A 144,179-nucleotide genomic window follows, 5' to 3' on the forward strand; every position below is an offset into this window, starting at 1 on the left:
GAGCGTCAGGATGCCAACCAAAATTGAGTCCTTAAATGCTTACACACACTAAGTACTTTTCCTAGGAATTCCCATGAAATCCTAGTTCATCTCATCCCTCCACAATCCTCATTCCACAAACTTTCATCATACAATTATATGCATACACTACAAATCATTATCATCCAACATACTGTAAGCAAACATCATCTTATCTCAATCAATACACTGTTGTTCATTTAAAACAGAGAAGAAAACATAACCCTGCAGTGAATTTTGCCTAAGCTAGCGAATCTCGCCTAGGCTAGGGAGTAATCTCGCTTAGGCGGACTACTCTCGCCTGGGCGAGACCCCTTACAGTGGGCAACTCGAACACCTGAGCGGGTTCTCGCTCAGGCAAGGCTGGTTCGCTTAGACGAGAAGATATCTCGCTCAGGCGACCCCAGCTCGCCTAGGCGAGACCTCGCGCAACAATCAGAGGCAACTCCCTGATACTTTCGCTTAGGCGAGAGCCACTCGCCTGGGCAAAATTATCAGGTTTTCCACACTGTTCTTCACATGCAGTGTTACGAAATTCACACCACAGGCAGTTCAAAAAGGAAATTAAGCTAAGAATCATCCCATCCAAACATACAAGGATCCTAATTACTTGAAATTTAAGTGAAGGTTAGCTTCCCTTACCTCTTTTGCTAAGATTTGAGCTTGGTGGAGTTTTGAAATGGGTACCAAGGAGGCAGAGGTCTCAAATTAACCTAGGAGTTCATCATCAAGTCATAGAGAAAAGGGAAACTCATAATTAGACCCAGAATTCAAAGACAACCAGATGGACTCTAGCTGGAATTGAACTACAACGGAAAGTGGAACCTACCGAGGAGGAAGGGAGTTGAGGGATGAAGCACCAGAGGGTTCCGTTGAGTCTGATCTTCCAGAATCTGGTCACAGAATGCAAGGAATTGGTTAGGGAATTGATCAAATAAGAGAACCAGAACAGGAGAACTTGAGAGCAGAGATGGAGGGTGGAAGTTGTTGTGTTACTGGAGGTTTACAGTGAGAGAGAAAAAGATGGTTTAATTAAGGGGGTTTTACAACATGTATTAAAAAATTATTTTAGGAGATTCTCCCTTTTATGAGGACAATAAGAGATAAGGATGACAATAAATGAAATAAATGCCAATTTGATAAAACTAATTTACTTATATAAATGGATATAAATCTTAATATATATATATATATATATATATATATATATATATATATATATATATATATATATAAATATTTTGTAAGGTTAAGTTAGGTCAAAAGTTTACTTCTTAAAATTATATTAGATTCGTGAGTTAAAGTTTATTTTAGTAAAAATAAAATATATATGCGTCGATATGAGGATGATGGTTGAAAGTTTCACATCGATTAGAAATAAAACCAATATATAGTATATAAATGGATGCAAATCTTACTTTACATGTTGATCGATTTTGTAAAGTTGAATTAGATTTAAAGTTCAATTTTTAACATGACAAACTAACTGTTAAGATATTATTGAATATTTTTTATTAAAAAACAAAAAGAAATGATATTTTAAAAAACTATGTGCTAATTATATTTTTCTCTCTTCATTACTATATAACAATGAAAAAAATTATAATTATATAATTTTCAAAAAATAAATTACTAAAAAATACTTTAGTAATTCAAAATAAAAATATACAAAAGTGTCATGTTGACCGAAAAAAAAAATTTATTTTAATGTGAATGAAATTGAATTTGAATCAACTAACTCGTAGGTTAAATAAGTGAAAATTGGATTGATATAAATTGTTAGATAATCCACCAACAACAATTATTCGTAATATTTTTCATCACTATTTTCATTATCATTATGATTGTTTTGTATTTTTATTAACTATATAAATTGACACTTTGAACTCTTTTAATACTAAAATATTATTCATGTTTTTAAATTATTTATATACTTAATTTATTTATTTAACAAATTATGTTCATAATGACAAATGAGTTACTTCACCAAACTCGTCAATTCATATCAGGCCGTTTTATAATATTTTTATTTAATTAAAAAATAAATCGAACTAAATTTACTTATTTTAACTTATGATAATTTAAGGTCTGAAAGCCGGATTATTTTAACACATAGTATATATAAGAAAAAAAAATAGAAGACAGAATATATATATATATATATATATATATATTCTTACTTATATTCAATAAATCTAAATATTATCTATCAACATCAAAATAATCTCCTTGATTAAAGAGTTTATTTGTCATCTATTCTTATTGATACCTAATTATTTGTTTAATTTCTGATAGCATGATTGGTTGATTATCCTTGTCCATTTTGAACTAAAATTTAAGGTTTTCTGGGTTTATTTTTTATGATGATTGTGATGTGACATGGGCCTGATTGGTGAGAAATGAGAATCATGCATGTTGATGTTAATGGATGATTCACATTGATTTAGAGGGTATCTTCTCTGAAGCTTCATTAGCCACACTCAATAAATATTTTTTATTAATTGTAATGAAATCATATAGTAACTTAGGATCAGAGGTGTTAATTTGGCCCATAGTTTATGGTCAGTCCTAATCCACTCTTCATTAAATGTTCTTTTAAGGTGCTCAAATAAGGGGGTCAAACAAAAGTCTGAGTCTTCAAAGTCACATCTCCAATGGGTTAGGGTCAAGGTTAAGGTGGATTAGGCCCCTTAAAAAATACTACATTAAACTAGAGTCAAAAATTAAGTCAAGCGACTCGGACGAATCCTAAGACCTAGATAGACCCGATGACCAAGACAGACCCGACGAGCCCGAGGACCCAGACAGGCCTGACCACCTGGACGGGTCATACGACCCGGAAGGGGCCAACGAGTCAAATGGCCTAACGACCCCAACGAGCCCGAAGACCCGGATAGGCCATACGACCATGATCAGCTCGACGAGCAAGACGAGCTCGACGACTAGGGCGTACCCAAAGACCTGGACGGACATAACGACTCAGACGGGTCCGATGACACGAACAAGCCACACGACCTGAACGGGTCAGACTAGCCAGACAATCTGGATCGATCACCTAGACGGGCCGACGAACCGTACGGGCCTGATGACCTAGAGGGGCCAATGACCTAAATCGTCCTTGTGGTTTGATCGTTCTAGATTGTTTGGGTCGTTATACCCAAATGGGTCATCGAGCCCATCTGTGTCATCAGGCATGCCTGGGTCGTCATGCCCATCTAGGTGGTCAAGCCCATACGGATGGTTTGACACATCTAGATTGTCCGGGTAGTCTAACGCGTCAGGGTCGTCGGGCCTATCAAGCCTTTCCTAGTTTTTGGACCTGTCCGGGTCGTTTGACTCATTTGGGTGATCGAGCCCTTCTCAGTCGTCGAACTCGTATAGGTCGTCGGGACCGTTGGCGTCATCGGGCCCGTTGGAGTCGTTGAGCCCGTCTGGTCGTCAGGTTTGTTCGGGTCGTCGGGGTCATCGGACATGTCTGGGTTATCGAGTTCGTTCAGATCGTTGGGCACGTCTAGGATGTTAGGCCCGCTCGGCCAATCCGGGTCATCGGGCACATCTAGGTCGTCGAAAAGTTTAATAATATATTTTAAAAAATAATATCATTGTTATGTTTAAAAAGAAAGCTCATGGGTTGACCCTGATCCACAGGGTTTTTATGGGTATTTTTGACCCTGTGGACATTTTTTATGGCTTTTTTTTTTCAATGTGGGTTTTTTTGTCCTAACCCACACAATTCAGGACCAAGCCCTGTTGACTAGACCAAATTGACACCTCTACCTAGGACACTCTCTTCTATCTTTAAAAAAGGTGATAAATCTCAAAGCTAAAGTCCTTTCTTAATGACAAAGAAAAGGACATATAGTGCAAATATGATTTCTTAAAGTATATACATTTCTTAGTTAAAAATGTTTATTTTATGATACTAAAACCTTTTTAAATTATTGGCTAACTTTTGTGCTAATCTAACGTGGTTGTTTTAATTTATTCAATGATCTTAAATTTGATATCACGCAATTAAATTAAATATTTATATTAAGATTCAATATATTTGGTTTGATAATGATTATTTTCGTGAAAATTATGTCAATCTAAGATAAACATTTTTTTATATAAATCTATTTATTGTTTAAGACAACCTTTTGAAATTTAGAAACTTTATTTTGATAATACAAATCGCTGAAGTAAGAGACACTTTCTATTCCAATTATTTTAAGTGATTATTTTTATTAAAGTTAAATTATTTTGTATTAACGTTGTAGATCAAAAACCCATCAGTGAGGAGCACGAGGAAGCACAAAAGTTAAAATATTTCAGGAGTTGAAAAAACAATCTTTTTTTCATTTAAATATTTTGAATCATCCAATCCAAGTACTCATCTTATATTCTTAAAAAAATTATTTTTAAGGACGTTATTGCCTCTGCATTCAATTTATTTTTTGGGTCACCTAGTTCATTTTAAAATAGGATTTAGGGAATGTAAAATATACAAGGCAGTTTCTTCATGCATCCCCATAAATTCTTGTATTCCAAATTATACCATTCAATATATAACTTTTATGATAATATATATACAATCCAAAATACAAATTTTTATACTTCAGAATGCAATTTGAAATTATATTTTAAATTTTACAATTCAGAATATATTTACAGTACAAATTTTATATTTCAAATTGTTTGTGACAAGATATAAAAATTTGTGTGGGTCCAGATTGAAATTATAGAGGTGCAGAAAGAAATGGCAATTGTACAGTTACGAAAATCCATTATCATGAAATTAAAGCTCCTAATGAACATGGATCTACTATCCATACACGAATGAATTCCTGATGGAAAAATAGAAAGTCATTTGAATAAGCTTATAATTTATAAAATTAAGAAAAAAAAATCGCATTTCAACGATTTTAATAGAAAAAAAGAAGCATTTAAACATAACTGATAAAAATTAAGAAAATATTTTCCTAACTAAAGTTATACTCACATCTTTATTGAGCTTTAAAATATACATTCTTATGCTCCTGTCATTGAATGAATGTTAATCTGTGGCATATTTTTAATAAATGAATTTTCTCTTCCTTATGTTTTCAATCAAGTAATATTCACATGTCTTATTTTATTTATTTTTGTAATTTTTCGCTTGTAATTTTTATATTTTAAAACTTCAATTTTTTATTTATATTGTAATCAAAATAATGTTTTGAAATAAAATAAGAGAAATGAGTGCCATTTTATTAATATATATATAAAGAATATAAATATATATATATATATATATATATATATATATATATATATATTAAAAGCATAATAGAGATAGATATTTATTCAAAAACTTAAAAGAATTTTAAATATTAACGCACTTTACAACCAAAGAGAGATTAATGTTAATTTCACAATGAGATGGGATATATGAGTGTCATTAAGGTAAACCTCTAGTCAAGGTGAGTGCAACTTCCAAAACATAGAAATTAAAGGTGTGTGTGTCCAACTTGTAACTTCTCGTTTATATTATTTTCACCTTTAAAATAATTTTTTCATAATAAATTTTGGTACTACTTCACTTTAGAAATCACGATTTACTCTATTTTAGAAAATGATTCAAGATTTAATAATAACTAAAATGTCCCAAATGGGTGAAAATATAACTCACCTTACATTAGATCAGCACGATCACCTTTCTGACAGACTTGAATATAATGCAAAGTTTGTTAAAAAAAAACACCTTTAATACGAAAAAAAAAAGAAAAGAAAATTATTGTACTCCTCGATTACTCAAATCTTTATAAATTTAATTAACATTGAAAAAACTTCTTAACATCATATCCCCAAACAATAAGTTACACATTTATAAAAGCTTTTGGAAAAATGAAGTCGTAAATTAACCGAACTACTTAGTAACTAATTTATTTAAGAAAACGGTGTAGTTATGAAGCTTAAGTTGCTTACCTACAAAAGCAAAAAGTGAAGTCAATTCTGTTTACATTCTCCCCCATCGGTTTTACATGTTCAGGTTGAAGTTTATAATTGTAGTTTTTGCATCTTTAACCCATTTGATGTGTGATTTATTATTGTCTTTTCAATCGTATTTGGAAACACAAAGTAGCCTGTGACATTGTTCCTCCTATGTACGTATTCACTCTCCACTGAAAATAGTAATACTCACTCCAATCAGTGTGGCATTCCAAATGAAATTTCGAACGTATGATAGCCACCTTCTCCTTCCAAGAACGTATGGTATTTTCCGTATACGATATTTCCTGGCATACAAATATACATACTCATTACATCATTGACATACTTTTCTAGAGCAGGGATTCTTCCACCAGCCAGAAAGATGGTTAAATAATAATTATAAGTGAAATATAAATCTTAACGACCAATTATATGAAGATAAATTAGACATAAATTCTGTTCCTAATATTGAATAATTTGAAGCATCACATTCATGAGAAGGAAAGAGAATCCCTTATATGAGATCCATATACATATCCCATGAAATACTTTTCTTAATTACTAAGCATGTGACTATAGGAGACATGAATTATGATGCTTTCCAATACCAAGCCATAGAGATTGTCTAGCATATGGAGGTATATATTGCTACACGAAGTATGCAAACCTACTTTTTAAATAGATTCTTCTCTCGAAAGGAAAAAAATCCCACTTTGAGTTTTTGTTAATCTGAGGTTTAGTGATGAAGCCCCCACCATCATATACTCCTAAATCTGTAGCTTGTTTACTTAGTTTCAGCATTCCTGCCATTTATGGCGAGTGACAAGTAGTTACTGGTGTGCCACTTGACATGGAGAATCAAGAAGATGTATATTGGCTATTCCTCTAAATTTGGCATGTCATTTCTAAAGAAAGTAACTAAAGAAAGTAACTAGACCTTCACAAGATGTTCAGACCCAAGGATGGCGGGAGGATGATTGTACATTGAGGAAATTGAAAGTTCATCTTGTAATCTTATTTTAATAGTAAATTTGACTTTTCATTCATGGACCTAAGTGTGTTGGACCAAACTGTGATGGCTTAATAAAATTTATGCAAAAGCATATGAGGAAGGGATCTAGCATTTCCTAACACTCACGCATAAGGTCATTGTCAATGGTGACTACAAACTAATGAATTTAGAAAGCTAACCTGCTTTTCAAGCTAGCTGTGATCTTGCAGAGCCCGAAATTTCCCTTGAATTAATTTTAATCTCGGCCAGAGGATTTGTGATGAAGCTTCCATCACCACGGACCCTAAACCTGTGGCTTGCCGTACTAGATTCGGTGTTCCTGTTAGCTCTGTAATGATTGGAAGCTAGTAATGGAGTGCTACCAGTTCTAGAGAACCGGTTGGATGAATACCTGATCTGTGTTTTCTTCCAGAATTTGGAGCTTAAAAATTCGGCACCGGGTAGCAGACAGCATGTATTCTTGGGAGCATCAGATTTAGTCATCCTTCCACTAGTTACAGCCAAATCATAAGATATATCATCCAATGCCAACTCGAGGCCATGCACACGAGTCTCTAAAGAACGCATTCCATTTTCAGAGCTCCCTATGAATTTCTGTAAATATATGGTGGATATTGTCAGACATGCTCGTCCTTCAACACATGCTACATACACATATATATTCAAAAGAAAGGAGAACTTTTGAACACGGTATGGATAATAACTAGTAAGCATTTCTTTCTCCAGTAAAATTGCAAACTGCAGTTGACCTGAACAGATCTAAAAACTTCCCCAGTGGGAAAGTGCTTTTAAGCATACGGAACAAACCTGTAGAAGATCAAACAGACTTGACTGCTGCTTCTCAATTTGAACTAACTGGGCACGAATCAACGATAATTCCTCACTCTCTTTCTCATTCCTAGGAACATCCTTTGGTACATTACAGACAGGACCTGAGTCTTGATTCTCTTCTGAACAAGGAACCACGCGAGATCCAGCTTTCGACCCACCAAATTTATGCATCTTGTCATCAGAATTTTTCTCAAATAGAGACCGTTTTGTGTCTGACTTGAAAAATCTGCTTTTATCCTTCTTGCTGCTTTCCAATACATTTTCATCCCTCGGCTGACATTCACCACGATCAGGAACATTTGACACAGCAATTCTAACATCCCAATGGTCATGGTTCAGTTTCTGCAAAACACCCGAATTCATCCGGTCACCACTTAAGGCACTCAACTTTTTAGCATTTCTGGCAAGAGATCTATCCGGTGGAGTTGATTTGCTAATTGGGCTTGATTTCTTCCTCAATTTACTCATAACAGAACCCGGACTACATGAATTTTGAGAGACAGGAGGATAGCGCCCATCACTTGCATTCTCTGAATCAAAAGACAGCAACAAAATCAGAAACGCACGACAAAAACAATAATGGCCGTGAAAATCAACAAAAAAATGTTTTAGATCAAATGACCTACATCACCCACAATACCTTTTAAAGAAGACTGGGAGTGAGGAGGTGGAGAAAACTCATCGGAAACATCAGGAATCTGCTTCCACGCCTCCAACATCTGATTCACAACTTCCCGAACCAACTTTACCTGCACACAAACAACACAAGAACTAAATTTACTTTCAAACAACATTCCAGAACTCACATCATGACATGATCAGAAAAACCGCGTGTGCTCACGATTTCAGCAACCGCAACACAAACACAACTTCACAGATGACAATCTGATCAAACCGAATAAGATCAATAGGATCACTGATTAAACTGGAACAATGTCGGGCTAGCTTATGCACATGCTTGGCGCTAAACACAGCTTCAATTTAAACCTCCTTTCAAATTACCATAAATAGACAAAGAACAAAAGAGGAAAAAAAATGTAAATCTTCAAAAGAACCTTATCAAATCGCCGATCCTCGAGCACTCTGAAACATTCACCCTTGAACTCTGACAAGAGGTCCCTCTCCGCGACGGCGAGTCTCCTCAACGCCTCCGCCGCGCCCTTCCTCGTGGCCCAGTCCACGCTGCCGAGCGCCTCCACAAGGCAGGGAACCAAATTCCTCAACGCGCCGCGACTCGACGCCCCGCCGGCCTCCGCGACACTTCCGACGAGCGCCAGCAGCGCGGGCTTGGCCCTGAACACCTTACTCTTGAGGAGCTTCTCAAACCTCGGGAGCAGCCTGGCAAGCCTGGCGGGGTCTGGATCCGGAGCCCCGTCGATGGCGGAGGCGAGACAGAGCGCGGCGGCGGCCTGCGAGTTGGGGTCCTGCTCTGTGAAGAGCGCCTCCGCCAGCGGCTTGAGGAAGGAGGAGAACGGCTGCCGAGTGACACGCGCCGACAGCGCGCCGACAGAGTCCGCGCAGGCGGCGCGCACGGAGGAGTCAGGGTCGCGGAGGCGGCGCACGAGGTTGGCTAGGATTCTGGAGAGAAAGGGCGAGAGCGCGTCGCCGTGCGCGTGGGAGAGCGTGGCAACGATGTGCACGCATTGTTTGCGGACAGGGGTTTTGTCGGAGGCGTCGGTGGAGTGAATGCAGGAGAGGAACACGGGAACAGAGTGCGGGTCTAGGCTACGAGCGATGGACTCGAGTTCGGTGGCTCCTGCAGCCTGTGTGTCGCGGTCCGAGAGCTTCGTCAAGCACGTGAGGACCCTCTGCTTTGTGTTCTGCGTTTGCTTTGTGGCGTGAGCCATTGTTGAATCTTGTGTTCAAGTTGTGGCCGGAATTGGATGAGGAACGGCGGCGATTATTCGGTTTCCGGCCACATTGCCGGAGCGCCGGTGACGGTTGGTTTCGCGGTATGGACGCACATTCAATGCGACCACGCCTTCTTGGCTTTTTAACTGTCACGGGAACACGGGGAAATGATAATGCGGGGAATTGGAACGGCGTTTCTTCACTGTTTCCGCCGCTAAAGCGACCGTTAAAGTATTACGGAAGAATAAATAAATGTTAAAATATAAAAATAACAGTAATTTTAAGATATTCAACGTGACTTTAATTAACTTTTGACTTTAACAGGTAAAATTATGGAAGATGTTGAATGAAGATGAGTTTCACTGAAGTTTGTAAATGATGGTACATGTTTCTTAGCAGCTAACACTGACGACGGTTGAGAAAAATCAAACTCTTTAAATTTGAAATAAAAACTTAAGTATTCACCGTTACGTTACCATATTTTCTAAAAGGAACTTAAATGAAGTGTTGAGTTTCATTTGTCGAAAGAAACATAATTAAGTGAAACTGGGCGTATTTAGTTTATTTATAATTTATTATTTTTATTTTTAACTTAGTCAGTATAGCAATTAGTAATTGTTTTAATACTAGATAACTATCTGATGATATGAAAAATTGTACTTAACGTACGATATGTTAAGCTAAAATATTTACACTATTAGTTTTTATAATTTTGTAAAAGAAATTAATAAATCATTGATAATTTAAAAAAAATCAAAAACTCAATTTAAGTTCTGGAGAAGATTCAATCTACACATTATCACCAATTAATATATTAATATATAAATAACAAAGATAAATAAAATCTTCCTCATCATTTTTTATTGACAAGTTGTTTTACATACTAAAAAAGAAGTTGAAGATTAATACCACTTAATGTCAATTTTTTGTTAAATTTGAATCTGATTTCTTTTAATAATTAAGTTTAACTTTCACACTCCTTCTAATTTTAAAATGTATACTCATATTCCTTATACTTTTTTAATAAAATGGCATAATTCAACTATTTTTTAAATAAATACTTATCTTCTTTATGTTTGAAGGATTCTTTTTATATTTTGAATAAAATAACCCCTACTTTCTTTATTTTATTTTAAAATATTACATTAGATAAAGTTTAAATAAAAACTTTAAAAATTTAAAATAAATATTAAAATGTCAAAATTTATAAATATTATAAACAAAAATTTTGAATGATTTATTATTATATATTAAAATTCATAAAAAATTACATTTTTACTAAATTATAAATTGTTTTCGAAAAAATATAAACTATCGCATTTTTAGGAATATTATTTTATGTTAGACAAAAAATTAACACCCTTTGATTTTGATCTTGAGTGTCTACTTAGATGATACTTACTTTTATATGTGTCTGTTTGGTTCCCGATTTTAAACACGTGTTAATTAGGTTACAACTTTTAAAATAATATTTCAATTAGATCATTTAAAAAAATTAATGACGTGTCATGTGTCAATATGTGATTTTTTTCACTTTTTTATTATATATTAATTTTTAATTTTTTTTTTTTGAAAAAACTACCACGTGTTAGGTTTTTGGTGTGATATATGGCACTGTCAGTGTCACGTGACAAGGTACTGTCATGTATCACTGTCACTACCAAGTGTCATTGTCTTGATTTCAATTTAATCTCCACATGTCTTTTTGTTTCAGTTTAGTCCCTACATATGTTTTTTTTATTCAATTTAGTCTCAATTTTTTTTTTCAAAATAAAACAATATTGTCTCTCTCTTACATTTGAGACCAAATTTATTATTTATATACATGTTATACTCATATTTCTATATTGAAAATAACGTTATAACATATTATATTTTTCTTAATTGTTAACCTATGTTTTGTTATTTATGACTTTTACTCCCTTTTCGAAATTTTAAGTCAATTTAGTTCCGGATTGAAACGCATTTAAAATGTTAAATAAATTTAACAAAATTTGGTTAAAAGGAATAAATTCACATTATTCTAAACTAAATTGGATCGAAGTTTTGAAGAGGGACTTATTCCAATTTTCTCTGAAAGTTAAGGGACCAAATATTAGTACTTAATTTTATAATTCATTTTTAATAATAAATATCAATATAACATTTATATAAATAACAAATTTCGTCTCAAATTTAAGAGAGAGATAACATTTCTCTATTATAAAAAAATAATTGGGACTAAATTGAATCAAATAGACATATATGAGGACTAAATTGAATCAAAAAGACATATATGGGAATAAATTGAAATAAAGAGAATGACACTTGGTAGTGACACTAACACATGACAATACCTTGTCACGTGGCACTGATAGTGCCACATGTCACACCCAGGACCTGACAAGTGGTAATTTTTTTTGAAAAAAAAAAAAACACAGATTGACAGGTGACACGCTGTTAACGCCATTATTTTTTTAAAGGACTTAATTAAAACATTTTTTTTTCAAAAGTTTGGACGTAATTGACATGTTTTTAAAAGTAGGGATCAAACTGACACATCCGGATGAAAGTGGGTACTAGCAAACTAATTAAGCCTAAAACATAAAACATTTTATAAGTATCATGTCTCATTGGATACAAGTGTCTTGTTTGGCTGAATAGACGCAAATGTTATAGTAAGACAGATAGACATAAGTCTTATGATTGAATAGATGAAAGTGTCTCATTTGATTAGTTTTTATTTAGACAAAAAAATAAGTATATTTTGTCTTATGGACAATAAATCTTGAGAGATTATGAATCAAAGACTTGTAAATGTTTATTTTTTGTGTTTAGAAAATGTTTATCTCTTCGTTTCTTTCAAGAGGATCTCACTTTAAAGTATCTACATCAAAATCTCTTTAAAAGTGTATTTAAAGTTGATCCACACAAATAACCTTTCTAAAATGATGGAATGATAGTCCCATGGATAGCATTTAATGTGTCTACATATTTAAGTGTGATTAGACAATAAATGAAGATGATGAAAGACTTACAAACTCACAATGGCTCTAAAAGAATTTGTAAAAAATATTTTCTTCTCAACCTTGTGCAAAGAAGATCTTTATGAAGAAAAAAGGTTGATCAAATTCTTATAATAAATATGAGTACATAATCTTATAAAATTAAACAATGTTTAGTTTTTATTTATTAGAAAGAATATTGTTTGTGTTCATAACTATCTTAAATAATATCTTTGTATTTGTCTTAGGAAATTTATCTCTTTTAGTGAGTAAAACTTCATGATCGTTAGATCACATCCTTTGTTTGACAAATTGTTTAGCTAAGAATGGTTATGTCTAAGAATACTCATGTATAGTCAGAAGTAATTGTATTAAAATAATACTTTATTTTAACTAGGAATGGTTGCATTCTAAAGCGTAATTGATCTTACTTGTTGTTGTGTTCTAAATAATATTTTGTGGTTAGGTTCCAATAATACTTGATATTTAGGTAATAGCGACTTATTTAACATAATGTTTAGCTATGAGTGATTAGGTTTATGAATACTTTTGCTTAGTTAGAAGTGACACAATGTCAAAAGAATACTTAATTTTGTTGAAAGGATTAAAAAATTAATAGATGACAATAAATTAGTGACTCACTTAACAAATTTTAAAAATAATTACATTTTAAAGTGTAATTGGTCTTAACTAAGTACAATTGTGTTCTAATCAACATTTTGTGGTTAAGTTCAAATAATATTTTATAATCCAATAATACTTATTTGATTTAAATAATATTTTATATTTAATTAAAAACAGCTTAAATAATGACCGTTTTGTATGTCTAGCATAAGTTCCTATAAAACTTTGTTTGTATCGATTAAAAATTGGGAGTAATTTGAGTTATTAGACAAATCAATATATATAAAAAAAATCTTGTATAAAATCTTTAACGATTTTTATTTTTTTTATATTGTATTTTATTAAACTACAACTAATCTAAGAAGATTTTTGCAAAATAATTTTTGAAAAGTATTTTTCATTTTTTTTCTTACTTGATTTTTTTTCACATTAAAATAAAAAAATTATAAAATATATAATTAAATTTATTAACTTATTATTATTCTCTCATACAATTTTACTATAATTTTAAATATAAATGAATAAATTTTATGAGAGGTGTCTATTTTAAAATTAGAGTTTGATGTATTTTTTTAATCTAACACCAAGTTTCTTCTAATTCTCTATGTGAGAAATTTATCCTCGCTGGTAACTAAGACAATCACTAAAATTATTCAATATTCAAATAGTATACAACTTTACCTAGGCCTATACTATTTTTATCCCAGTTTGAATACATTTTAAGATTTCTATTTATAACAATGTTTACAATCAAATTGATTTAAAAAAAAAGGTCTTTTTATTTGATTTTTGTAGGTCTACTAATGATTTAATTGAAATTTTGAATTAAAATTAAGAAGAGAACAAAACCAAAAAACACTTATTATAAATAAAACATTTTAATTAATAACTCGAAATCACACAGGAATATTCTAACTTAAAATTATTTTGTAATTTAATTACAATATATCTATATTTACTAAAACAAGATAATAATTTTGTATTGTAATTTTAGTTATCTATGTAATATGTTTATAAATATAAGAAAAAAAATGTTAACATAGCAATCATTATATAAAGCAGTGAAAATATATGAGCGTACGAGTGCATGTATTAACTTTTTTAATTTTATAAATAAATATAAATAATTTTATAAATTTTATAAAAAATAATTTTTATTTATTTTGTACATAATTTTTTTAAGTTAGAAAGATATCATGAAAACTACACAACTATGTAAAAACCTACTACTAAAAACACCGGACATAAATATACTTGAAAATTAAATTTAAATAACAGAAGATATGAAAACACATCAATAATTATTCTAGAAAGAGAAAAACCAAGAATTAATACATAATTGAAATTAAGTGCATATTTTTTCTTATAAATGAGAAAAGGAGAATAGAATTTTGTTTTTAAAAAGAAAAAAGGATTCTTAAATGATAGAATGATTAATGATGATGTGTAATGAGTGACATTTAGGTGTGACATTATTATTAAAGGGTCACGTGGTGATGCCAGGTCATTACCATGCAAAAGTTACTATGCTCACAGTTTTACTACACACTTTGCTTTTCCTGTCACAAACCTCTGTGTTTGTCGGCACCAACACTCAAACCATTAACCGCTTCAATTCCAGTCCTTAAAAGATGCTAACTGAAAAAAAATAAAAAGAAGTCTAATTTATATTTCAATATTCTAAGAAAAATTGTTGAATAATTAGGTCTAATAATAAAGATATACTAATTGTAAATAGTAATATCCCTAAACTGCAATAGTAAGTGGGTATAAGGTAGTTGTTTTGGGTAAGTGGGATTTGGCATTGATTAGTGTCCATCAATATCCTTTATTAGCATAAGCATTGTGATTAGTAGTTATGATGATTGTGTGTTTAAGGAACATAGAGTTATGAAGGTGCTAATATGATTCAATGTTCAACCTAACCTACAACTAATTAATCATAGTGGGTCTCTACCTTCACAACAACCTTTTATTCTTTATACATGAACAATATTAGTTGTAAAGAGCATCCATGGATGGAAAAAGCATACCTAGCTCTGAGAAAGACAATCCCTGTATTTTTTTTTCTGTTAGTTGGGACTATCATTGGGTTCAAATAAATAAGAATGATGAACAGTGTCGCTTGCACATGCAAATTTATTATTGTCGATTTTTTCAAGAGGGGATAAAAGAAAAACTGAAAAGTTCATAATTTTTTTCCTATTCATTGGTTCGGGAAATTGTCATAAAACTGAAAAGCCATTCCTCAAATTAATTTGGTCCCAATATTGGGATTTACAACTGTCGGTTGGACCGACAGGGATTACTATGGCTTCAATAATTATTTTGCTTTTGCTTAGCAAACGATCTGATGTAGACACAAGAAAAATTAATCATCAGAGTAGGTTGGTGAAGATATATAGAAGAATTTATTTAGTTATAGTTTTCTCTCAGTTTCTATTTCAGACTTCTCTTTTATAAATTTATGTAACGTTTGTTCTTCATACTTAATTCTATCTATTTTTTTAATTTTGTTACTTTTACTCAATTAATTTATAATATTTATTAAATTAACTCATCTTTTTTTCGATGTTCTTCTTTTATTTAATGTTAACGTCTCTTAAAAAATTGTCATATACATTTTTTTTTCTTTTCCTTTTTCTTCTCCCATCCTTCATTCCCAACCGTAATAGTAAGATATAGATATAAATAGATGAGTTGTTTTTTTAGAATATTAAATGATTTTAATATATTATTAGATTAAAAGAAGTAAAAAACTGTGGAGAAAGGGGCTCCTAAAAAATCTTCAAAATACTGGGCAAGCATTACTATCCAAGAGTCTTTTGTTCTCTTCCCTCCTTCACATATATGCTGACACTTTCTATCATCTTCTTGAAGATTGAATCAATGAAGGCAATCTCTGACTCTACTATCTGCTCCTACTAGTACATCTTTTGCATGCAAATTTTATGGATTGCATGTGATTTCTCAATAGTCTAGATGAAGCCTATTTCCATGGAGGTCATATTGTAATCTGATCCTCGTTAGATTCTGTTATGTATATGCTCAAGCTTAATTAGTGGTGCGGTGGTGTTCAAGAAAAATGTTAGTAGAATTTTTAATTTAGGTAAAAGGAACTAATCATTTAAGTATTTTTCTTGATTTTTAGCTTAAAAGAATTGCAAAAGTTATAAGTGTTTTTCTTGATTTTTAGTTAAAAAGAATTGCAAAAGTTGAAATTGTTGAATATTTTGTTGTTGCAATTAAATTTGGGACTTTTTGTATTCTGGGGGTGGGTTTTAACGTGGTGTGTGAGTGGTTTGAGCAAATTTGCTATGGTCATATGATAATGGGCATTATCATCCTTTTATTTTAATTATTTTTATGTTTTATTATTATTTTATTTTTTGGATTTTATTTGATATTTTAGCTTTTATTCAATAAAAATGAAAAAGATTAATGATGAAGATATATTTTACAAATAAGTGGAAATTTCAAAGATTTGGAAAGATTATCGACATAATAAGTGAAAAATTGACTAATAAAAAGTTAGATCAGTTTCGGTTATCCACATAGTTAGTTACTCAAATTCAAGTCAGAAGAATTGAAGATAATTCGAAAATATGGAGTTCAAGAGGACTAAAAAGATAAATCCAACATGGGAATTCAAATACAAAATCAAGTATAAAGTTGGAGGCCCAAATCATATTTCGTGTCACTCGCCTAATGAATCATGCCTAACTTGCCCAAAGAGTCATGCCTAACTCGCCCAACAAGTCAATTCGCCCAACGAGCTGTGCGTTTCAGAAAGTCTATAAATTAAGGGTCTGACAAAGGTCAAAAACAGACTTGGAGAGAGATAAACTTGATATTCATACAATTGAAGGTAGAAGGACATTCTGAAGGCTTGAGGCATTCAATTTCAACATCACTTTTGTGTTCAGTATGTTTAGGAGTAGCTAACTCTCTCATTCACGGTGGTTAGGTGTAATATATTCTTAATTCTCTGTGAATTTTTCATTCAATATAATCATTTGCCACAATCTCTTATGTTCTATTCTTGTTTTAACTGCATAGTCTATGAATTTTGCACATGCGAGAGTCTATACTGATTCAAAATATAATTTTGGAAACTCATATTATGATCTTTAATTGCATGTTCTAGATATGGTGCATATGTCGGAGTATCGGCTGATCCGAAAGATAGTTTGGGAAACCTGAGCAGGATAAAACAACTATTGATTTCACATGCTAGATATAGATGTGATTAGTAGTCATTCTTAAGCATCAACATATTGGCCATGAATGTAAATGTAATAGTAAAAATTGCTAGACATAGAGTTTTTATTATTCTAGTTTAGACTTGTCTGCGACGAAATCAAAGCATGTTACAAACGATGTGAATGTGAGAGACGAAAATAGGAATATATTGTTTGATGTTTTTACTTTGAATGAAATCGTGAAACTCAATCTCGATGAAGTTTTTATCTTATATTTTCCTCAATCAAGTTATTTATTTCCATTGTGTCAATTTATGTTTATATTTTACATATTATTTTCCCTTTAAACAAAAAATAGTTTGTTATTCTCATCCTTTATTAGTAACGAAACAATTAATTTACACCACGTTAGTCCTTGTGATACGATATCTGGACTTGTCCACTATATTACTTATACGATTTGGTACACTTGTCAACATGTAACACCCTATGAGAAAATTTGGAGTGAAGGAAAAATGTTATTATGCAGAATTTGGGAAGATATGATGGGAGTTTGTTTGGCTTATTTTGCGAGTCATGACTGTGTAATCCTCTTATACTAGGTATTGCCTCCTCTATTTTGAGAGGTAAGACCTTTTCCTTCTTTTCCCCGGGCATCTTCACAGTTTTGTCAGGCACTAACAACTTAACATGGACTCCACATTCATGTATGTTTCAAACTATGAGTGAGAATGCACATGACCCAAAACTCCCATGGTTGGCCAAGTGTTTGAGAAGTGGTTAGTAAACAAAAAATTAGGAAATCGTATCTCATCATCGCTTAGGCGAGCATGTCTCGTCTGAGAGAGAAAACAAGTCGCTTAAAACCAAGCAAGTTGCCTGGGCGAGATGCTCGACCCCTAAACTAGTAGCAAGTCCTGCAACTCTCGCTTAGGCGAGAGTGACCCGCTTGGGTGAGAATTGCAGCATTCCTCTCTTGGTCTTGCGCGAAAACAATCCAAAACCATACCAAAACCCAATTTAATCACTACCAAGCATTCTATTTCATCAAGCCATCACAATAACATGTTTTACACAAGTTTGAATCACCAAAACGAAATGTTTGACCATAGTTAACCAATACAGTTTAAAAACCCTCATCCAATTCATGGAATTCACCACAAACTATGTGCACAATATCAATTCCACCCATTTTCAGCCATAGTGCCTATAATACGAATTTAGCATCATGCAGAATATGGGAAATAACACAAACAAAGAATCACAACTGAATTCATATGCACATAAGGACAACTCCCCTAACTTGAAGTTCTTGATTAAAATTAAGAAGAAAAAGGACGCTTCTCCTCAAGTCTTCTCCCAATTCACCTCTTGTGCACCCAAAACTTGCCACTCCCAATCCGAATTTCGTTCTCCTTTTAAGCCAAAACAGACCAAAGTGCAGAAAACCCTTCTTTCTCCCAGATTTTGTCTTTTATAGGTCTTCTAATGTTGGTCTAAAAAGCTAAACAAAAATTGGGCTTTATTATGGGTTTAATGCCTATTCGATGGTAATTACAGGTCTTCTAATGTTGGTCTAAAAAGCTAAACGAAAATTGGGCTTTATTATGAGTTTAATGCCTATTCAATGGTAATTACAGGTGGTTTTTCATACCCCCTTAGGGTTCTCTCTACCTTTTCACCTTCACTCCAAACTAAATTTGGCAAAAATAAAGGTTAATTTCGGTCTATCAAGGTTTGAACCCGTGACCTTCCACTCATAAGGCCAAAGCACCACCACTATGCCAATTCACATTTAGTGATAACTATTATAATTCTATATTTATGATATCACTCACTATTCAGAAATATATTAACAAAATGATAATAAGTCAAATAATACACAACAAGCATACATAGGACTCGAACCCAAGTCCTCTCACATAATCAAAATACTCTTAACCATTTGAGCTAATACTTTTCCATGTCCTACCAATTAGCATTTAATGACATTCAAGTTTCCACCTCCCACCTTTAATTAATTAATTATTTAATTAATTAAATTTTCAGCGGGTCTTACATAGTCATTTTCAATTCTTCATACGCTTGGAACTTCCTACTTCCTGGGCCAGTTGTCACCACTACATGTTGTTAGTGTGGACTTCGTCTTTATATTCTTATACATGTTTCAAGTCATCATTTATTCTTGGGAGACCATTGTAGATTTGATATTTTTATGAATAATTGTGGTTGTTCGTGATGTTAGTGCAGGTTCTAGGCATGGCTAGAGTCTAGTCCTTTAGGTTTTTCTTCCATTTCACTTCTTCGAGTATAAACAGAACTTGAACCTCTGATGTTGTGCCCTCGAAGATATAGAGAATGACCCTTGTATAAGAATTGAGAGATGAGAACGTCAGCGATTGCGACTTCTACGTTTCGACATTGTTCACAGTAGTGTCAATTGTCGTTAATGCCTTCAGCTACATTTACAATGAGGGTATCAAGTCCTTTGAGAAGAGCCAAAAGTAGTAAATGGAGGAAAGTTATTAGTCACTAATTCAGTCACTGATTCAGTCACTGATTCGGTCATTGATTCAGTCATTGATTCGGTCACTGATTTGGTCATTGTTTCAGTCACTAATTTCAATCACTAATTCGGTCACAAATTCAGTCACAAATTCGATCACTATGATCAGTGACAAACATATTAATGACCGATTTTTTAGTCACTAAATCAATCACTGTTTCCATTAGTGACCGATTTTAGTCATTTAGTGAATGAATTTTCAGTCACTATTTGATGTTTTTCTTGCAGTGAGCTCGCGTTGAGCTTCTCATCGTTGCCGAGTGTTGTTTCGCCTAGGAATGGCGGGTTATTATAACTTAACATCGTCGACATTCTATTATTTGATACATCTTGACGAGGACGAAGTTTTCATGATATTGTTCATGGACTCATTCGTAATCATGACCTTCATCATGGTCCTCTTATGCATTTAACTTTGCTGGGAAAAGAAGTTGCTAACATGATGAATCAGAGAATGTCCATTAATAAGTTTAGCATGTTGCATCAATTGTGTGAATTTTGGCACATCTAGCATCCTTTGAATTTTCAGATGAATTAAAGCTCGATGCAATTGCACAAATTTAATGTGTACCAACATAAGTTCATAGATAGTAAATATAGGAATAAAGACATTAATAAATTACCATATACATATTATAAAAGTAATAGTATTAGTGGGTCCCATAATGATATAAGGCATTGGAATTCTTCCATTCAATGGAACCCAATTCTAAGGAGAAAAAAGAAACTCACATGTTGAGTCATTTAGACACCACCGTCACACCCCATTAGCATGCATGTGTAGGTTTTGTAAGTGGCAAGGATGGGATGTTGGCATCAACATTCATGATGATGTCAACAACATTAAGACGAAGAATGACGTTTAGGACCATCAAAACATTTCTTATGTTGGTGAGTTCCATGCTTGCGAGCCTCGCTTGCTTTCGCAAACCAGCACCTAACATGGTTAGTAGTAAGAGAGGAAAAGGCAACAGAGCATTGATAAGTGCCAAAATTCAGTAAAGATTCATAACAAAATCTAGTTCTTATGCTTTTAATTTGTGTTCATTTCATATTGATTCTCCCTAAATCTAAGTTTCAATCACATGCTTCCAAGTTTTGATTTAAAGAAATCATTTGATCCTATTTTGTGTAATTTTCAGGTAAATTATAATTGAAGGAGGAAAGAACAGAAGAAGAGTGAAAGGAGAAATGAAGAAACAGAAAAGAAACTCTGCAGGGTCGCTCAAAACCAAAGCATGCTCGCCTAAGCTAAAGCCACGGCCGCCATTCTTGCCTAAGCGACGCAGGACCTCGCTTAAGCGAGCGCTTGTGCAGTGGAGACCCTCTCTTGCTGCCATTCTCGCCCAAGCGAGATCAGATGCTGCCAATCTCGCCTAAGCGAGATCCTTTCTTCAGCTCGAAGTACTCTTGCTCGCCTAAGTGAGATATTGGCTTCAGCACGTCTCGCCCAAGCGAGAGGCTTTCTTTAGCATGAAGAATGTTGTCTCGCTCAAGCGAGACTCGGGTAGCTTGAGCGAGACCTTCGTGGAGTATAAATACTCCCTGAATCAGAAAGTGAAAACCAGCTAGAGATTTTGGAAGAGGAGTGCATCCGTGCTGCAGAGCTACTACCAAGAGCATAACACAGATCATATTTCTTCTTCTTCTTCTTTAGTTCTTAGGATTTGATAGCTACCATGAGTGGCTAATCTTCTCCTTTGGGATTGAATGTAATCTACTCAAACTGGGATGTAATCTGGTGATATTTATATATAGCATTTCTGTTTTACTCAATATTGGTATTATTGTTCTGCTCTTAATGCTTACTTCTATCTGATCAATAAATGTTTTGATTTTGATTTTTAGATCTGACTAGAAAGTATTTCTGAAAATCTGATTTGAACAATGATACTTGATATACTGTGATGCTAGGAATAGATCTCAATATATCAATTGCTTTTAACACTCGATCCTAATGCTGGATAGTTTGTTGAATATGTGAGGAATCAATATTCAGGGAACTAATCTTATGAATTTTATACGCGAGGGATCGGTATAAATGATTTTTGAGTGTGCATCAATATTGGTATTTTCAGATGTTATGTATTATATTCATCCAGATTACAGACAAGGGAGATAGATGAAATTCAATCCCAGTTTCTTTTATTGATCTTTTAACTAATTTTCTATTTTACTCTATTTTATTTATGCAATTTAGTTTAACTACCGATGATCCATCAAATTAAAATTTCTGTATATATATGCTGATTGAGATAATTAATTATTTTCACTGAATTCGTTCCTCGTGTGTTCGACACTCTTACTAAAAAATCATTATACTACAGTTGACTTTTGGTACGCTTGCCAAGAGACCAACAAGTATTTTTGGCGCCGTTGCCGGGGAACGGTGTTCTTTTGAAATTTCTAGTTATCTCATCCAACTTTGTGTATATTTTTCTTTATTAGATAGCTTATTAAAATTTTCCTTTGTACTAATTCTTGCTTGAGCTATTTTGATTTATGCTCTTAAGAGGTTAGGTTCCTGAAGATCGATTAGCATTAGACCCGGAGATAGAAAAGACAACGAGAAGAAACAGAGGCAGAAACAAGAAGAAGCAAGGAAAGACAAGGGAAGAATCTTCCAGTACTTCCATCACACCTCAATTAGAAAACATGGAGAATCAAAGACCAGCTCCAACCAGAAAGACACTTGGAGATTATGCTATGCAGCAAGGACCAAGATATTTTTCTAGCACAGCAATACCACCCACCACTAAAACTCTGGAGATGAAGCCAGCCTTCCTTAGCTTAATCAGTTCTCATTAATTCACTGGAATGGATAATGAAGATCCATATACTCATCTTTCTACATTCTATGAATTGATAGGAACCATGGGCTTTCAAGAAGGAGATCTTGAACATGCATACATGCGTTTGTTTCCTTTTTCTTTGGCAGGTAAAGCAAAGGAATGGCTTAAGTCACATCCAAACCAGAGTTTGAACAGCTGGAAGGATGTTAAGGAGAAATTCTTGAAGAGATTCTTTCCACCATCTCGCTACATCAAAGCCAAAGCTGATATTTTGACATTTAGGCAAGGACCAGATGAGCCATTTTGTGAAGCTTGGGAGCGATTCAATTCCTTATTGAGGAAATGCCCAAATCATGGATTTGAAGATATTGCTCAGCTGAACATATTCTGTAATGGTCTGAGGCCTGACACCAAGATGATATTAGATGGAGCAGTAGGTAGAACAATGATGAGTGTAGATGCAGAGCAAGCAACAAGAATCATTGAGGCATTAACATCCACAGATCATCAAGCTCATCATAATAGGCAAACTGTTTAGAGGAAAGGAGTGCTTGATCTTAGTACTACAAATGTAATCTTAGCTCAGAATAAAATTCTGACTCAACAGATTGAAGCACTGACGAAGCATATGTCTACATTACTAGAGCAGTTGCAAGTTGTGCAATCCTCTCCCAGTCAACAACCCATGAGATGTGACTTTTGTGGATGCGATCATCCAAATGGTCATTGTTCATATCAGAGTAGCTCACAAGGAAAAGTTCAATACGTGAGTAACCAAGGAAGATCAGGAAATTTCTCCAACAATAATAACTTTTCACAGGGGTGGAGAAATAATCCAAATCAGAATTTTGGATGGAAGCAAGATGTTGGTCCTTCAAACAGACAATCTCCTTACCAACAGCAACAACAACAGTATCCTTCTGTGCATGACAGAACAACTAAACTGGAGGATACTTTAGAAAAGTTTATGCAAGCTTCTTTGACCAATCAGAAAAATACAGAAGCTTCAATTAGAAATCTTGAAATACAGGTTGGACAGTTGGCTAAGTAATTATCAAATCAACAAGCAGGTCAATTTTCAGCCAACACTCAGACTAATCCGAAGGAGCGCTGTAATTTAATTACTACCAGAAGTGGTAAAATTGTGGGAAGAAGGATTGGAGACAACCTGGTTGTAGAGGAAGAGGTGTTAGAGGAATCAGAGAGAAAGAAAGAAAAAAATGAGTGTGAGGGAAAGGAAGAACAAAATAAAAGAGAGTTCTTAAATAGAAGAGAAGAAAAAGAAGAAAAAAATAAAAATAAGGAGAAAAAGAGGGAGAAGGGTGAGAAACAGGTACCCCAGTTGAAAAACCTTCCATACCCTCAAAACCCTTCCAAAAAGGACAAAGAGAGACAGTTTGCAAGGTTCATGGATATTTTCAAGTGACTATAGATTAATATTCCTTTTTTGGATGCTATGGAGCAGATGCCAACTTATGCAAAATTCATGAAAGAGCTCCTAACAAAGAAAAGAAAATTTTCTGAAGAGACAGTGGAGCTGGAAGCAGGGTGCAGTGCTATAATCCATAAATCATTACCTCAGAAATCCAAAGACCCTGGGAGCTTCACAATTCCAGTCACAATTGGAACATTGCCAGTAGATAAAGCATTGCTCGACTTGGGTGCAAGTGTAAATTTGATGCCTCTGTCTATGGTACGTAGAATAGGAGATCTGGAAGTAAAGCCTACAAGGATGACATTGCAATTAGCTGACAGATCTTCGAAGTATCCATATGGAGTGGCAGAGGATGTTTTAGTTAAAGTTGACAAATTCATATTCCCAGTCGATTTTGTTGTGATGGATATTGAGGAAGACATTGAAGTCCCTCTGATACTGGGAAGACCTTTCATGAAAACAGCCAAGGTCATTATTGATGTTGATGATGGCAAACTGAAGGTCAGAGTGCAAGATGATGAAGTCAACTTTAATGTATTTGAGGCAATGCAACACACTAAAGACAAACAACAATGTTTCAAAGTGGATGTGATAGATGAAACTTTTTTATCAGCTAGGAAGCAAGTGACAAAAGCAAACCCTTTAAAAAAGGCTTTAGCTGGTGTTCATGATGATGAGGCAGCAGGAGAAAAAAGAAAATTACAGCTGCCAGAATTGGAGGAAAGGAGACTCAACACTTGAGTCCTCTAAGCTCTACAAGGGGAAGATGAAGGCTTATCATGACAAGAAAATTCTCAAAAGAGAATTTTATCCAGGCCAATCAGTGTTATGGTTCAATTTCAGGTTGAGATTATTCCCTGGAAAGCTAAAATCAAAGTGGTCAGGACCATTTCTTGTCAAAAATGTGAAACCTTATAAAGCCATTGAGTTAGAGGATCCTGAATCTAAAAGAAGCTGGATTGTAAACGGGCAAAGGTTGAAGCCCTATCTTGGTGGTGAGATTGATAGGCTCGCCACAACCATTCAACTAGACGAACCTTAAATGAAACAGGCGTCAAGCTCATGACGTTAAACAAGCGCTTCCTGGGAGGCAACCCAGTGTTTTAATTATGTTCTTGCATTTCAATTTCATCTTGTGTGATTAAATGTGTTTGTGTATGTAATTATGTGTTTGTGTTTATAGTTCTATGTTTGTGTGTAAGAAGGTGAGTTTTTAGCATTCAATCATCTCAATAAGGCAAACCATGCACTTTTGGTGTTTTCAAACAAAACTGGTATTTTAAGCATGGGGATGAGTTTTGGTGCCAGAATTAAGATCATCAAATGCTAAAAATTGCCTTGTTTTGGCCAAATTGTGAAATTTGAGTTTAAAAGCTTGATTTTGAGTTTGTTGATGTGAAACCTTTTGGAATGATAGAGAATTGATTGAAGCATGGTTTGATGTGTGTTTTTGAGTTATTTGGATTGAAAGGATCATGAATCAAGTGAGTGAAAGTTGAGCAAAAATTTGAAAAGTGGCAAAATCAGAGTTTTCCAAAACTTCACGAAATCTCGCCCAAGCTAAACATCTCTCGCCTGGGCGAGATATGCAAAACCTGGGCCAACCATTTTTGCTAATATACTCGCTTAGGCGAGTAGTGACTCGCCTGGGAGAGAATGCCCTGTACCAAGAGTGTTTTGGGTGACACAGTCTCGCCTGCACGAGGCTTTTTAATGTTCTGTACACGCTCATCTCGCTTAAGCGAGACTATGTCGCTTGAGCGAGAAATCGCGCTTAAGTGAGGGACAGGGGCTGAATTCACTCCTTTTTTCTTTTCCTCAAACCCTCGCTCACAACACTCGCTCACATTCCTTTCCGACTCTTTGGGCGCACCATTCACTCACTCAGTTCTCTGCATTTTAACTCACAAATTTCGTCTCCCTTTGCTAATTTCACTTCAAGGTAAGTTATTCTTTCTCATTCTCTTCATTTTCACTATGCATAGTCACAGTTTTGTACACTCCAAACCCTAGGATAGTGCCCATGTTCTGTTTTCTGCATTTTGTGTTTATATTGTGAGTTTTAATATCAATTGATGCTGTAACAGAGTAATGTGGGTTGTTTATGCACGAATTGGTTCAAAAATTTCATATTTTAAGAGTGCATCCAAGCTGTTTGACGAAATGCTTGACTTAATTTTGTTCTTGGTTGGTCACTTAAGTTTATGAAAGCTGACTTGGCATGTTTTTGGTGGGTTAATTTTCATCCTTGCAGGTCCATGGCTAGAACAAAGACAACATCTAGACTTCCTGCTACTAAACCCAACAAAGGGAAGAGGAGAAGACGTGCAAGTAGCCTTTCTCCTGAAAGGCCAAACAATAACCTATTTAGAGACTCGGAAAGAGAAGAACGATATGAGAAGATAAAGAACTGGGTCTTTATCAAAGAAAGAAAGGTGGTTCTACTCTCGGACGAATATGACCCATTCTTGAATGGCCTTATCAGGAGGAATTGGATGAAGTTGGCTGACCCGCTTCCCAAATTTGATCCAGAGATTGTCAGAGAGTTCTATGCAAATGTCTATTCTGAGGACAATCATGGTGAAAAGAGGTCCAAAGTTAGGGGGAGGTGGGTCAATTATGATCGAGGAGCCATCAGTGAATTCCTTGGTAATCCATTATCTCTAGAACCAGGGCAACGTTGTGACTTCACAAGAAGAAGGATGAGTCATGAACCTTATGATAAAAATGAAGTGGCACTCCTTATATGCGCTGCCAACCGATCTTATCAAGTCGGACCCACTAGAAATCCTCTCAGAATTCTAAGAGGGGATATGAAAACCTTAGCCCAAGTCTGGACCACATTCTTACTTGCAAACATAGTGCCCATTGGCCACGTGTCAGACTTGAACGTCCCTAGATGTCATCTCCTTTATTGCATAATGAGGGAGGATCTCACTGTTGACGTCGCCACAATTATCTCTGAAGAAATTCATAAATTTGTGAGATACGAAGTCAACACTAGGAATGACAAGGCAAAAGGTGCTTTGGGTTTTCCGGCTTTAATCACAGCTCTTTGCCAAAATCAAGGGGTGGAGGTAGAGTTAACTGAAAAGATACGACCTTCAATTACCAAGAGATTCATTGAACACTTTTGTACCCATTCAGAGGACTTGGAGCAGCTAGAAGAGCCCCAGCTGGACCAACAAGTTGAAGACCAACCAGCTGAAGACCAACCAGCAATGGAAGAACAACAAACAGGGCCCACACAACAACCTCAGCTCAACATGAATAATGAATTGCTTGAGCAGATGAGATATTTGAGGTTGCAGATGGAGCACACCCACCAGCAAAATGCTTCCATTCATAGAGGACAACTCCACCTTCAGGAGTACCTTTATCAGAATGTTCGCGGACCATACCCAGACATGACTCCACCAGAATTCTTGACTTATCTATAGTGGCCTGGGGACAATCCTATTTTCCCAGGGGGAAGTGGACCTGTTGCAAGTGAGGGACCATCAGGAGTTGCGAACAGAAATGACTTTGTTGCTGACACAGATGGAGCAGACATTAAGGAGGAGATTGATTTTGGAGGGGATTGATTCACAACACCATTCCAACCTTCAAAACTCTATAAATACGGTTTCATTGTTCTTTTTCTTTTAGTATTTTGCAGTATTTATGTAATTACTACTATTTTGCTTTAGTTGTTTTGGCTAGAATGCTATATTATCTAGTTAATTAACTGTTTAACCTTACCTTTTTGCTTAATATTTTGTGCATAATACTTAGAGACAACTAAAATTTTTTGGGAATCATTTTGAAAATCTTTCTTGAGGAAATTGGTTAAAGAGAAATCTGATTTCAGTAAGTATCCTGAGTCTAGAACAACTGAGTGAACTGAACACAGAGGTGAAAAAGGAAAATTTTGGTTGAATTCATAATTAAACAGGATTAGGATATTAGTGTTGGATTGTTAGTCAAGATAATCAGTTGTAACAACAAGTGAGATACCAAGGAAATAAACCAGAAAACCTAGTGAGTATGTGAATCCTTAAACAACTTGAGTGTTTCCATTGTTTGTTGACAAATTGATATTAATTGAGTTTTCATTTGATAACATCACATTTGAAGCATGGAAAGGATTAAGGCAATTTTGTTGAATTTATAACTTAGTGCCAAATAGCCAACCTGTAAATAATCATCCTTGTTGATAGCCCATTTGAGCCTAATTGTTTGAATTATGCACCTTAACCTTAATTTGAATTATTATCCTTTCCCTTTGCACACTTAGGGATAAAGAGCATAGGTGCATTTTATTCAACTGTATGGGTAATTGGTTGGTAGAATTGCACTCAAGGAAGAAAAGGGTTGAGTATCATAATTCACTCTTTAGTATTGTGTAGGAATGTATATATAATAAAAAAAAAAGAGAAAAGAAAAGAACAAAAAGAGATAAGAGTGAATTATGAATGAAAAAGAAACTTGGTGTATTGAGGTCTGAATTGTGAGGAATGGAGAGTAGAATTTAAATTGGGTTTGAATTGTAGCTATGCTCTCTTTTCTAAGTTGTGCTTTTGTGATCTTGAAAAACCATTATTCTTGAAAGTCTAGCCTCATTACAACCTTGAAAAGACCTTAAGATCCATGTTGATTGTGTGTTTGTGGTTAAATTGAAAATGACTAGCAATTTTGATTTGTTGAAATTCAGTGGAAAATGAGAGAGACACATGCCTGTGATATTTAAGAGAGAATTTCCTTGGTTAGAATCACTTGTTCTTACAATTAGTTTTCCTGAAAAATTGGTTGCACTCTTATCCTACTGTTGTTTGATAATTGGATTCACCATTTGCTTCTGATTTTGAATCTGTGGTTTGGAATGCAAAAGTTGTCTAGTACGGAACTGTGAAAATGATTTCTCAATAACCAATTTCAGAGTTTTAGTTTTGAATGGCTGTTGATCTTGTTACTTTGCTTGAGGACAAGCAAGATGCTAGGTTTGGGGGAGTTGATAAGTGCAAAAATTCAATAAAGATTCATAATAAAATCTGGCACTTATGCTTTTAATTTGTGTTCATTTCATATTGATTCTCCCTAAATCTAAGTTTCAATCACATGCTTCCAAGTTTTGATTTAAAGAAATCATTTGATCCTATTTTGTGTAATTTTCAGGTAAATTATAATCGAAGGAGGAAAGAACAGAAGAAGAGTGAAAGGAGAAATGAAGAAACAGAAAAGAAACTCTGCAGGGTTGCTCAAAACCAAAGCATGCTCGCCTAAGCTAAAGCCATTGCTGTCATTCTCGCCTAAGCGAGCGACGCAAGACCTCGCTTAAGCGAGCGCTCATGCAGTGGACACCCTCTCTTGCCGCCATTCTCGCCCAAGCGAGATCAGATGCTGCCAATCTCGCCTAAGCGAGATCCTTTCTTCAGCTCGAAGTACTCTTGCTCGCCTAAGTGAGATATTGGCTTCAGCACGTCTCGCCCAAGCGAGGGGCTTTCTTTAGCATGAAGAATGTTGTCTCGCTCAAGCGAGACTCGGGTAGCTTGAGCGAGACCTTCGTGGAGTATAAATACTCCCTGAATCAGAAAGTGAAAAACAGCTAGAGATTTTGGAAGAGGAGTGCATCCGTGCTGCAGAGCTACTACCAGGAGCATAACACAGATCATATTTCTTCTTCTTCTTCTTTAGTTCTTAGGATTTGATAGCTACCATGAGTGGCTAATCTTCTCCTTTGGGATTGAATGTAATCTACTCGAACTTGGATGTAATCTGGTGATATTTATATATAGTATTTTGAAAATCTGATTTGAACAATGATACTTGATATACTGTGATGCTAGGAATAGATCTCAATATATCAATTGCTTTTAACACTCGATCCTAATGCTGGATAGTTTGTTGAATATGTGAGGAATCAATATTCAGGGAACTAATCTTATGAATTTTATACGCGTGAGATCGGTATAAATGATTTTTGAGTGTGCATCAATATTGGTATTTTCAGATGTTATGTATTATATTCATCCAGATTACAGACAAGGGAGATAGATGAAATTCAATCCCAGTTTCTTTTATTGATCTTTTAACTAATTTTCTGTTTTACTGTATTTTATTTATGCAATTTAGTTTAACTACCGATGATCCATCAAATTAAAATTTTTGTATATATATATGTTGATTGAGATAATTAATTATGGGTTCGACACTCTTACTAAAAAATTATTATACTACAGTTGACTTTTGGTATGTTTGCCAAGAGACCAACAAGCATTACCTTTAATAAACAAACCAGTGTTACTGTCGGTTCCATTTTGACAACGAGATGCATCCACACATTAATCAAATAGATTTGAATAGATATTAACAAAATGATAACTATTTCTATAAGAAACTTTTAGCTTGATTCTAGTAATAAATTAAATTACTACAAAAGCAACCTCATTACAATGTGTCCTAAATTATAATTAAAATGTTAATATATTGTCATATGATAAATCATCGGGAACACTAACATGATCACAACTATGTGTGAGGATCACATAAGATGTGGAGGCGGGACAAGTTTTACTTGGGCCATGGTGAACACCAAATGTTCTTACTAGGATCTGAAGCATGGACCTTTGTACATGTGGCAAGATTCAAGTGGATTGGAGAATCTTAATGTATGCTCCTGAGGGCTAGAACATAGGGAATATCCATTGGAGAATCCTAGTGTATGCTCTTGAGGACTAAAACACAAGGGAAGATCCACCTACAAAAGGCTCTCTAATGCTCAAGTTAGTAAGAGAGTTTGAATCTTTAGAGTAAGAGAAAATAAGTTTGAGAGAGTGTGTATTCATTAGGAATACTAGATATATTTATAAGACCTTTTGGACCTTGAATTCATGTGATAAAAAAGGTAATGTAATATTAACCAATATCAATTAAATAATAACTTATCTTGAATAAATAATAATAATGTTACACCTTACCCGATATACCAAATATTTTGTAAATATTTGGTATTAAGGAATATCAAACTACCGAGATTTGTCATAATTACCGTTAATATGTGAATGTTTGTTCCAATAGATGTATCTTAGAATATTTTATAGTCTTTGTGTTGATAAGACTAATTAAACCACATTACTTAAATTCATCTATTAAAATATATATATATATATATATATATATATATATATATATATATATATATATATATATATATATATATATATATATATATATATTATAAGCGTAAATATCGATATCAAATTACTAATTAAATATTTATTTAACTTTTAGTTGTGATAATTTAAATAAAAAGCTTTTAAAAAATCATTTTAATTGCAAAATTAAAAAAAAATATCTTAATTTTGCATTGAGGTAAAAGTCAAGACATTTATAAAGTTGAGATTATCATATAAAATTTTGGTTGAGATAAAATACATAAGATTATAAAATTCTTAAGAGAAAAAAAAAAATACAACTAAGTCAAATTAAATACTTTGACTTTATTTGTAACATGATGGAATAATAGTACCAAAATGGTCTTACATAAATTATTGAAGTGAATCACGTTAGGGCCTATTAATTAATATAAATGGACCCAATATTAAAAAGTAAATAACATATAGCAACACGGAATGTAGGACTACTAGTGGCGTAAAAACCCAGCCTCATAAAAGTTAAGATTCTCACGAGATTTTTCAAATTTGTTTCCTTAGCTGAAAACTGTGTTCCACCATGTGATGGATATGCGTGTCTAACTTTCGAATTAATTTGTTCTTATTTTTTTTAGTACATTATAAGTAATCTCTAAACAATCGATGAACAATGTTAATACATTACGTAATGTATTAATAATGTTAGTACATTAGAATCCGAAATCCTCGCACATATTCATCTCTCCGATGAACCTTTTACTTTATTATCAACGCTTTTGCAATAAATTTGTCATGAAATCTCCCTTTTATTGTTAATGTTTTCTTGTAGTGACATGTATATGGCATTTCATACTATTTATTTCAACGGTTTATATTCCTTTTATATACACTGGCGTGAAGTGCTATCATGTAATGGTACTTTTTAAATATTTATAAATTATTTAAATTTTAAAAATAATTAGAAGAGTAAAATTGAAAAAAAAAATATAATCATAGATATACAGATATAAATATAGTTATAGATAAAATAAATTTTAGTTATTGAAATAAAACCTATTATAAGTAATATTGTGTAAATAATATTACAAATAATTATTTTAATTTAAAAAAATAGTTATTAAAATAATAAAAGACTAAATAATTATTTTATAATAAGTAATTATTTGAATTCAAAAAAATTAGAAAATAAGTTTTTATTATGAATAATTATTTAACACAACAAGAAAATTTATAAATAGTGACCAATAATTATTAGTAAATATAGTGATCAATTTATTTAGATAATAATTTACAAAACTAAAAGTTATTGGTTACTAAAACATACAGTATTATGAATAAGAAATTGTAATTGGTAACTAAATTAGTATTTAAAATTACCTACGATGGTTTTAGCTACCAAAGGAAATTGCTTACTAAACATTAGCTATCCATGTTTTGGCTACCAAAATGAGTTGGTTTCTACATTAATATCTAATTACTTAGTGACAAATTTAGTGACCAATTATATATATATATATATATATATATATATATATATATATATATATATATATATATATATATATATATATATATATATATATATATATATATATATATTTTATAATAGTGACTATTTTAGTAACCAATTTTGTAAATTGGTATCTAAATTGGTCACTATAATAACTAACTATTTTTTGTTTTTAAAATTGGTTTGTAATTGATTATTTTCTTGTAGTGTAAATTTAAAAAATAATAATTAAGAGAATACAATTGAAAATTAAAAAATACACCAAATAGTCTCCAATTATATCTTTGATTTAATCATTAGTTATACAATATATTATATACATTTGTTGTAAAAGATATATATTTTTTTACTTTTAAAATAGTAAAATATTAGTTTCTCTTGGTTAAAAAATATTATATTGTCAAAATATAAAATATATATACAAGACTTGTAGTGAAAAATAGACATAGTGAAAGAGTACCTTGCATGCAAGTCACTAATATAATTCATTCAACAAGAATAAATTTACTCTTATCTTTATGGACGACTCCAACATGAGACATGTCTTTATAGAGATGTCAAAGTAGGTCAGAACTCGTGGGCCACTCCGGTCCACCACGGGTTCGGATCAAGTTGAATTGAATTTTCTTTTACAAATTTTAGTACGGGTTAATTTTTGACTCGACCCACCAAAAATCCGACTCATTAGGTTTAAACCCGTCATGAACCGTGTTGACTCACCAACCCACCCACAAATAAAGGAACACAATTTTTTTGTGTTTGAGCTAGGTTAGACTGTTTTTCTTTTAGCCAACATATTAGGTTGACAAATGCAAACCTAATATTTTTGTGATTTTGGTTTGTATTTGGGGTTGAACATTATTTTGGATTGTATTGAAGTTTATTTAGATTTCGATCACAATTATAATTTAGTTTTTTTAGGACAAAAGAAAAAAAAGTACTTTTTTAAGGGATTTAGAGGTGGTTGTAAGTGAATTTGAAAGTAAAATTTGTGAGAGATTACCATTTTGTCCTTTATGTAATAATTAGTATAAATTAGTGTTTGTACAAGTTATAACTTTTTATTTTTATTTTTATTTAATACTACACTTTAAAGAAATAAATTACAAAAATTAATAAAATAATTTGTTATATTATTTATATAAACAAAATAAAATAAACTTTGATTATTTATATATATACATATATAAAAGAAAGAAATAGATTTTTTTCACTATGCATGCAACTATAAAAAAAGGGTATTTTGGTCAAACATATAATGTGAACAATACATCCCTTATATCTCCCTCTTATTTGTGCATTTTGTGAAGATCAAATTTGTATCCACCCTTTTAAATTTGTTCTGGCATATCTCTTCAAATCATGGGAAACAAACAATCTTCATGCATGTAAATCTGTCTTCGACAACAGTTAATCCGCTAAAACGAACAGACGCTAAGTGACCAACCCGTGGTGGGTTGGGTCGGGCCGAGCCAAGTAGCCCGTTTTGACAACTCTATATCTTTATGATGTGTTTGTATTAGGCAATTCAAAAGGGTAATTCATTTATTTAGAGAATTTGAAATTCTTTCAAGGAAAATGATGTCTTTGGATGAGAAAATTAAAAGGAAATTGAAATTGAGGAATTTGAAGAAGGTATTTCAAATAACTAAAATAGTAGAATTTTAAACTTACTCAAAAAAGAGGAAAATTGAAATTTCCTAAGTTATGAACTTGCTCATTGGTTAGCACAAAAAAAGTCTACAGGTCCAAAAAGGCAAGTTGGGCCAGGCAGAAGGTTGAGACCAATCAGTTCAGGTCAAATGCTAAGCCATGTCAGATCAGGTTAAGCCAGTCTCTCCTAAGTTTGGTGTCAACTATGGTAGAAAATCTTAATTCTTATGTGTCACTCTCCTAAGCCCATCCCTTCTTGGTCAAAAACACATTTTAGGCCCACAAGTCTAGCATGGCTCAAATACATGGACTAAAGAAAACCCTATACTACTAGGTCCAGAATACAAAGCCCAAAATTAAATCCTAGTCTAATATTTACAAATATATATAGAGTCCTAGACTAGGTTTTCACATCATCTTAGCCAAGGTGAACTTTAGCTTAGGCTTGTCATGCTCAAAGGAGGCTCAATTTTCTTGTATCCTCCTAGTCATAACTCTGGTTGTAGGTCCCTTAGCTAGAGACATGTCATCAATTGATTAAGGTGATTAAGTTGTCCTTGACTAAGATTCCGAAGATAATTTCTTGTGGTATGATTTCTACGGTGCATATTTGATAGAATTTAAAGTCTATATTCTGTCTTATTTATTGTTTTTTTTAGTGTTATAAAATTTAAAACAAATATATTAACTTAATTACATTAAATAAATAATTATATGTAACTCTCTTTTAAAAATAAATTAATATTTTTAATGTGGTTTTTTTGTTGCTTTTATTTTCCTATTGTACATACTGTATTTAATATATTAAAATTTTAGAATAAAAACATTCAAATATATTATATCACCGTAAAATTGATTTTAGAAAAATATGTGCAACAGAAAATAGTTTTATAAATTCTGTTTATCAAAAAGCTTATTATATGTTTCACTCATATCTTTCTATAAGTACTTTTAAAATATATAATTAACAACATAGTATAACAACAAACGGGGATGTAGCTCAAATGGTAGAGCGCCCGCTTTGCATGCGGGAGGTACAGGGTTCGATCCCCTGCATCTCCAAATGTTGATTGTTTTTATTGCTACTTTTCTTCTGAAATTTTGAAAGTGACTTTCTCAAACCTTTACTTACCCAAGAACAAAGTAAGATAATTTAGAGAAAAATATTACAAAAAAAATTATAATTACTTTAAAAACACCCCTTTATTTATTAATTACCTGGTCTCTACATACGATTAAATGGATTAAGAAAATATGGAAAACCTCTTTTAGAAGAAGTAAAATTTTCCAATTTGGAAAACAGTGAATTAACTCCATTCTAAAATGGCAAAAGACATTAGAAAAATAAATATAAAAAATGTACAAAAATATTTACTAAAATTTAATTATACTAATAAACTACTTCGTAGTTAACAATTCAAAATTCAATAAAGTTAGAAAATCGTTACTGAAATCTTTTAAATTCTCGGAATTTATGAAATCTTTTAAATTATCAGGAATAAAGAGATTTAAAAAATAGTAAGAGATAACAGTTCATTCTTAAAAAAAAAATCAGTTGACAAAAATTAACATAATATGTTTAAATAATAAATGAGGAAAAAATACAAATAAAATTTGTTTGGATTGATCGAAAATCTACAGAATAATCAAGTTAAAACTTGTATATTCATTTTTCTTGTGTTTGCAGTAAAGATTTGCTAGGAAATTAATTAAATAAAATAATATTTATATATTAAAATATGATATTTTATAGATTAAAAATTTATAATAATTTTTAATTTATTAAATACATTACATCATTTATTACCTTTCATAAACTCTCATCTCAAATATCTTCATTTCTCATCATTTTTTTCTTTAATCCTCTAATTTTTATTTATTCTCAAATTCATTTAAATACACTCTTCCAAATCCATGTTTTAAAAGAAACACACTTTAAATAAAATATCTCAAAAAAGACTAGAATTGTCTCATCTACTTCTAGAAATTTATATAGAAGACCAATACTTCCATATATTCAATTTAAAATGAGAATTGGGACATCCATCACCAATGGAAATTGAATAAGTGTTATATTAATAACAATGTGATCGAAATCAAATACTAAAAAAGAAAAAAAATAGTGAAATGATTTTTAAAAGGGAGATGTTTTAGCTCAAGTGAAGATGACTTTGAGGATGTTCAAGGCTACGCACCATGTGAAATGATGGAAGTGTCATTCTTCTTCCTAAGAGCAAACTTTATACCTTTTTACAAATCTTACAATGATAATATTTGCAAAATTATTAGTCAATCACATATTTATATTTCTATCATAAGATTGTAAAGTACTTTACATAAAATAAGTTTTTAAATATTATAATTATTTTTAATAAAAAGAAAAGAACTTTTCAAGCTTAATAAAGGGTTGATGCACATGTGTAGAATTGAGAATTGATGTAGGCGTGTAAACAACATTTTGACTTGAAATGCTAAAAAAATAAAGTAGTTCTTTCGCTGAAATTGGTTCATATACCATGTTCATAGGTTATTCTCCTTTTCCGATGGTCATCCAACATTGTTCTTATTGTCGCTACCAATAATGAGCTTTGCGTTTTAACTTTTCTTTAACTCTAGTAATCGCAAGTATGAAACCTACAAATTGAGTCAAACATTTTGTTATATATTACTTAAAAAATCCTAAAATTATTGTGAATTACTACTAAGTATATAAGGCTCGCAATGAATCAAAGAATTAAGTTGGTAAAGAAATTGTTCTCCTAGAAACTAACACTGTAAGCACACACAACTCGTAGAGAAAAATAAGGTTGAACTAAGACGTCACAATAATATTAATTAGAGAGCATAATAGAAATAGAAAATCATTGGTAAATCAATCAACCTTGTGTAGACGAAAACATGAATCAAGACATTCGCTTCACGATTGAATTTCAAATACCTAGATGAATTTTTAATATTAAAAGATGATAAAGCAAACTTAATTGGAAACCGTGGTGGAGTCATATGACAACCAAAGAAAACGTGAGATGAATAATGAAGTAAAAGATTTGTTACCATGTCTTTACTCTGGAGTGGAGGGTGTAGTAGAAGAGGAAAGTGATGGAAAAAGGGAAGTAGAAGAGGTTGAAGAAAAGTCGCATTCTGCTTGGTTGATGGCCTCAACTGTCCCTAATCCACTTAAAAACTCCAACTTCCATGTGATCCGCCATGACCCCGAACCATTACACTTATAGTACGCCGAAGCATTTGCAATAAACAAAAGTACGACAAATCGTTAAAATCAAAAGATAAAGTTTCAAACAATGTCAAAATTAATGAGCGACTACACACACCGGTTGAATTAAAATAAAATCATGTCAAAATAAAATATCAAAATGGAGTATGAAGTACACTAAACCAAATGCAGTAAAAAAAAGTCCAAATTTCTCAATTTTTTCCCAATTTCAAATAAATAGTCCCTTTCTTCTACAAATTTAAAACAAAATAATGACACAATAGCAAACATACATTCAACCCTTCAATTACATAAACCCATCAGCCTCAATCAATTCAAATTTAGCACCCAAAATACCCAAAAATTCAACAAAATCATTGATTTTCACTAAATGTATTATAAAACCTAAAACACTTACCATTAAACTTCAAACGAACACCAATGTAACCATAAACAACAGCTGCAAAAAACATTAGCACATACAGAAAAATGAAACAAAATCACAAACCCCAAAAAATCACCTTTTTGGGAAAAGTTACAGCTAGTATTCAACCTTTCTCAACAAAGTCCTATAACAATAAGAGAAAAAGAAAAATCACAAGAAAAATGTGGAAGTAGAATCCACAAAGCTCTATGCGAATGTAAATTCACACACATACAAACAAAAATAAACAATAAAAATTACAATCATAATCAAAGAGAGCTCTCGAAAAAAAATGTACCCTTTTACTAAGAGCAAACATTGTCTCTGTTTCTGATCAAGAAAATCGTAGAACAAAAATCCAAACACCAATTAATAATACAAAATAAAAAGGATTTTTAGAGAAACCAGCTTAATAAACAATTTTTTGTAGCCAAAAGCCCCTTCCTTTCGTGCCCTCAGTCATGCCCTCATGCTCTTATCTCTTCCCACACCTCAAATCCTTAATATTTTCCACAAACTTCAAAAAAATAAGTAGGCTTTTATTGTGATTCATCAACAAAAGAAATAAACCTTGTTGGATCCAGAAACTTCAAAAATGAAAAAAAAAATGGTACGCACCAACTTGATAGTCGACAATCTTGATAGTTGATGATTTTCTTGGCATCGATTAAGGTATCATAGTAGTTTTGAAGGGAATCAAACCATGATAAAATCCTACACCATCAAAGAAGAAGTACCCAAGTTTAGCATAAAACAAAAAAAAAACACAAAACATCTGACAAAATCATACAACATAAGAATAAAAATTATTGATGAAGGCTGAAGAGAAAAAGAAAAACAGAGATGAAGGATTATGCTGCTAGGGTTTTAGAAAGACAGATAAAGGAGAAAAGAGCATTCACGTGAGAAAGCTTTTTGGGATTTCAAATGCAAAACCATTTGAAAGATAACCCATGAAGGTTCTGAAATACACTTTACTTTTCGCGCCTAGTGATTATGCTGAAAATACCAATTTGCCAATAAAGATGCCGATCACCAAAAAAAAAGCAAGGATATATTGGGAAACACAACAATAATGAAATGACCAAAAAACCACAGTTTAAGACAGTTGTCATGATTTTAAATATGAGTGTTTAGGTAAAATCCCTAGTAGTTTGTTTTCTTATATTTTAAGTAGATGTATTCGTCATAGATATTTTTACAAATCATTTTAAAATACATGGATGTGATGGTTGTAATTATTTCACATGTTCCTTCCATATGTTTGGATGAAATTTAGAGGGTTAGGAAACATATTAATGATTTCTAACTTTCACATGTTATTTTCAAGTATTTTTTCTTCCTTTTCAAGAGACTCATATCACTTAAGTAACTACTTATATACTGTTCTATTAAAATCAAACAACTATCCATTTATTTTACCTAAAATCAAAGAACCATCCATGTACTAATTTATTTTTGAAATTAGTGTTCAACCTAAAATTATTGAAGTGTAATCATTATTTTAATTAGTCTTATGTTCCCACTTGGTATTTTTTTTTCTTTAGAACACATGGTCGGTGACTATTCATGCTCCCTGGTTAGGCATTCCTTGTAAAAAAACAAAGTTTTAAGTCTCCCATAAAAGTTATTTTTGAAGATTGATTAAAACCACATTTGTGAAACAACTTTAAGAGTAACGTTTTATTATTGTTGTGATTCTTACCTAAGAAAGCTTTTTCAAGTGATGAACCTTCTTTGCACTTATTCTTTAGGAGTTCAATTGTGTTCCTCTTCTTATTTCTTTACTTAATCCATTTTCTATTTTTTTTTTCCACCATGTTCCTGCTTCTTCATTGCTCTTTTGAGCGCTAAATTAAATCTGTAAAAAATAAGTGAAGTCACAATAATATAGAGTTGAATTGTGTATTAAAACATTTTAAATATTTAGAAAGTTGCATTTGATGGAGTGAAAATATACAGAAGTTTTCAATGTGATAGACTATAGGTCAAAACACTAGGCTAATGTTTTTAAAGACTATCATTCTTTTATGAAAGCAGCCTCTATCCTATTCTTAATAAACTAATGAAGTCCCACTTAGCTAGGGATGGGTGAAAATTTTGCTTGGTCCAAACTGCTCATTTTTTTTTTCTCTAATCTAATCTATTTAAAATTTGTTTTATTAAATCTGATTTTTTGGTTTTAATCTATATATTTTTTAAAATAGATTAATATTTTTTATGTGGTTTTTTGTTGCTTTTATTTTCCTATTATACAGACTGTATTTAATATATTAATTTTAGAATAAAAACATTCAAATATATTAGGTCACTGTAAAATCGAGTTTAGAAAAATATATGCAACAGAAAATAGTTTTATAAAAATGGTTTCTATATGTTTATATATGAAAAATTATACGGCATAAACAAACGGGGATGTAGCTCAAATGGTAGAGCGTCCGCTTTGCATGCGGGAGGTACAGGGTTCGATACCCTGCATCTCCACTACGTGTTTTCAACTTTTATATTCATTTAATACCTTTCTGTGCTATTTAAAACAAAACAAAAATGTAATTTGCAAAATTTTTCTTCATAACATTATTTATGAATTTTTAAAATTTTATACATGATATAAAAGAATAAATTATTATGAGTAACTTTAATAACTTTTTTTTTTTTAAATATGAGTTTCTTTTTGTATAAGAGAGATACAATAGCATAATATGTTTTGACGTAATCTCTTAAAAAAAATCAAGAAAAGTGGCATAGTAACATCTCAATTTATTCTCTATCTAATTAGATAAATTGGGAGGTGGCTACTTATAATATTAAACCTTACTCAATTAAAATTTAATTTATCGGTGATAAAAATTTAAATAATAATACAATATTTCATATTTATAATATTTCAAAGCATACAACACAAAAAATGTTATTCTTTAAATTATAATAACTTTTATATTCATTTTAATGATTTTGTGACTCTCTCGTTCTTTTTGTGATTTGTTGTTGTCAGAAAATAAACTTGCTTCATACATTTCTTATACTTACTTGATATTTACTTAAATATATAATAGAAATATAATATAATACTATCATTGATTTTACGTTAAATAAATATAATAAAGTTTTTTTTTCTTTAAGAATATTAGAAAAAAAATAGAGACAAATAAATGAAATTGATCAAACAAAATTATCCTTATATCAAACAACAATAATATAAGATACACTATAACAAAATTATGAAATAGTAATCAATTTAGAGATTAAAAAATTAATTATTATATTGATAATGTTAGGGAAATCATTTTATAAATTAAAAATTATTAACATCTAAAATTATTTATATTGTTAAAAAAATAAAATTAATTTTTAAATTAGAGTTTAAACTGATCTCTATTCTTTGTTATTTATTATTATTAATTCTAAATTAGTCTCTAAATTAAAAATATAAATTAATTTAGAATTAATAATAGTAAATAGTTAAAATTTTGATGATTAATATTAAAGACTAATTTATACTCCAATTTATAAACTAATTATATATTTTTATTAATAATATAAACTATTTTCGATATCAATTTTACTATTAGCTTGCAAGTTGGCTTACAATTGAATAATTAATATATGAAAATATAATTTAGAGAATGTACAAAATAAATATTTTCTCTTTCATTTAGTGATTATTGATTATATATATATATATATATATATATATATATATATATATATATATATATATATATATATGCTTGCAGGTTTAAGTTAAGAAATAATTAACATCATTGTATCAATATATTAAAATAATATTTAATATATATCACTTCGGTTGGTTTACGTAGATGGTGTACTTTTGGTACACAAATTATCAAAAAGGGCAGGTTTAAAAAAAAGTTACACATTGTGGAATAAGTAGTATTCAATGCACACACTTCATGTTTAACTTTACATGACTCGTCAGTTGAGAAGCCGGTTTGGAATTTCAATTTCCAAAACTCAAAATTATACACATATAAAATGTCACCACCTACTAAATTGTGAGCTAGGAAAATAACTCTTAATTTTTCTTTTTAAATTTGTTGTCGGGCTCTGAATGCACGAATTATGACATGGCTTTCAATTTTTTAAATTAGCACCTAAGTTATTAGCTGATATTAGTGGTGGAAAAATAATTTAATTTTCTTGATTCGAATTATTTAAAATATCTTTTATTAAAAATCTAATCCATTTAAAATCTATTTTAATGGATCTTGGTTTCAATCTAATATACATTTTATAAATTTTATGGATTGAATATTTATTCTCTAAATCAAGATTTTTAAAGATGGATAATTCAAAATATCTCATCCAAATTTTCAATTGAAGTTTTTAGTTGGGTTAGGCTAAAGGTTGAGATAGACTAGGCTAAATTCAGACTCGGACGGACTTTGCTTGACGACCTGTACGAACTGGACAGACCCGACGACCCTGAAGGGTCGGGCAGGCCTAACGACCAAAATGGGTTGGGCGGGCCTAAATAATCAAACAGGTTAGGCGGGCCCGAAAAACTGGATGAGTTGGTCGGGCCCGACGACCCGAAAAAGTCGGGCGAACCCGATGACCCGAACGAGCTAGGCGGATCCGAAGACTCGAATGGGTTGGGTTGGGCCGACCCGACGACTCAGACAGTTTATGTCTGACGACCTATACGAACTGGGCATGCTTGATGATCCTGATGGACCAAGTGAACCCGACAAGTCGGACAAACTGAGTCGACCAGACGACTCGGACGGGTCGTGCCAAATGACCCGTACGGACCAAGCAAGCCCGATAACCCGAACGAGCCAAGCGAGCCCGAAGACCCGGATGGGCTAGGCTGGGCCGACCCGACGACCTATACGGATTGGGAAAGCTTGATGACCCTGATGGGCCGAGCGGACCTGACAATCCGGATAGGCTGAGTCGTGTCGACCTTAAGGACACAAGTTTTAGAAAATTCAATTTAAATTTCTTTTATAAAAAATAGATTCTGGATTTTGAACTTAATCCAAATATTTGGACTGAATTTAAATCTTGATCCAAATATTTGGATCAAGATTTTAAAAAAGTTCAAACTAGTTTTGTTAAAAAAATGGATTTAAATCGAAAATATGATTTAACTATTTGGATATAAAATGGATGTAGATTAAATCATTAAAAATTCAATTCATGACCACCCTAACTAATAAAACCGACTTTTAATATTTTAAGTTAGCATTGAAGTTGTATACATAGATTACCGTTTCAATTTTGACAAATTTAACCACTTCAATTTTGGTATTTTATTTTTACAATAGTATCTAACAAATAATATTTTATTATAGGTAGCAATTGTTTAATTGTTTGTCGCTATATTAAACTTAGAATAACAATTTTTATTTGAAGGAATAAGTAGTGTGGAGTACCTTGTATACTTTTTATACTAAATATGCAAGTAGAAATTGTTTATTACAATATGGGATTACATATATTTTAGAATAATTCAACATATTTTTATTAGCTCAGTTTATTTTAAAGTTAATATAAAGTTTATGAGAAAATAATTATATGGTTTATTATAAAATTAATACATGATTTTTAAAATTTAACATTTCATTAATTTTAAGAATATAATTGTTAAAAGAATGAGTCAGTAGTAAACATGTGGTATACATTTATAAAAGTTTTATTACATATTAATATATGTAATAAAACTTTTAGTGATAAGTACATTTATATTTGTGAATTAGTACCATATGGTGGTCTTATAGGTTTTATTGGTTGCCTTTGGTGGTTTTGTTCAGAAGGTGCATTATCTTCATCAATGTTTTTAGCTTGAGTAAACTCAATTGGATTTGCTGATTCTTGGGAAGGAATTGTTGGCCGACAATAATGCATAAAGAACCTGGATTGTAGGCATATGATGGTGTCATTGTGGAGGTGGCGAACATATTTGATGGACCAGAAGGACCAAATGCTTGGTGAGATGGAAAATTGGTGTAAGAGAAGGGTACTTGTTGATAGGAGGAGGATATATGATATTATGTAAGGGTGTATATACCCAAACATTAGAGTGCGATGCATGCTAGATTGATCAATAAATTGTTGTTGATATTGATGAAAATCAACAAAGACCCAACATGGTGATGCTAGGATGAATGAGATGGTTGAGAAGGATCTTGTGGCATATCAAATTTTTACAAAAATATTGTTTAATTTAGATAGGTAAAAGAAAAATGACAAGTTGAATGAATAGTATGACTGATGTATCATTGCATACATGATGTATTGTCATATAAATAGCCATTTCCATTCAATAAAGTTCCTTGGATGAAATAATTATATCGATCATTCCACATTGTTATCCATCATTCGTTGTATTGTCACAAATTTCTATCAGCTCCTCCTTTCTGTTAGGAATCCAAGTGTGAGTCTAAGTTCCATATTAACCAGAAATGAGAAAGTAGAGCACTATATAAGAATAAAGACCCATAAACCCATTGTCTTAAGGTTTTGGGTTGAGAGTGGTGTCAGTGCCTTATATAGTTTGGCTCAGGTCTCATTGGTGTTGTATCTCCCTAGTGATACCCCTTCCTTATAAACCTAACAAGTGGTATCAAAGCCGATGGTTGAAACCGACTCAGATGAGTGCAGTAAGGTCCTTGTATCGAAAGTCTTCCTGGCAAAGGTTCTAGGTAAGTGTGTCCCGTTAAGATGAACGGCGGTACGAGAAGGGGTACTCGTGGTTGGGAATGCTTCCGTTGGAGGGGGAGTGTACCAATGTGGTTGAAGGGACTCACCCTTGAGGGGAGATTGTTAGGAATCCAAGTGTGAGTCTAAGTCCCACATTGACCAGAAATGAGAAAGTAGAGCACTATATAAGAATAAAGACCCATAAACCTATTGCCTTAAGGTTTTGGGTTGAGAGTGGTGTCAATGTCTTATGTGGTTGAGCTCATGTCTCATTGGTGTTGTATCTCCCCAGAAATACTCCTCCTTATAAACCTAACACTTTCATATCTTTTTTGTGTTCCTGAGAGGTTCACTAGGTCTGATAAAATATTGTCAAAATCCAAACTGTCTCATCACTTGATTGGCTTATTTAAATTTGATTGTTGTGAAACAAATGAGAGGAACATTTCTTGTCTAACTAGAGAATATAAATGACAATCAATCAACTAAGTTCATAATGCTTATAAAAAGTCCAAAGAAACTAATAAAAAAATGAATACATCTACATTTAATATAAAAAACATCAAAAATAAAAATATAAAAATGATATTTAACTTGTGTTGTTTAGGACTTGTTTAGTGTTCAATTGATCCAAATTTTTACGAAAATAACTAATAGTGGTGGTACTTGTATAAGTCCTTTATCTTGTTCGACACCACATACCATCAATATAATTGTATATTTTAAATTAACACACAAACCAAGCCATGCACCAAATATGTTTGTCACTTAACGGGTGAATTTGGGGAGAAATGCATGTAGTTCTTTCCCAAGCCTAACACTATAATAGCACCATACATCCTTTGATATTGTCTTGGCTCACATCGATATCATGATCCGGTGCACGATAGAGAGATGTCAATTCCATATAACCATAACTAAAATTTGACATAAAGTGTAACTTAAATAACAGTAATTGGTACATCAAATGTACCGTGTTGCTAGAGGTGTCAATTTGGCCAATGGCCCATGGGCCAGCCTTAGCCCGCCCTTAAATAAGCTCCCCTTTTAGGAGGCCCCCAAATGAGGGGACCAAAAAGAAACCTCACCCCTCAAAGTCCCCTCTCAAGTGGATTAGGGTTAAGGCTAAGGTGGGCTAGGCCCCACTAAAAGATCTGTTAAAAATAATACCTTGAGTTTGAGTCAAAGATCGAGTCGAGTCATCTCGGGCCAAAGGCCAAGACGGGTAGGCCAAACCAAAGGTCGAGATGGGCCATTTTGGACAAAAATTTGAAATAGTTCGTCATGGAGATAAGTTGTCTTGGACCAACGACTGAGATGGTTCGGTCAAGGCCAAAGGTTGAGACGATCCGAGCCAAAAGTCAAGACGTGCCGACTAGAGCCAAAAGTCGAGATGGGCCAGCCTAAGTCGAAGGTCGAGACAAGCCGGTCTGGGCTGAAAGTCGAGATGAGCCAACCCAAGCTGAAGGTTGAGACGGGCCAACCTAGGCCAAGGGTCAAGATGGGCTGGTCTGTATCGAAGATAGAGATGGACCGACCCAGGCTGAAGGTCGAGACGTCCCGAAAGGGGCCGACCTAAACCGAAGATCAAGACGAGTGTACCTTAACCAAAATCCGGCCAAATTCAACCGAGTCAACACTACAACAAAAATCACTTTAGGCTACAACATAAAACCATAGCCTAAAGCATGAAAACCGTGGTCTAATCTTTAGGCTACAATTTTTCAGGCGTGGACTAGGTTGGCGTGGCCACAGGTAATAAGCCATGGTTTTTTATATGACCACATTTTCAAAATCGTGGATTAAAATCTTAGGAATGACCATAGTTTTTGACATGTGGTTTTAAACCTGTTTTAGACCACATTTATTACTTTGTTGTTTTTAAAACAAATAAATATAAATAATATATTGAATCAATATATAAAAAATGAAGGTATAATCAAATTTAAAGAAAGATTTGTGGTCTCTTTCACTTCATATTTGACATTCTCAAGGCCATCAATGTCTTCCCATCTCACATTAGACAAAGAAGAACCCATTCCTAGTGCAGTTAGGAATGAATCAAAAGATTCTAATTGTAGAAAAAATCTACACTTTCTCTACCACATATTCAATATCAATTCAATAGGCAAAAAGGTAAAACAAAAACCCTAATTTCAAACTAATAATAAAAGAAAAAATAATTACAAAACCCTGAATAACAACTAAAAGGATTGAACAATGACGAAGATTGAAGTGAAACAATGTTGAGAGGAAGACGTACCCGGAATCGATAGTGAGAGGGAAAGACAAAGACAAAGAAAGATGAAGATGAAGGTGGAACCGATAGTGATCAAAGGAAGGAAGAGGAAGACGAATCAGCGGTGCGAGGCCACACTGGTGATGGTGGAAATGAGTTGGGTTTTCTTAGTGACTATGGAGGTGTGAGATGTCATTCTACAGAGGGAGGGAAGAGTTTTCGTTTACTCTTCCAGAAGGAGGAAAGTTTTTTTACTATGTCTCACGTGGGAGGGAAAAAAATTCAGATATTTTTTTATTTCAAAGTTTAGATGAGGTATTTTATTTTATTTTTAAAACAACTTGATAGATTTTAGATTTTTAAAATTTAATTTAGGCCACGTTTTAATGTCTTAGGCCACAATTTTTTTTTTAATTTTAGCCCACACCTTTTAAAGGCCACATTTAACTAAGTATGACATAAAATATCTACGGTTTTAAAACGGTGGTCTATGATAAAATATTTTGTCAAAATCCAAAATGTCGCATCACTTAATTGGCTTATTGAAATTTGATTGTATTGAAACAAATGAGAAATGCATGTAATTCTTTCCCAAGTCTAACATTGTAATAGCATACATCCTTTGACATTTTCTTGACTCACATCCATATCATGATCTAGTACACGATACAAAGATGTCAATACCATATAACTCCAGCTAAAATTGGACATAGAGTTTAACTCATATAATAGTAATGGGTAAATTAAATGTATTATGCTGGCTAGAGGTGTCAATTGAACCGGTAGCCCATAGGCCAGTCCTAGCCTACCCTTGGATAAGTCCCTTTTTAGGGGGATCCCAATTAAGGGGACAAAAAAGAAGCCCTAGTCCCTAATGCCTCCTCTTAAGTGGGTTAGGGTCAAGGCTAAAGTGGGCTTAGCTCCACTACAAGACTTGTTAAAAATAATACCTTGAGTCTGAGTCAAAGATCGAGTAGAGTCTTCTCTGATTAAAGGCCAAGACGAGCAGGCCAAGCCAAAGGTCAAGATGGACTGTTTTGGACGGAAATTTGAAATAGATTATCATGGAGATAAGTTGTCTTGGACTAACGATTGAGATGGTTCTGTCAAGACCAAAGGTTGAGACGATCCAAGCCAAAAGTTAAGACGTGCCGGCAATAGCCAAAAGTCGAGACAGGCAAACCCATGCCAAAGGTCGAGACAGGCTGGTCTGGGTTGAAGGTCGAGACGGGCCAACCCAAGCTGAAGGTTGAGACGGGTCATCCTAAGCCAAAGGTTAAGACGGACTAGCCTGGACTGAAGATAGAGATGGGCTGACCCAGGCTGAAGGTCAAGACGTCCCGACCCGAGTCGACCCAGATCGAAGGTCAAGACGAGTCTACCTATACCAAAATTCAGTCGAATTCAACCGAGTCAAACCCACTGAAATTTGTTTGAATTTGACTAAGTCGGCCCCGACTGAAATTCGGTCGAATTCGACCGAGTTGACCCTAGCCGAAATTTGGCCGATGTCAACTGAGTCGGTCACAATCAAAATTTGGTTGAATTTGATCGAGTCGATTCTGACTTAAATTGGAAAGAGACAACCCTGGCTGAATTTGTGCCTAATTTGGCCGAATTTTGGGAATTATTGTTTTAAAATATTTTACTATTATTTTAAAATTTAATAAGTAATTAATTTTAACCATTAGATTAAAAAAAATTATGATGAAATGTGAGAGAAATTTTACATAGTTATTTTGGGAGTTATCCTATTCCATACACGTAATTATTTACCGTATGTAGTATATATAGACAAAGCATAAAACAAATTTTAATTACTAATTAAAGATCCTATTTCTATCAATAACGCATCAACGCTACTACTTTTAAAAATCTTATAATAAAACACACTCGTAGGTTTTGGTCTTTCACGAAGACTTGAAAAAAAAAAACTTGTCATCAATTTAAGTTTATCCCAAACAGATGGTAGTGTTAACAGATTTATTTAGTGTATCAGTCTGAATGACTTACGGTTCTCACAAGTCAGACAAAACATGGGAATCATACACAAACAAAAGGAATACAAAAGTTACAAAACAACATTGAACTAGCTAACACAGCTTCAAGACAATACACATGAAAAACATCCTAAACCTATAGTTAAAATCCTTTCACATTGGCCAGAAGAGCAGTTATGTTTGCCTTGTTTTCAGGAGGCAGAATTTCATACAACTTAATGAAGCTAGGGTCCTTGGAGAAAGTATCCTTGGTGAGTTCCTTTTCATCAGTCCACTTTTTAAGGTCACGTTGAAGCTGTTCAACCCTTTCCCTGACTTCATCAAAAGCCTTCTTGCCATTGATCCAGCTATGAAGCTCTTCCACTTCAGCCCAGAAGGTGGATTCAGTGATGGGAACAGCTTTTGGCACCCTCTTCGCATGCTCCAACCATCTTTGAGTGTATCTGTATCGTTTCGGCCTCGCCCTGATCATGTAAGGTCCAGTGTCCTCGTTCTTCAGATGCCGATGGTAGTTGGCTATGTCTAGAGGCTCCACAAGGCGACGAAAGTTTGTTCCACGTTGAATCCATTCTATCTTCCCTTCAAACTCATCTGGGAGTTCATACCTCTTCAGCATCTCGATCACCTCATCCCACACCCCTGCCAGCACTAGCCTCTTCACATTTGCTTGGAAATCGTTTTCCTCCTTCTGCACCTTAAAAGCATCGTAGTACCCTGTCCCCTTTTGCACCTCGCATGATGTTTTGTAGTTCTCCAGATACCTCATGCTCGCCACAGCTTTATCCTCAAACTCCTTACTGATCTTCTCCTCGTTTTTCTGTTTCTGCTTTTGCAACTCGCCTGCTGCTCGTAGACACAGCCTTGCTCTTGTGCTCTGACATATAAATCACTAAATCATCACTTATTATGCTTCAACTATAGCAGTGTGTGTTATAGGATCAAACTATTAACTAAGTTTTGACGGTAAATAATCACATATTATGCTATCATTTGATTCTATATATATGTACAAAAGTGAAAAAAGTTATTATTACCAGTCCAAGGCCATCCAAAGCTGCGCTAATTGTTGCAACATCACTGTCAGAACCATCAGCAGACAAGGGAAGTTGCTCGAGTTGTTCCAGGTACACTACATTCTGCATTCCCAAGCTATCTTCCAACTCGGCCTCATACGACAGGTGTTGCAATATGCTAACTTTGGCAACTTCTGGAAGTTCTGCCAAATCGTTTAGCTGAGCAGTGTGGAAAAACAGCTGCAAAACGGCATCAGAGTTTTTCACCACAATCAGCTGTCCATTTCCATTGCAGAAAATGTATGTTCCGAAGGGTCTATAAGGACTCAAGTCAACAAAGTTTGACACTGTCTCAAGTAACAAATTTGTGCTGCCCATGAGAATGCACGCAGCATGGCTAGTAACACTGGCCGTGTTTCTCATCACAGATGAGAAAAAATCAGCCTGTGTTGAATCTTGAGTGGAAGTTTTGGACTTGGGATTCAAGGATTGGAGAATAGAACCAAAAGTTTGCTCAATAGAAGATACGGGAGCAAGCAAAATCCGTGGCACTATGTCATATCTCAAAACAAAGTGTATGAAATAGCGAGACCAGTTTTCTCTCCTTGAAGCGTGAGAGAGTATGTGATTACCAATTAAGGGAGACCCAAAAGTGACACAGAAGGGTGGTTTAGGTTTTTGAGTTTTGGTTGGATTAAGGTACTCTTCCAAGGTCCAAAATGTTGCAAATATGGCCATAGCAGCACCAGAGGAATGCCCCGTAAACACCACTTGCTTCCCATCTCCTATAGCCTTGTTCACCTACACATTTTGACAGTTTATTGTAATTAACCAAATATAGAAAGCCTCACGCTAACTGAAAAAACTGAACATATCTTGGTATATAGTCACGGGGATTTCAACACTGGACGTAAATTTCAACACGTGGAACTAATCCAAAGAAAATAACAAACAACATAAGCTAACAAACATCAGTTAAAAATACCTCGGATTTGAACGGGGTAGTTTTGAATATGTGGTCGAATCTGTTTGCAAAGCCTTGGTTCACCAAAGCAGCTTCGTCGTTCCCAATACTTCTGAGAGAAGGGAACAGGGTAAGATCTATCTTAGTTCCTCCAAAGGGTTTGTTAACAAACCATTCAGTGGCATCCCAAGATCCTGAGAAGCTGAAAACATGGTAAGTTCCCGAAGAAATTTGAACCTTTTCGTAAAAGTAGAGCTTGTCTTGTGGCTTGTGCTTGTGAGCTTTGAAGGCTAAACCACACACCCTCTTGATGACATCTTCCTTCAATCCTATGTTGTCTCCGAGCGAACCTCCAGCCATGTTGTCCCTCTTCTGCTAGACCTGCGCAGTTTCAGAAATGTCTGTTCTTGAGCGTTTTCTTTGTTTGTATTTCAGAACTGATGCAACTTCGTACAGTTAATGAAGGAGAGGACCTGGATTTAAATTACCGAATTGACGAAGACTTTACAGTTTTGGATGTTTCGCTTTGGTTTCTATGGAAATGGGAATAGAATATAAAAGAAAAAAAAAAAACAAAAACCAAAGTGATGATGAACTTGGGTGGGGTCCAAAAAAGTCATTCACCAATCAAAGCGAGGCAAGTCTCAGGAAGCTACTTGTGACTTTGATCTCTCTTTCTTGGAGCTTGCTAATTTTAAGAATGAACTTTTGTGCTTGGTTTTGGAAGGAAATGGATAGGAAAATACGTGAAAGAAATATGAGAAAAGAGAAAACCCATAGAAAGCAATACGGCCTTATTGGATTGTCTCATCATGTAAAAATTAAAAGAAGAAGCAATTAACCAATTTAATTACTAAAATATGAATGAATGCCAATTTAGTGTTTGAAAACAGATTAAAGTTTTCATTTAGTAATTGAATATATACAGAAGATTCGATAATTAAAGTTATAATTTTAAGAACTAGTTTAACTCTAATTTGTATTTTTAAAGACTAAACATTGCACCATAAACTAATTTTATCTTTTACAAATTTAGAAAATAAATCGCATTTTTCTAAATTGTGTTATTAACAAATTGCACATTCAATGATCAGATTAATTTTTGAAAAATATACTAAAAAATTATATAAATATTTGAAATAAATAAATAAATAAATGTTGGATAGTAGTGTTTTCACTTTGGAAAATTTACAACGTTGATATCCTCTTTTAGGATACTTATCTTCACATTTTAAATTTTAAAAATTCATAATTTTAATATTACCTTCAATTATAATATGTTTAATTTTTTCCTCTATTTACATTTTAATTTTCTCCATACTAAGAAAAAATAATTTATTTAAAATTCAAAGAATTAAAAGAGGATTAATTATTGAACGAGTCAAATATTACTCAAGTGACCACACCTTTAGAGGTGACTTGTCAGTCGAGGGGTGATAATCGTCAGACAAATGTTAGTATTTGAAAGCTCCCACAAGTATCTCGTTAGGAGATCATGTATGCTCATTGAGCATGAGAAGGGAAAAACATGCATAATAAACTAAGTTTTAAAATCTTAAGATGAAAATGCATAAGAAATATGGGATAAATATCTCTCTTTGTGTCTGTATAAGAAATGTAGGGCAAGTTGTGTGTGTGTGTGTGTGGATTTGTGTGTCCATATGTTTGTGCGTGTGTGCGTATGTGTATCAATGCATTTATATGTTTATGGGTCTTTACACTTGTGCATTTGTGGGTTTGTGTGTTCGTGCGTCCATAAGTTACATATGCAATGGATGAGTGATCAGTTCATCACACGTGAAACACGAATTGAATCATTAACACCTGAATGGATAATTGAATAAAACAGTAAAATAGTACCATTTGCATAAGTTTAGAAGAGCTACATCAACTCTTGCAAGTTCATCAACTCTTGCAAGTTCATCAACTCATTATGATTCTAATACTTGATCCAAGGAGAAGTTGTACATTCCTCATGTCTTCTCTAACTTAAGATATTATATCAGAAATGGAAAAGAGGGAGAGAAATTAAGTCCCTAGATATGTTCTTAATGAAATATGAATGAAATATTGGGGGGTCTCCCCTTAATTTATAGAAAAATGTAGGCTGGTTGTAGCTCCAATCATGGTTGTAAAGATTGTGAGCTTTCCTTCCATGGATGGTTTCCTTGAAGCTTGAGTATTGGTTTTAGCATTTGATCACAAAGCTTTCTTCAATGGTGGGTTTCCTCCATGGTTGAGCTCTAAAACTTAGTGTTTGAGGTTACTTCATGGTGAAGTTTTCTTCATGTGGCTTAAGCATCATATCTTCTGCTTGAATTGTGGAGACAAAATTTGAATCTTCTTGAAACTGCCTTATAGTTGCTCAAGTTGTGATTCAGCTCATGCCATTATGCTTTGTTTCTTCAAATACTACAAAAATTCAAAAAAAAAATACATTAATTTGTCACTCATGATCATATCTCTATGCTTTAACTTACATATACATAAAAAGGAGTAAAATCATCAAGATATTCAATGAAATCAAATAAGATAAGTGTTAAAATGCACATGTCAAATAGGTAAAATAAGCACTTATCATGTGTCCATTTGTATGTGTGTGCATTACAAATAGACACATGATAAGTGCTTATTTTACTCTATGGTTCAGTGCATCGATGCATTCTTGTGCCCTTATGTTTATGGGTCTGTGGGTGGGTGCAGGTGCTGCTGCTACTACTCGTGGGTGGTTCTATTTTGGCAGTGGGTGAGAATAGATATTTATTGTAAAAAAATATAAATTTGTTATATTTAAGTATATTTGTAATGAATTAAAAAATTTAAATATTATATTTATGTTAAATAATATACATTATGTTTTATGTCAACAATTTTATTTAAGTTATGGCAATCAATAATGATGTTTTTTCAACTTAATTAATATCAATCCTATTTACATATTTCTATTTAAACAAATCATGAACATATAGCATGGATCTTTATGTTATATATATATATATATATAACATGAGTCTGACATGAGTCTGACACAAACTGTTGGGCCATACTTGATGTGACCCCAACAAGCCCAAGCTCAAGTGCATCCAGAAGTCCAAGCTAGCATTCAGGCCTAATTACTAGAAACATGATGAGGAAGATTCACATGGGCCTTTCACAAGATGATCAAGTCAATTATGGGCTTTTTATATTATTCACATGGACTAAAGAAATCTCTAAAATATGAGTTGATGCATGAAGGAAGTAGTCTAGATTTATTTTGGGCCATTGTTTAGGCTTTGCTTTCAATAAAAAGTTATAACACTTTTGGATCAATTGGGCCGAGCCCAATTTACTATTTTTGGCCGAGAATGGCTTTCTCTACACTTGGAGGCAAGCAAGCTAAGCATGAACAAGACAAGGAGAATGTGATGGTAGCATGGAGCGTGTGACTTTAGCAAGGAGAGTGTGACATGCCACTTGCCATCATCAAGGCTAATCTCCTACATCGCATGGTCTCCAATCAAACTTCTCCTCCAAGCTACATTTGCATTACATATTTGTTGCATTTCTTTAATATATTATTTATATTTATATTTATATATCATTAAAATATAGTTATTTAATTTTTTTATTAATATAATCATTTAAATATTTTTTTTTCATAAATGTTCCTCTTGAATTCTTTTAATTATAAAATATAATTAGAACATTTTGATATATATATATATATATATATATATATATATATATATATATATATATATATATATATATTCAAATATTGTTATGTTTATGTTATGTTCTATGGCCTCCACACACACACATATATATATATCAACGGTATTTTTATAATTTAATAAATTTAATTGTGTTCTTATGTCTATCCATATATATTTGTGCTTTATAGATTCTTCTGTTAGTATGTGCGTCCCGGTGTATATTTGTGCATGAGTGCATCCATGTTTGTGTGCGATTGTGTGTTTGAGGTTGTGCATTCGTCATATGTGCAAGAAGACTTAATTGATTCTTAAAATAATTAACGGGAAAGTAGAGTCGAATGAACTTTGACATGTGCATTATTAGTCTAATCAATTATGTTACAACATTTTATTAGATGTAATTCAACTTGTGGTCCCTAATAAGTTGATGTGAAAATTGAGGGGTTTTGGATCAACTATGGTATTAACATACCACTTTGTGAAAATGAAATTGAGGATTTTAAGGATGATGTTAACATACTACTTTGTGAAAATGAAATTGAGGAAGATGGTACTGAAAAATAGTTTAAAACAGTTGACAATGATAAAAGGAGAAATAAGGCTAGCACAACTGATTGTTAGAGATATTTTAGTAAGATTGGGATAGATAATGATGGGAAAGAATGGGCAAAGTGTAATGGTTGCAACAAAGTTTTTGTGTGTGGTTGAAGAAAATATGGAACTTCTCATTTGAATCGTCATGTTATGAAATGTGATAAAATCAAAAGTGAAGATATTGGCCAAATGATGTTAGATATGCAAGGAAAATTGAAAAGAAAGTAAATATATCAATCAGTACACCATCAGATGTTGTGTGAACTAATTGTTAGGCATAATTTGCCTTATAAATTTGTTGATTATCTTGAACTTAGGAATTGGATTAGCTACTTGTGTCCTGATGCAATTATGGTTAGTAGAAACACTACTAAGGCAGATATTGGGAGACTCTATAACAAAGAAAAGTTAATTCTTAAGAATATGCTTCTTTCCATTCCTAGTAGGATTTGCTTGACTTCTAATTTGTGGACATCTATTAATAGTGAGGGATTCATAGCTTTGACTACCCATTTTGTGGACTTGAGTTGGAAATTAAATAGCAAGCTTCTTAACTTTTGTTGTAAGCCCCCCAACCCCACACACAAGTTTTGAGTTGTCTAAGAAAGTTTATGAACTTTTGCAAGAGTGGGGATTAGAGAAAAAAGTATTTTCTATCACTTTGGACAATGCTTCTGCAAATTATGTGCTTCAAAATTCTATGAGAACTCAACTTAATCTACATAATGGCTTGATATGTGGGGGAAATTATTTCACATTTGTTTTTGTGCACACATATTGAATTTGATTGTGCAAGAAGGATTAAAGGTGTTAGGCAATGCTCTGGATCAAATTAGAAATAGCATCAAATATATTAGAGGGTCAAAGACTAGAATAGTAAAATTTAAAAATGTCTTGACAAATTTGATGACATTGATTATTCATGTGGATTACCTCTTAATGTCCCTACACAATGGAACTCAACATACTTGATGCTCAAATGTGCCCTAAAATATCGACATGTTTTTGGAAGTTTGTCATTGGTTGACGAAAGTTAGAAATATTGCCCTTCAGAGGAAGACTAGGACAAGGCTGAAAAAATTTATAGGTTTTTATTGCTTTCTATGATATGACAACCTTACAAGTTTAGAAGATTCAAAGTTTGTTGATGGAGAACGTTAAGGATGAGGATGAAGTAATAAAATATGGTTGAATTGATGATGGTCAAATTTCAAAAGTATTGGGATGAATATAGTATTGTACTTGCTTTTGGGGCAATTTTAGACCCAAGAATGAAACTACAAACATTGGCCTACTGCTTTGAAAAGATTGATCCACTTACTTCTAAATCCAAATTAGCAAGAATCAAGGAAAAGTTGTACAACTTTTTTGCTGGATATAGTAAAAGTTTGCCAACAACAACATCATCAAATGTTTTGAAGCGCAAATAAGGACAATCTTCTTCTTCCTCATCCGCTTCTCTTCCATATCTGCTTCTCTTCCACATCTAAGCCTATTTGATGTAAGTTGATGGTTTAAATTAACTTGAATTTATTTTTTATGCAATTCATCATTATGATTTTACTAACTTATTTATTCAATGTTAATAGAAATTAAAAGAGTGTGATAATGAATTAGGTAATAGATTTGGAAATAACAAACTTAAGACATATTTGGAGGAACAAAATCTAGGTTTTCGATTTTTGAAGCACATGGATGTGTTGGAATGGTGGAAAAACAATAGTCTAAGATTTTCTGAGCTATCAATAATGGCTAGAGACCTGTTAAGCATTCAAATAACGACTATGGCATCTGAATCTTCTTTTAGCATTAGGTCTCAGATCCTTAACAAATATAGGAGTCGACTCTTGCCCGAGAATGTGGAATCCAATATTTGCATTTCTAGTTAGAAGCACGATTTTGTTGAGTGTAATTATTTGATTCTTACATTCTATTATATTTATGGTAAAGTCATTCATACTTTATATTTATTGTTTTTGTTTGAGTGTATGCAGAAGATGTAGAAAATATTAGTTACCAAAATGTGGTGGTAAATGAAAGGTCCTTTGCTCTTGCGTCCAATGTTATAAGCATGGAAGATGAAGAACAATAGACTATCACCATGAACATGTTTCTTGGACTTTTTTTTTTATTTGAACTTTGTTTATTGGGCTATTTTCATGTTCTAAGACTATTTTTATGGATTATTTTATGTTCTTTATTGCACTTGATATGATGTCCAAGACTTGTTTATTACACTTGTTTTTTATGCTCTAAAACTTTATTTTATGGAGTGTTTTTTATGTTGTTTGTTGCACTTGTCCGAGTCTTGATTTATTGCACTGTTATGATGCTCTAGGAATCGTTTTACTACTCTATTTTTATGTTGTAGGTTTCTTCTTTCTTCATTGTTCATTGCTTATAAATCTTTCTTATTCTTTTTCCGCAAGTCCTTTTAAAGAGGTTTACTCATATTTCTCTTTCTCGTTAAAAGGTATGATCTACATGTTTCAGTTTCCATTTTAAAGATATTGTTTTTTACTTTTATAGTTGCTTCTTCCGGATGTCCTTTTACAAGGTTTACTCATTTTGGTTTCCAGCTTGTAGAGTCAGCTACTAGGCAACTGAATCATTGTCAGGTATTGTTATATTTAGATACAACCTTTGTAATTATATTGCATAGTAGTAAAATTGTTTGGTTTTTCTAAGCTTTTTTATATGATTATTGTTGCTATTGAGATTGTTTCTTCAATTTGAAACATTTTACTGATGAATCCAACTTTCAGATAAGTTAAAGTAGTTAGTTATAGCCTCTCATATCTGTACATTCTAAGCTTTTGGCTTGCCTAATATATATTCCTATCTCATTTGGATTAATGATTTTATCTTGAAGTAAAGACGTATAAAACACGAGAGTTCATGAGAAATTATATTCAACTAAAACATGAAATTCAATTAGAAATTATATCAGGAGTTCCTTTTGTTGGGTGTTATAGTTTCGTTCTTGCAGCTGACTAAAGTTGGTTTTGCCTTGTCTGAATGGCTTCAAGTGCAAAGTTGATATTGTAAACATGTCCAAACAAGAATGAGTTTTATGCATTTCCCCATATATTTTCTTATTTCTAATCCCCATTATATTTTAGATTAATGTTTGGAGGCCAACGCAGTCAACCTTCAGGAACACGTACCTGTGCAGTATCCTAAAGTTGTTTTGTTCATGGAGGTGTACCATAATGTTCGCAAGGGTACCAAGGTATTTGTCAAATTTAGAAAGACTAATAATCTACTCTATTGTATAAATTATCAGGTCATTGGACCTATAAATGCATCAACATGTTGGTTATTTTAAGAAATATGGACAGCTAATTCTAAAGAGACAAATATAGAACTTATACACAATGAGCACCACGGTTTTGATTGTATTGAATACCATTCTGATATGAACTAAATTGAAATTTTATATTTGATTTGTTGAAGGAATCATGAATCGCTACCATTCTGAAATAGCTGTTTAACCAGTAGGATATCTGTTATTAGTTCTTGGATGACAGACTCTTCCTATAACCACTAAATATAGTCTTTACTTATTTCAATCTTTACTATATTTCAAGTATTCGAAATCAGGTTGTTGATGAAGTGTTTTACCAAGTAAGATGCAACAATCAGGTAAATATAGTCTTTAATAATATGGACCTATTTTTATTTTACTTTCTTATTAGACAAAAATTTTTTTCAAATGATATTGTTGATTGATCAACATCTAAAGCTAAATAAGGTAACTAGAGGGTATATGTTCTGTTTACTAGAAGATAACTGGAGTTGTTTAATGAAAGTGCATATTAAGATAGTTTAACATGACACTTTATTTTACTTTAGTAGAATATTGATGTGGATTTCAGATTTTTTTTTTTGTTTTAGGGTTATTTTGTTATGAGTAACTTAATAATGATTTAAAGCTGTAAATTCTTTTTTTTTTGGATAAATAATGTACATTTTAGGATCATATCACATTCCTTTTTTTATGGGAGATTTTAGCGAGCATCCTCTTAATGTTTTCTTAATTTAAATAATAATATGTTTCTGTTATTGGATTTCCTTACAACCCCTGATTTAGCATTGCTCATGCACTTTGCTTAGGTCTTGCATCCTGGCTTGGAGCTAAGGTTCCCATTCTTGTGGATTCTGATATGATTAAGCACAAATATGATGCAACCACATCAATTGAATCTTAGTTACTCACATGTCTAACTGAAACTGTAAAAGTATAACTTAGATTTATGAAAAAATTATGGCAGGAATTATGGGCCAAGAGTAGATATCTAGAGTGTTGGAGTCAGTGGCGGAACTTGGATAAAAAATGTAGGGGTGCCAAATAGATTTCTTATATATAATTTTTTTTAGTTAGAAAAAAAGCTCTTCATCTTTTCTCTTCATTTCCTCTGCTTAACATAATAGTAGAATTCAAAAAAAATATTACTATCATTCATTATTATATCATGCTATTATTTCATGATACTAAACCATCAATACCATTTTAGATAAGTCCTTCGTACCTTATCAATTTGATTTTGTGGTATTGTCAAATTTGAGGCCGTTTTTCTCGCGTTATAATGAATTTTTAAATTCATTATATTATAACTCTAAGAACTTTAGATATTTGTTTTTTATTGTCTTGAATTCATGGTTCTCATGAAATTTCTCAAGTTTAGTTAATGTAAATGCAATTTTTTTATCTTTATCACAAACCTACCTCTTTAAAAAAAAGAATCAATTTTTTTACTTTTTATCATAATCTTTCTAATATAAATTTGTCATCTCTTGCCTATCTGAAAAAAATAAAATTTATATTCACAAATCACAATTATCACAATACAAAACATAACAAAACTCATATCACTTTAATTACATAAGCAACACGGTATGAATTCAAAACTTAAAAAAAAATTACCATAGGCAGCAAAAACCACAAAATCCCTAAATTTTACAATTAAGGATTATAATAATATGAGAAAAATTATAATTAGGTTCATACCATTTTCATAAAAGAATCCCTAAAATCATAATTAGGGTTTTATTAATTTGGGATAAACATTCTAAATAAATTTAACATACATAAATCATGATAAAATACTAACCTTGATCTGAGAGATCATGCAATAATGTATACTTCAATCTCAATTTATGTGTTTTCCAACCTCTATTTCCCGATCTATCTCTTTGTATTGATTTCTCATAATTTACATGGTGGAAAGATCTTGTAGCCAGAAAAAAAAATCTAATCTCTTTTATAAATCAATGTCTTCATTAAATTTTTTTTATTTTATCTTTTATTATAATTTTTCATAATATAAATAATATATAAATATAATTTAAAAAATATATAAATATATATAAAAAAAATTAAAAAAAAAAACTGGGGGAGCCACGGCTCCCCTCATCTTACATTTCATTGTAAATTACAAAAGGTTCCTCTACATTGCATTGCATTCTAAGAGCCCATTTTTTAAATATACTTTTGTTGGATGGAATTATTTGGGGGAATGTATTTGTTTGAATTGTGTTTAGAAGATTAATTTTGTGGTGACTTAAATTGTTGGCAATATAGTTATAATGATGATACTTCTGATATTTGTGCTCACAATGTAGTTATTTTGTTTTAAAAGGGCACTGGACAAGACTTTATAAAAAAACACATTTTAAAAGGGACACTGTTGGTTATGCTGATATCTTGGATACAAAATCTTTCGTATAAAAAAGAATTAACATTGTATGGTATAAATTAGGAATTTAAATAATTTATGCATTATATTAGGTTTTAAGCTGAAAAATAAAATCTTAATAGGACTCTAACAAATACTAACAGTTGGTTGAATGTTATATTATGGTTTATGAGTCAACACTATTCTCTAAATCAAAAATTAATAATGCAACATAATTGTATTTTTTATTGGTCATTTTTTCTTCTTATTATTAGTATTATTATTATAATTATTATCATTATTAATAGTCTTATTAACAAATTTAGTGTTTTTATTTTATATGGGACCAAAGTTCATAATAGTAAATTTTAACTGTATAATACTATTATTTTTTTATATATTAATTATTATATAATTTTATAATATGACACAAACAAATTCATATGTGAATATATAATTAAAAAAATATATAGACCCGTGCGTAGACTCCCAAAGATATGGACAATACTTTTGACACGGGACAAAAGTTCACAATATGCATATGATAAAAGTTTACAAAACACCTTATTACTATACCTTATCGCCAAAATGACATCCTTTAAATTTATGTAATGAACCGAATCAATGATCTTGAATAATTATATAGTGAAACATATTGTCGCAATTAACCAAAATCTAAATGATATATTTACAAATTCACATAAATTATACCAATAATAACAATACTTTTATTTAATTTTTTACTAATATAATATATAATATTTAAACAAAATACCCACAATAACAATAACACAAAAAAAAAAAAACCGTGCGCACGAGTTTCATGCTGGTATCTATAACTATATATAAAGGGGATTCCCTCTTTTGTGTCCACATTTCATAATTCCAATTTTACCCTTTACAATTTAATTATTTATTAAATTTTTAAAAATTAACGGTTAATTTTACAAGTTTTTATAAAACTATTTATTTATCTCCTTTTTCTTTTTTCTCATACTATTCATCAACAATTATTTTTTTCATATTTTTTCCATACATTTCACTTTAATTTTTATAAATATACTTTTATTTTGTTCATTAACTTAATAACATTACAATATCATTAATTATAAATATAATTCGAAAAATGCGTACACGCAGGCGCGATAGCGCCTGTGTTTACACTAGTATATAAGAAAAAGAATGAATGAAAATGGAATTATTAGAAAATCATCAATTTATCTCCAACAACAAAAGGCAACAAGAGATGGAAGCAAGAGAAAGTGTTGAGGAAAAGAGAAGAGGGAAAAAAAAAAAAAAACTTTTGTGATAAGTTTGTTTGGTGTCACGCTCCGATAAGACTTATAATGGAGGGTTGGTTCTTGTGTCGTGGATGAAGAGTTTTCCACCACTTGACGAAGGTGGAACCCTCCAAGAACACATCCTTAGCCAATTCTCCTTTTTTACACCATTCCTCTATCTGACCCACCAAACCCACAACCCTTTCCTCAACATTCCTATATGAAGCATCACCATTAGCAGTTTTGTAGCGAAGCTCTTCCACCTCAGCCCAGAAGCAAGACGTTGAGATAGTTTCTCGTGGCCTTCTCTGAGCATGTTCCAACCATCTTTGAGGGTATCTATATCGTTTTGGCCTTCCCTTAACCATGTAAGAAGAAGCATCATCCTCGTAATGCCTCCCATGTCGGTAATAATTAGCAATGTCTAGAGGCTCCACCAGTTCCCTACACCTTGTTCCAAGATCAACCCATTCTCTATCCGCTTCAAACTCATCTGGGAGTTCGTGATTTCTTAGCTTTTCAATGATCTCGTCCCACACACCTGCTATTTCTAGCCTCGTCACATTTGCTTTGAAGTCTTCAGCTCTCTTATGCTCCCTGAATCCATCGTAAAAACCTACTCTTTGGTGCGCCCACATTTCTCTGTATTCCCCAAGCTCCTTTGTTAACTTTTGCTCTATAAAACTTCTCTTCTCCTTCAACTTTTTCTCCTTCTCACACTTTCTTTCCTCCAATTCTGCTGCTGCCCGAAGGCACAGTCTTCCTCTTAGGCTCTGAAACATATACTAGATACTTAGGAACATATACCTAGGATTTTATCCTATGATTTTATTACAATATATAGTTATATAATGAATAGTAATTTACTTACCAGACCAAGGTCATTTGAGCCACCAGCATCATCTTCAGACAGAGGAAACTTCTGGAGCTGTTGTTGATCTAAGTGCACAACATTCTGTGCTGCAATTTGTTGCAGTTCGGTGCCGTAAATTGTATGTTCTCTTAGGCTTTTGTAGGCAACTTGAGCTGCTTCTGCTTCGGTGCTTAATTGAGCAGAGAAAAACAGGACTTGTAGAACTGCATCTGGGTTTGTTATCACAATTTTCTTCCCTAAATTTCCATTTCCTGTGCAGAAAATGTAAGTGCCAAAGGGTCTATAAGGGCTTAAGGGAATAAAATTTTCCAGAGTTTCCAATGTGGTATCTGTGATGCACATTAGCTTACAAGCATCATGGCTTGTGACAGTGGCAGCATTTGACATTATGGTAATGTAGAAATCTGATATTGCACTTGATCTTCCCACTGATTCGCTCATGAAAGACCTGGATCTGGGGTTGAAGGACTGTGAAATTTGTTCAAATGATTGGTCTAGGGAAGAGAGGGGAGCAAAGAGGATTCGTGGCACTATGTCATATCTCATCACACAGTGAAAGAAGTATCTAGACCAATTTTCTCGCCTTGTGGCATGGGAAAATATGTGATTCCCAACTAAGGGTGAACCAAAGGTTACACAGAGGGGAGGGATACCCCCATGGGAATTTGGAGCTCGATATTTTTCTAAGGTCCATAGGGTTGCCAGAATGGCCATTGGACCACCAGAACAGTGCCCTGCAAACACTATTTGCTTCTTTTTACCCATAGCTTTCTCCACCTGCAGAAATGTTGTTGTAAGAAAAAATGAAAAATCAGAAGTTTCTATGCAGTGAAATGAAGCTCTTTCTTTCTCTACGGGAGTTCTAATAATAGATCCAAAAAGGCAATTGTATCAAATCAACACTTTTAGCAACCTTTCTACTAATTAACATTTTCCTTTCCTTAAATAAAGGGAACTACACTAACAGTTGACAAATCAATATCAGTTACACAACTAACAAATGCAGAAACTTTGTGACAGTGGCAAAGTCTGAGAAAGAACGCAAGAAAATCCAAAAGTAATGTTTTGCATAACAAAATGAGTAAGGGTAAGAGAGTTGGTGTGATACATTACCTCATCTGGAAGTGATGGTTTTGCCAACAAAATGCCTTGGAATCTTTTTAAGAAGGCCTCATTGACTAAAGCAGGTTCATCGTTACCAATGCTTCTGAGTGAGGGAAAGCGACTAAGATCTATTTTGGTTTCACCAAAGTTTCTCCGAGAGTACCAATCCTTCACAGCATCTGATCCAGGAAAACAGATGATAACTTCAGAAGGGTCGTTTCTGGTGATCTTTTCAACAAGGTAAGGTCTGTCTGGTGACCTGTGAGCCCTCCAACACCCACCATAAGCCTTCTCAATCACCTCTCCTCTCATTTCCATTCTCTATGATTGCTTCTTCACACCCCACTTGTGAGAAGGTTTCAAGTTTCAAGTTTGAAGTTTGATGAATGTTCAGTACTCAAGTTGAGATGGTTGTATTTGATCAGATGGGATCAAGATCACCATTGAGGGGTTGACATTGACTTAAACATACACCGTTCAATGAGAAGATGATGGGGTCATGAATCAGTGTTGAATATATTGGTATGTGGGGTTGGGTAGATTTATTTCTTAATTGATGTGGAGGTTTGGCAGGAAATGTATTATTGAGACTCGTGTAAGGATTGAAGTATCCGAATACTCTATCTTTATATATATATATATATATATATATATATATATATATATATATATATATATATATATATATATATATATATATATATAGTCTTAAGATAAAAAAACGTGTATGTGTAAATAGTACTATGAAACCAAGACAATGTAAGTTGACTTCAACTAAAATGTGATGTTTGATAAACTAATGATGCTATCACGAGCAAAACCAAGACCGACCCGCACACTGTATAAGTAAAATATATGACCGGGTTTGCAGTGACATTGGATCATTGAAAATTTTAGGAACTGTTTTCTGTGAAAATAAATTTTAATTTTTTAATTTAAATTTAAAACAATTAATGATTGTGAATTCTTTTTGTTTCTACTAATAATCCACAGATAAGAGTGTAATATTTACAGAGATAAAAAAATTTATACAAAATAATAAAATTGATTGAAACAGTCATTTTCAATATGAAATCATTTTATATTTATTGCTAAAAAGATTTTAATTTTCATATTAAGTTTATAACTCATACATTTTGATGGGTTCTTTGTGTTTATAATAAAATTGATTGAAACAGTCATTTCTAAAAGGATTTTAATTTTCATATTAAGTCTATAACTCATACATTTTGATGGGTTCTTCGTGTTGATATTCAAATGAAGAACCACCTAAATATTTTTAGATTTTCTTGCAAATAAAACTATTGCACAAAATGCAAGTTTTTATTCTAGACTTTGCACCTGAATGAATAACTTGAAATCCTAAAGTTGAGTTCCACAACAATTATAAAGGAGGTGTAACAATTGTGGAGATTTGAATAGTTGACAAAAGAAACTTGGATGAATAGAAATATAATACAAATCTTTCATAAGTTTTTCCCATTTGGCGATGCAGAAATCTTCAGTAAATTTAGTCATGGTAGGGCTCATAAAATTCTCCTAATAAAAAAAGTGTGTTGTTAGTGTTCTTTTTTTCCATGTGGGTTTCTCTTTTTTGATTTTTTCTGTTTGTCTCTTTTCTATGTGGGAATTTTAGTTTTGGAAGCAAGTCCGAACAATACAAAGTTCACTTATTTTTGCTGAAACGGTCAGCCATTGATAACTTCAATGGCTCTTGGACAACACTTGCCCCATTAATAAATAATATAACCAACCAAAGCCTTTAAGAACATGGACAATGATAATGATGTATCAGAAACAATCATTTGAACATCCAATCACAAGTTTCTGCTAACTTTTTTGTGATTTTATATTGCAGAGACGGCTTCACCTTTGGCAATATCAATTTTTTTTTTTCTTATGACAATCATCGTGTTGCTGTCAAGAGAATGAAAATATATAAGCATTAAGAAACATTTAATATTATGACTTTGGATATGATGCGAAAATGTGTCTATGGCTTTTCTTAGTAAACCTTAACCTTAATAAATATTAGGTAGAGTCTTACCATAAATCATACTAAATATTTATGAACAGATAAATTTGTGTGTGTAATGAGAGTGAATAATGTTAGATAATTCATTTCTCCCAACAATTAGCACAATAATGATCAGATCAGTGTTATAGCAGTTTCCTATAACCAAAATGCTAGGAATAAGGATTATTATAAAAGGTATGAATATCTTAATTATTCTGAATCAAGACTAAAACCTTTCTTCAATTTCAATTGAACCAAAATCACAATTCTAACGAGCTCATTAAAGTATACTCATTTAGTCATATCTTTTGTACACCTTAGAAATCCATCGAAGTTAAAGATTTTATGTACCAAATCTGTGATCGACAAGGGAACACCAGTGAACATTTTGCAGAACCAAAATGAAATAAACTCAAATCCAGCTTCAGAAATCATCTTCTGACTGGCTAGAAGATGAAGTTTCTGACACATTTGACAGAAAATACATATCAAAGTTAGGGAATCTCAGTGGTGCCCTCTTTGATGGTGACAAAGGTGGTGTTGTTGACACAGCTTCTCCTCCCACATTCTTCTTTTCCACCTTCCTTTTTAGTTCTGTGCAAGCCTGATCAACCATGTCAACAAAATTCTTCACAATAACAAACAGTTGAAAGGGGTTTACCATGTTGTCTTTCGACGCTCCTGCAAGATAGTAATCATTTGTTTTCTTCACAAGCTCCATGATCCTTGTTTGCTCCTCTTTCACCACCTCAAGTTCTCCCTCACATTCCTCAAGGAACCCTTTCATTTCGTTGATAAATCCACCACTCCTGGTGTAGCCACAACACGTTACAATCTGTCTAATTTCACTGACATGAGCATTCAGAGTGGAACACATTGTGATAAAATTGTGATACTCAATACTAGCTGCTTTCTTTGCTTCAGATAACTCATCACTTAGCCCACGTAACACTTGCAAACCAAGCATTGTGCGTTCTTTATCTTCCTCTAGCTGTATCTGGCTATATGAATAACCTCTATTCACAGTGTTTGCTTCAACATTGCTTGTGTGAAGTTTGTGCTTTCGATAGAGAGCTTGTCTTTTTCCTTCTGACTGAACCACTTGTTCTACTATAAAATGAAGCAAACTAGTTTTCCCATCTGTGCTTTTCACGTCAGAAAGTTTTCTAAGAGCACTCAGGTTGAAACCTTGTGCATTGCCTCTTGAAGTTCCAGCGTTCATACGATTCCCAGCCTTGAGAATGGCCTCAAGGAGTTTCAAAAACAGACCACTAGTTCTCAGTTCCTTGCAACCCATTTCAAGCGATTGTAGTTGTTCCTTGTGCTGAAGAACTTCAAAATCATAACTCGACCTGAAAAGCATCGCCTTCAAACGGTTGAATGCTGTTGGAACTGCTTTAAGAATGTAGTGCAGGAAAGACTCTGCATCAGCAAGTTGATCCGGGTTGCCACTGAATTGGATGATTTTTGCTTCCTCTTCTTGGGTGGGAGCTATTTTAGTGAGTCTTTCAAGCGTCTCAACACTTAGACCTTGACCATCAAGAACAGCATCCAAGATTCCTTTGCGAGAAATGGCAAGTGATCTTAGCACAATGGCAGTGTTTTGAGATTTTCTTGGGTCAAGAATGAATATTTGAGTTGGTGCACTGGAATTGGACTTGGCCAAAGTGGAAAGAGTTCTGTTTCTTTCTTGTGTTTTATAGCTACTTGAATATCCAAAGAGTGATTCCATCAATTCATCATCAAACCTGTAAAAGGGGGAAAGAACTTCCTGTCAAGTTGAAAGTACAGTGATGATATAAACAGTCAAGGTTTTAAAAACGGATAGCGACAGTGATTTCAACTTCAAGAACTTTTTACCATGACTGTGATGGTGACCACATCAGTTTCATTATAATGTCAAAAGTTATAACAAAATTAAGACCACAGTTTAAAACCATGAAAACATGCACTAGTGAAGTTAACAATAAGGTGGATATATATATACCTGAAAGAACCATCATTGATCTGATCCCATACTGTTGAATGATCAACATTTGCTACAACCTTATCCCAGTGTAGAGGCTTGAGCCTTGTTTGAGCAACACCCTTCTCTCTTGAACTCTCCCCTGCCACACCCTCTTTGGTGCTTCTTATGTTTGTTTTCCCTTTGGGTGCAGGTGGGGGTTTCAGTGATGAAATGAAGCCACTGGCCTTTGGAAGAGGGGGTGGACCTGGTGGTGGTGGTGGAGGACGAGTAGGAGGAGGAGGAGGAGGTGGTGGTGGTTGAGTTTTCTTGCTCTCAAGAATAATTGGTGAAGATTGTGGTGGTGGTGGTGGTGGTGATGGTGCTAGCTGAGGTGATTGTGGGAGGTTTTGTCTTGGTGTTAATGATGTTGAAACTGATGGTGTTTGTGATTCTGTTTTTACTTGATGATCCTCATGAACAACCAAGCTCGGAGATTGACATGGCTGTGGAATTTCAGGCTTGAAAAGTTTGGACCTTTGGACCATTATATCTATTCTTTTCTCGTCCTCATCATGTTCGAAACTCGGATTGAGTATACTATTTTGGAATCCAGTTATCAAAGGTCTTCTTTCTGTGTCCACCACATAAAGAACATCAACCCCATTTTCTTCAACTATTAACCCCTTCACATTGCCACCAACTTTGTTTATATACTCAAGGTTCACTCCTGATTCTCGAAGCAAACTTGTTCCAATTTTGTTTCTCTGGCGGTATCTAGAAATCACAAATCTGTGAAAGAAGTAAACAAAAACAGCAGCAATAAGTAGCATAGCCCCAGCTGTGGCAAGCACAGCCTCTGCAATTGCATGAGTGGAGGCTGACATTGATATATTTTTGAGATGGGAATTTGAAAAGTTTGTTATGATCTTTAGGTGATGATGGACAGGAGATATACCACTGTGAGTTGGTTGAAGAACTGTAGAAAAGTGCAAAGAAGAACAAGAATAGAAGAATGGCAGTAAGATGAGAAGAAAGGTAAAATTGCACACAAGAATTAACTAACACCGGTGAAGTATGTTTTGAATGTTTTTGGTTACGGTTGTTGATATTTTCAATGCGGTAGTTGTCGTTGGTCGATGTCAGAAGGAACTTAAATTGCATATAATGCCAATTCCAATATGAGACGGCCAAATTTTGGATGAAACCAAGCATTGGAGATTCCACTTCAAATAAGATAAATTGTAAATGTTCATTTAGTATGAGATTTTCATGAAATAAGCATACTTTATGACATTTTTCGGATGATTATTATTTATTCTTATTTTCTCAACCAATTCGAAGGACCATAAAGAATTTCAACATATTCATGTTCAACTACACTTGCGTATGAACCCGTTCAAAGTCAATTTGCATCTCTTAAGCTTATGGTGTTGTCTCAATCACTCTAACATCTTTTTTAAAATAAATTATTTATTATAAAAGGTACTCATTGACTGTGTTAGAAGACCTTAAACGCACTCTAGCTGATATTTTTCTTCTCGTTTGATTTTTCTCAAAATGGCATCATTTTATGCGTGGTATTTAATATACACTTCAATTGACAAAAAAAATACTCTTATTTTAGTTCAATATTTTAAAAACATTCATTGATCCTTCGCATCACTTAGCAGACGATTAACTAAATAAACTAACGCCATCTCCAACAAAAGTGCTTCAACTGATTTTGCTTATTATGCATACAAGCTTTAATAAGAATCCAATATGAGAGACGCTTACTTTTGTGCACCAAAAGCGAGGAAGGAAACGACAATTGTACTCATTTATTTATTTATTTATTTTATTATTATTATTATTATTATTATTATTATTATTATTATTATTATTATTAGAGCCTAATTAGTTATCTAATATTATAGTGGTACACATTTCATCTATTAATCCATATACTTACAAGGTATTCCTTTTTAGTTCCTATAACAAATACCATTTTAATCTATTTTAATTTTTAGACATGCCATTTAATTCATAATTTTAAAATTAAAGAGACTAAAAAAATTAAAATTAAGATATCTAAGAATTAATAAGGATTTTTTAAGTATAACGATACAAAAACATATAACTGATGATGAAGTCGTGAGATAATCTAATATTCTATAATAGTTTAAACAAAGATTGCTTCCATAATTTTTAATTTTGATGATGATAATAACAATAAATAATATTTAGTGAAAGAAAAAACATACAAGAGCAATAAGAAGCAAATTCAATTCAAAATATACTTTCTTCTGAAAGACATCATAGTATTGACATACATTTCCAAAAAAACTTTCTTAAAACAAATCTACATTTTATTATTGTATGCTCAAAAATAGTGTTCACAATACAAAACAATTGCAAAACAAAAAAGATATTGCAATAGATTCTAGTAGCTAAAAAGCTCCCTACTTCTCTTAGTGTGAGAAAACAAAATATCAACAAACAACTTACAACAATTTTATTTAAAACACAAAAATAGAAGGTTTGTCCTATATAATCTAACGATTCCACATAAGAGATTATTGATGTATTGTACATGTGTCATAGCCATTTCAGTGTTAGATTATAGAAAAGTCTTACTAGAAAAAAAAAGTGTTATTTCTTTGTAAAAAGAAAAATCTTAGTAAAACTTTTACTCCATATAATATTTCATCTTAAAATGAATTTATATTTATTCTTGTAATCTTATAAATAACTCATTTGTTGTAGAAGTAACTTTGTGAAAACACATTCTTATATTATTTATCTTAAAGTAAGATAAAAAGTAATAGTAATTTCATGAACTCATTGTATATCATAAAAAACAATGATAATACTTATTATATTTCTAATTTTGTTGAGTTAGTATAAAATTAAAATGATTATTTATCTTATTTGTTGCAGTAATCATCATCATCCTAAAAAACTCATAAAACATTTATAAACTCTATTCAAACCTTTTTTAGGACTAGAATATTTGTTTTCAATAAGAAAAAAGTAAATAGTAAATGAGATATTGTGTGCATTGGAACATTTTTCTTTCCTGTTTACATATAAATTTAATTTTTCTGTCGAACATATGTATAAATTATACATATAAATGTGACCAACGTCAAATTTTATACACAATTTTAGTATACATTTGCAAACATTAATTTGATAGAGATAATTGTTTCAAATACCCAACTTTACTAATTTATTATCATTTTCAATCTTTAACTTTTTTATTTTTGTCAAAACATAAATGAATTTCTTAATTTTATAATTTTTATTTCGTTACTGAAATAATTTTAACTTAATAAAATTAATGTCAATGACACATAAAATTGTGGAATTATTGAGCTAAAAATGTTTAGATTGTTGAGTTAGAAGAAAAAACCGTTGGAGTTATTTGAATCTTTCAAATTTAAAACTAATATTTTCCGGCCCAAAAAAGAAAAAAAAAATTATTAAGTCCTTTTGCCCGGAACATCGTATCCAAGCAGAATACAAATTTGAAAAGAAAATACACATTGCAGAATGTTTGATAACAAGAATACAAAAATCAAAGAAGGATAAACTAAACTCGTTAACAAAAATGTTAACGATATTTGAACAACACAGATTAAACTATTTTTTTAAAATCAGAGAAAAAATTACAAAGTGAATTTACTAAATTAAAAATAAAAATAAAAAACATATTTAAGTAAAAAAAAAATAATACAAAACAGTGATGAAGTTAACAAGGTGTAACAAGTTACGCATCGTTAAGACATAGAATCCATTTACGATACAATAAGTCGGAAGAAGTGGACCTAGTCGTTCCTGGCATCGACAACATTTGCATTATTGTTGTCTATGTTACAAGAGCGATATAATAATAATAATAATAGAATACACTAACGGTTTAAAAGTTGAGGGGTAAATGATGAAAGGATGGTGCAACCACCGATTTAGGTTTTTTATTATGGAGAGTGATAAATGGTGGTGTGTCGACGGTGGATGTAACGGTTGCAGTAGTTAATTAGGCACATAATTGACGTTCATCTTAGGTATAGTAATAAATGTCTCACTGTGCTCTCTGTGTGTGACTTGCTACAGCTGTTGCACTTGAAAAAGGTTGTCGGAATCTTAGGTTCAAGAGCTGCAATTTTGCGTATTTATTCTTCTAAAAATGTTTATCATTTCCACTTCTTCTTTCAAGGCTTTTGTCCTATCCTCTCTTTGGTAGATGCAACCTACTTATTACGCTGTTATTCTTATCTTCCAAGAATCACGCTTCACACTTATTTTCTCTCAATCAAAAACATCACGGACTTTGCACTCACCTCCACAAATTATTCCGAATATCATAAAACCCACATGAAACAACGGTTTTTTCTTTAAGGGTGTCACATACATGCAAATACAACCTATTGCTAAAATTTTAAAAACTTAATAATTTCAAAAAGTTTATAAGAAATTACACTAAAACAATAAAACCTGAAACAAACAACTACGGTAGGCGTATTTAAATGTCAAATATGATAAAATTTTATGTAATATAATAATAATTGATGTTTTTTCACTTTTTTTTAGGAAAACTCTTATTCCATTCCCGGTGTGGGGAAGTTGACTGTGGGGATATCTCAAACGTTACGAAAAGAAAAAGTCATGTTAATCTGTCAATGACTTTTCCTTTGGGAACTGCGTGTGATAAAAAATTATTATTATGTGAGAAGTAGGAGCTCATTGGTGTAGGTGAAGTGGAAACTTTGTTGTGAGTGCAAAACTTTTGGTGCTTCATAACAGTTAAAATTCATTGGTATTAATTCCTCGATTATTATAATATAACCTTTGTCGCTCCTCCAATTCTACAGACAATTGTGGAGAAGAATGAACATACTGTTGATGATTGAATTAAGAATTCCATATAGAGTGTATTGAGTGTGTAATCTAGATAAGGTAGGGTTGTTCACAACAATTATTAATAAGCAATTAAGAGCTTCCATGATAGTAGACATTGTATACTGTTAGTTACACATTGATGAGGTGCAATGTTCCAAATATGTTGAACCTTAGTTTTGGCTTTTGTCGGATGATGTAGTATGTTGTTATGGAGAGTTGGGAAAGGCCATGTGATTGAAGCCAGAATTGAGATACAAATCTTGTACTTCAAACCAGTAGATGGTGTTTCTTGTTCATGATCTTGTTGATGACACAAAACTGTATTCAACATTACACTGCTAGGCATGGCAGAGGCATACACTTGTTGCATGTTTCATCGTGCATACTAAATGATTTGACGCGTTTAACTCTGAAACAAGATCAAGTTCTTCCTAAAACGTTTCATCTTTAACCACAACTTAATAAATCTTCCAAATCTGCACTTAAACAGTTACCTTAAGTTTAAGGAAACATTAGGGATGAAAATGATGTGTTTTAAAAAATTATAAATTATCTAATAAATTAGAAATATTTTATTAATTTAAAATAAAAACAAAAACAAATACGGGATGAATATTAAAACACAGATTTGATACACTATCTTATACTTAATTTAAAAAATCAGATGGTATCCATAGTTATAATAATTATAATTAATACATAAGATTTCTCTTCTCAAAATTAAGACCTATTCAAGTAATACTCCGAACAAAAAAAAACAGCTTAATTTTTCATTCCAATATACATATTCTTTTAACATGAGTACATGGTATTTAAAAACAGAAAGAATTTGATTTCCGAACATATCTGACGGTTTTAGTTTAATTATTTAAATTTTTAAAATAAATCCATGTTATTCGTTTTGGATAAAGTTGTGTGTGCTATTATTAAAAAATCGTTTATGATATCATTAAATAGTAGTTACACGCTTTTCGATGTTGAGAATCAAATTAAATAAATAATGTTCGAAATATAGTGGATTCGTTGTACTATTTTTTTATATATTTTGTATTCTTGTTTTTATTTATTTTTATCTCTTCAAATGCCACTAATTTTTTTACATTTTTTTTTTGTCTATTTCCACTCTGTTAATTTGATTTTATCCAACTCATTTTTTTCTCTTTATTTTCTCTATATCAAAAAAATAATACATCCCTTAAGTTAAATTACTTTTCACTAACAAGATTAAATATTTTTTTCATAAATTTCCAAAATTTGCATACAGTTTTTTTTTTTCATTTTGGTCACTGATAAAAAAACTCGTTTCTGATTTGATTCTCGTGCTTCCATCCTTGCAACTTTTTTTTATCAGAGAATGAATTTAAAAGAGTTAAAAGAAAAAATAATAAAATATTTGTTCAAATGAAAAGAAAGATAAGAAAAGATGAAAAAGAATAAGTGAAAAATTTGTAAATTATTTAATTGTGATATTTTCCAAAATACCAAAAGTTAAATTATTTTATTTATTATTTTAATTAACTATTTTATTGTAATATACAAATATATATTAATAAAGTATTAATAATTAATAAAAGTATTATAAACATAAACAAATATAATTTTTATATATAACAAATTATATTTAATCACAATTTTATTAATTATGCGGTAATCTATTATATTATATATATATATATATATATGTATATGAAATATAATTAGTTGTGTATAAAAATTCTTGACAAATATCCTCATATGAAGAAATAATCCTTGTCATGTTTTAGAGTTTTTAATATTTTTTCCTTATTTTTCAAATTTTTTTACTGTGTGAGGCTTTTGTTATTTTAAACTTTTGGCAGATTCATCCAAAGTTGACAGAATAATATTGACACGTGTCCTTTTCTTTTCGTAATGGATAAAATATTTTCTAATTTTAATCACTTAACATATTGTTATCCATTTTTAAGTAGTGAGGTGATGCTTTTAAGTATCAGGACAATAGAATAATAAACAAGCGAACATAAATGACAGAATAATATTGACACGTGTCCTCTTCTCTTTTTATAAGGAATAAAATTTTTTCCAATTTTAATCACTCAACATATTTTTATTCAATTTTAAGTAAAATTTTAATCACTTGACATATTTTTATTCAATTTTAAGTAACGAGGTGTTGTTTTTAAGCATCAGGACAATAAAATAATAACATATATATCTTGAATTATTAGTAATAAACTAGAAACATTTTTATTTCTAAAAATTTGTATTCCTTATTTCGTAGCGTCTTTCTTATTGAATGGTAAAATTGAAAGGAGATCAAAATTTATAGGAAACAAATAAAATGCACTAAACCTAAAACTATAAGACAACTCAGAAGTTAAGAATCAAGAACATTCAGAATGATTGGCTGTAGTGAACATGAAGAGACAGTGAATAAAATTTTGATGTGAGACCCCCTCAAAACAGAGAGGGTTTCGTTAATTTTTAATGAATTTAGTTTTCTGTACAGCAAAAATTTGTGAGCAGAGAAATGAAAAAGCAGAGTGATTGTGTCATCCTCTTCCTCATTCCTAATCCTAGTACACTCATTGTCAGCAAAGTGTAGTGTTTTAAAAGCAAAAAACATTTTGGATATGAACAATGGTTTGGCAAAATTGGAGGAGACAAAACACCACTGCTCAATCTATATGCTCAATCTGGTTTTCTTTGAGAGCAATGCAGAAGAAGGTGATGCAGGCAATGATAGATCACAGGGATGAGAAACTGATGAGAACGCAGTTGAAATAGATGATGATGATGATGATGATGGAGGGCTGTAATCATCTGATCTACTTCTTTTATGGCTTTTTTTTACTCCTTTCTTCCCTTCCCCTTTCATGATGAAATCTGTAACGCGTTTTACATCTGACAACTTCACAGGTTTCAACAGAAACTCTTCTGCTCCTTCCTCCAAGCAACTACCAATCAAAAAACTAATCAATCAATAAATAATTCAATGTGTGAATGCAAGCAATCACAAGATTATAATAATTGCTGTTGTGCCAACAATTGGGCATGAGGGAATCTGAATTTCATCTTGCTTCAATCATTGTATTGCGGCAACAAACGCAACTTAAAAAATGTCACTAACATGTTCAGATTATTGATGAATCAGAAGATGAATTTCAGTTGTGCAAGCACTACACTATGCTGCTATATGTCAAAAAACAGATTCTCACAAGTCTTTTTTTTCTCCCATATCCAGGGTAATCTTCTTTATTCCTTTTTTCACATGGCCAACAAAACTTTCGATCTATCCATGTGCCAAAATCATAGAGGATCTAATCATATAAAAAAGAAATATTCATGTCTTTCACAAATGTGGTTCAAGTTAAGATGGGAATTATGTTCTAAAAAACAACAGCTCCGGATGCCGCAATGGGATACTCTGATATTTTAGCTCAAAGCATTAGCATAAGTAAATTGACAAACAAATAACATCCAAAACATAAAAACCTTAACATTGTTGAAGAATTAATCCAGAAAAACAACAGCTTCTAGTTCCTAAACCACACAAGAAATGAAGAGAATCCCATTTAAAATGAAGAACTCACCTATCAATTCGGGTCAAGATATTCTCAGACGACATAACCACCACTGGAACCTCTCTAAACACAGATGATTCCTGCATATATTAACAGAGAGATTAAAAACCAAGGAGAGAAGATTAAAATTGAACGAAAGACACAACAAAAACCATTCTCATTCCTCACCTTTATCTTCTTGAGCAGTTCATAGCCTGTCATCCCCGGCATGGAGTAGTCTGTCATTATCAAATTAACCTTGACACTCTGTCACAACATTCATCAAACACCATAAGCACCACTCCCAAGTAAACACCAACAAAAAGAACTGCCTTTAACAATTAAAAAAACCGCTTACATCAAAACCAATGGAGCTCTTCTCTCCATCCAACCCCAGATACTGCAGAGCCCTGCTTCCACTTTCCACCACCGTCACTGCCAACACCCAGTCAAAATAACCATCAGAACACAAGCCAATGCAAGAAAAGAAAAACAACAAAAAGTGTCCAACACCGAAAAAGAGTCCCGTTCTCTCACACCCTCTTCGAAATACCATTTAATTTTCACAGATCAGACCAAAAAGCACGAAAATTCTCCGTCTTTAGTCTTTACCTTGGCAAGACGAGATTTTGAGCAACCGCTCAATAACCTTGCGGTCGACGTGGCTGTCATCAACGGCAAGCACGTGCAGCTTTCCGGCACCCACTTCCGGCAGGAAAACATCACCGGCGGCAGCCATCTCGGATTAAATTAAGTAATTAACAAGAAAAAGGAGGAAGGGATGATCGAAGAAAAAGAATGGGTAGAGAAGAAAGGTATGGTATGAAATGAAGTAAAGGTAAGAGGAAAGAGAGAGAGGGTTATGGTTTATATTGAATGGTGGTGGTAGGAGAAAAGAAAAGGGTTATGAAGAAAAAATAATAATAATAATAAAAAAAGTGAAAATGAAAAGGAGGGAGATTCGGAGGATCCAAATCTGAGAGATCTTGTTTGTTGTTTTTGGAAATGAAGCAGAGAGGATTATCCCACCTGCAGTTGTCGCTTCTCTTGTCACAATCATACTTTTATAATTAATAGTAACGTTGTTGATGGTCAGACACGACCAAACGTATCTTGTTCGGGTCCACCTTCGCTCTCTGTTTCTCAAACCTATCTTCCTTGACTTTCACACAGTTCACATTTTGAACCAAATCAAATCTTCCATCCATGAAGTTGCCTTGCATTGCATCATCACGCGTACCAAGTTGGATCCGATCAACCTTTTTTACTTCTCAACTTCACCATTTTCTGCAATTTTTTTATTTCCAATTATTACACATCATTGCCACTCATTTTTTTAATTCTTTTAGATTATATGCTTTTTATTCAAAATATCTCACTTTGATTTCTTAGCTTTTGGATAATTAAATAAATACCTTGTACTTCAAAACGCTTCGATCTTTCCTTTCTTTTATTTAGGTTAAATTAATGGATTAATGGATCTGGATCCTCTTTTTCTATAAACCGCACCGTCTGCAGTTTCATATCTATAATCATTAAAGTCAATAAATTTTTATTATCAAATTAATATGTCATGTAATAATATCGATTACGGTTCACCAAGTTTTTTGAATTAAACTCTAAAATGGTTTTCACTAAACTGCACTAAATGAACTTCATTTAGTAAAATTAACTGAATCAAACTGTTTTGGACAAAACTCTTTTAAATTGCTTTAATATTTTTCATAAATATTTTATTTTAAAATATATTTTTCAATTTTATAAATTATAGTTGAGATAAATGTTTTAAGTTAAGTGCAGTTCAATTTTCAAATTTAAACTCAAAATAATTTAAATTCCAATTTTTAAAAACCGATTTCAATTTAATTCATTTGAAGATCAATTCAATTCGTAGCAATATGGTTTAGGTCAATTTTTTTTTCCTTTCAATTTCTGCTTAGATTTATGCGGTTTACGAAACATATGTGAAAGATTAATAAAATTAATTTTATTTTACAAATAAATAAATGCAGGATCCTATTAAAAATAATAATTTTTAAATATAACTAAAATATATTTAATAATTCAATAATCTTCTTATTAATTTATTTCTTACCATCGTATGCCTTCTAACATATTAAGTTATCAGCATTTGCAAATTTGTATTATAAATTATCTGATTATATTTTTCAATTTTGAATTATAATTTCGGTGACTCGATTTTACTTTTAATTTCTTAAGTTTCAAGCAAGTTTACTTTTGCCTATTAAAGGATATATATTTTATAGGTTAAATTACTCTTTTGACTCTTTATTTGTCAAGTAATATCAGTTTGGTCCTTAAATTTTTTATTGTCTCAATTTGGTCTTCATTTTTTTTAAAATGATTCAATTTAGTCTTTACCGCTAGTTTGGTCAGACCGTGTTAAAGTCAACGCCACGTGTCAATTTCTAGTTTTTTTTATATTTTGTATTTTTTTATATTTTTTTAATTTTTTACACATGTCACTTCACATTTATGTCACGTGTCAAAATGACTCAATTTGGTTCCTACATTTGTTTTTAGTTTCAATTTAGTCCCATTTTTTTGTAAAAATGAAGTAATATTGTCCCTCTTTAAATTGACACTCAATTTACTTTTTTATAAGTCTTATGATAATATTCTTACTAAAATTAACATTTTTATTAAATATTTCTATAAATATTTTAACACCGTAGCATCTTGAGTCTTGTATATTATAAAAATTATGTCTGATGCTCATAGTCTTAAATATTTTTTTAACATCACATTTAATAGTTTTTACATTACTAAACAAAACATTATATTATTATTAAACAAAGCAGATAGCGGAAATAAATTGTTATAGAGTGCTAGTACAATCATCCAAAAACTATCGTATAAGACACTAGCTATATGTATAACCTATACTGGTAAGAGTTAGCTAATACATACAAAAACTTTAATACAAGACGTGAGCCAGAACTACTACTGAATAATTTTAAGCCATGGATCAGCTCCTATCCAAGAGGGGGTATCTTCACCTGGATTCTTCTCTGCTTACACCAACAATAGGTGATCATTGCAAAAGAGAAACACACAAGGAAAACAAACATAGACAAGAAGGGTAAGCTAACTTAAATAAGAGGAATCATGCAGTTCAAATTATGAATATTAGTGAATTATGTTCACAATCATCAGAATTACTTAAACCACCACAACATAGCACAAATACATGACTCTAGACTCAATATCCGGATTATGTAAGTGACATTGGATCTCTTGGTGGTATGCACCTGTGACGGTCCCCAAACTCTGCAGAGTCTGGGCGCAATGGGTTATCACCCGACCACTCCCAAGGTAAGTCCCCTTTGCGTCTAAGACTTGATTAAGTCTAAAGACTAGGACCTCCTACTACTCCCACGACATAATTCATTCTGCTCTATCTGAGCGTGAATGATTATTGGAGTTTCAGGATACCAACCAATACGGAGTCCTTATGTCCTTACACACACTAACATACTCTTTTGAATTTCCCTTGAAATTCCAATTCAACCACATCTCCTCATAATCCATATTCACCCAATTTCACCATTCATAATATTAGCAACAATAATCCAAGCATATAATAGAATAGTTGCACATTTTCACATTCAAACACATAATTTCATCCATTAAAACAAAGAATCAAACACTCAACTACAGTGGTTCTCGCTCAAACTAGAAGATCTAGCCTAGGCGAGAGGCCATCTCGCTTAGGCGGGTCATTCTCGCCTGAGCAAGGCTCCAAACAGTGGGCAACTAAAAAATTTGAGCGAACTCTCGCTTAGGCTAAGTTGTTTCGCTTAGACGAGAGTGTCTCTCGCTCAGGCGAAATCAGCTCGCCTAGGCGAGACATCACGCAGTTACAGGGGTGAGTTCCTAGTATTTTCGCTCAGGGGAGAGCTGCTCGTTAGGGCTAAAATTCTAGGTTCCCAATCTGTTCTCACATGCATCAAACCAGAATTCATGGCAAAATTCAATCATGCACTCAAATATGCATTTCAAACATCAATTTAGCACGCAATCCTTCGATCAAAATCATCAAACATGGTTTATAGACAAAATTCAGAAGAATTAGTTAGCTTCCCTTACCTTTTAGACAATATTGGATTGCAAAGAAGAGAACCCTTAACTGAAAGGATCTCACAACCGTACAACACCTACTGATATGAAATACATAACCATAGAGGGAGAAAATGAGATCCTAAATTCAATCCAGAAGGAATGAAGCTGCTGAAATTGGGAATTGGAAGCTAGACTGACTTATTGGAAGGGGGAGGATGTTCAGCTTGGAGGGAGGATCATACACTGGCTTCAAGCTTGCCAGCTATCACAAGATAAGGAAGAGTGATTTTAGGTGATGGGCAGAGCTCTCAATTTAGAGAAGTGAAGGAAATACAAAGAAAGTAAGGTGAGCAGAGAAGGTGACTTGGTGAAACTGTTTTTTGCAATTCAAAAGGAGGTTGGTGGAGAAGGGGTCTCACACTTTTATACTTGTTTCATATCAGTAAAATGTTAAACATACCAAATCTTGTTATTATTTATTTTATTAGAAATGTGGGTGTCTTATCCAAGACTCTTATATTTTTATTTGTACCTAGTCCAATGAAATCTAATCTATGCCTAAACAATCTTCTCCTTTTCACTATGATAAATAATAATAGTTTTTTTTAGGAAAAAAAAAACATTTTAAGCATTACCTAATTAATCGTTTATATTACTTGATTTCTAAAAATAGGTTATCAAATAGATTATAAAACAGAGTATAGTTGAGAAAAATAAGATTAGAATACAACACTTTTTGAAATTACAGTTAAAAAATATTTTATGTTCTAATAAAAAAAAAATAGACATAGTTGTTTAAAGAATTTTTTTCAAGAGTTGTTTCAATACCTTGATTACTTTAAAAGTTTTTTTTCTTCTATTACACATGCCTAACTATTCCAGTCTTCTTCTATTACACACGTTTGACTATTCTAGTCTTTTAATAGCAAAAAAGAACACTTAAGTAATAATATAACATATCATAATACTAGTTATCAAATCAGAGGAAACATAAACAAATATATGTGGTTTAATAGACTAAAGTTTTTCTAAAGTATTTTTGTTAAGAAGACTTATGACAGAAATTCCTTTTTACGAAAACTATTTAAAAGATCAGCACTTAATGAATAAAAATATGAGAAGGAATCTAAATTACTATACTAAAAGTTTCCATAAAATATGTTTATGATTCCTTTTTGAATACCATTTATATTATGACACGGTTTCCATGAAAGGATTGTGACATAGTGCATCGTAGATCGTGTGGCAAAGTTGAGGAGACTACTCTTCATCTCTTTCTTCACTTTGAAAAGGTCTTCATCATTTGGAAGTGGTTACAGTTTGTTTTTTAGCGGCAGATGAGTATTGTGGATGTTCAATCTACTTCGCATTTTTTTAGGTATCATAAGTATAGTATGTTGTATTATATTGGTGTCGATGTGTTAGTGCATGCTTTTTGGGTTCAAAGATAAAATATTCCAATGGATCAAATTACATTTTTTTTTCTTAAATCTATAGAGTAATATGATTGCATTTCTAAAGGTCTATTGCATAACTCTGTTGAAGAATTTAAAATTCTTAAATTGTTTTGTGTTCCCCTTAGTCCATCTATCGCTCCAAAATTTTTAGAAGTATGTTAGGTATATCATCAATTGAGTTTTTCTTAGCGTCTGGGTGATGGATTAAGTGTTGGAATTTTTTAAGGATATAATGGAGAATTTATGGTTGGGTTTGTCATTTTTTATTTTTATTATTGTTTTTCTTTAGGATGACATAAGATATGGTTTCAAACATTACCAAAAAAACTTTTAAATAATAATTAGTTTAGATACTAATTCATAGAATTGAATTTTTTTATTATTAAAATAATAATTATTATAAACAAAAAATTATAATTAGTTACTAAATTGGTATTTAAAATTAGCTACTATAATTTTAGTTACCAAACAAATTGTTCATTAAAAATAATTATTTAGATTTTGACTATCAAAATGAATTAGTTTTTAAATTAGTTTCTAATTAATTAGTACTAATTATTATTTTTTATTTATAATAATAACTAATTTAGTAACTAATAATTTTTAATTTTATAAATTAGTATCTAAATTGTCATACTAATTATTTTTTGCTTTTAAATTAGTTTTTAACTAAAGTTTTTTTTGTAGTAAAAGTATTTTATCCTTTTCTTGCTTGATTTTTTTTCCTCTCACACTTATACTAATAGTACTTGCCCAAATGCAAGTTTAATTAATAAATTAATAAATTATGGTTGAATGCATTACTAGAGGATACAACACATAAATTTTCTAGATATAATGATGAAATGCCTAATATAATTTTGACTCATGGGTTTTGGTACAGTGTTTTATGTATTATGTTCGTATCTCATTTTAATATAATTTTATGCTTATAATTAAATTTAGAGATAATAACTAGTTGGAAGGATAAAAGGGAATGGAATTGGCAGTTTCATTAATAGTGTACCTTGACTCACCTCATCCAACATGTCAACCTATTTGCCTTTTTTTTTTTTACTTTTATATTATAGGTACAAAATATGAAAATTGTTTTATTAAAATTAAAATAAAAACTACAATTTAAAAAGTGTAATATTTATTTTATGTTATTTAAAGGAAACAAATATGAAATAAGGTTGTAATTTAACTCATGAGCACTTTATATAGATTAAGATTAAAATAATAATTTTATTAAGTAATTTATATAAAAGATATTAACCTAATAAATATAACTTTAAAAAATATAATTTTTTAAAAAGAAAATACAAATTTGAGAGGTTAATCTACTCTTTTTGGTGGTCAAGTCATGCAATACTTTCGATTCATTATAAGTATGATGGGTTAGTCAAATTTGACTTCTTGAACATATTAAAATGGATTAAGTGGACTTATTTCTTATTTCTATATACTTCGTCATAATTATATATAAATTAAATTTTTATTTTATTTTTATACTCAATATTAAAATTTAATTTATAAATCTCATAATTTAAATTATAATATTATTGTATATTTACGGTAGGAATGCATAATTTTATAATTATTTATTTATATTTGAAAATTAAATTGTGATTCAATTTGTTTGATTGAAATTTAATATAAAATTTGCATCACCCTATTTAATTAATAGCGTAATTAAAAGAAGCGTCATCCTAGAATAATATCTTAGCATAGTTCCGAAGTTTAAAAGTAATTCCATACAACCAACCAAACGTGTAACGGTGTCAAAAGAAACAGTTACAAATATTCTACAATATTCAAATTGGAAATTTAAAGGACAGATGCTACATGGGTTGTGGCCCTAAAAGAAAGATCGCGAATCAGGATCCAGCCCAGGCAGGCTACGCAGCGGAGTCACCATTCTCCTGTTGACCGCGAGAACCTCTCTCTTATGCTCACATCAACAAATTGATGATCATCGCAAAAGAGAAGAACCACACACAAGACATTCAAACAAGCAAAGGGTAAGCTAGAGTCAAAAAGATTTTATCATACAATCAGGTATACTTTCGCAGTCCAATATACATACATCACTCAAGCATGTTATGACCTTCCATTCATTACACTAAGACTCGACTCGACTCATCCGGATACATATAACCTGGTCAGATTCAGCGGATGCTTGCACTTGTGGTGAATACCTCTGCTCACCCCCGAGCTATGTGTTACAAGTGTTACAATGAATCAATTCTCTCGTACACAAGGTTAGCCCTTAATGAGTTTCAGGCCTCCTGCTACTCTCACCACAGGAGTCAGTCCGCTCTAAGTGAGACTAACTGACTCCTTAGAGTGTCAAGATGCAATCCTTACCTTGAATCCTTACCAAGTTATATAGATGGGGAACCACCATGGGCACCCACTAACAAGGGCCATGGGATTACGTCCCGACCACTGAAGCAAGACCTTAAAGTCCCACCTAGAGACTTCAAGGAATTATGTACTGACCACATACTAAACATATACAATCAGTCAAGTAATAGATACAGATATCATGCATAGGAACCTCATACCAACATCCGTAACCAACCCTCATTTATCACAGGTTGAATCAATACCAACTCGTTATTCCCAACCACGAGTAAATTGCTTCCTCTCATACCAATACCATGCCACTGGATTACCAACCATCAAGGTCCATTGTTGCTCATGCCAAATTCGTGACTACACACACATATATATATCTCCAACCTCTCATGTATAATTCATATAGAAATCATGTCAAACTCACAATTCCCCACATATAATCCTCTCCCAATCATGCATAATCATTTCCCATTAAGCCATCATACAAGTACAAGTTAAACATCCAAACACAGAGGGAAAACAACTCAGGACGCTTCCTCACCCAGCTCTTCGCTCAGGCTGAAGGGTCTCGCTCAAGCGAGAAGGATTCTCGCTCAAGCGAGCTCCCCTTCGCCTAGGCGAGAGCTCGACAAGGATAACAGTAGCCCCTGCATAATCTCGCTTAGGCGAGACCCCCTCCGCCTAAGCAAGACATCTGCTTGCTCAAAATGAGGGTTTGGTCGCTTGAGCGACAACTCACGTAGAAAGCCCTGGGCGAGCCTCTGCTCATCTCGCTTAGGCGAGGCCAGCTCGCTTGGGCGAGATTATCAATGTATGCCACTGTTTGCGCCTACATCACACATACACATATACCAAACAAAAAAAAAATCCAGACAGCCTAGGCATTCATGGCAGCATACAAACTCGAGAAAACAATGAAACTACAATGGTACAAGTCATAATCACACCAAACAAGGAGGTTCTAGCTTCCCTTACCTGGAATGAGCTAGTTTTAAATGCCTCGACACCGAACAGCGGAGTACCACAACTCTAGGAGAAGATTACAAAGCTGGAAAAAGTGAACAGAGGGTGTTTACTACTGAAGCTCTAACACTACCCACGGAAATAGGACCAGAGATTTAAAAGTATGGGTTGGGAATACTTAGGTGAGCTAAGAACGGGGTTAAGCTGAACGTGAACTAAATGTACTGTGGAACCCTAACAGAGGAGACGGCTGCGACTCTAAGCACCAAGGAAGCAAAAATCTGAAAGTGTGGAATGAGTCAATTAGGTCAGACTTGGGTGGCTTTATCCTTTGGGCCAGCCCTTAGACCCAATAGCTTAAAGGCAGCCCTTAAGACTTTAGGGCAGAAAACTGGGTCTTACAAAATCTATATAAAATGTTTTTCTTTTTTTTTTCATTATATAATTGCTTAGCATCTTCTAAAAATATTGAAAACATTTTTTTTTTAAGTTGTAGAAAGTATTTTACACAAAAAGTTAAATAATGAAAAAGTTTTTCACATAAAGGAAACAGGTCGTGAATTCTTTTTGTATAATTTATTCACAATTTCAACTTTTTATTTATTTATAAATAAGTTAAATAATTTTATATAAAAAACTATAATATAAATTTATTATGTTATTTTAATAAATATAAATATGTTACAAGTAAAATACAATCAAATCATAAAATAACTCTCAAGCAGACAATTTTAATTAAAAATATAATTGGGTATATATTTTTTCATGTATTTTTTTGCATAAAATACGTATTCTTTCTACTTTATTTTTAGGTTTAATCACATAACATGATCCCGTTTTCGTTATAAAATCTTAATTGGATGCTCAACTTCAAAGTTATCTCAATTGGGTCCTAATTTTAGAAAATTTGTTCTAATTTGGTTATTTTCGTTAGGACATCATTGACAACATTAAGTATGTGCCGCGTGTCAGCTCTTGGTTTTTTTAATTTTTTTTAAAAATTTTTAAATTTATTTTTTACTTTTCTTCTTGAAAAAATAGTTGACACGTGTCAAATTAGAGTTTTGCCACGTATCAGCTTGTGATTTTTTAAATTTTTTTAAATTTTTTAAGTTTTAAATTAAAAAAACTGTCACGTGTCAAAGTATGATTCTGTCACGTGTCAATTATTTATGTGAAAAATCTCGATTTGGTCCTTGTATTTGTTATTTTATCTCAATTTAATCTTAATCTCTTTTTAAACTAAAGTAATTTTATCTCTTGCAAATTGAAACCAAATTTAACTTTTATATTAATATTATAATGATACTTTTATTATAATAGATATTTTTAACCAAATTATTTTTTTTTAAATTCAGATTTTGCATTGAACTTTATTTTAAAAAAATTGTTTTAATAATTTCTAAACAACTTACATTTGAATTTATAAAGTTGTTTAGAAAATATTAAAACAAATTTTTTAAATAAAGTTCAATGCAAAATTTAAATTTAAATAAAATTAATTTGGTTAAAAATATCATTATAGTATTGATATAAAAGCCAAATTTGGTCTCAATTTGGAAGAGATGAAATTACTTTAGTTTAAAAAGAGATTAGGACTAAATTGAGACAAAATAACAAATATAAGGATCAAATCGAGATTTTTCACATAAATAATTGATACGTGACAGAATCATTTTTTTTTTTGATACATGACATTTTTTTTAATTTAAAAATTAAAAAAATTAAAAAATTAAAAAAAAATCACAAGCTGACACGTGGCAAAATCTTAATTTGACACGTGTCAGCTATTTTTTCAAGAAAAAATTTAAAAAAAATCAAAAAAACCATGACCTGACACATGACACACACTTAACGTCGTCAATGATGTCCTAACGAAAATTACCAAATTGGAATAAATTTTCAAAAAATAGGACCCAATTGAGATAACTTTGAAGTTGAGGACTCAATTGAGATTTTATAACGAAAACGGGGACCTTGCGTGTAAATTTTTATTTAGAAAAAAATGTAAATTTTATCTATTTTTTAGTGATTTTATTTTATAATATTTTAAAAGATAAATAAATTATTTAATTCACATATCTCATATTTTAATTAAATAAATATCATTTTAATAATTCTTTGATCGAATATGTCAAAATTTAGAATTATATTGAATAAAGAAAATAAGATAATTTAAAACTAAATTAAAATTATAAATTTTTTAGACTTAGATAATGTTTGATTCAAGCTGACAGAAACCTACAGAAAAAAAATAGGATGTTAATTGTTTCGGTACACCCAATAAGTCATATATTTTTTAGGAGTCGAGGTCAAACGTAATTTAAATATTTCTTTTTTTCCTTCTCTCTCTGATACGTCTTTTAAGGGCAAAATTGTGACGAAACTTAACTTTTCAAAAGGGATAATACCTCGAAAATGCGGATTGGAACATTAATATCGAGGATTAAATATGTTGTTGGTCTATTAATTTTTGTAGTGAAGATTGGTTCTTATTTAGTCTTTTTAACCAAATTTTATTAAATTTATTTAACGTTTCAAACATATCCTATGATTTTGAGTTATTTACACCATTTATTACATTTTTGCTTCAATATTAACTTAAATACTATCATGAAACGTCTTTAAAATATTCAAATAAACTTAACAAAACCTAATTAAAACGATTAAATTCACACATTTCAATTTTCATACAAGTTAAAAGATCAACTATATTTAATCCATAATTTTATAATTTTATTATAATGATATACAAAATTATAAAAACAAAAAATTATGTTACAGACATATATATATATATATATATATATATATATATATATATAATTTTAATAATAAATATAAATAAAAATAATTCTATATTATTTTCTAATTTTTATCTTAAATTTTTTTATTTTTTTATTGTTTTTCTCTTTTTCTAAATAATTTAATTTCCACTTTTTTTATCTCTTCGGATCTACACGCAAATTCTTTCTCCTTTTCAAAAAAATACATTAAGGTTGTGTTCGTATGGTAAGGTAGTTTTGGGAGAAAGTATGAAGATGAATTTGTGTGAATTTAAGGAGATGAATATGTGCATTTTTTTTAGTAGATTTAAAGGATAAAGTGAATGGATTTGAAGATAAATTTTATGAAAGTTAATGAATGATTTGATTGATATGATAGATTAGAAAAAAGTTATAGTAGATAAAATTTAAAATTTACTAAAATACCCTTCATAATAAAAAATTTTAAAAAAATAAAATTTAAAAATTTAAAATTTAAGAATATTTTAATTATATTTTTATATATTAATTATATATATATATATAAATTAATAATAATAACTACATATATTATTAGTTTTTAACAATATTATAATTATTATTAATTATTATATACTTTTATTAATTAATAATAATAATCATTTTACATATATTAGTTATTATATATTAGCATATTAATTATTATATTTTAAATAATAATTTAATTATTAATTATTATTATATATTGGTAATTAAATATATATATATATATATATATATATATATATAATAATTAATAAAATAATAATAGCAAATAAATAATTAAAATTATTAATAATTAATAATATATATAACAAAATATTAATTGTAAATAAATTATAATAATAGTATATTGTAATTAATAATTACATTAATATATATATATATATATATATATATATATAAATTTAAATAGGGTATAAACGTAAAATGATTTTTGATCTTCTCAAATCTTTGCAAAATGAAGAAATGAATTTTCAGAAGTTAATCGCAAATCGATCCTTGTTTTTCCTTTCAAATCATGCAATGAGAACATGAAATTTTTTAAAATTTGTCTTCACAAATTGTTGTATACAGGACAATCTATCCAAGCGAACATGGGTTAAGGATGTGTTCTTATGCAGGTGATGATTTGAGAGAGAGGGAGATGATTGATTTGGGTTGATTAGAAGGTGATATTTATGTTGTTCTTTTTTATGGATTTGGGAGTGATAATGGAGTGGATTTAAGCGGTAGAAGAGATCTAGTCTAGGTCAGTGCTTTCTTTTGCTAGAGAATATATATGTTGTTGTCGACATAACCGATGTCCCGCAAACTACCAGGAAGCCCACTACATAGGTAGGGGGCGTACTGACTTGACTTTCTCAATTAAGGAGGCTCGCTAGCTGCTTGAGCCATAAAGGCTTCTTATTTCAACGGATTTCATTCACTGGCTTTCCTCTCTAAGAAGTCAGGTCGATCCAAAGCCATTGCTTGAAACGATTTCCTTGACCGAAGTCTGCTACCGAAGCAGGATTGCTAATTTTTGTGAAAGTTTATGAATGATTTGACTGATGTGATTAAAAAATTAAATTTAATAGATGAAAATGTAGAATGACCTAATTGTCTTTGGTGTTAAAAAAGTATAATTAAATGATATTTAAATAAATTGTAATTAGTATTTCATATATTATTATCATAAATAAAAATATTATAAATATTTATGAATTGAAAAAATAATATTAAAATATATTTGATTTAGAAAATTTAATATAACATTGGATACAAATGTAGTGTGGAATCGGATACAAGTAACATTTATCTGGATACTGAACCATTTGTAATCAGATACAAATGTGGCAAGTGAAAAGCTGGAACCAGATACAAATGTGTGCATCAGGAATCTTGTTCACAAACCTCAAGCCCATACCTATGAGTACAACAACGACATGATTTTTCTCACATATAATAACATGGACAATAAAGAAACTATGGTAAAGGATATGTTTTTTATTTCTAAAAATTATTATTATTCTTAAATGTAATTAATAGTAAAAATTATGTAAGAAAGAAAGCTAAATTGTAGTCCAAAAATATTTCAGAACAAATATTATAGTTGAAACCAAAGTAATGATACTGAATAAAAAAAAAGTTATGTATGTAACCAAAAAGTTATGTATGTAACCAAAGGGTAATTTTGTTAAATAACAAAACTTACTTAAAATCTCTTCATAATATGTATGATGAGTTAAAGCACAAATCTCACATTTTCACACTCTCTATCGCCTTCGATTCCGAGTAAAAAAATACAAAGTTGTTATAAATCCACGTTTCCAATTCGGTGTAAATAGTAAATCATTTCTAAGGAACACATGCTATGAAGTAAAATAAAAGATAAAAAATAGAAAAAGAAATGAAAATTATAACTTAACCTTTTTATTTTATATTTATTTTATGAATTACCTCCTATGAATGTATAGTGTGGTGATGTCTTTGTTGGCGTCACTAGTTTGTACACAAGTACCAAGGCGGATTTGTAAAATTAAAGTCCGAAATTGCAGTTTTTGTGATTGAATTGGAAGATATGCAGATTCACTCCTTCATCGAATCAGTCACCTGAGCGGTAAAAACTGCACTGTTACACTTCTCACTCAGTGAGAGATATTATAACAAAAATGGAAGTGGGTTTCCTTTTTACAGTAGCATATCTTTGAATGTTAGAAATGATTTTCTGATACAGAGGGAGAGAGTGAGGTGGTGGGGCCTCCATTGCAGTATTATCTATCATCTCTTTCTCTTATATTCCTTCCATAACCATCACTCATTCACTGCTCTTCTGTCACATCATCCATTTACTTTGCTTTCACCTTTCATTACCATTCTTATAAATAATAATTCTTTCTATTTTCTTTTCTAAACAAAATACACACTATACTATTATATACTTACATATGCACCTATTCAATTTTGTTAATTTAATTGTTAGACTAAAAGACATTCAGTAGATTATATTTTAAAGCTTAAATAACTTTATGATCATTGTAGAGTTATAATGTATATTTCTTATAAAAAAAGTGTTGGTGGAAAAATTATTCTTTTTGATTTTCTTATGAAATGAGATTTTAAATGATATATAATTTTTTTTAATCAGCAAAAAAGAAAAAAAAAACAAATATTTAATCAGGTTATGTTTCACATTCATTATTCTCTCTTTCCCAATTTCATTTTGGTTTTATTTTGTATGTCTCGCAATCACCTTTTGTCCCTCCTTTTTGCGACACAACGAGTACCACAACCATTACATCCCATTTTGTGTTTTGCGTCTCATTTCTGCAACAAGTGCAAGTTCAGGGTTTGGAATTGGTTAAGCGAAATCAGGGATTTCTGTGAAGTGCGAGTTTGTTCCTCCAATTTGTCACGAGTGCAAGTGAAGCTTCAATGACGATGAGTAAATGAGCAAGCATTTTGTTTCCCTTTCTTTGTAACGAGCTTCAATGGCAGAAGTGAGCCTTCAACGAGCCACATTTCCTTCCCCCTTTCTCTGTGATTGCAAATCGCACCCGTGAATAACGTTGTAAGTTTGCTTCTGCATTCCCTGTTAGGGCTTCTTCAAATCAATGTGCATTCTTCAATGACCTATCGCGCACCACATTGGCTCGAGAGCATCGCCTCCGTGCTCACCTTTAAAGCCCCTTCCAGTGACACTCGCTCTTCACTGTTCCAGCCACCTCACGAGCCAACAAAGGGAGCAAAGAGGTTTCCATACCCAGTAACTCCTTATCCCTCTCTTTCTTAGTTAGGGGTTTTCCTATTAGGGATTCACTATTTTGTGTTTTGGGATGATTAAATTCAATTTGAGTATATGCATCTGGTAGGCTTTGTTTATGTGTTTCTCACACGCTTTTCAACTGCAACTCTTTAATTTGAACACCGAGAATGAAGGTTGTATTGTCCGATGAAGATTCAAGAATTGTTCGTTGGCTTAGTCCACGCAGATCTTCGTTCGAGTCATGCGTGGGCTTGGCCCACGCATAAGGAATTACTTCAATTATTCATTAGCTTAGCCCACGCATAGCCCATGCAATTGCGTTGAATTTTGCATTGTCCTGACCAACGAAAACTATTCAAATTTCTTCGTCATTTCAGTTGTTCGTGGGCTTGAACGCATGCGATATTATTATTATATTTCGTATTCATTTTCGTCGGCTTAGCCAACGATAAAAAGGCTGCAGCCATGCGTCCCCATTTAGTTGACGCAAACGAGCTTTCCATCCAAGAAATGAGTGTTGATCAAGTTGCCGTCACTAGACCAACGCCATCATCATTTTATCATGAGATTTTCACACTTTGTGTGTTATTGACTAACGAAAAAATCATACATTCTTGTAATGTATATAAGAAATGAATGATATTTGACACATTTTTTATTTTCTATGTATAACTCATAAATATTATTGTTTAACTACGTAAATTGTATACAAATTATATATAAGTTGTTGAGTAGATAACAAGTTATTTAAAAGAAATATTTAAAGAAAATAACTTTTTAATGTGGAAATAATGTTGTTTTTTTATTGTATTTTTCTTTTGTTCGTTTGTTCTAAAACTAAAATATGTTTAGAAAGATGGTACGAGTAAATTTTATTTAACATATTTTTGCAATTTTGAAAATAAAAAATAATAATGTAAATCCTAACATCGTCATCTGGCACATGGCTTTTAACATATGTCATTTAAACAATTAATATATTAAAGAATACTTATAAGAATAAAAATAAAAATAAAATTACAAGGATCATATGCAAAAGAAAAAAAACTAATATATATATATATATATATATATATATATATATATAAACTTATTATAAAACGACAGAAAAGAAAAAAATACTGTATCGATCTTACTTGGTGGCTTACTTTGTCACCTAACAATTAAGTTATCAATTAATCAAAATTAGGAACTGACAAAGATCAAACAAAAATAAATAAATTATCAAGGAACACAATATAAAAAAGAAAAAATTTATTAAGAACCATATCTAAAATATGTAAATTTATGAGTGCAGAAAAATTTTAGATTATTCAATACTCTATTAATAAATTCAATTTATGTGTAATACTTTTTTTTTTTTTAAACGGAAGTAAATATTTATTATTAAATTAAATAATTATACATAATCTAAATTTTGATAGACGTGATCACTAAATTAATATCAAAATACTCAGAAAATTCTTAATAAATGTTAACACTTATCTTTTAGTATTATTTAATTTTATGGTATTCGATAAGTTAAGACAATTTTTTTTATAAAATATTTTATAAAGTTTTCTGATTTCAAAGTTTGGCAGAGATAATAGTGACATATGTCACAGTTTTATTATCGAAAAGATCGAAGAAGAAATGTGTATTAATGACTAATTATATAATTATATATTCACTTATTTATAGAATTGTAGGTCAACTTAACTTTTTTACAAAGAAGTAGTATGACTTTTATGAAAATAATTAAAAATTATATTAACAGTGATTTTTTGATTAAATATATTTTTATAGTGCATATCCATCGAATTCCTTTTCTTTTCAGCTGGGCAACCAAAATTTTGTAAAGTTAATTAATTATGAAAGTAAAAAGTAGCAATTAAAAGGTTTATTGTGAATAATCCTTAAAAGTAATTATTAAAAATTTTCATCCTTAATATTTACTTATTTAATATAAAAACGTGATGGTTTTTTATTAACGATGTTTTCTTTTTCTTTATGGTTTCTTTCCGCCTTTCATGAGGTATGGAGAGTCTTATGAATATCTTTCGATATGGTTTGGTTGGAAAGATTTCGAATTCAGTGACCTTCAAACTCTTACATAACGTAAGTTAGAAATTTATATGTTTTTTCTTTTCAAGATTTCACAGTCACAAATTTCTTTCTTTCAATTGTTGAAAGTTTAAATTATATTTATGAATTACACATTCTAAGAATAAAATTAATTTATTTCATATTGTAGAAGCTTATAACCATTGAGATTATGCCCAGCATTGCTGCAATGCCCCTTCAGGTTCAGACCAATTACAAGTGTTTTTGAAAATATAATATTTTAATATTTGTTGTGTAACCTAGGAACTTGTTCGCAAGGGTTTTGTTAGACGGCAGTAATACAACGTTTTCAGCAGTCATTCGCTTAAATCGATATTAAACAGGACTTCCACATTCTACACACTTCCTCATCAAAACTTTCAAAAAAGAACAAACTTTTTATTAATCAATCTCAATGAAAATAATTAATTTTCAATTAGTCACTGAAGTCAAGAAGTAATATTTTAAATTATATAATCTAAAATGTATTTCTAAATTATGTAATTAAATAATACATTTTAAATTTTACGATTTAGATTATTAAAATGCAATCCTAAATGATGTAACTAAAATACAGCATCCAAATTTTATCTTTTAAATCAATGAACTACGTAATTGATTGGAAAGAAAAGTCCCATGTTCTAGTTTCTGGACATACAGAATCAAACATCAATTTCAATTTTCACTCCGTGATTTTTTTTTTAAGTCGTTTTTAAGAAATAATATAAGCTACCATTGAAGTGTGTCACCACAATTTAAAATGAAAAAATAAATCATATTGCAAATAGATTATAGTCAAACATCAGTTATATTTAACTTTTAACTAACTAAAACTGAAGAAATTTTACCATTTATTATTTAATAAATTACTTTCAAATGCTAATGCTCTTGTCTAGTCCTCAGGTCAGAAACTAGCCTTTTCCTAATTACCTAATTAGTTGCCAGTGTGCAAGTCTCGTAACTTGTCCTCGTAAACTAACATTTATACAAGGGTATCATCATAACACATATTAAGAGAATAAAAATTTACGAAGAGAAACATAAAAGAAAACTAGCACTTCATTTACAATCTTAGATTATATAACATATTTATCTATAAGTAGACTAAGAATATTTAATTTATATAAATTTGGACTCAAATGCTCCTATCTATATATACAAATTCCCAAGAATTATGTTCGTTAGTAGTCCTTTTTTATTCATAAAAATTGAACACACAAAAGTTTATAATAACTTATGCATTATATTCAACCAACTGAACTACACTTCCTTAATCCTTGGATGAGAGTTTTCATTTTCAATGAAAAATTCCATTCAAAGTAGTAGTAATGCTCTACTATAACATATAACAACTTGTAAAAATCAATATTATTGATTATCTAGCTCGACAATGGAACAATCTTAATTAATTCACTAATTGTACGGGTGTAGTTGAAAATAACGTATATTACATACTACAAATTCTAAAACAAACGAAGTAATGAGACAAATAAAATGCTGAAAACTAAATATTAGAAATGGAGTAAGATTTAATGTTTCCCCCCGTTTGTCACTATGATTAAAATGACTTATTAATACTGAACAAAATTATTTAATAAAACCAACACGGAATTTATCTAATGAAGAATATGATGCAAAAAACATCAAATATGTATTGTTCACATTCATCGAATCTAGATCAAATCGTAAGTATAAAGTTATAGGAAAATGTATACTAGATTGTCTAAAAATTAGAACACGTTTAACACAAGAACAATCTGTCAGACGTGTTACAATATAAATATGCATACCATATTTTGCCTTTCCAAAAACGTGAAACAAGAACAAAACTCATATTTATTATCCAACAGTACAATTGTTGTATAATACTAGTTAGAATAAAGATGATTGATAGCAGAAAGTATATGCAAGACACGCTAAAATTCATCCATTAACATGATAAATCACGAAGTTATTTTGAAAAAACAACTAAACTAAAAATTATGGTTTCGACAAGTTTGCCCCTCAATGAGCTCTTATTGGAAATTACTGTCAACAACACAACCCATCCACTATCTAATTATACAAATATAAATTTTAAGAAAACATCCTTCATTGCGATTATCAAGAACAACCTGAGAGAAATGGTGACAAATTCTCTGGTCATTGCATGGTGAACATAATCTGCCAAAATCTCTTCTATCCCAGCTTTTAAGTGCCAGAACACAAAGAAATTTGCCAAGGCCAATGAATAGGCGTTTGGGTATAATAAAACAAGAGAGGCAACTGCAGTAGCTTTAAGGAGCTGCTCCCTCTTCGTCTTCGTTTCTTTCCCTAATCCACTCTTTCGTTCCTTGCTATACATGCCAACCAATACAGAGAGGGAAATGGGAATTAACCAGCTTTCATAAAAACGGCAAATTCATGGATGTTATAACTGTTTTCAAGTTTCACTCATTATCAAAGGATGACTCAAGCATCCGTGCCAACGTAATGCCCTTTAAACCATGAATAGACTAAACCAACAATATGGAATAGATAAGAACAACTATCATAGAGCATTCCTATATTTATTATATACCTATCCCCAATGCTTCAAAACCATGGATTTAAAAAAAAAAAAAAAACTCTCAAGAAATGGGAGTAGAAAACAAACATATGATCCCAAATTATTGTTCAAAGTAACAAAAAATTAGAATACTTTCCAATAATCAACAATATGACCACCGGAATCTAGTGTAGCAGTGGCCACTATAATCAGTTTCTTGCTAATCCCCAACACAAAAAAAATAAAATAATACTTTATAATAAAGGGAATGAAACTTCATGAAGTTGTAGACGTTAAGGTACACAAAGTATACGTGTCCTTTCATTTTACTTTGCACTATATGGAAAGCACACACCTACAGCGTAAGTTTATACTATCCCAATAGATCAAGAACCAATTTGCACTAGACTAGTAATAATTTCATTTCAAGTCTACACAATAAAATGGAAGAATCAACCATGTATGGTGGAGCTCAAATATTCAACAGCCAGGTACACTTAAAGATGGAGATGTGTGCATCAGCAAAAAGAGAAATGATTAACATCGGTAATTGCAACATTGCCTACTTCCGTGGACAATGCTGAAAATCAAAGTGATGATACCCTTCCTGAACTTTTGATCAAGAAAAGGTTAAGGAAGATTTTCATGATTTTGATGGTAACTTGGTAGTAGTGAAGAAGTGGTCAGTGCATGGATGGGGAGGATCTTAAATAGTCTTAAATAAATAAATGCATGCTTGTAGATTATAGTTGTATTTTGATTGAAAAAATTTTAGAAACTATAATTTAGTTTCATTTCATGTGTAAAATAGATGCAAATAGTAATTTTGTAACTGGGCCTATTAAATCTAACAAGTTAGGAGAATGTAAGCATTAAAGGGTAAAAAGAGCAATGAACAAGTTCAAGCCCAATCAAGCATCATAAATCTCGGCCAAAACATATTAAAAGTCAAAGCACAGAAGTCAAGGAGCAAAGGTGGCAAGGAGTGCATGCTTCATAAGTTTCTTTTTTTCCACTTTCTCCTTTCTTCCCCATTTGTAAGAAATTGCAAATTTTCTTTCTTCTTCATGTTTCGTTCTCCTCCTATCTCTATGTGTGTGCTCATCTTCTCTTCTTAGAAGGAAGCTTTCAAACTTGAATAATACAATGGGTTAATGTTGTAGTCAGTGACAAACTTCTAAGGGTTATATTTATATCTTCTTTTTATTGTTTACGTGCGCCCTTATTCTTGTGTTGATGTTCTTGTTCCACTCTTAAAAGCATGTTTTCACCGTTAATTAATCTTTATGGATTACATTCATATTCAGTGGTGAGCATCTTTGGGTTTGTTGTTCCAAAATTCATAAAAACATTAACAAATTTAAGTCTCGCATCTTAAAAAAAGTTAATTCAAAGCCTTTTAAATAACAAATTGTTGAAGTTGGCAACAATTTTATGTTTAGGCAGTCAATATCCCATAGACAACAATGTTAATCTTCTAAGAGGGCTTTCTATAATGTTGGCAGTAAAAAGGGAATTCTGCTAGAATATACGTTCAACAAAGAAAATCTTTTGGCCAAAGAGAAGAGCATCAAATCGGATGTTAAGCAATAGCTAATAGTATGCATTGCAAGTGAATTGCGTATCTACAATCACTTTTTGATTCAACGGGGAAAACTTAATTCATATGTAGGATAAGGGAGTTATATTTGTTTAGAGCATAGGGGATATTGTTTTGAGTTTTAGTACTATTGGAGATCCTGCATTGCCTAGGAATAAGATCAATTTATAATATATAACCGAGGTACAAATTTCACCTTACAAGCCAATTTTGTGATAATGAATTAGGCTTCAATTCACTTCCTGATATAATATCAGAGTCATTCAAAGTCTATCCTAGTCATGTTCTTTGAGACTATTACGTCATGCCACCATTATTAGACTCCTGTTAAACCACCTATAAATGTCTAATCCCATCTTGAAATGTTCATTCCTTGGTGTGAGAGGATATGTTCGAGATCCCATATCGACTAGGAACAAGGTTAATTTATAATATATAAGCGAAGTGTAAAACTTACCTTACAAGCCAGTTTTGTGGAGATGAGTTTAAGCTTAAACTCACTTCCCAATAAGTGTTAAATTATCCATTTTGTTGTGGATGAGGAGGGAGTTTCCTAGTAGAGTTATGGCCTATGGGACCTTTCCCTTTTCTACTAGGGTTGCGTTGTCCAATAATTTCTTAGGAAAATAGTCTTTTGTTTCCCAAGACCTTTTTTGTTTCTTTGGAGGATATCTAATGCTCCTTTTGCATTTTTCCCATTCCCGTTTGACAATATTTCTTGGTAATATAATAAATGTAATGAATGGTCTGACATACAATCAAAAATTCAAAATTATAGCTATAAAATATCAAGAGAATCAATACAATGATTATGCTTAACAGACTTGTAATCATGATCAATTTTACCAGCAAACAAGATTGGCAAAAGGAAACTAAGGAGAGCATAAATGCAATGGAATTGGCAGGCTTAATTACTGTCTCAAGCTTTGAAGTTATCTTCTTCGTTCAAAGAAAAGGGAGTATTGTAATGAGCTATTTTAGAATTAATTTATCCCTTTAGTTGCAGGTGTTCTGTAAAGGGATTTTATTAGGAGAATTCTGCAGCATTTATTAGGAGAATTCTCCCTGGGCAATGTTTGCATTGTGGTTTCCTAGGAACTGTTACCATTTGTTTTCCTAGAGCTTTTAGGTTTCTTAGGAATACCTTATCCTCTTTTTGTATTTTCCCCTTCCCATTGAATAATACTTAGTTCTCTATTTGGAATAAATGACAAAATCTATTAAATGTAAAATTGAACTTAAAAATTTCTAGATATACATGGCACCTAAAGATAGTGGAAAGGCTTAATATAATATTCAAGCTCATCGATGCAATAGTGGCTGATGCTTATGAGATTGAGAGTATGATCAATTGTACCATCAAGTGCACCAACTAACCTTTTGATATCACCCTCTGCAGTAGCAACTGTGGCATAACCAGCTACAGAGCGAGGCTGAACCTGGGAGTCATTGGTCAAATAAATGAACTGGACTTTAGCATTTAGCATTATCCCCATCAAATAGAATTCATTCCATTCAGCTTCCAATACTAGTGATGAAATTTTACTAGATCAAATCATACAGTATGACCCTTTGAGGAACTGAACACAGTAACTGTCATGAGAATTCAATAGTTCCTATTTGAATGAAATTCCTTGTGAAAAACTTTTTACATCACACATATGAATGAATACATGTAATTCATATTACCAACACTATTCAATGATTTATGTTTTTACTTTTTCATCAATTCCCATGAAAAAATTTAAAGAAGTCATGATCTCTTAAGTTCTAAAACGAAAAAGGACTTTGAAAGAATACTTTTGAACTTATGTTTGATAATCTCACCATTGTTTGTCATTCAACCACTCAATGCATGTAGTCTATTTAGCTATTAATTGTTTTGCCTCCATTCTTCTTAAATGAAAACTTCAGAAACATTGATATAACTAATAACCTGGGTTTTATTTACATTAAACACTATATACTATCTATATGATATATTTGAAGAATTTTTTCACCATGACTGAATCTTACAACTTGATACAAAAGTATGATTCATGATTCAAACAATAGCTCGGCAATTCATGATTTGAATCTCGATTTGATAACTTGGTTGAGCTAGTAAATACGTAAATAAATAAATAAGAATGTCCCTATGGTTGTGCATAATTTGTTTTATCATGACAAATAACTTGTTAGTCTCCAAGTATACATAACAACAAATACACGAGAGAATTTAAGAATATAAAAGAAAACTGATATTATCTTTAAATATTACAGAGCACTAGAACTTAATTTTTTTAATTCACTTCCTACACCATCTTTCTCACAAATGACAAATGAACCAATCGAAAAAAAAAAATTCCCGACAAGAGAAGGAAAAGGTGTAGTGCAATATCAAGCACACCCTATTGTCGATACTGGAGACAAGTAGTTGGCATTAATAAGTCAAGTTGTGTCTTCAAGAAGGTGTGAAAAAGTCCCGAGAATATTTTCTCTACAAATAATAGCCAATAGAGGCCTCTCCTTCACAGGAAAGCCTCTACAAGGTCTTTCAATTGACAATATTCTAAATTCCCTTTCCCTTATTTAAGTTAGTTGAATATATACATATGTGCAAACAACATAAATACAACACAGAACACATCAACAATTAATCAGACAGACAAATTCCAATGCGGAAAAATAGATAATATGCAACATTAACAAAATGAACAAAATGTCACTTAAGGTCAGTATTCAAGAAGCTACATAAGAATGCTAGAGAAAAAAAAAAATCTTAATATACCTCAAGTATGGTTTTGCCTGTTCCTTCACCGGGGCCATAGTGTTTGAGAACCTAAAATCATTCACATAACCAAACGCTATTTTAGACAACAAACATCAATGAACATCACTTCAATACCAATTCCCAAAACATTTCTTAGTTACCTCGTGAGCGCGTCCTGGATGCAAAAAATTCACGTCCACCGCAGTTGAAATGCAAAAGGCGAATTCGTTAGAAACTAAAACCACACATCAAATAATCACAAAAGCAAAACACGAAAAATTATATAACCTCGGTTTCCGTCGAGATTCCCAACTCTAACCTGCAACACAAGAAAGAAAGTTACGATGAGCCCTAAAACCATCCCCGAAGCGTCCAATCGCAACGAAACGACTACGGATAATAATATATGAGAAAGGATAGCAGCGTTGTGTATAATAAGCAACGGTGTGAGAAAACGGAGGAACTTACATCAGATCCGGATAAAGAGATTCCGCGGGACTGGGTTGCGGACCACGGAGCGGTGAGGAGGTTGGGTAGAGCGGAAGGGGCGGGGATCGGAGGAGACGGTGGCGACGGAGAAGGAGGAGCGGCGGTGGCTGAGGATGCGTGAGCAACGAAGTTGGAAGAGATTCTGAAGAGAGGCTTGGAATTGTAGAGCCTCTTGGTGAGTCTGAACGACAGAGATTGCATTTTCGGGTTTGGGTTTTCTGTGAAGTGTGAGGAACTATGCAGGATCGGCACTCCCTACTTACACAAGGAAGATCGCCTGAAAATGGGGAATCTTAAGGTTTGATGACCTACCAGTTAGGACACCTGTTTTGGTTTTATTTTATTAATACCGTTAAATATTAATTAATTTAATTAATAATATCAAACCTGTAAAATTTCAATAATAGGAAATTTATAATCAAACAAAAATTGATGGAATCGTATTAATAGAAAACTCATTTTGAATTGACTTTTATAACTTTTAAAATTTTCTAATTTGTTTTAATGAATATAATGTTAGTTTTTTAAAATGTTTGCAAAATCATGTTATTTCATTTTTGTTATTATTTTAAGAATTTTATTGTGATTTTAAATATTTTATAGATAAAACGTACTTATAGAGCACGAGTTAAAATTGAAAAGAATTCTCTTTTTAACTAGTTGTTGAAGTTGTTTTTTGAGAAAAGTTACTTTTCTGTCATAATTCTTTTTATAACTAACTAAAATTCTAAATAAAGCCATACTGCCAGCAATAATTTCATTTTTTATAAACTTTTTTTTTAATATTTTAGATGTATGATAAAAAAAAATTCAAAAAATATAAGGGCCTAAAAAATTAGAGTACAAGTGGTCTTTTATAAATAAAGCTTAAGTATTTTATTATTAAAATAAAATGATTGATTAGTCGAGTTTCAACAATATATTTCTAGAACTATTTTCTTTACCTTTTTATGACTTCTTTATAAGATTCTGACAAATATGTTTATTTGTTTGAAGATTAAAGTTAACTATAAAAAGTCAGAGTACACTAAAATGTTTTTGTCCAAATTTTCATCAAAGTAAATTCATCTTTACCCATTCTTTTGAGGTAACTTTTAGAAGTTTTGGATGCATATGTTTTAGTTTGGTTTCATATGACTAAATTGAGTTTAAGATGAATATCTAGTTTTCTAGAATTGTTATCATGTGTTTAGATTATTGATCTGAGTTTTTGTTGGGAATAGTCCAAGTATGAGTCAAAAAGTTTCACGTTGGATAGAAAAGACAAAGTTAAACACTATATAAGAATAAAGACCCATAACAACATTGTCTTAAGGTTTTGGTGTAAAAGTGGTGTCAAAGATCTTATGTGTAAGACTAATGTCATATAACCATATAGAACCACAATCTCTCAATGACTATAACCATAACCCATATATGATGAATATAACCCATATGTGAAAAATATATATAAACCTAACAGCGGTATCAGAGCCGATGGTTCGGAGTGACTGACTGCATAACCATAACCATAACAAAAAAGGGGTCACTCATACACCTGAAGGGAAATATATCCATATAGAAAAGACAAAGTTAAACACTATATAAGAATAAAGACCTATAACAACATTGCCTTAAGGTTTTGGTGTAAAAGTGGTGTCAAAGGTCTTATATGTGTAAGACTAATGCCATATAACCATATAGAACCACAATCTCTCAATGACTATAACCATAACCCATATATGATGAATATAACCCATATGTGAAAAAAATATATATAAACCTAACAGTTTTCTATATACATTGCAACTTGTGAGAGTAAGAACTCTTTAAACTCTAATAGAGTCAAGAAGCTTGGTGTACATAAGCGAAGCTAGATATTTTCTTATAAGAATTACAAGTTAAATGATTTGATTGTAAGACGACTTATTCGAGTTGTTAGAATGGGTTTTGATGTCAGTTTTTTAATTATAAATTGAGAAGTTTTGAATTAAATGATTTAGTGTGATTAAGTCATATTGGCTCACTATGACAACTTTTCACAACTAAATATATCACTTTTGGCATAAAGGATTATAAATGCCTAACCAATTAGAGAATAGTACATGTCAATTATGTTTTTTGAAACTATGCAAACTCAATTTGAGCAAGTCATATTTTCATTTATAAAAATTCGTTTATTTAAGATCTAAAGAGCATTGCTCGTTGGGCGAGAAAAAACTCGTTGGGTGAGCCTTTAAATAGGACTCATAATGTTTTTGTTAGCTAGGAGAACCAATCTCTAGTTAGATAGAATTGGTTCTTGAGCAAGTCAAGTCTCGTTGGGCAAATTTCTCCTAATGGTTGGAGTTATTGGACAAGTCACATTCTCTCTTAATAATTTTTTTTTTATAAAATCTTCTAGTGTTCATGCACTTGGTGACTCAAATTCACTCGTTGTGTTGATATATTTGCAAGCAATAAGTATTTTATTGTTCTCTCTCAAGAGACTTGTAAAACGCATGACAACTCTCGCAATTGATGACTTAATTAGACACAAAGTTCACAAAAACATTAAGAAACTTTTTTTGTATTTTTATCAAACAATTGGTGTGCAATAAGAAAATTAACATAGAGTATTTACAATTGTCAAGATTAGATTTCATTCGCTTTATTATCATGCATTCACAAACATCTCAGTTCCATATTCAAGTCAATTAACTCACAAGATTACTCAAATCTTATTCCTAGTGACTTTTAGCCTGTGATAACTTATCAAGTTTCAATTCCTTGAATCATCAACAAGTGAAATCATGCATTAAGTTCAAGAGTCTTAAGATTACTAATGAATCATATTTTATCTCTAGATACAAGCTTCATCTAGGTTCAAAAGACATTTGCCAACACCTCAAGAACCACAAACAAGCCATGGGTGATCAAACCACAACAAGCATTAAGCGCAAAAATCAAACACTAACTTGAATTGGAAAAAAACATATATATTAACAACACAATTTTACACAAGAATTCAATGTTTTACATCTAATCTCAACAAAATAGAAATTTCTCTCCATAGTGAAAAAATTGGGTTTTGCAAAATTGAAGAACAAAGAAGAAATTATAACCATAAAGTATAAGCAATATCTCTTCCAAGGTTCTTGACAACTACTTCGTGTTCCAATTGGGCCTTTCATTCGCATCTCTGCCTCCAATTTTGTAGCTCATCATCCTCACCAACCCAAAAGGGGTAAAATCTCCATGGATGAAGAAGGAGACCTAAGAAGAAGAAGAAGGGAGAGTTTCCCAACACCCCTAGTAGCCTTTAAGAGCATCTCCCAAGCACCCAAGGTGTTTCTATTCATGCAAAATGAGGAATCACCTAAAACTCTAGTAGAAACATAATTAAATAACCATATTCGCGTATGAGGGTCGACAATCTCGCCCAACGGCTTCATTCTCACACAACGAGGCCTCAAATTAACGCTCTCAGACTTGTAACCGGTTGGGCGAGTCATATTTTCACCCAATGACTCAAATACTGCAGTTATGTACTGTCATTTTTGCCCAGCGAGTCAGCCTGACACCCAATGGTGGTTTTTTGGCCTTTCGGGGGTGGTCCAAGGCAGTATATACCTATAGGTGAGTCCTTTCTGCATGTTTGCAGTGCTGGGTGTGATTTCGGTGCCTCCCGATGTGGATATTTGTCTAAAAATCAATCTTTCTTGTCCAATCATGCTTCCTTGAGTTCGAACTTGATTTTCTCCACCAGAATTGCTTCCTATTGTTTTATTTCACACCCTCATAATAGAGATTAGAAGTAAAGAAAGCATAAAATAAAGAAGATAGAAAACACTAAAAAAATAAGATACACTTGAGAATTAAACAAGTAAAAGCTATGGAGAAGTTGATTTTATTCACGAAACAAAACACCAATAAAAGGTAGAAAACAACGCTATCAATTTGGCTAAGTGAGTATAATTCTGACTAAGCGAAATTTAACATGTGCTCAATTCGTAAAGCACGCCAAATGTCGACTAAGCGAGATAATGCCTTAAGAAGTTAAAGGAAAGGCTTGAATAATACTTTGGTCCATATTTTCGTTAAGTTTGCTCAATGTGGTCCTTTTTTTTTTCTTTTATGTGTTCAATAATATCTCAATTCTTGTAAATTTTAGTTAATTTGGTTCTTTTTGGTAACGACATTTAAATAGTCAACGAAAAGTGAACAATATGTGCCACGTCTTATTTTGTAGTTTATTTTTATTTATTTTTAATTTAAAATAAGTTGTCCATGTGAATATAACACACTAACATGTGGTATTTATATTGACTTAACAATGACTTGACACATGGCATTGTTAGTGTCACATGGCACAATCCTGACTTCACACATGGACATTTTTTCAAATTAAAAAAAATAAAAAATTTAAAAGAAAAGTAAAAAATAAATAAAAAATCACGAACTGACACGTGACACACACCACTCACCTTCCGTTGACGATTTAAACGTCGTTACCAAAAATGACCTATTAGAATATAATCAGCGGTTACAAATTTCTAAGAAATCAACCGTTACATAATCTCATAAGTTAGGGTGATTGATTTCATATTATTACGAGCCTTTATTGTAATTGATTCCATTCAATAGTATAAATGCATATTGTGTGGTGTGCATTAGCAACACAATACATTTAGAACATATACAATTCTACATGACCAAATTGACAAAAAATGAAACCTTATTGAATACGCAAAAAAAAAGGACCACAATGAACAAACTTGACAAAAATAGGGACCAAAATAGTATTTAAGCCTTAAAGAAATAAGTTTTAAAATACTAAAATTGGTTTATCTTTCACTATTTTGTTATATTTGATTAACACATCGCATTTGGATATTATATTAATGCAATGAAAATTAATTTTGATTTATTAGCATTTAAAGTGAGATGAAATATTTAGGATTGATTATATTTGTGAAACCCCCTTAATTAAACCATCTTTTTCTCTCTCACTATAAACCTCCAGTAACACAAGAACTTCCACCCTCCATCTCTGCTCTCAAGTTCTCCTGTCCTGGTTCTCTTATTTGATCAATTCCCTCACCAATTCCTTGCATTCTGTGACCAGATTCTGGAAGATCAGACTCAACGGAACCCTCTGGTGCTTCATCCCTCAGCTCCCTTCCTCCTCGGTAGGTTCCAGTTTTCGTTGTAGTTCAATTCCAGCTAGAGTCCATTTGGTTGTCTTTGAATTCTAGGTCTAATTATGAGTTTCCCTTTTCTCTATGGCTTGATGATGAACTTCTAGGTTAATTTGAGACCTCTGCCTCCTTGGTACCCATTTCAAAACTCCACCAAGCTCAAATCTTAGCAAAAGAGGTAAGGGAAGCTAACCTTCACTTAAATTTCGAGTAATTAGGATCCTTGTATGTTTGGATGGGATGATTCTTAGCTTAATTTCCTTTTTGAACTGCCTGTGGTGTGTAATTGGATGGTGGTGTGAATTTCGTAACACTGCATGTGAAGAACAGTGTGGAAAACCTGATAATTTCGCCCAGGCGAGTGGCTCTCGCCTAAGTGAAAGTATCAGGGAGTTGCCTCTGATTGTTGCGTGAGGTCTCGCCTAGGCGAGCTGGGGTCGCCTGAGCGAGATATCTTCTCGTCTAAGCGAACCAGCCTTGCCTGAGCGAGAACCCGCTCAGGTGTTCTAGTTGCCCACTGTAAGGGGTCTCGCCCAGGCGAAAGTAGTCTGCCTAAGCGAGATTACTCCCTAGCCTAGGCGAGATTCGCTAGCTTAGGCGAAATTCACTACAGGGTTATGTTTTCTTCTCTGTTTTAAATGAACAACAATGTATTGATTGAGATAAGATGATGTTTACTTACAATATGTTGGATGATAATGATTTGTAGTGTATGCATATAATTGTATGATGAAAGTTTGTGGAATGAGGATTGTGGAAGGATGAGATGAACTAGGATTTCATGGGAATTCCTAGGAAAAGTACTTAGTGTGTGTAAGCATTTAAGGACTTAGTTTTGGTTGGCATCTTGACGCTCTAATAATCCATTAAGACTCATGTAGAGTGTGATGGGTTATATCGTGAGGAGTAGCAGGAGGTCCTAGTCTATGGACCCGATCAGTCATAGACGCAAAGGGGACTTACCTTGGGAGTGGTTGGGTGATAACCCCTTGAGCCTAAACTCTGCAGAGTTTAGGAACCTTCACAGGTGCAAGCTACCAAGAGATCCAATATGCTTACATAATCTGGATATTGAGTTAGCGTCGGTACTTATTTATCTTGTAGAGATGATTTGAATTAATTTATGATATGTGTCAAATTATTTATCCGTTTTATTCATGACTTTCCTCTTATTTTATGAAGTGTTAGCTTACCCTTCTTGCCTAGCATGTTTTTCCTTGAATGTCTTCTTTTGCGATGACCACCTGCGACTTGGTGTGAGCAGAGAAGAATCCAGGTGATGGTACTCCTCCCTCGGACCGGACCTGATCTGTGGCTCCTGGTGTTCATTTTGTTTTGGACTCGTGCTTTTAGAATAGAGCATTTTGGAATGTATAAGTTATAACTTTCCTTAAGTTTGTTTCTGAGAGTAGTACAAAGGTTTAAAAACAGGTTATTTTGGGATTACTGTATTAAACTTTTGTATGGCTTTTCTGACTATCTGTTTTACTCTATCATAATATGATATTTTGTTTAATAGCTGTAAAGACTATTTAATGGGATGTTACAATATTTGATGATTTTTTATCAAGGTTTATGTGGAATGTGTGATCTATATCTAGAATGTGTGATGATCTAATTTCGTATATGAATCCATAGTCCAATGCATACACTAAAGTAACACCACCATAAAATCTTCTCATGAGACCAATGGAATTACGTTAAATATATACAATGCTCATATATATATATATATATATATATATATATATATATATATATATATATATATATATATATATATTCACAAACTCATTATCATCATAGTTTCACTACAATACTTTCACATTCACGTACATCCTCAATCATTTTTTTCATATTCACATATCATTAATTTCATCTCAAATTCCAAATATCAAACAATCACATTTTGCAACAACATAGTAAGTCAAGTCTCAAAATACCAACATCATTCATCCATAACTTTATACATCATACTTTTAAAATTGACTCAGTCAATCACAGGTTAAAAATAAGGAATTAAAATTTTGCAGCATTCTCGCTTGAGCTAGAAATTCTTGCTTGAGCAATCAGGGCTCTTGCTTGAGCTAGAGATTCTCGCTTAAGCGACAGAGACTCTCGCTGAAGTTAAAGATTAAATAGAAACAAAAAGAGTTCCAGTGGTTTTCTCGCTTAAGTTAGAAACTCTTGCTTGAGCACAAGGCCTCTCATTTAAGCTAGAAATTCCCACTTAGGTTAGAAATTCTCACTTAAGCTAAAAGTCGAAGAGAGAGCAAAGTGAAAATTTCTGGCTATTTTCACTTAAGCTATATCTTTCTTGCTTGAGCTAGAAGTCTCTCGCTTAAGCTAAAAATTCTCACTTAAGCTAGAATAACAAATTTCCACCATTTTCTCAGCATGCAAAACAAAAAACGATAAAAAAGCACAAACCACTCCAATTCAATACACCCATTAATTCAACACATCAACACAATTAATAACCAAGATAAGCAATTCATTTCGAAATTTTCAAGAAACCTAGCTCCCCTTACTTCAAACGTTAACCAAGATTGAAACAACGAAGAACCCCTTAAATGATTTTTGAGCTATAAAATCCCAATTCAACCTAAAGAAACAAAAACCCAAGAACACATGAAAGAATTAGGGCTTTGATCATGATCAAAGCGGAATTAAAACCCCAAAAAAGAAAAAGGAGGTGGATGTCAAATTATCAACTTACTCGAAGGAATAAATTATTCGGGTGGTTCGAAGAGAACTCCGCCACGAACCCAAGTCTGCCCTCTGATTTAAGAAATGATGAAAATTCATATAAGAAAAGAGAGGATCAAGGTTGAGTTAAATGAAAAATGTTTCCGAGTTTGAAAGAAAAAGAGGGACATGTGTTCTTTTAGAAACTGAGGCAGTTGAGATGAGTTTTAAAAGAAAATGGGTTTCACAACAATCCTTTATTAGTATTTTTTACCATTTTTTCATAATTTTTTATTATAATTATTTACTACTTTCAACATATAGGTTAACAATTTGATCTTTTTAAAAATTAGAATATTGTTTAATAATGTTTAAATATTTTGGATGTTTAATTTTTTTATTTGTCAAATTATGTAGATTGACACTTTAATTTTCAACTACCAAACTACTATTTTCATAATAATGTTTGATAAAATAGGTGAACACTTTGATTGTATTATCATAAAATAATAAGTATATTAATCCCCATTTATTGTATTACAATAAATATATAAAATAATTTTATGGATCTAACCAAAACCACATTATAAATCAATTACAACTCAATATTTATTAATTAAATCTAAATACATCAAGATAAATTCTCAATGTAAAAGACATATTAAATAGTAAAAAGTAGTAGTGGCCTTAAAATATGACAATCAATTTTTTTTTAATAAAATTTATATTATAAAAGAAATATTTGTATTGATCGAGTTTCATTTTATAAGAACCACTATTTCTCTAAAACTTTTATCTAAATCTTTTCTCTAGTTCTTAGGCTCCACCCTTCTTCATTTCTTTAGATCTTTTATCTAGAACCACCGATCCTTATTTGCATTCTAAATCCTAAGAATCCTGTCACAAGTATGCACATCAACCAATGTTTTCACCTTAAATGTATGGCTTGCTCTTACTTTACTACATAAAATTAAAAATCCACAATTCTTTCATTTTGTACTAAGTACTCCTTAAGAGTTTGTTTAAACTCTTTTAGTGAACAAAACTCCATCCCCACTTTGAATATGAAGTCTTTTCTCATATATTCCCCTCCATTGTAACGCAAAAACCTCTCTCTTGATGATTCAATTTTTTCCATGTGAAAAAACATAATTGAGAAACCCATTGTCAGCAAAAAGAAAAATCCTACCTTCATCAGGCCAAAAGGAAAACATAAATGCAACAAAAAGGAACCCCAAATGCAAAGGAAACGAACCCTAAATGCAACAGAATGAAACCCCAAAAGCAATGAACCATACCTTCATCTTCAACACGCAACGTGGATCGTTTGCAGCACGCGATTACTTCGTCTTCAACACATGATTACATTCTATCAGTAGTAAACCCTTTCTCTGTAACCACAAACCAATTCCTTTGTCACGATTTCAGCTAAGTTCTTCGTTGTACAATGGTGGTCGTCACGATTTCTCAGTCTCAAATTTATTCTCTGCCAAACAATTTGACCATAGTAAAACCTTAAAGGTCAAAACACGCATTTCAATTATCTCATTTTGGAAAAAAAAATTAAAACCGCTAAAGGTTAAAACACATCTTTATTTAAAAAAAAAGTTAATTAAAAAAAAACACGTGTCAAAGATGTGTCCACACAGTGTCACAATATCTGCTAATGAGGTGGAACGACGTTTGTCATGCAAGATTAATTTTAACGCCATTCAAAAATATAGACAAGAAATAATGATTTTAAAAGTGCAAAACCAAACAATGACCAAATTTCGACCATGAACCATTTTCAAATTAGGGTTAAACTTAAGGGACCAGACACATTTTTCCAAAGTAAAAATATTAACAATACCGATATATAAAATACTTTGTGAATCATAATCTAATATAATAGATTCTCCTGCCTTAATTCTTATACTCTTAATTTTCATACTTTAGAAAGAGAACAATACACTCTCATCAAGAAAATAATGAAAGTTAACTTTAGAAAGTTAAAAGAAATTATTTGTTAAATAATAAAATTTAAGAAAACAATAAAATAATTAAGACTCTAATTTATATATTTAATATAGTTAAAAGACCTGTGTCACACATAGTTTGTTTTAAAATTTAATATTTGTATACATTGCATTGAAAATGGCAGAGTGAATGGAGTGAAACTGCCTTTAACAAACTTGATATTTTTAAACATATCCAGAAGCTAAAAGCATAAAAAAAGAAAAACAGAACACATGAATGAGAGGATATAATTGGAGAAGCATGAATAAATATAAACACAATCTCATAAAGAAAAGCATCACCACATTCTCCTACATTTTCAAAGTAAACAAGGTTAAAATACTTTTTTTGTCTCAATTTTTGTCAATTTTATTCAATTGAGTTCTTTTTTGTTAACACCGTTTAAATCATTAATGGTCATGCACAGTAACTGCCACGTGTCACTTCGTGGTTTTCTTGGATTTTTTTTAATTTTTTGAATTTTTTTAAATGTTCACATGTCAACCCAATAGTGTGCTACATGTCAAAGTCAATGTTCTATATTCAATTTGATCCCTATATTTGTTATTTTTATTTAATTTAGTTTCAATTTTGTTTAAAATTGACCAATTTTGTCCCTATTGAAGATATGACCAAATTTAATTTTTATATCAAAGTTATAATGATGTGAATTTTAATATAATATATAAAAATATTTAATTAAAACTATGAATTTTAATATAAAAATTAAATTTGATTTCAATTTGGAGAGGGATCAAATTGGTTCATGTTAACGAAAATTGAGACTAAATTGAACAAAAATAATAAATATAGGGACCAAATTGAATATAGAACATTGACTTTGACATCTGACACACGGCTGGATTGACACGCGAACATTTTAAATAAATTTTTAAAAAAATTTTAAAAATTTAAAAAAATAAAAAAAATACAAAGTGACACGTGGCAATTATGTTAATGACCGTTAATGATTTAAACTATGTTAGCAAAAAATAACCCAATTAAATAAAATTAACAAAAATTGGGACCTAACACAAAATCAAAATTAGAACTTATTTGATAAAATTTGATGAAAATTTGAAAAAAAAAAATATATTTTAACAAGTAAATAACAACTCGAATGAAATTATCGCTAAACCTAAAAGTCATCGTATTTGTACCCAAAAAAAAAAAAAGAGAGACCAAAAGTAATACAATGAAATGAAATTCTGACAAAAACCTAAGACTTATGATATTTGTACTTAAAAAAAGGACAATCAAAGTAATACAAAATATTCCCAACAAACAAAAGAGGAGAAAGGCAATGGAATAGGAAGAAGCACAAATTTGATGAAGAACAAAAATTTATGAGATGGATGAAGATCAAAAGAACAAGAAACTGCTAAGACAATTTTATACAAAACATCTCAAAATAATTGTTAATGTTTAAAAAATCAATAAAAAATTACCATGAAGACTAAAATAGAAATAATAAATATTTACATATCTTTATATATAACTACATATGTATAAACTTTTTTTTATAATATTTTTACTTTTTAAAAGGTTAGTAATAAATAACACATGTAACTTCAAATTGTATTACATCAAAAAATATAAATAATTTTTTACTTTATTCATTCTCTTTAAATAATTAATTTAAAACTTATACTAATTATTTTAATTAATTATTTCAAATTATTTTTTGACAACTTTAATTTTTAATCTTTTTATTTTTCCTCCCGGATTTAGAAAAATAAAAAACAAAAAAAAAATTATGTATCTATCTAGAAAATAATATTGAAATAAATGTACTTTAAAAATAACATTACATTAGATCTATTTAATTAATTTTTGTTTTAAAAAAAAAGATTATTACAAAAATCTGAGAAATTTACTTAACTTAAATATAATAATTTACTCCAACAAGCTTAATGTTGAAGTAGGCATGTGGGTAACTTGTAAATTTCACTTTTATATTCTATTCCTACACAAAAGAAACTCAATGTTGAGCTGGCGTTTCATCATTGGCTGTTAGATTGCAGATTATCGAGCTTTGTGCACACGCACAAGTGGAATTCCTTTTATACCCTTGCAAGTTGTAACTTATAAAAACACCACTAGGGTTGCATCTTCACTCTCTTGGAATTACTCAATATTTTAAGCACGCGATCTAGGATAAAAGAGTCTCTCTATCACACTTTTTATTCTTCTCTTTCTGTCTCTCTCAGCACTCTCTCTCTTTCTCTCTCTTCCCCCTTTCAGGTTTCAACTCTGAAGCTATCCATGGCCAATCGCTGGCTCAGACCCGAGGTGCTTTTTCATCCATCATGGGGCGATTTTTATTCCACCATTTTAGTTGTAGGGTTTCACCGATTTTGATGTTTGTTTTCAGGTGTATCCGCTGTTCGCCGCTGTTGGTGCTGCTATTGGGATCTGTGGGTTTCAACTGGTTCGTAATATCTGCATCAACCCTGAAGTCAGGTCTATCTCAATTTATTTCTTTTCTTTTAGTTCTAGGTTTTTGGTCTTTCAGTTTAGGATAAATTATAATTTTGTCCAGATATGCGATATGCGATTTGGTCCTCCTATTTTTAGTTTCATTTTTTTTTTGCGGTTTTAGTTTCAGATTTTTAATTTTGGTTAAATGCTCAATTTTGCTGATGTTTTATATGTTTTGTTTTAGACCGATTAAATCCTTGGCCTGATATAAAATTGTGGTCTTGATTGGATACGTGGACTTAAATCGGAGAAAACGATAAAACCAAAATCATGGACTGGGATTTGAAATTATTGAATTTGATCTTATGTAGTTAGGGTTTTTTCTAGTTTGGATGGGATTGTCTGAATTATATGTATTTGAGATCGTTTGTGAACTGTTTAGTTTTTAAAATATTATAAATTGTTATGCTTATAGTTTGAAGGGTTTTCAAATATCATTTTCCTTAAAAATAAAACCTTAAAAATAAAAGGGTGAAGGAAAGGTGGAAAACAGAACTGGAGGGAAGGTGATGATTATAGATAAAAATTATTCCTTTGACTAGTCTTGTCAAAAACAAATTGAAGAATCAGTATGATTGTTGACTTGATTCATTCAGTGTAGAATGTTTGGGAAATAAGTACTTTTTTTAATTATGTTTTAAATAGTTGATATGCAATTTGATCCTTGAAAGTGTCACTATATGTCTTTTGTCTTTGTAAGTAGTGGTATATACAATTTAGTCCCGGATTACTCAATCTTGGTGTGGCCTTCTCAGAGACTAATTAGTGCTCTAAAGTGTAAATATGTGCATATTGCTCTGTGAATGTATTAATTTTGCTTACACTGTATTCACATTGTGGTTATATATTTGTGATTAAAGGAGTCAAAGGACTAAATGTGATTTTAGGACTTAATTTTGCACATGTAACACCTGGACAATTTTGGGACAGACTAAATACGGTATCATTTCAAAGATCAAACTGCATATTAACTATTTTTAAAGTAAGTGGGATCAATCCCAATGGAAGCTTCAGGGAACAGCCTCTATTGGAATAGTGGATTAATTTTTATCATGCACTGAATCATTCGTCATCATAATAGTTTTTCCTGTTGTTAGTTAGTGTTTCACTTATTAAAGGAAAATAATGGATGGTTGTTTTGTTCTTGTCATGTATTTAGGGTGAACAAGGAGGGAAGGAAGGCCGGAGTGTTGGAGAACTTTGCTGAGGGAGAGAAGTATACCGAGCATTTCCTAAGGAAGTATGTGCGCAACAGATCTCCAGAGATTATGCCCTCCCTCAACAACTTCTTTGCTGACCCAAGTCGCAACTAAGTTGCTTTGAATAAACAAAGTTTGATGTGAGATGTGAATTCTATTATGTTAAAGACAGTTTTTTAATCGTGCATTAGACAAAAAAATGTGATTACTTTCTCTGGCCGTACAGTGAGTTTGCTGTGCTTGAGAATAATGATATTGGTTTCGATGCATTAATGATTGCTGTCCTTTTATTGCCATAATGGTGTCTAACTTTTGCTGCTGAAGTCTGGGGCGAAACTGGTTTTGAAAATAAAATAGGGCGTAGTATTCCTCTTTCCTAGGCAGATAACATGGGAGCAACAAATAGCTCTTGTTGAAAGGGTTTGCATCCACACCCCCAGACTCGTGGGTTTTCTATCTATTAACACCTTAATCAATCCTTGAAAATTAGTCCTTGTGTTTTTAGTTGTTCTACTCGTTGAGCTTATGTTTTTTTTTGCATTGTATCTTCATAATCCTGATTGCTTTTCTTATTGAATCAGCATGTGCAGATTTAAAATATTAATTGTGAACCTATTCTATGATCAAATTGAGATTTCAGTCAAGGCGTAGAGAATTGAATGTTCGGACAAAGTGTTTATCGGAGTATCTGCTGTTGAAGAATATTAGTTTCTAGCAATGCTTGATTGGAATAAGGTTTGAGTTTCTGCTTTCAAAATCAATACGGTAGTTGTGTCCATTATTCTCAAAACATTTAAGTTCCTCCTAGATTAAAATTTTCAAAATAAAAGTTCACATCTTTTTAAGAGAAATCAAACGTACATATACATACATACACACAACATATATGTCTATCACAACCCAAAAACGAAAGAAAAGGCTTTCTCTGACACTTTTACGTCTATCATTGCTAAGAAGCTCCTTTTAAAATATCTTCTGCATTCGTGTAACAAATTTAGTCAAACACAAACCATATAATAGGATAAGTTGGATTTTTTATAAGATAGAATAATTGTAATTAACATAATTTATGCAAAAACATATTTTGTAAGTTCATAAAAAACCAGTGACTATACACACACTAGTCCATGTGGATGCATCTCATCATAACCATTTAAATTCACATCAAGATTCATGCATGTGGTTGCATCTCATCATAACTATTTAAATTCACATGCCTAAACATTATTATGCATCCAATAGATTTAAAGATTTTGCACTTGTTGTATTATTGTATCGATTATCAACGTAGTGTTACTTTCCAAAACTTAGTACTTCTTATGTGAAAAGACAAATCTCTTACCCGTGAGATATAATTCTTGTTCGCACTCCACTCCAAGTTTAGAAAAATTCATCAACTCTTATTACCTAATGTCTTCTTCTTTACAAATATAACATTAGTAGAATCAATAGAATTTATTATCAAATAATCATTCAATGTATAACCTATCACCTTTAAACATAGTATTTTCTCCTTAGAAATAATTACTTTTACATTATATAAATACCACATCAATATACTCTAATAGATTGGATATCACTCGTCGACTCTACTCAGCTGCTCATACACCAATAGTAAGTTGTGGCCAAAGCCCTAACTCTATTGGGCCACATACACACTCATACAATAGATTATGGTTAATCACTCTAATTCTACTCGGTCACACACATATACACACATAGAGTAGATTATAGCTCAATACCCATACTCTACTTCGTCACACATACACTTACACAAAAATTAGTAGATTATGACTTAATACATTGGCTCTACTCGGCCTCACACATCATAAATCATACACATTTTTAAAAGCCTAAAAAAGAATAAAGTTTTCTCACCCAAAATATTTCCCTTTTGCTTAGCAAAAATGTAAGCTTGTCTAGTGAGACAAAACTAAGGATTTTTAAAAATCAAGGCTTGTTCAACGAGCGTCCACACTTGCCTAGCGAGTTACCTTTGGAGGTATACTTGTCTAGTGAATTCTAACTCACTCAATAACCAATTTGACTCAATTGTTATCTTAATTCAATTCACTACTTGTACAATTGAAATATGTTTCATAGGTATCAAATCACTCTCCACATTTTAAGAATCAACATCAAAATCCACTTTAACAATTCAACTCAATATTCAATATCAATTATATACCAAAATTTCTCAAACAGCTCATCTCAATTATAGTAATCACAACAGTTCTATACCATATCAACCAGCACAAAAGAAATTATAAGAATTTAAACCAACTTCTTTTATCTGAACTAAGTCTCTTGAGTCTAATGGAGCTCAAGATCTTCTATTTTTATTGGATAATATACTTGTACATAGAAAACTCATAACAATGATATCAACATATCTTAACAATTTTGGACAAGAAAAGATTCATCTTTGTGTTTATCATAAAGATTTATGACTGAAAACTCATATCAAAGATTTATCCATATAATTAAAATGTCTATTGATAACCATTATTGTTATATTGTGACAATTAATTTGCCATTCAAATTGCTTCTAATAAGATCTTTCGCGAACATATCAAGCACATTGAGATTGATATTCACAATATTTATACAAAAGTTGTACATGGCTTCCTTAAGCTTATTCTCATCTCATCCTTGCTACATATTGTTGATACACCAAGCCCTTACCTCCTGCCTTGTAAAAAGTTCATCTCTCCATATTGGAAATGAAAAACATTTATTCCCAGCTTGAAGGGAGCTAAAAGCATTGCTCTTCTTCTTTGCTTCTGCATTGCCCTTAGTATTTTGTCATATGGTCAATGCTCTTCTGCTTCTGTTTTTCTTTGGATATATATATTCTTGTATCAAATACTCTTAGAGTGTTGACCAATTATATTCTTTTCTTTCTTTTAATAAAGAAGTTTTCTCTATCCTTTTCTTTGTATCTTCTTTCTCTCCTTCCTCTGGGTGCATCTTTTTTTATTTTCTTGCTTTTTTCCTTTATTGGGCTCTACAACTTTTCATCATGGACTAAGAGAATTCTAATACTTATTGTACACATTTTAATTATAATATATTTTGTGCAGTTGAAATATTTATTTATTTGTTATACGTTTAAATTGTATATAATTATTATTAATACTTATAATGGACAAACTAAAATATTAGTAAGAAAATAACTACAAAATCATTGAGTTATGTTTGAATGGTTGGAATTCAAGATAGATACACATAAGTTCATGTTCCTTTCATTTAAATTGAGATGTGAAGATGAGTTTCAACCTGTGAGTCAACCTGACTCACCACGGGTTCGAACTAGGTTGAATTGAGAAAAATTCAGTTTTCTCAAAAGTGTGTTGAACTCAACCCAACTCACTTAACCCATGGGTTAAACAGGTTTGAGCTGGGTTGAAGGTGGGTTGACCCACTTAACCTACCAATATTTTTTTACAATTTTTTTTAATAATTATTTACCACTCCTAATTATATAGGTTCAAATTTTATATTTTTAAATGCTAGAATGTTGTTCAATACTATTTGAATTGTTTGAATGTTCAATTAATTTAATTGTCAAGTTATAAACAAAATTTTCTAATTAGCATGACAAAAATGTATAGTTTTTTTTTTTTATTTATATCTTGTTGAATAACATGATAAAAAATGTGTAATATTAATCATATTTTCTTGGACTATATGAACACTTTCTTGGAAACAATTCATCATATATTGGTGGTGAACATGATGAAGACATTGATTATTGATTTTATTATGATTGTCATCTCGTGGTTTACTTAATAAATTATTTAAATATTTGAATACTTAAAAATAAATACATAAATAATGTTTTTTATATGGATTGGTGAGCCAATCCACTTAATCCACCAACCCGTGGTGGGTTGAGATGAGTTGCAAAATTTTTGACTCACCATAAAGTGAATCGAGTTGGATTCAGTCATTTTCAACTCAGCTCGTTGTGAACCAACCCGTGTGAGTCGGGTTAGCTCACTTTTGACATGTCTACATTTATACCGATACATGTTGATACTTATATACATGACAACATGGTAAAAGTTTTTATATAAGGATACGTATGCATTGTTTGTGTATAAGTAGTGAATAGATTGAGTAATGAAGATCAATAAATAGTATTTTATAAGTTTACTGAGTCAAAAATCCCGTTGGTCATGAATGAGTAGAGTAGTTCAAGGCACTCTTGTAAACGACGTGAACTTTAAGACAAAGAGCTTCAACTTGATGAGCGTGACCATGACCATCGTTTGGAACGAAAATTTGGAAATATTTCTCATTCTCCAATAAACTCACACTGGAATTGTCATCTGTTGTTTCAGAAATGAACTTGGTGGTGTCATGTACAGAGTTCAAAAGAAGATGGAGAAAGCCCACATAAAATGATGCTATATATTGTAGAATGTTTTGAGTAAGAAAAATACAACTGCAGCAGCAAGGAGGGGAGAGGGAGGGGAGGAGTGATGAGAAGGTTGGGTAGCAGCCACGGACGGGAACAATAAGGAAGGGTGGGGAGGAGGAGAGAATAAAAATAACACAAATAGTCCACACGTGCCAACACTGTTCGTTATATATGTCATATAGTTTGTTAAATAAAAAAAAGTTAACTTTAGATAAGAGTTGTCAAAACGGATAATTCGGTCTGACCCAACCCACTACGGATTGGCCACTTAGTAAGCCAATTCAATCCAGTTTACTTATTAGTGAGCCAACAAAATTCAAACCCGATCTGGCCAACCACAAGTTGGTAGGTTAAACGGGTTGACTTGCGGGATCACTTAATTAATTTTTTTTTTCGTATAAAAAAAAATAAATTATAATTATGATTAAAATATAAATAAATTTCAATAAAATCTAAATACAATCTAAAAGGATGTTAAACTCCAAATACAAACCAAAATCATAAAAATACAAATTACCAATGTGTTGGTTAAAAAAAAAAAATCTAACCTTACCTAGATGCAAAACCCAATATAATAAAAAACACTTATGTGACCCTTCATTTGCGAGTCGTTGAGCCAATCTGGCTTATCACGGGTTCAACTCGGGTGAGCTGGATTCTAGATAAACCAGGTCAAAAATTAACTCATGGTAGACCGAATTGGCTCCTGAGTTTCAACTAGGAATGGCAGCAGGTCGGGTCGGGCACGGATAGTGTCTACCCGCAACCCGACCTACCAAAAACATATCCACCCGCTACCCGCCAGGTATCAGCTTAAAAAATATCCGTGGATATTTTTAAAACTCGCGGGTACCCATGGATACCCGATACTCACAAATATTTAAAAAATATATATATTTTATAATTTTTTTAATTTAAAATTATAAAAATAAAATATAATTAAATTAAATTTTAATTATAATTAAATTTGACATAATAAAATATACTGTTAATGTTAATTTTAATTAAATTCAACTTAATAAAATATAAATTAAATTTTAATTTTAATTTTTTGCGGATAACGGGTACCCGCGAGTACGGATAGTATGATACCCGCATCCGACCCATTTATAAGCGGGTATTAAAATACCCGCTACCCGCTATTCGCGAGTAATAAATACCCGCAGGTACTAACTACCCGTCATGGATTTTATCCACAGATATCCGCAAACACGATTATTTTTGTCATCCCTAGTCTAAACATATTCTAAGAGCTTTACGTTAGATGATTATGATTAAATTCATGCTTTTATAATGTATAGGAACTAATATTAACAAAAAAACTAATATTAATAACGTTATTAGTATATTAATAAATGAGTTAATAAATTAGTGATTTAATAAATATAAATGAGTATATACTAACTTATCTTATGAATCGGTCAATTTATATTTGTTGTTGAATTAATACTAATAAAATTCATAAATATTTTTACGTAAATAAAAATAAAACAATAAATTATTATTTTATTATTAATAATTTTTATATAAGTGTATATTATATTAATAATTAATAATATCATAAATTTATCTACAAATATGAATCGAGAATAATGTATTTCTTAAAATAAGTGAATTTTGATAATTTTATTGTCCTAATTAGTTTTTACATTACTACTAATTTTTTGTCTAAACATCTCATAAAACATATTATATATATATATATATATATATATATATATATATATATATATATATATATATATATAATCACATACATCACAATTATCAAAGTCAAGAGATCGCTCAGTTCATTTTTATGCTACACTTCATCAACAAATCCAAATACAATAGACACTTGAGTTGATAACTTGTTCTTGATGTTATCAAATAAATGTCACTCCTCTGATGTACTCTTGTAAAGAGAATAAACAAAAATAAAGTAAAATAGGATTAAGCAAACCTATTTGTCTACCAATAAATCTGATTCAAGAACTTTCCTTAAAACATAACTTATAAGTTTGCATAATTTTTAGAAGTATAAAAATAAAAAAGGGGTTTTAAAACAATAAAAGAATAAAGAATAAAATCAAATATAAAAGAATAGGTTGGTTCCCTATCTCTTTCATAGTTGAATTATTCATTGGTTGTCGTACAATTATTATTCATTTAATTTGTAATAATGATTTCAAATAAAAAAAATAACATCAATACTTTAAACTCTTACTTTTTCTAATGTCTACATATGAGACTCTAAGACTCTATTTAGACTTCACATGTTTCAACATCTAAAAGTGAAGTCCTACTATTTTCTTTCACCTTTATAGTAAAAGAGACAAATATGTTTGAATTAACCAACCCAACATTGAGTATTCATCTTAGGTTCTCACTCGTTCTGATGCTTAAAGTGGAATCCTAGTCACATTGTTGTCATACCAATTTTCAGAGAAAAAATTCATCCCCATCTCCACCAAGTAACAAGTATATACGTGTACCCGTAATATCAGATTTCTTACTGTTTCAATATCAATTAATTATTTTTTATAAAATAATAAAAAATAATGATAAAGGAAACATAATATTATTAAATATTCAATATTAAAAGGATTATTGTTTCTTTAATATCAAATATTTAGAAATAAATTATATTATAATTATATACATTTCAAATTAGGATACCAATTAAAATCTCATGAGAGCTAAAACATTTATTAAATTTAAGAGCATTAATGAAACCTAGTTGATAAAATTTAAAAATATTTCTCAAAAAAATATAAAAAGAAAATACATATTCAAATTAAAGATTACTTTAATTGTCTATTTACTTCAATTTTTTAAATTCTAATAAAATCTCTTTTTCTTATATACAAATAAAAATTATATTACGTCACCTTGATCAAAATCATACAAAGAACAAATATTAAACTAATAATAATAAAACTTTAATATAGATCTTTCACCTTTTGATCTTCAATATATTTTAGATATTTGTTTTTTGTTTTATTTAAAATGGTAAATGAAATAAATGCGACCTTAATTGAAACATTTGTATTTAAATGTAATAAATTTCATAATTAAAATATAAATAAATTTAATAATTATTTTAAATTACTGAAATATGTTTATTTAAATATAAGAAATTTTGCAGTTAAAAAACAAATCATTTAAATAATATTTTTAAAATAATAAGAATATATTTTCTAAGTATAATAAATATTAAAAGTAATATATATATATATATAATAATTATTATTATTTAAATAATTATGTCTATGATAAATAATTTTCTTAATATAAAAAATCCTGTTAAAAATAAAATGTTGATAATTAATTTGATAGACTTATTAAAAATATATTTTTAATTATAAATTTCTTGATATAAAGTTAAAGATGATTAATGATGAATAAAGAAAAAAAATTTTAAATTATAGGGTTATTTACGATCAAGACGTCTCCCCATAATGTTGACAAGTCAAGATGATCGATAACATTGATGCGTTATTGGGTGACTTGAAGTCATCACCCAATGCATGTCAAGCTCGCATTCCATCCAAAGTCACTTTATGATTAACATGTTTCCCTAATAATATTGATAAATCAGATACCTACATGGCAGCATGAATGCATTACTAAGTAACACGTACAAAGATCTCTCAATCATTTAATGAATGTCAAACTGTCAAACTTATTTCCTGAAAGACCCAGAAAAAAAATTGAGATTAGTAAAATAAATCAGTAGGATCAGGTTTTTATTAATATTATGCAAGTTTACTTGGTTAGAGTATGATAGTAAAAGAGATTACATTTTCAAGTTTCACCTAACATATCTTTAGTAAAATAAAAGGAAAAAGATCTTAAACATTTTTAGTTAAAATATTAGAGTGTGAGTTTGGTAGAATAAAAGAAAAAAGGTTTAAAATTTCCTTTAGTGGATATATTGTGGACTAAGTTTGATAAATTTGTTTCTCTAGCATAACTTTAGTAAAATCAAAGGAAAATAGTTTAAACCTTTTTAGTTAAAACATTAGAGTGTGAGTTTCGGAGAATAAAAGAAAAAATGCTTTAAATTTCCTTTAGGGGATATATTGGGGACTATTACTATCACTAAACTCACATGCATTTATCTACTAAACTATAAAATTTTATTGGTTACACAATTTTTTTTATAATTAAAAATATATTTTTTTCATCAAGAAAATATAAAATGAATATTTAAAACTATAGAAATATAGAATTTTTGTTTAGAAAAAAACTTATTTAGACAAAATTTTATTTAGAAAAAATTAAAAAAAAAATATTTTTAAAATATAAAAAAATCAGATTTTTCAATTGAAATTAATAAAATATATAAAATAGAAAATTATTAAAATTCATTAAACATATTTTTTAGAAAACAAATACGAAAAAAGAAGTTGCATATTTTTTATGCAATTGTTTTTTTTTAATAGTAAGATGTTTTAGCTCAAAATTTGAATATGTTGCATATTCATTTTTTAAATAACTTGAATACCAAAAAACATTTCAAAATTCAGTTCAAAATTTGGTTCCTTAATAATTAAATTATTCGATAGGTTTCGGGTGCATAATCATCATCACATTGAAGATAAGACCACAATAAAAAGTTTAAAGAAAAGTGTTTTAAATTTTTTTAGTGAAAATATTCGAAGATACTTTTGATATAATAAAAGAAAAAGAGTTTTAAATATCTTTTAGTGAAAATGTTCGAGAGTGGGTTTGGTAGAATAATAAAAATTAATTATGTTTTTTGTTGATATATTAAAAAATGAGTTTGACAGAATAAAAAAAATTAAAATATTTTTAGTGAAAATAATAGATTAGTGTGGTGAAATAAAGGTAAAAAACATACAATATATGAAATGTCATGTTTTGTATAAATAGAATAATAGAATGAGTAAAAGTTGAAGATGTGACGTCCCATTTTAATAGATTACTCTACCAAATAAAGCATCACAAAATTTTAGTAACGAGAACCAATCAGATAAACATGAAACGTACGAAAAGTAACTATTACAGTCATCCATAGGAGTACTTAGAGGAAAACCTGGGCATACAACCATGCCACAACTAAAAGAAAACTAACAGAATCCAACAGTTTTGCAAAAGGAGTTGCCACTGGGCAGCCATTACAAAAGGCCCCATGGCCATGAATCTGCCCCTAAGGTCAACAAGACAGACAAACTAGATCGCACCGCTGCGTCCCCCGGATCCACCTCGAGCCTCCCTCTCATCTGCTCTCACCAGAAGGCGATCATCGCAAAAGAGGAACCATAACAGAAACACACACAAAATGCAAGGGTAAGCTAGTATAATTTGATCTTATCATGATACAACAGACAAGTACTTAAACATTCCTTAACATGCAACACAATAGGCACAGGACATCATGTTATAGCAAACAAGCAGGACACTATGACTCAATCATCCGGATACATATACTAGGATCGGATTCACTGGACGCTTGCACTCGTGGTGGCCTCTACTGCTCTGCAGAGCCATTGCCAATGGGTTTCACCCTACCACGCACGAGGTTAGCCTTTAAACGTCTAAGGCCATTATCCTGCCAAAGACTAGGGCCTCTCGCTACTCTCACCACTTGTGTCAGTTTGCTCTACTTGAGACTCACTGACCCTTTAGAGTTTCGGGATGCGATCCTTACTTGAATCCTTACCCTAATATATACACTACACGCCACCAGGAGATCTCCCCACGAGACTCATGGAATTACGCCTATCACACAACAAATTCATGTTTCATACCATATCCCCATCTTTATCTCAAAACATCTAATTCTCATTTCACCCAATAACCATGTGTAATTCATGCCATCACTCATACCAAACATACCAACCTCGTTCATAAAATCCAAGCACCCAAGTATATTCACGCACATCTTATTTAGAAAGAATATTTTAAATGGTACATGCAACAAATCATTCAAACAACCAGGAAAGCATGTCACACATTCGCAAACTCGCTCAGGCGAGACGCTGGCCTTACTGACGCAGCGGGTTCTCGCCCAGGCGAGATAAGCAACAGGGGTTTTCACGAATTCTCGCTCAGGCGAGACCTCCTCGCCTGAGCGAGACAGGGCGTCGCTCAGAACGTGGACTGGTCGCCTAGGTGAGTTCTCGTGGCAGTGAGCACTCTGATACTCTCGCCTAGGCGAGACGAGCTCGCTTGGGCGAGAATAACAGATCTCACCACAGTTCTACGCATGCAACCCAGAAACGAGCAACCAAACATCATACTTTTGATTTCCACACAAGCACAAACATTTTCCAGCTCATTTTATGCAACAACAGAAGGGAAAACAAGTACCCACAACGAAAAACGAAGAAAACTAACTTCCCTTACCTGTGTTTGAGAGCAAGAGAAACAAACAGGTCTAAAACTACAGGCACCACAGCTCCCGGAGCTAGAGCGGAGCTGAAACATGAAGGTCTGCACAAGCGGAGGTTAGGAGACCGAACCCTAAAGTACCCAAAGCGCTCAACAGCGAAGAAAAGGGAAGAAGTAAACTGAAGCTCTAGAGTTCGACTTACCAAAAGTACTGGATGGGTTAGGCTAGCTTGGAGATGGAAGATGGTATGTGCCCTAGCTGAACTTTGCTTCGTAGAGGGAGACAAGGAGGAGCTCTATTTCTGAAAAGGGAGACCAGAGGCATTGAATGAGTTCAGAGGGGGGTATAGGGGGTCCCTAAGTGGGCTGGCCTTGGGCCCACGAACTGCGAGGCCCAACACTGAAAACACTAAAAAAAAAAAATGGGGCTTACAATATCTCCCCAACAACAAAAATTTTCGTTTTCGAAAATTAAACTTACCAGAACAGATGTTGGTATGAACTCCTCATGTCCTCCTCAAGCTCCCAAGTAGAGTCACCCGTCCTCCGGTCCCATATGACCTTCACAAGACTAGTGGCTCTTCCCCTGCGCTCCTTCACTTGGCGGTCCTCCATAGCCACGGGTTGTACCACTAACTGGAGATCCTCCCTGACTTGCACATCCTCCGCCTCCAACACATGTGATGGGTCAAAAACATACTTCCGTAGTTGTGAGACATGAAAGACTGGGTGTAGATTAGCCAACTGGGGTGGCAACGCAACCTCATAAGCCACGGGCCCTATCCTCCTCAAGATCTGATACGGACCCAGAAACTTAGGAGACAACTTCCTTGAGCGGATAGCCCTCCCTACACCAGTGGTTCGGGTCACCCTCAATAACACATGCTCCCCAGCCTCAAACTCTAGGGGTCTCCTTCTTCGGTCTGCATATGCCTTCTGCCGACTCTGAGATGCTTGCAATCTATCCTTCACCAACTGCACCTTCTCTGTGGTTTGTTGCAACAACTCAGGTCCTACCAAAACTGACTCACCGTCCTGGTACCAACATAAAGGAGTCCTACACCTCCTCCCATACAAAGCCTCATAAGGCGCCATCCCGATACTCGCTTGGTAACTGTTGTTGTAAGTGAACTCCACCAGCGGTAACACCTCATCCCAACAACCAAGGTGGTCCAAGATACACGTCCTCAACAAGTCCTCCAAGGACTGAATCACCCTCTCCGACTGGCCATCCGTCTGGGGATGATAAGCAGAACTCATCCTCAACCTGCTACCCATAGCCTCCTGCAGTGCCTGCCAGAACCTGGAAGTGAACCGAGGGTCTCTGTCAGACACTATGCTACTGGGCACTCCATGAAGTCTCACTATCTCTCGGATGTAGAGCTGGGCCAACTTGGTCATTGACATTCTGAGATTCACTGCCAAAAAGTGAGCACTCTTCGTCAAACGATCCACCACTACCCATATAGCATCATGTCCTCTCACGGTGCGAGGCAAGTGGGTAACAAAATCCATGGCTATGCTATCCCACTTCCACACCGGAATATCTAAGGGTTGAAGCGTCCCACCGGGTTTCTGATGTTCCACCTTCGCCTTTTGACAAGTCAAACAGGCCGATACAAACTGTGCAACCTCCTTTTTCATGCCCTGCCACCAAAAGTTCTCCTTGAGGTCTTGGTACATCTTAGTCATGCCAGGGTGCAGACTAAGACGACTCTTGTGTCCCTTCTCAAGGATCAACTTCCTCAACTCAACATCCTCTGGTACACAAACTCTGCCTCTGAATTTCAACACACCATCGCTGCCCAAGGCAAACTCCTTGGCCTGATCCGATCCCAGTAGTTCTCTCACCTTTTGTAGACTAACATCACTTACTTGCCTCTCCCTGATTAAGCCCAAGAAGTCACTAGATATGACCAAGGTGCTACACCTGATGAATTCTGGTTCCAACTCAAACTGTAGCTTCATGTCCCTGAAACTCTCAAGCAACTCTAACTCTTTCATCATCAAGTGTGCCACATGCACTGTCTTCCTACTCAATGTGTCTGCCACCACATTCGCTTTCCCTGGATGATAGAGAAGCTCAAAGTCGTAATCCTTTAAAAACTCTATCCACCGCCTTTGCCTCATATTCAGCTCTTTCTGATCGAAGAGATACTTCAAGCTCTTGTGGTCACTAAACACACGGAACTGTGCACCATACAAGTAGTGCCTCCATATCTTCAAAGCAAAAACCACCGCTGCTAACTCTAGGTCATGAGTGGGGTAGTTCTTCTCATGAACTTTCAACTGCCTTGAAGCATAGGCCACCACCTTCCTCTCTTGCATCAAGACACACCCAAGTCCCTGATGAGAGGCATCACAATAAACCTCAAAGGGTTTACTCACATCCGGGATTACCAACACTGGAGCACTCGTCAACCTCTGCTTAAGCTCCCTGAAGCTCTCTTCACATCTATCAGTCCATGCAAACGGTTGGTCTTTCCTGGTTAGCTGTGTCAGGGGTGCTACTATCTTAGAGAACCCCTCTATAAACCTCCTGTAATAGCCAGCTAAACCCACGAAACTCCGAATCTCAGTCACCGACTTGGGACATTCCCACTGTATCACGGCCTCTACCTTAGCTGGATCCACGGCTATACCCTGAGCTGATATCACGTGCCCCAAGAACTGCACCTCTCTCATCCAGAAGTCACACTTCGACAACTTAGCAAACAATTGTTTCTCTCTCAAGATACCAAGCACTATCCTCAGATGCTCGGCATGTTCCTCATGCGTCCTGGAGTAGATGAGAATGTCGTCTATGAAGACCACGACAAACTTATCTAGAAACGGGCGGAAGATCCGGTTCATGTAGTCCATGAACAAAGCCGGGGCATTAGTCACACCGAATGGCATGACAACATACTCGTAATGCCCGTATCTGGATCTGAAAGCAGTCTTCTCAACATCTTCTGCTTTTACCAGAATCTGATGATAACCTAACTGGAGATCAATCTTGGAGAACACTGACGCCCCATGAAGCTGATCCATCAAATCATCTATTCTTGGCAAGGGGTACTTATTCTTGATAGTCAGCTTGTTTAGCTGCCTATAATCCACACACAACCTCGAGCCGCCATCCTTCTTCTTTACCAACAAGACAGGCGCTCCCCACGGTGAAGCACTCGGCCGTATAAACTGTTTCTCAAGCAACTCCTCTATCTGCTTCTTTAACTCTACCAACTCTGCTGGCGCCATGCGGTAAGGAGCTATTGATACAGGACCGGCCCCTGGTACCAAGTCTATGGAGAACTCCACTTCTCTCCTCGGAGGCAAACCCGGTACCTCTTCAGGGAACACATCTTCAAATTCTCTGACCACTGGTATCACTGTTATCTTTTCCTCTTTCTCAATCTCTGTCCTGGCAAAGATCATATAACACTGTGCGCCGTCCCGGATTTCCTTCATAACCCCATGGGAAGATATTAGCTCAGGCTCCTCTGAGTTTGAGAACAACAGCTTCTTCTCCCGACAGTCGATTAGAACGTGATTGGCAGAGAGCCAATCCATTCCCAAGATCACATCTAACCCTTGCAGAGGGAGGCATATAAGATTGACTTTGTATACGCGTCCCTCTATCTCAACTGGACATCTAGAACACACCGAAGAAGTCCTAACCAACCCAGATGCCGGAGTCGATACCACGAGATCAAACTGTAGTTCACACACCGGCAGACTCAACTCCCGCACACAAGACTCTGACACAAATGAGTGTGTCGCTCCAGAATCAAAAAGCACACAACAAGACTTGCCAGAAATCACACAACAACCAATCACAAGGTTACCTGAACCTGCCGCCTCTGACCCTGTCATAGCAAAAACCCTGCCTGTAGTCTGAGGCCTGCTGCCTCCTCCTCTCTGCTGAGTCTGGCCTGAACTCTGACTCGAAGTGCGTGGTGAAGGTCGTGCTACTGTCCTCCTCAAAGTAGGACAATCCCTACCAAAGTGGCCCTCTCTGCCACAATGGTTACACCTGCGGAACCCCGATAGCTGTGGGCAGAAACTCTTCACGTGCGGTCCTCCGCAGTGGTGGCACTGAATCCTGCTGGGTGGGGAAGAAAAACCTCTAGACCCCTGCGATTGTGGGTGAGGTCTAGCATAAGGCTTCCTCTTTTCTTCAACTCGTGTCCTGGACCCAGATGGTCCACTAACTCTCTGTTGTGGCTGCTGTTGGGCTTCCACTTCTACCTTCATACGCTCCATGACCCTGGCCTTTTCCACTAAGGCCGCAAAGTCCTTGATGGACAGTGGAGCTACCATCAAGCGGATGTCTCCTCTGAGACCGTTCTCAAACTTCCTGCAACGCCACTCCTCATCTAGTGGCATGGTATAGAAACGCCCTAGATGCTTGAACTGCTCGGCATACTCGGCCACTGACCTGTTTCCCTGCGTCAACTGGAGAAATTCTACCTCCTTAGCGTACCTCACGCTATCAGGGAAATACTCTGAAAGAAACCTCCTCTTGAAAGCTTCCCATGTGATATCCTCATGCTTTTCTTCCATCATTAGCCTCATGCTGGCCCACCAATGCTCAGCCTCTCCTGTGAGCATGTAGACGGTGAAAGCAAGCCTGCTCTCATCCGGGCACCTCTTGGCATCAAAGATGCGCTCCATGTCCTTCATCCATTGGTCCGCCTGATCGGGACTCTTCTTGCCATCAAACTTGGCAGGTTGGTGCTTCAAAAAGTCTTCCAAACTCCATTCAGGGGGTGGAGGTTGGGGATGAGGACCATACATCGGTGCACCAGCAGCATTCTCCCCTAACTGACGGAGAGCATCCACATGCTGCCTCTGAGCGTCCTCTGCAGCCTACCTAGCAGCTTCCATCTGCTGCATCATGAAGTTCTGCTGCTCAAGAGAGGCTTCCTGGCGCTGCATCGCCGCCTCATGCTGTTGCATCATGGCATTGTTTTGCTGAGTCAAAGCCGCAGCCATGGCCTCGATCGCCCTAGCCAAATCTTGTCCGTCGCCCTGAGGGGGTGGAGGGGCTATACGCGGGGGTGCCATATCACTGGACACACAGAAAGCACCATTAGAAACTGGGTTAGACTGGAAACTCATCTAGACACGACAAGGAGGGCACAACAAAAGCTAAGCAAACACATAACCCACAGACACTTAGGAACGAAGGCTCTGATACCAAAATGTGACGTCCCATTTTAATAGATTACTCTACCAAATAAAGCATCACAAAATTTTAGTAACGAGAACCAATAGATAAACATGAAACGTACGAAAAGTAACTATTACAGTCATCCATAGGAGTACTTAGAGGAAAACCTGGGCATACAACCATGCCACAACTAAAAGAAAACTAACAGAATCCAACAGTTTTGCAAAAGGAGTTGCCACTAGGCAGCCATTACAAAAGGCCCCATGGCCATGAATCTGCCCCTAAGGTCAACAAGACAGACAAACTAGATCGCACCGCTGCGTCCCCCGGATCCACCTCGAGCCTCCCTCTCATCTGCTCTCACCAGAAGGCGATCATCGCAAAAGAGGAACCATAACAGAAACACACACAAAATGCAAGGGTAAGCTAGTATAATTTGATCTTATCATGATACAACAGACAAGTACTTAAACATTCCTTAACATGCAACACAATAGGCACAGGACATCATGTTATAGCAAACAAGCAGGACACTATGACTCAATCATCCGGATACATATACTAGGATCGGATTCACTGGACGCTTGCACTCGTGGTGGCCTCTACTGCTCTGCAGAGCCATTGCCAATGGGTTTCACCCTACCACGCACGAGGTTAGCCTTTAAACGTCTAAGGCCATTATCCTGCCAAAGACTAGGGCCTCTCGCTACTCTCACCACTTGTGTCAGTTTGCTCTACTTGAGACTCACTGACCCTTTAGAGTTTCGGGATGCGATCCTTACTTGAATCCTTACCCTAATATATACACTACACGCCACCAGGAGATCTCCCCACGAGACTCATGGAATTACGCCTATCACACAACAAATTCATGTTTCATACCATATCCCCATCTTTATCTCAAAACATCTAATTCTCATTTCACCCAATAACCATGTGTAATTCATGCCATCACTCATACCAAACATACCAACCTCGTTCATAAAATCCAAGCACCCAAGTATATTCACGCACATCTTATTTAGAAAGAATATTTTAAATGGTACATGCAACAAATCATTCAAACAACCAGGAAAGCATGTCACACATTCGCAAACTCGCTCAGGCGAGACGCTGGCCTTACTGACGCAGCGGGTTCTCGCCCAGGCGAGATAAGCAACAGGGGTTTTCACGAATTCTCGCTCAGGCGAGACCTCCTCGCCTGAGCGAGACAGGGCGTCGCTCAGAACGTGGACTGGTCGCCTAGGTGAGTTCTCGTGGCAGTGAGCACTCTGATACTCTCGCCTAGGCGAGACGAGCTCGCTTGGGCGAGAATAACAGATCTCACCACAGTTCTACGCATGCAACCCAGAAACGAGCAACCAAACATCATACTTTTGATTTCCACACAAGCACAAACATTTTCCAGCTCATTTTATGCAACAACAGAAGGGAAAACAAGTACCCACAACGAAAAACGAAGAAAACTAACTTCCCTTACCTGTGTTTGAGAGCAAGAGAAACAAACAGGTCTAAAACTACAGGCACCACAGCTCCCGGAGCTAGAGCGGAGCTGAAACATGAAGGTCCGCACAAGCGGAGGTTAGGAGACCGAACCCTAAAGTACCCAAAGCGCTCAACAGCGAAGAAAAGGGAAGAAGTAAACTGAAGCTCTAGAGTTCGACTTACCAAAAGTACTGGATGGGTTAGGCTAGCTTGGAGATGGAAGATGGTATGTGCCCTAGCTGAACTTTGCTTCGTAGAGGGAGACAAAGAGGAGCTCTGTTTCTGAAAAGGGAGACCAGAGGCATTGAATGAGTTCAGAGGGGGTATAGAGGGTCCCTTAGTGGGCTGGCCTTGGGCCCACGAACTGCGAGGCCCAACACTGAAAACACTATAAAAAAAAAAAAAATGGGGCTTACAGAAGACTTAAATACATTACGTCATTTTTGAAGAGTTTGAGAGTAAATTTGGTAAAAGAAAAGAAAAAAGTTTCAATATTTTTTAACGAGTTTTGTAGAATTAAGGAAAAAGAGTTTTAAATATTTTTAATAAAAATATTAGAAGGTGTGTTTGGTAGAATAAAATAAAAAGAGTTTTAAATTTCGTTTAGTGAATATATAAGAATTAACTTGGCAGAATAAAAAAGATTTTAAAAGACATGGTATTTGTAGAATGGTGAAAATTAATAGACAAAATGTGATTTTTATATTTCATCCTTCTGTTTACGTTTTTTTTCTTTTTCTGCGGTGCCTCCAAATTTGTAGTGAATTAAAGAAAAAAACAAAGATGTATTAGACGTAGTAATCGACTGAATTTTTCACTGTAATAACATTCATTTTCACTTTCAATAGTTTAGATAGAACCATGTGCATTTCATTAATAAGATAGCACACATAAGTGTTTGCATGTAGAATTTCACTTTTAGAAAATTGAATTATGGTCATATTTTATTTTTTTTCTTTAAAATGGTAAATGAAATATAATAATAAAATAAATGTAAAATCAATTGAAACATTTCTATTTGAATGTAATCAATATTATAATGAAAATATAAATAAATGTAATACTTATTTTAAAAATGTTGAAATATGTTCTTTTAAATATAAAAGGTATTACAACTGAAATATAAATAAATCGAACAATATTTTAAAAATAGTTAGAATACACTTTTTTTTGAAACCCCATTTTATTTCTCTCTTCTCTACCACTTCACACTCACTGAAAAACATCCCACAGACCCAATCCTCCTTCACTCTGCACTGGTCCCTTTCTTTATCTCAACCAGAGTTCAACATTCATGCTGACCCATCCTCCTTCTTGATTTTCAGCAAACAAATCAGAAGGGCCAGTTGATACCTCCCTCCTAGCTAAACCTCCATCCTCTCAAAGTAAGTAGAAATTCCTTCTCACTTCTCATCGATTTCGAATTCTGGAAGTTATTTTCGAGCCAGACAGAAATTAGGGCCCTATCCTTACTGTATGAACCTTCATTTCAGTCTCTTAGGTTGTAAATTGGAGTGCCTCACTGTGAGAAGCCATAATAGTGGATTGGTGATCAATTAAGGTAAGGGAAGCTAACCTATCATCCTAATTTTGCGAACAGATCATTGATATAGGTTAGAATTGCATGAATTGGATGTTGATTGATGAGTGTGAACAATTGTATGTGGTAGAATTCGTATTAGGCATGAATTGTGTGGCTTGCATGTTGTGACAGCTCAAAATTCTGATGATCTCGCCTAAGCGAGTAGTTTCCGCCTGAGCAAAAATGCTAGAAAACCACCCATGATGCTGCGCGAGGTCTCGCCTAGGCGAGCTGATGTTGCCTGAGCAAGAGTCAAATCTCGTCTAGGCGAAACAGCCTAGCCTGAGCGAGAGTTCGCTCAGATTTTGGGGTTGCTCCCTGTTTGGAGTCTCGCCCAGGCGAGAGCGACTCGCCTAAGCGAGATTACTCTCTAGCCCAGGCGAGATCCTCTAGCTTGGGCGAGTTTCACTGCAGAGTTGGATGTTTCTTATGTTTTTGATGGAATGAAGCTGTGCTAGTGAACCGATATTGACAATTGACTATTATGCATGTGAACTTTATGATTAATAGTCTATTTGATTATAATTTGTGGAAATTTAGTTAATTGAGAATGTGTGGAATTGGAATTTCAAGGGAAATTCTAAGGAAGATGGTTTTAGTAAATGTAAGGGCATGAGGACTCATATTGGTGGCATCCTGACGCTCCTAGTAACCATTAAGACCCAAGTAGAGTATGATGGATTATGTCGGGAGGAGTAGCAGGAGGTCCTGGTCTATGAATCTGATCCGTCATAGAGGTGATGGGATTTACCTTGAGAGTGGTTGGCTGAATACCCCTTGTGCCTAAAACTCTGCAGAGTTTGGGAACCATCTCAAGTGCAAGCCACCCAGAGCTCCAATGTCACTTACATAATTCGGATATTGAGTCTAGAATGGTGTGTGGTGTTATGGTTGAGATTGATTGGATGATCTTGATTCTTTGTGTGATAAACTCTGTTTTCTGCCTAAGTATAACGATTGCATGATTTGCTCTTAATTCAAGTTAGCTTACCCTTCTTGCATGTTGTGTGTTTCTTGTGTCTTCTATTTATGCAATGATCGTCCTTATCGAATGGCGTGAGTAGATATAGGTGCAGGTGAGGATACACCCCTCAGGGACAGGAGATGAGTATATTAGACGTTCCTTTAGTAGTTGTAACTTTTTGTTAGGCTTAATTGGCCGAGTGTTTTGTAATCCCTTTTGTTATGTATGGGCTGTATGTATTGATTCAGGGTATGTATGGTTATTTTGAGGATGACTGTATTATACATTTTACTCGTCTATGTCATCATATGCTTCTGAATTATTGAAATTTAAATGTTTTGTTTAATAATATAAAAACTATGAAAACGGGATGTTACATTTTTAGTATAGTAAATATTAAAAGTAATTTGCTTTATATGAAATAATCATTTAAATAATTATATCTATAATAAATAATTCTTTTAAATATAAAGAAAAAAATATTAAAAATAAAATGTTGATAATTTATTAGATATAATTATTTTAAAAAAATAATTTTAATTATAATTTTTTTCATAAAAGTTAAAGACGATTAAGAATGAATAAAACGAGAAAAATAATACAGACAAGATATATAAAAATTGACATAGAATAGTTATATATAATATAAAAACAAAGTTAGTATGATATTTAGGAAAGAAGTTTAAGAATATCTAAAGTTTTACTTTTTAGTAAAAAAAATTTAAATATTTGGTTAAAAGTAGTTGAATTTCTATTGATTTAATAGAAAAAGTACACCAAATTGAAAAAAATTAATATAATTGAAATAAAATAAATAAATATTTAGATGTATATTTATTTGAGAAAATATAATAAACATATTAGTTATGATGAGTTGTGCATTTACCAACATACATGACCTATGTGTGATCTCTGTACAAAACTATTTCACTACCTATTACAAGTTACACAATCTCATTTAAAGTCATTTAAGATCAACACACATTCTGATAATGTTGACAAGTTAAGATGACTGATACCATGAATGCATATTGGATGACCTGAAGCCATCACCCAATGCACGTCAAACTGGCGTTCCATCCACGGTCACTTTATGATTAACGTATCTTCCTAATAATATTAATAAGTGATACCTATGTGGCAGCATGCATGAATTTTCAAATGACAAGTGCAAAAATGTTTCAATTATCCAATGAATGTTAAATTTGTCTGCTGATAGACCTAGAAAAAGAATTGAGATTACTAAAATAAATCACTAAGGTCAGGTTCTTAATTATTAATATAGCAAATAAGGTTTCCTTATGATAAAAAAGTGTCATAGTTTACTTGGTTAGGGTTTGATAGTAAATGAGGATACAAATTCAAGTCTCACCTAGCATAAGTTTAGTAAAATAAAAGGAAAAGAGTTCCAAAACTTTTTAGATGAAAATATTAGAGTTTGGTTTTGGTAAAATAAAAGAAAAAAAAGTTTTCAATTTCCTCTAATGGAAATATTGGGACTGAATTTGGTGAATAGGTTTATGTAATATATTCTTTCACAATTTTATTACTACGCTAGATCCACATACATTTATCTACACTACTAAACCATTTTATTGTTGACACAACTTTTTTTATATTTAAAATATTTTTCATAAAAAATAAAATAAAAATTTAAAACCATAGAAATTTTGTTTAGAAATAACTTTTAATCAAAATGTTTTTTATAAATATGAATTTAAAATATAAAAAAATATAAAACTTTTTAATTGAAATTTATAAAATTTATAAAATAGAAAATATATTAAAATGTATTAAAAAATTTATTTTGAACACAAATATAAAAAAGAAGTTGCATATTTTCTATGATTTTTTTTAATTATAAGATGTTTGAGTGATATAAAATGTTGATAATTAATTTCATATAATTATTAAAAATATAGTTTTAGTTATGATTTTCTTAGAAAAACTTAAAGACGACTAATAATAAATAAAACGACAAAAATATATCTTAAAATTATATAGACAAGAGAAATAAAAATTGGCACAAAATAATTATATAATATAAAAAATAATTACTGATGTAATTAATAATATTTAATGTATTTAATAATATTTAAGAAAGAAGCTTTATCAAAAGAATATATAAAATTTTACTTACTACAAAATTATTTTAATATTTCAAAGTTGTTAGAATTTTATTAATTTTATACATATAGTACACTAAATCGAAAGAAAACAAATATTTATTCAGATGTATATTTATTTGAGAAAATATCATAAAAATAATAATTATGTTCAGTTGTGCATTTACGAACATACATTATCTATTTGTAATTTTTGTACATAGTTATCTTACTTCTTATTATATGTTAGAAAGTCTCATTTAAAGTCATTTATGATCAATACACATTCCTATAGTATTCAGGAGTTAAGATAATTGATACCATGAATGCATCATTAGGTGATGAAGTCATCATCCAATGCATGTCAAACTCGCATTTTATCCAATGTCTGTCACTTTATGATTAGCATATCCTCCTAATAATATTAATAACTCATACCTATGTGGCAACATCAATGCATTCCTAGATGACACGTCCAACAATATCTCAATCATCCAATGAATGTCAAATTTGTCTCTTGATAGACCGAGAAAAAGAACTGAGATTAGTAAAATAAATTTGTAAGATCAGGTTCTTGTTAATATAACTAAAGTTTACTTATGATCAAATTGTGTCATAGTTTACTTGGTTAGAGTTTGATAATAAAGAAGTGTACAAATTCAAGTCTCACCTAGCGTAAATTTAGTAAAATAAAAGGAAAAGAGTTTCAAAACCTTTTTATTAGAGTTTGGGTTTGGAATAATAAAAGAAAAAAATTTAAATTTTTTTTCTAATGAAAATATTGGGGACTGAGTTTTTTAAATTTGTTTTTGTAGTAGATTATTTCACAATTTTATTATCATTACTAGACCTAGATGCATTTAACTACTCAACTAAATGACACAATTTCTTTTTACATTTAAAAATATATTTTTTTTCATAAAAAAATATAATGAATACTCAAAACTATAGAAATATAGAATTTTTTGTTTAAAAATAAATTTTAATCAGAAAAAAAATGACAAATATAAATTAAAAATATAAAAAAATGAAACTTTTTAATTGAATTTTGTAAAAATTATAAAATAGAAAATGTATTAAAAAATTTATTTAGAAAACAAATATAAAAAAAGTTACATATTTTCAGTGCAATTTTTTTTTAAATTGTAAGATGTTTGAGTAATATAAAATGTTGATAATTAATTTCATATAATTATTAAAAAGATAATTTTAATTATAATTTTTTTAATGAAAGTTAAAGACAATTTATAATGAATAAAACGACAAAATATATCTTAAAATTGTACTGACATGAGAAATAAAAATTGGCATAGTTATATAATATAAAAAATATTAATGATATAATTAATAATATTTAGGAAAGAAACTTTATCAAAAAGAATATATAAAATTTTACTTACTAAAAATTTATTTTAATATTTGGTTAAAAATTGTTGAGGAGAAGAATTTAAACCGGTTTAAGTGTTCTCGAAAGTCCTTAAAAATGGATTAAATTAAATAAAAGAAACTAGTTTTATTTTTTTTTTTCGGTAGAAACTTAGAGAGCATATTTGGCACCATAAAAAGAAACCTGTTTTATTTTTTTTTTGTGAAAATATTAGAATATGTGTTGCTGATTAAGTGTATCTGTAATGATTTTTATGATGTCCATAATAGCATGACAATGATTGACATGATATATGTATGTGATATAATCTGAGAATGTTAATATGTTAAGCTTATCCTGACAGCAGTTGATAAGATAAAAACAGATTATGCACCTTCTGTTAAGAGAGTTGTTCAACCTAGAGAAAGAAAGAAAGTGTCAGGTTTTACAGAGGGGGTTTCACTGGGGAGATACAACACCAATGAGACCTAAGCCAAACCATATAAGGCACTGACACCACTCTCAACCCAAAACCTTAAGGCAATGGGTTTATGGGTCTTTATTCTTATATAGTGCTCTATTTTCTCAATTCTGTCCCTTCAACCACATTGGTACATTCCCCCTCCAGCGAAAGCATTCCCAACCACGAGTACTTATTTTCTGCCCTTTTCTTACCGCCGTTCTTCTTAACGGGACACGCTTTACCTGACCAACACTGTCAGGAAGACTTTCGATACTAGGACCATACTGCACTCGTATGAGCCGATATTAACCACTTGTCAGGTTTTACAGAGGGGGTTTCACTGGGGAGATACAACACCAATGAGACCTAAGCCAAACCATATAAGGCACTGACACTACTCTCAACCCAAAACCTTAAGGCAATGGGTTTATGGGTCTTTATTCTTATAAAGTGCTCTATTTTCTCAATTCTGGTCAATGTGGGACTTAGACTTACACTTGGATTCCTAACAGAAAGAAAGGTGTGGAACAAGTTCTTGGAGCAATCCTGGAAGGTCCTCTTGAGAATTTCATCAAGACACATCAAAGTTGGCTTGACAAGATGAAGAAAATTCAGATTTGGAAAAGGTGTACTCAATCCAATTTTTAGGTTGTGTTCTTGTGTTCTAATACAGTTTGAAACTCTCTATTTTGTTGTTTTCTATTTAAAGCAAGTGTGTGTGATAGCCTTATTGCTTTGTTTGTTTAAGCAAGTTTGTGATAGCCTTGTTGCTTTGTTTGTTTAAGCAAGTGTGTGGTAGCCTTGCTTGTGTGATCTTTTTTTGTCTTAAAGTTTAGATTTATCAAGTGTATATGTAAATCTTATAATTATTGAGATATAGTGAAAATCTCTAGTTGTGGTTTGCTAGGGGAAACTGAATGTAGATTCTAAGGAATCGAACCAGTATCTCTTGTGTGTCATATCTCTTCTTCTTTATATTTTTGCCATGGTATAAATGCTCTAAACATTAAGCATCCAATCACACTATTTCAATTGATTCAACAAGCAAAGGTTTTATCAAAACAGTTTCGAAATTGCTAAAACTGGGTAAAATTTGTTAAAACCAATTCACCCCTCCCTTTTAGTTGTGAAATATTGGTGCATCAAAACTAACAAGCATTTGATATAATAAAAGAAAAATAGTTGTAAATTTCTTTGACTAAAAACTTTGGAAAGTGGGTTTGGTAGAATAAAAAAATTGTTTTTTTTTTGGATATATTAGAAAATAAGTTTGGTAGAATAAAAGAAAAAAGAGTTTTAAATACTTTTTAGTAGAAATATTAGAGAATTAGTATGGAGAAATAAAGGAAAGAATAGAAAATACAACTTTTGGTGGATGTGACACAAAAAAAAATCTATTTATTTATTATTATTATTTTTTATAATATACTTATAAAATTTAGAGACAAAATTATACAATGATATCTAACTACTTAAAATATTCATATATATATATATATATATATATATATATATATATATTTACAATATTGTATGCATCTTATATCCACACCGTTTAGTACATCTTATATTTCATACACTAGAAGAGGAAGAAGTGTTATTTATTTACAATTTCTCTGTCATATACTAGTTTTCAAATAGGTGGAGGGAAAAGGTTATGGATAGGGTTCACTTGGACTATTGGGGGTAAATAGAAGGTAACTCTGATTTGTCCTTCGATGACAATCGGCGCGTTTGGAGCAAAGAGAAAAGTAATAGTAGAGTTTCATGTTCCCTGAAATGTTACGAATTATTCATTGCATTGGTTTGCCATGCATTCCCTGGGAAAACAACCATAATGTCGGTGAAGAAGGAATCAGGCATGTTGGGAGCAACCATCTATGATAAGGTTATAAAATTTTATTTTTCACACACAATCATAAAATAGGGAAGTGAAACAAATATCACATAAAAAGAATATAGCATATCATAATAAGATATAATGAAATGAAAATTCTCTCAAATCCATAAAACTGGATTTTATTATACTTTATAAAGATATTGATTAATTTTGTAGTGACTATTCAGAATAAATGAGCTCATGACCATCAAAGTAACTCAAGAACATCTCATCTTGAGTAATACTAACTCATTTAAATCCCCAAGGTCATACCTCCAACTACAATAATCAAATCTTTATTTATCATAAATTTTATTTCAATATTAAATTATATAAATAAATAAATAAATAAATAAATAGGATTAATGCATAATTAAAATAAATATAAATAAATAAAAAGGACCAATTCGTAACTGGAGATAAATATAAATAAGCAAATGAAAATAAATATAAATTGAATAAATAGGACCAGTGCATAACTGGAGATGAATATAAATAAATAAATAGGAACGAAAACTAAATATAAATTAGAATGAGGTTAGAGACACCTCACTTAAGGTAAATGTAGAGATAAAAATAATTTATGAACAAATAAAAAAATCAAAGTAAAAGGATAAAATGATAGATGTCTCCTCCCCTTACCTTAGTTATTATGGAAATTATACTAAGGTTGTACTAAGACTTTAATGATATATCAAATGTGTCCTCTTTCTTACTTCTCACACTCGCATGACTCTTCTGTTGTTTCTTTTTTTCGTTCTCAATGTCTCTCTTCTTTTCCTCGTTTCATTTATCACATCTTATTTATACTATCATATGTAATCATTGCTTTAGTTTAAATTGAACTCAATTTCTTTTGGTTTTGCTATTTCAGCTTGAAAGGAATTACTCGTTCATAGATATTTTTTCATGTTACAGTGAAATGATAGAATATCATTTAATGTTACTTTATCCTTTCATTTCCTTTTTTTATTATTATATAATAATAGTTTCTCTGATGTTTTATATTTGTTACTTTTCTTTATCCTTTTGCTTTAATGTACAATAGAAAATATGTGAGAACCCTCCCTCTCTGCCACCCACTTCACAGAAAACAACACATTCTCCTCTTGCACTCTTTTCCTTCTCTATATCTTTCTTTACCTTCTCTCTACCAGAAAACATTTTAATTCACATCCAAAAGTCTGAAATCCTTCTCACTGTTACAGAATTCAGACCTGAGGCTAGATCAGGACCACTTCCACAAGCTGAGCTTTCCCTCCCTACGCGTAAGTCAATTTCAATTCCTCCCTTGTCTTCCAATTTTCGAATTTTGGGTATTTCCATCTTTCTGGGTTGAGGTAGGGCATGTTCTTACACTTGGCAATTGTAATTCAGTGCCTTAGGTTGTGAGATTGAGGTGTCCCCTTTGTTGAAAGAGTTCTTGCTTGTGAAAATTTCAAAGGTAAGGGGAGCTAGCTATTTTACTCAAATTTGTATAACAATTTGTTTTGATGAGTCTGAATTGCATGTTTAAGTGTTGAAATGATGTTTGGATTGCATGAATTTGGTATGTGTTGTTTGTGTGAAGAATCTGGACTCTTGCATGTGGGAACAGGTTCGTAATCTGGTATTTTCGCCTGGGCGAGTGGCTCTTGCCTGAGCGAAAACACCAGAAAACCCACCCCTGTTCCTGCGCGAAGTCTCGCCTAGCCGAGCTGAGGTCGCTTAAGCGAGAGCCACCCTCGTCTAAGCGAACTAGCTTAGCCTGAGCGAGAGTTCACCCAGGTTTTTAATTTTTGCCACTGTTAGAGCCTTGCCTAGGCGAGATTGACTCGCCTAAGCGAGATGACCTCTCTCCTAGGCTAGGTTGTCTAGCTTGAGTGAGGGCCACTGTAGTGGATTGCTTGAAGTCCTGTTTTAAGGAGTGAAGTTATGTGTAAAATTGTAATTTGTGCGCTTAATCTCTTGTATGTTTCAAATGTCATTATAAATGTAGTGAGTGATGAAAATTGGATGAATATGAATTATGAGGAGTTGTGGTTGAAATAGAATTTCAAGGGAAATTCATGTAAGCTTATTAGTGTGTGTAAGGACATGAGGAATCCATATTGGTTGGTATCCTGAAACTCCAATAATCATTCACGCTCAAGTAGAGCAGAATGAATTATGTCGTGAGGAGTAGCAGGAGATCCTAGTCTTTGGACTTGATCAAGTCTTAGACGGGAAGGGGACTTACCCTGGGAGTGGTTGGGTGATAACCCCTTGTGCCCAAACTCTGCAGAGTTTGGGAACCTTCACAGGTGCAAGCCACCAAGAGCTCCAATGTCGCTTACACAATTCGGATATCGAGTCTAAAATTATATATGTAATTGAGATATGTTTTGTGAATGATAAATTATGATATGAATTGTATGATTCTCTTAATTTCAGTTAGCTCACCCTTCTTGTTTATGTCTGTTTTTCCTTGTGCTCTCTCTTTGCAATGATCACCTCCTATTGGTGTGAGCAGAGCCGAATCCATATGAAGATGCCTCTCTCCTTAACAGGAGTTGATCGGTTGCATAGATGTGTTATTTCCTACTATCTGCTTTGCTTGATCATAATATAATGTTTTATTTAGTAGTGTGAAAACTATTAAATGGGATGTTACAAAATACCTTTGTTTTAAGTTCATGTATGGTAATGAGTATTTAAAAGTGATTTTAATATTAATTCAATTTTATAAAATCTTATATCTCTTTTAATTTGAAAATTAGTCGTATCGAATATGAAAATATATATTTTATATATAAGTGATTTTAAAAAAATCTAATTAATCTTATTAGGATATATTTTAAATTGTTCCTATAGAGAACAAATAAGATAAGTTAGGCATAAGTAACACTTTACCCATAGTCGTCTGCCATATCCTCAACAGTCCTCTTCCCAATTGACATATGTCTGCTTGGACCCGGGAGGGGTTACCTGCAGAAGGGACTCCGAAGCTCAAGTCATCGAAATCTCTTAGAAAGTCAAATCAGATGATTAGGGAAGTAATGAATGTGTACCTTTAATTCGTGGGGTCCAAGTATATTTATAGATTATTAATTGTATTTGACCATTCCACGAGTTGGGCCCTGGTTTGGGCCATAGGTGGGTTTGGGCACTAGCCTAGGCCCTTAGTCCTGATTATTGTGGGCTTATTGGTTTTTAGGTGTTTTGATTTCGCCAAGTCTCTTAGAGTGATCGGTGTAGACCGATTACCTCTTTAGTGGCTTATGTTGTAACGTCTTAGCCAGAAATTACTTATTTAAAATAAAAGTTTTGAGAATATATTAATAACCTCATTTAAATAACAACTTCTTTCCCAAAATGCGAGAAAATTTTAAAACATTTATTTCAA

At 32.4% G+C, this 144,179-nt stretch overlaps 8 protein-coding genes and 3 non-coding genes across 11 annotated transcripts; 4 read left to right on the forward strand and 7 right to left on the reverse strand.

Moving 5' to 3' along the window:
• Positions 1-5,980: 5,980 nt before the first annotated feature.
• Positions 5,981-9,839, reverse strand: LOC114163903 (TORTIFOLIA1-like protein 3). Its single transcript, XM_028048286.2, has 5 exons — positions 8,869-9,839; positions 8,454-8,562; positions 7,790-8,343; positions 7,162-7,576; positions 5,981-6,275 (listed from the first exon to the last, which is right to left on the reverse strand). Exons 1-4 carry the CDS (start codon positions 9,658-9,660, stop codon positions 7,169-7,171), a joined length of 1,863 nt encoding a protein of 620 aa, XP_027904087.1. The 5' UTR covers positions 9,661-9,839; the 3' UTR covers positions 5,981-6,275; positions 7,162-7,168.
• Positions 9,840-22,857: 13,018 nt separating this feature from the next.
• LOC146883506 (uncharacterized) lies at positions 22,858-25,008 on the forward strand. Its single transcript, XM_085666593.1, has 3 exons — positions 22,858-23,319; positions 23,440-23,862; positions 24,298-25,008. The coding sequence occupies exons 1-3, from the start codon at positions 22,858-22,860 to the stop codon at positions 25,006-25,008; spliced, it is 1,596 nt and encodes a 531-aa protein (XP_085522719.1).
• On the reverse strand, positions 23,086-23,192 carry LOC114164920 (small nucleolar RNA R71). Its single transcript, XR_003599655.1, has one exon. It is a non-coding gene; the product is annotated as a small nucleolar RNA R71 (small nucleolar RNA).
• A 10,541-nt stretch (positions 25,009-35,549) lies between the features above and the next one.
• TRNAA-UGC (transfer RNA alanine (anticodon UGC)) lies at positions 35,550-35,622 on the forward strand. The gene has a single exon. It is a non-coding gene; the product is annotated as a tRNA-Ala (tRNA).
• A 4,987-nt stretch (positions 35,623-40,609) lies between these two features.
• Positions 40,610-40,682, forward strand: TRNAA-UGC (transfer RNA alanine (anticodon UGC)). Its single transcript has one exon. It is a non-coding gene; the product is annotated as a tRNA-Ala (tRNA).
• An 8,344-nt stretch (positions 40,683-49,026) lies between these two features.
• Positions 49,027-51,618, reverse strand: LOC114163392 (protein EDS1L). Its single transcript, XM_028047702.2, has 3 exons — positions 51,105-51,618; positions 50,141-50,920; positions 49,027-49,980 (listed from the first exon to the last, which is right to left on the reverse strand). The coding sequence occupies exons 1-3, from the start codon at positions 51,441-51,443 to the stop codon at positions 49,249-49,251; spliced, it is 1,851 nt and encodes a 616-aa protein (XP_027903503.1). The 5' UTR covers positions 51,444-51,618; the 3' UTR covers positions 49,027-49,248.
• Positions 51,619-62,224: 10,606 nt separating this feature from the next.
• Positions 62,225-64,817, reverse strand: LOC114164183 (protein EDS1L-like). Its single transcript, XM_028048748.2, has 3 exons — positions 64,321-64,817; positions 63,205-63,984; positions 62,225-63,106 (listed from the first exon to the last, which is right to left on the reverse strand). Exons 1-3 carry the CDS (start codon positions 64,627-64,629, stop codon positions 62,378-62,380), a joined length of 1,818 nt encoding a protein of 605 aa, XP_027904549.1. The 5' UTR covers positions 64,630-64,817; the 3' UTR covers positions 62,225-62,377.
• Positions 64,818-66,634: 1,817 nt separating this feature from the next.
• On the reverse strand, positions 66,635-69,474 carry LOC114162961 (formin-like protein 4). Its single transcript, XM_028046981.2, has 2 exons — positions 68,316-69,474; positions 66,635-68,076 (listed from the first exon to the last, which is right to left on the reverse strand). Exons 1-2 carry the CDS (start codon positions 69,158-69,160, stop codon positions 66,753-66,755), a joined length of 2,169 nt encoding a protein of 722 aa, XP_027902782.1. The 5' UTR covers positions 69,161-69,474; the 3' UTR covers positions 66,635-66,752.
• A 6,092-nt stretch (positions 69,475-75,566) lies between these two features.
• On the reverse strand, positions 75,567-77,583 carry LOC114196122 (two-component response regulator ARR6-like). The gene is made up of 5 exons (XM_028086654.2): positions 77,312-77,583; positions 77,058-77,134; positions 76,889-76,966; positions 76,730-76,800; positions 75,567-76,093 (listed from the first exon to the last, which is right to left on the reverse strand). The coding sequence occupies exons 1-5, from the start codon at positions 77,436-77,438 to the stop codon at positions 75,820-75,822; spliced, it is 627 nt and encodes a 208-aa protein (XP_027942455.1). The 5' UTR covers positions 77,439-77,583; the 3' UTR covers positions 75,567-75,819.
• Positions 77,584-96,063: 18,480 nt separating this feature from the next.
• Positions 96,064-101,844, reverse strand: SDH4 (succinate dehydrogenase subunit 4). The gene is made up of 6 exons (XM_028048553.2): positions 101,506-101,844; positions 101,326-101,356; positions 101,199-101,212; positions 101,056-101,106; positions 99,663-99,724; positions 96,064-96,494 (listed from the first exon to the last, which is right to left on the reverse strand). The coding sequence occupies exons 1-6, from the start codon at positions 101,725-101,727 to the stop codon at positions 96,218-96,220; spliced, it is 657 nt and encodes a 218-aa protein (XP_027904354.1). The 5' UTR covers positions 101,728-101,844; the 3' UTR covers positions 96,064-96,217.
• Positions 101,845-113,478: 11,634 nt separating this feature from the next.
• Positions 113,479-115,324, forward strand: LOC114164105 (uncharacterized). The gene is made up of 3 exons (XM_028048630.2): positions 113,479-113,663; positions 113,746-113,834; positions 115,012-115,324. The coding sequence occupies exons 1-3, from the start codon at positions 113,637-113,639 to the stop codon at positions 115,163-115,165; spliced, it is 270 nt and encodes an 89-aa protein (XP_027904431.1). The 5' UTR covers positions 113,479-113,636; the 3' UTR covers positions 115,166-115,324.
• Positions 115,325-144,179: the final 28,855 nt, after the last annotated feature.

Source organism: Vigna unguiculata, chromosome 9 (genome assembly GCF_037176805.1).
Source record: "Vigna unguiculata cultivar grain cowpea cultivar isolate G323 ecotype 2 chromosome 9, ASM3717680v1, whole genome shotgun sequence".
Taxonomy (NCBI): Eukaryota; Viridiplantae; Streptophyta; class Magnoliopsida; order Fabales; family Fabaceae; genus Vigna; species Vigna unguiculata.

Bases quoted from the DNA above. Each gene is read 5' to 3' on its own strand.
- LOC114162961 (XM_028046981.2), bottom strand. From the start codon at position 69,160: ATGTCAGCCTCCACTCATGCAATTGCAGAGGCTGTGCTTGCCACAGCT. The intron at 68,077-68,315 runs GTATATATATAT...CCCCTTTTACAG, and splicing joins ATCAATGATGGTTCTTTCAG to GTTTGATGATGAATTGATGG.
- LOC114163392 (XM_028047702.2), bottom strand. From the start codon at position 51,443: ATGGCTGGAGGTTCGCTCGGAGACAACATAGGATTGAAGGAAGATGTC. The intron at 50,921-51,104 runs GTATTTTTAACT...CAAAATGTGTAG, and splicing joins CTACCCCGTTCAAATCCGAG to GTGAACAAGGCTATAGGAGA. The intron at 49,981-50,140 runs GTAATAATAACT...TTTATATGTCAG, and splicing joins CTTTGGATGGCCTTGGACTG to AGCACAAGAGCAAGGCTGTG.
- LOC146883506 (XM_085666593.1), top strand. From the start codon at position 22,858: ATGGATAATGAAGATCCATATACTCATCTTTCTACATTCTATGAATTG. The intron at 23,320-23,439 runs GCATTAACATCC...CTGACTCAACAG, and splicing joins AAGCAACAAGAATCATTGAG to ATTGAAGCACTGACGAAGCA. The intron at 23,863-24,297 runs GTTGGACAGTTG...GCTATGGAGCAG, and splicing joins TTAGAAATCTTGAAATACAG to ATGCCAACTTATGCAAAATT.
- SDH4 (XM_028048553.2), bottom strand. From the start codon at position 101,727: ATGCAATCTCTGTCGTTCAGACTCACCAAGAGGCTCTACAATTCCAAG. The intron at 101,357-101,505 runs GTAAGTTCCTCC...CTTGTGTTGCAG, and splicing joins TCTCTTTATCCGGATCTGAT to GTTAGAGTTGGGAATCTCGA. The intron at 99,725-101,055 runs GTATATTAAGAT...AATGACTCCCAG, and splicing joins CAGGCAAAACCATACTTGAG to GTTCAGCCTCGCTCTGTAGC.
- LOC114163903 (XM_028048286.2), bottom strand. From the start codon at position 9,660: ATGGCTCACGCCACAAAGCAAACGCAGAACACAAAGCAGAGGGTCCTC. The intron at 8,563-8,868 runs GTTCTTTTGAAG...GTTTGTGTGCAG, and splicing joins AGGATCGGCGATTTGATAAG to GTAAAGTTGGTTCGGGAAGT. The intron at 7,577-7,789 runs GTTTGTTCCGTA...ATATATTTACAG, and splicing joins GTCTGTTTGATCTTCTACAG to AAATTCATAGGGAGCTCTGA.
- LOC114196122 (XM_028086654.2), bottom strand. From the start codon at position 77,438: ATGGCTGCCGCCGGTGATGTTTTCCTGCCGGAAGTGGGTGCCGGAAAG. The intron at 76,967-77,057 runs GTAAGCGGTTTT...ATGTTGTGACAG, and splicing joins AGAGCTCCATTGGTTTTGAT to AGTGTCAAGGTTAATTTGAT. The intron at 76,801-76,888 runs GTGAGGAATGAG...TAATATATGCAG, and splicing joins AACTGCTCAAGAAGATAAAG to GAATCATCTGTGTTTAGAGA.
- LOC114164105 (XM_028048630.2), top strand. From the start codon at position 113,637: ATGGCCAATCGCTGGCTCAGACCCGAG. The intron at 113,664-113,745 runs GTGCTTTTTCAT...GTTTGTTTTCAG, and splicing joins ATCGCTGGCTCAGACCCGAG to GTGTATCCGCTGTTCGCCGC. The intron at 113,835-115,011 runs GTCTATCTCAAT...TCATGTATTTAG, and splicing joins TGCATCAACCCTGAAGTCAG to GGTGAACAAGGAGGGAAGGA.
- LOC114164183 (XM_028048748.2), bottom strand. From the start codon at position 64,629: ATGGAAATGAGAGGAGAGGTGATTGAGAAGGCTTATGGTGGGTGTTGG. The intron at 63,985-64,320 runs GTAATGTATCAC...ACATTTCTGCAG, and splicing joins AACCATCACTTCCAGATGAG to GTGGAGAAAGCTATGGGTAA. The intron at 63,107-63,204 runs GTAAGTAAATTA...TATATGTTTCAG, and splicing joins GCTCAAATGACCTTGGTCTG to AGCCTAAGAGGAAGACTGTG.